We start from the raw sequence: 142,327 nt of genomic DNA, 5'->3' as shown, positions 1-142,327 counted from the left end.
AGGATTATTTTCCTCACTTGCACTTTCCAATTGATTTCCCATCTGATTTGCTCTTTAAATAATATACTAAGAATCCTCTGGGTACAGTGCCACTGTGAGATATTTGTTTCACTCACTGGTAACTTAATGCATTAATGTTAAACATTGCTGTTTCATGAAAACAAACATGCACGATAGAGAATGTGGTAATAAGTGAAAACAACCCTAATGAGAACAAATGGGATATTTATTCAGAGTTCGCTATGGATACTCCCTTGATGTGGGCAAGGGAGTCCACCCACACCATTTCAGTTTGGCAGAGATTGAAAGGCAGACAGTGGAGTGGGAAAATTGTGTAATGGAAAAAGAGAAGGCGTCAGGTACACTGTGATTAAAGGAGGTCTTTGCCATGGAGAAATTGGAGGCAGGCTAACTAGGAACAGAGCCTCTTAGGTGAGTGATCTAAAGAGCATATTTGTCTTTCTCTGGTTGGTCCTTGTGGCGGATTGGTCAGAGTGGTGGGAAAAACTATAGGGAAAGGACGTAAACCTTCTGAAAGGTCGGAAGGTTCTGCAGAGCCCCAGGGGAGAATAGCTGAAGGCAGCTGTACTATAACCCTGAGGCAGAGGGCAAGGAGTAGGTACAAGGGAGTGTGGGGGAATTTATCTTTTTTTTTTTTTTTTTTTTTTTGAGACGGAGTCTCGCTGTCGCCCAGGCTGGAGTGCAGTGGCGCAATCCCGGCTCACTGCAGGCTCCGCCCCCTGGGGTTCACGCCATTCTCCTGCCTCAGCCTCCCGAGTAGCTGGGACTACAGGCGCCCGCCACCTCGCCCGGCTAATTTTTTGTATTTTTAGTAGAGACGGGGTTTCACCGTGTTAGCCAGGATGGTCTCGATCTCCTGACCTCGTGATCCGCCCGCCTCGGCCTCCCAAGGAATTTATCTTAAACAAGCTTGTTTACTTATGTTGACCAACAACTGACCTTTGATCTTCCGGCGCCATGATGTCCGCTGAAAGGGGAACAATAAATGTTAATTACGTACAGGTTGTGATGGCTCCAGGTTTTCCATATTGTGCCTGCACTAAATAAAAGCTAGCAGCTCCAGCTTCTTGGGGCTCCTCTCTGGCCACTAGAGGCAGGCAGTCACATAGCTGCTCTTACACTGCATTCCTGTGTCTGAGTACTTATTTCATCCGTCGGTCAGGGTCTGCGGGACAGACCTGGCAGGTCCTAAGTTGGAAGTTGGAGCAAAAAGAGAGAAGTTAGCAGTCGCTGACCAAGTCCTCACACTGCTGGGCCATTTATTGCCACAGTTGTGGTTTGGGTCCCTAGACTTGTTGCTGAAAAGGTTGTGGTTTGGCTTATTGGACTGGTTGCTAAAGTAGTTGGGGTTTAGTTTCTGAGCTTCTTATGTATCTCAGAATTCTATTGTCATATATGCTCTGGCCATTGTCTGTTTCCATATTCAGTCTCTCGAAAGTAAAATGCAAACCCTGACAAGCAAAAAACAAACAAGCATTGCTAGTAAGTCAGATGAGCCATACTTGGATCATTCTTTCCTCCTTCTCTCCCAGAAGTCCCTCACACCCATGCAAATAGACCTCTCAACAGTTAGCTACATTAGTTTTCCAGATAATCGAAATTGTCTTAAACTCAAGCTGACATTTTTATTTCTCCAAAATTTGACTAATGAGAGTTTGATAAGAGAGACAATGGGTTATCCTTAGAGAAAGCCCTCCTTGGGCCCCTGATCTCTCACGTTTCCTCCTTCTGCCCAAGTCACTGAAAATAATGATGGGAATCACATTTGTATTTTGTGACTGCTCACATTTCAGGAACTTTAAATGATCCAGATATCATATTGCATATTACTCATAATAATGAAAATAAGAAGAGTGACCAGCAACTTTGCAAGCTTTCAATTATTTAACCCTCACCTTGAGAAAATTATCATTATTATGCCATTTTAGAAATAAGGAAAGTGAGATTTACCAAGGTTAAATTCTTTATCCAAGGTCACAAACTGTAGGACCAATTAAGAATTCAACCCCAGATGTGTCTGACTACAGAGCCAGTTCTTTAACCATAATATTGCTTTCCTACAGGAGAAACCAATGATTTAACTGATTGGAGATAATTCTTCTTGATTCAAATATAGCAAAAAGCCTCTCGCCTCACCCTTTTGGCATGGTCCATGAATGCTCTCAAGTTCAGTATTTGGCATTTTCTTCTCTTTGAGGCACACCCTACACTTGGTAAAACATGTCTTAGGCAATTTTCCTCAGACTTCAAAGGAAAATTTCTGCTGAGGTCTTGGAACCCCTGTTAGTAGTATCAGTGGCTTGCAGTTTCTCAACCCTTATATATTCCTTTAAAAAAAGTTTTGATTTCTAAAGATACAGATAGAATATTACCATGTCTAATTTTATTGGATTGATTATTTGGATTTCTGCATGTGCCATTGAAAGTAACAACCCAGGAAGTTTTCAGAAATTCTGGTTGTGAAGACAGGAGGTCTAGAAGCATTTTCCCTCTTGAACATTTTCATCTCTAAATTGTTTACTTTTGTGGAAGTTCCACTTCCACTCACCACTGCCAAGCTCATTCACACCAACCCCCTATTAAAATAAAGGAAAGTGGGTCAGATTATTAAGGGGCTTCCTCTCCTGTCATTGTCCCATATACTATACTCCCAGACCTAGCCCACACTCAATGTTGGCACAGCTTGCTGGTACATCTAGCCTGTGACTGTTTTAGTTTAAGTACATCACTCATGAATCCATGAGTTATTCCTGAAGAGAACATGCACAGCCTTGGCCTACTAAGTTCTAGCAACATTACAGGTTTGTTATCCTCCTAATTATATTGCCATCATAAATCTCACTTTTCTACTGATTTCCCAGAAAACTCTACTTTTAGGATTACGGTACTTCCAACAAGCCATTTAGTTTCACTTCAATTAATTTATTCATCAGGCCCCACCTTTTTCACTGGCCAGACTCTTGTTTCTCCAAGCTATGCCTCCTCCCTTTCACTCCAGCAGATAAATGCCAGCTCCTTTGCAGGCACCATTCACAGTGAGCTAAAGGATTGGATTATGACACCAATCCTGTGAGACAGAATTACCAGTCATCCTCCAAAGATGTTTCTTTTTTGCTATGCAAACTTTCTTTGGTTGAGATAAAAATAAACATAGAATAAGAACTGTTTCACCTCAAAACTCTAAGGTGTTCTCAAAAGAATGTATCCTATGCAATTAGGAATTTTATATTCGAAAGTCAACGCAATGATTTCCTGATCTCAGCTCCTTAGCTTGGAAAATCTTCAACCAGTGTGATGTCATTAGTAATGAGGAGTGGTGAAATAATTTTTATAGTAATAATTAGAATGTCAATCATCCAAATGATTTGCTTTCTTTTATAAATTAGAATAGATTCAAGGTTATCCTTTGAATAGTACCTCTCTCTCATTCACTTGCTTTCCTATCTGCTTTCTAAAATTGGAAGAAATAGTTGAAGTTGCAGGTAGAAGAATTAGACATAACCTATAATTTATTTTTCCTCTGCTACAACCCTTAGTAAGCTATCATTAATGACATGTCATTAAAACTATAGCAATTATGAATTATTGTAGTACATTTGGTGCTAATTTTGTAGTTGTTTCTATTTTCATTTTAGTTTTACCCATGGATGAATTTTAATAAGAAAGAGGAAATAGATATTTTAAAAAGCATAAGAAATGCATCTTTAACATAGTTTTCAAATACCTTCTTTGTAAAGGAAAACTTTTCAGAAAAGGAAGATTTTTGTAGAACTCTAATATATAAAGCAGGTAAGTATGGAACTGCTCTAATTCAATCCTGGGCAGGAGACCAAGGCCTACCTGGCCTCTTACTGCTCCCTTCTGGTGACGTCTGAGCCACAACCACATAAACCCACTGACCATTGTTTGAAAGCCAGTGATCTCCATTGACCTGATATATGAGCAACTTGATGCCACTGACATTGATTGACAGTCTAGATGATATTAGCCATGATGCTCATTATGTGACAAGTTAAAAATTTACATATTCTTGATTAACAAAAATATTTATTTTATTTAAAAATAATACCTAATTGCTCATCTTAATATTACCTACTGATGGATAATCAGGAATAAAATATCACCACTTTTTAAAACTATAATTTGACGTTTTAAAATGTTAGTTACCATGTTTCTTTATTCTTATGAAAAATAATTGAATAAATATTTAAATTACTGTTTTTATCATTCACCACTAAAAAGCCTTTATACGTGCACACACATTTACATACACATATAAAATGTCTATAGCACTTGTTGCTTTATTTCTCCATAACTTTTTCAGAAGATCAAAATCTGGATATGCGTATTTGAATGTGTTGTAACAGAAATACGACATTCGAAATAAATAATTTCCATTATTTGAGGTACTTTTTCTTAATCCACCCTGTCTTTCTTATCCTTTTCTTGAAGGCCTAGATTCAATTGTTACCAAATGGCTTCAATAAGTTACCAAAATAGATGTTACATTTTAAGTAATTTATAAAGTTAACCACACACCAAATGTATCAGGGAAGAAAACTTGTTATGGAAAGATGTATTCTAAAATAGAATCTTTTGCATTAAGAAGTTAGCAGATTAGAAAAACAGTATTGAGTGCAGTATTCTCTATTATTTTTCTAAGATCTTTTTTTTTTTTTTTTGCCAAACTATACAGCCAAAAGCATGGAAACAATATTGACATGCTTCTCAGTATGCTTTTTTCCTTCTGTGGCACATCTTTCCCATAACCTACTTCATACCACTCTCTGGGATGCATAAGCCACCCCCATAGAAAATAAAGATCCAGCCCTACTTTGTACTTCTCAATTTCATAATACAACTGTTTCAATACACATAAGAGACAAGAGGAAGACAAATATTTCATTCTTAGTTTTACCTTGCTTGGAAAGTGGGCAGGAGTAGCAATCATAAATTAAATAAAATTTTAAATGCAGAAGTTAATTCTGCAAAGGTATATCCAAATATTCTTAAAAGTTCTCTTTCTGAAACTAGCAGCTTGCTATCATTCTTTTCCCATATTCAGTTTTCAAATGGCCAAAGCCAGAACTATTTATAGCATGAAGAAAAGACTTGGAGAAGTGCTTTACAGTTTAATTTCCAAGTAATCTTTGTTGGAGTTTATCTTCCTGACCCCAAAGGAAAGTTTCACTTCAGGGGAAATAAACTATGGTTAGACAATAAACACATAAAAAGTAGATTCTGAATTTCCCTAGCAAAGTGATAATTAAATAGTAAGTGCTTAATATATGTATTTGTTTAATTAAATACTTTTAAGGATTTCACTCTTTCATTGGCTTCATGAAAACACATTGGATGGGAAAGTGGACACAAAACACTCAAGCCTCAGCTTTTTTCCTCTTTCTTCTGAAACATAAAGAAGCTTTTTTCCTCTTCCTTTTCCAAAAGGTAAAACTTATCCTTCATCCTTAGCATTACTGGAAAGATTCCTTTTTCTACTTTATTCATTTCTGACTCTCTTTTTGCATTCTTGCAGGTCCATGTACATACACATCACTACACTCCCCACATGTACAGAGAGAAATTTTCGATTAAGATGTAGACTTTTCTCTTGCTCTAATATTGGACTGTTAGTATTTTCAATATTGTTCTTAAAATTATGTGTTTAATTATATCCCAACTTATCCAAGAGGGGTTTGACATTTCTTACCCTTCTGAGTCCTTTGAGTGCCTGATTTAATTAGTCATATCCAATACTTATCCATGTGCTTTGGGGTTTAAAAACATAAAGAACACAGTGTCCCTGCCCTCCAAGAACTAATAATCCAAGGGAATAAAGTCACATGAATATAAAACACTCTGAACACACAGACTCTGATAACTGATATAGAGCTACAGATAAAACATTCACTATGAGGTTACTAGGAAGAAAATAATCATTCCACCATTTAGTCAGCTAAAACACATGATCATTCTACTTCTATAACCCTAAAAGCATTTGCCAATACTGATTCATCTCAACGTTCCACATCTACAGCAGAATATAAATGTTTATATTTATAAGGTTGTTTTGGAATTATCAAGATGTTAAATTATTTAATTTTATTCCTTAAAGTTAGAAAATTTATAATATGGTTTTCAGGATTTTCATATAATTAGGTTGAGATCACATTGTATTTTAGCTCAATATTTTACCTTTCAGTTGTCCAAAAATGTCATTTAACCAGAATGTCTAATTCTTTTTAGGACTTAGGATAAGCTGAGTGTGACTATGAATTCTCATTCTTTAACTTTATGCTGTAATTATTTTCAACATCTTACCTTTAAATAAGAATTCTCAATGGAATTATATACATTGCTTAATACAATTCTGGTATATGTTAAGCACTCAATTTTCCTATGTTTTATGTAATTGTAAGTATCACAGTAAGTATTCATTGTTTGGGCAAAGTTCAGTGCAATTTAGACAATATTTGAAGGACATTCAAGACATCTCACTCCTAAAGTAAAAAAAAAGAAACAACCTAAATACCCATCAATAGGAGAATAATTGAATACTTATACCACATACACAAAATATAGTGCTTCCTTTAAAAAAAACAGACAAAATATATGAAACAATTATTTTCAAGACATTAGATATCAGGTAATGAAAGACAGTGATCCTGAGGGACGAGTAAGAAATGAGGTGAGCTCTATGACCTTACTACCTAAAGAGCATTTCCAGGTCATGGTTTAGAATTCAGGGACCCAGATGGGGCTCATTATTGCCCCTGATTTAAGACAGAGTTGGGGGCATGGGAGGCTAACACAGCTAGTACAGTACCATAAAGGGGAGAGAGGAATAGAAAGAGAGCTCTGAAGATCTAAGATAATACATCTCACTCAAGTCTTCAGCTGAGTACTCACCGGTACTGACATAATTATCTACATAGAAAATCCAATGGACTCTTTTAGAAGTTACTAGAACTGATAGATTAGCACCTTTACAGGATCAATACACAAGATCAGCAGACAAGAATCAAATGTATTTCTATATACTAGCAACAAACAATTAGAATGAAATTTATAATAGAAAAAAATACCATCATACACCATGATCAAGTCAAATTTATTCCAAGCATGCAAGGCTGGTTCAACATTCAAAAATCAATTAACATAACCTATCTGGTCAGTCTCAGTGGCTCACGCCTATAATCCCAGCACTTTGGGAGGCCAAGGCCAGAGAATCTCTTGAGCCCAGGAGTTTAAGACCAGCCTGAGCAACATAGTGAGAGCTTGTCTCCAAGAAAAAAAAAAATTATCTGGGCATGGTGGCATAGGCCTGTGGTCCCAGCTACTCAGGAGGCTAAGGTAGGAGGATCACTTGACCCCAGGAGGTCAACATTGCAGGGAGCCATGATCATGACACTCGACTCAAGGCTGGATGACAGAGAAAGACCCTATCTCAGATAATAATAATAAATCTATCACATCAGCAGGCTGAAAGAGAAAAATCAATGATCATATCAATAAATGCAGAAAAAGCATTTGACAAAGTCCAACACCCATTTATGATTAAAAACTCTGCAAACTTAGAAGAGAAGAAACTTTCTCAACTTAATAAAAAGAAATCTGGAAAAAATCTACAGCTAACATCACACTTAATGGTGAGAATTAGAAGCTTTCCCACTAAGATCGGAAAAAAGCAAGGATGTCCCCTGTCACTACTCCTTTTTGACATTGTACTGGAAGACTTGGCTAATACAAGCCAGCTGCAGAAATCTGCATAAGCAATGAAAAGCCAGTGGGGAAAATGTCTCCAGGGCATGTCAGAGATCTTCACAGCAGCCTCTCCCATCACAGGCCCTGAGGCCTAGGAGCGAAAAATGGTTTCATGGGCTGGGCCTAGCGCCCCCGCTGCTATTCTGTGCAGCCTCAGAACTTGTTGCCCTGTATCCCAGCAGCTCCAGCCCAGCGGTGGCTAAAAGGGGCCAAGGTTGGGCTGTTGCTTCAGAGGGTGTGTGGAAGTGTGGCACTCCCCCTCCATTCTCTCTCTTGCTCCATGATTGTGAAGATGTGCATGCTTCCCCCTCACCTTCTGTCATGATTGTAAGTTTCCTGAGGCCTCCTAGTCATGCTTCCTGGTAAGCCTGCAGAACTGTGAGTTAATTAAACCTCTTTTCTTTATAAATAACTCAGTCTCAGGTAGTTCTTTATAGCAGAGTGAGAACGGACTAATATAATAGCCAAAACAACTTAAGCAAAATGAACAAAGATGGCAGCATTGCACTCCCTGACTTCAAAACATATTATGAAATGATTGTAACCAAAGAAGCATGGTGCTGGCACAAAAACAGACACACAGACCAATGGAACAGGATAGAAAACCCAAAAATAAACCCAGCTAATCAGCTGCCAGTACAACTAGAGAAAAGCAGGCAGAAGAAGCTGGAAAGAGCAGACTTGCTGAGTCTTCTGGCCTTCATCTTTCTCCCACGCTGCATTTATGGTCAATTGATTTTTTTACAAAGATGCCAAGAACACGCAATTGAGAAAGAACAGTCTCTTCGATAAATAGTGTTGGGAAAACTGAATGTCCACATGCAGAAAAATGAAATTAGACTCTTACCTTACACAGTATACAAAATTCAAGTCAAAGTGGATTAAATACTTAAGTATAAGATCTGAAGCTGTAAAAGTCTTAGAAGAAAACACAGGGGGAAAGGTCCACTGTACTGATCCGGGTAATGATTTTTTGGATATGATCCCAAAAGCACAGTCAATAAAAGCAAAAACAGACAAATCAGATGGAATCAAACTAAAAGGATTATGCAGAGCAATCAAAACAATTAGCAAAGTGAAAAGACAACCCATAGAATGAAAGAAAATATTTGCAAACCATACACCTGATAAGGGGTTACTATCCAAAATATATAAGGAACGCCAACAATTCAATAGCAAGAAAACAAATAACACAATTTAAAAATGAGCAATAGACCTGAAAAGACATTTCTTAAAAAAAGAATGGCCAATAGGTATATGAAAAAATGCTCAGAATAACTAATCATTATGAAAATGCAAATTAAAACTACAAGGAGATATTACCTCATACCTGTTAGAATGATTAACAGAGACTGTTTAATAGAGAATTGATTAACAGAGACTAACAGAGAATTGTTAATACAGACTGCAGCATGGGGAAGGAGGGAATGGGGAGTAGTTAGTCAAATGATATAAAAAGAAAGAAAGTCAGGAGAAATAGCTTCAGAAAGACAAGAGGAATAGCTTTTGAGATCTATTGCACAGCAGGGTGACCATAGTCAATAATAATATATTATATATTTCAAAATAAGAGTAAATTTCAAATGTCTCACCAAAAAATAACAGGTATTCAAGGTGATGGATATGTTAATTAGCTTAATTTAATCATGACACATTGTATACATATAAACAAATGTGTATGCGTATATATATGCATATGTGTGTGTGTATATATGTGTGTGTATGTATATATATATATATACTTTTTTTTTTGAGACAGAATCTCACTCTGTTGCCCAGGCTGGAGTGCAGTGGCATGATCTTGGCTAACTGCAACCTCTGCCTCCCAATTTTAAGTAATTTTCCTGCCTCAGCCTCCTGAGTAGCTGGGACTACAGGAGTGCACCACGACGCCCGGCTAATTTTTGTATTTTTAGTAGAGACGGCGTTTTACTTTGTTGGCCAGGCTGGTCTCAAACTCCTGGGCTCAAGCAATCTGCCTTCCTTGGCCTCCCAAAGTGCTGGGATTACAGGCCTGAACCACGGCACCTGGTCTCTAATATATATTTTAAAGGCCTGAAATCAATGAAGGACCAAATAAATGGAGTAATATTCTATCTTCATGGATAGGAAGACTCAATATTGTCAAGCTGTCAATTCTTCCCAACTTTATAGATTCAATGAAATCCCAATAAAAATCCCAACCAGTTAATTCTGTGGATATCAACAAACTGATTCAAAAGTTTCTGTGGAAAGACAAAAGACCCCAGAGTAGATAATTCTGTGGATATCAACAAACTGATTCTAAAGTTTCTATGGAAAGACAAAAGACCCCAGAGTAGCTAACAAGATATCGAAGGAAAAGAATAGTCAGAGGACTAGCACTACCTTACTTTAAGACATACTATAATGCTGCAATAATCAAGACAGTATGATATTGGTGAAAGAATATATATATAAAAATCAATCAATGGAACATAATAGAGAGTCCAGCAATAGACCCACATAAATAGAATTAACTGCTCTTTGACAGAAGAACAAAGGCAATACAATAAGCAAAGATAATCTTTTCAACAAATGGTTTTGGAACAACTGAATAGACATATCTCCAAAATGAATTTGGACACAGACCTTACGCCCTTTGCAAAAATTAAGATGAATTATAGGTGCAGTGGCTCACACCTGTAATCTCAGCACTTTGGAAGGCCAAAGCCAGAGGATGGCTTGAGGCCAGAAGTTGGATAACCAGTCTGCACAACATAGTGGGACCCAATCTCTACAAAAGAAAGGAAAAAGAATGTACCTAGGTTACTGGTACCAAAACAGAGATATAGATCAATGGAACAGAACAGAGCCCTCAGAAATAACGCCACATATCTACAACTGTCTGATCTTTGACAAACCTGAGAAAAACAAGCAATGGGGAAAGGATTCCCTATTTAATAAATGGTGCTGGGAAAACTCGCTAGCCATATGTAGAAAGCTGAAACTGGATCCCTTCCTTACACCTTATACAAAAATCAATTCAAGATGGATTAAAGACTTAAACGTTAGACCTAAAACCATAAAAACCCTAGAAGAAAACCTAGGCATTACCATTCAGGACATAGGCATGGGCAAGGACTTCATGTCTAAAACACCAAAAGCAATGGCAACAAAAGCCAAAATTGACAAATTGGATCTAGTTAAACTAAAGAGCTTCTGCACAGCAAAAGAAACCACCATCAGAGTGAACAGGCAACCTACAAAATGGGAGAAAATTTTCACAACCTACTCATCTGACAAAGGGGTAATATCCAGAATCTACAATGAACTCAAACAAATTTACAAGAAAAAAACAAACAACCCCATCAAAAAGTGGGCGAAGGACATGAACAGATACTTCTCAAAAGAAGACATTTATGCAGCCAAAAAACATGAAAAAATGCTCACCATCACTGGCCATCAGAGAAATGCAAATCAAAACCACAATGAGATATCATCTCACACCAGTTAGAATGGCAATCATTAAAAAGTCAGGAAACAACAGGTGCTGGAGAGGATGTGGAGAAATAGGAACACTTTTACACTGTTGGTGGGACTGTAAACTAGTTCAACCATTGTGGAAGTCAGTGTGGCGATTCCTCAGGGATCTAGAATTAGAAATACCATTCGACCCAGCCATCCCATTACTGGGTATACACCCAAAGGACTATAAATCATGCTGCTATAAAGACACATGCACACGTATGTTTATTGCAGCACTATTCACAATAGCAAAGACTTGGAACCAACCCAAATGTCCAACAATGATAGACTGGATTAAGAAAATGTCACACATATACACCATGGAATACTATGCAGCCATAAAAAATGATGAGTTCATGTCCTTTGTAGGGACGTGGATGAAACTGGAAATCATCATTCTCAGTAAACTATCGCAAGAAAAAAAACCAAACACTGCATCTTCTCACTCATAGGTGGGAATTGAACAATGAGAACACATGGACACAGGAAGGGGAACATCACACTCTGGGGACTGTTGTGGGGTGGGGGTAGGGCAGAGGGATAGCACTGGGAGATATACCTAATGCTAGATGACGAGTTAGTGGGTGCAGCACACCAGCATGTCACATGTATACATATGTAACTAACCTGCACATTGTGCACATGTACCCTAAAACTTAAAGTATAATAAAAAAAAAAAAAGGATGTACCTAGGTGTGGTTGTGCGTGCTGTAGTCCTAGCTACTTGAGAGGCTGAGGCAGCAGGATTGCTTGAGCCCAGGAGGTCAAGACTGCCATGAGCTATGATCACACTGCTGCACTCCAACCTCAGCAACAGAGCAAGACCCTGTCCCTTAAAAAAAAAAAAAAAAAAAAAAAAACTAGCTGGGCATGGTGGCTCACACCTGTAATCCCTGCACTTTGAGAGACTGAGGCAGGCAGATCACTTGAGGTCAGGAGTTTGAGACCAGCCTGGGCAACATGGTGAAACCCCGTCTCTACTAAAAATACAAAAATTAGCCAAGTGTGGTGGTGCATGCCTGTAATCCCAGCTACTCAGGAGGTTGAGGCAGGAAATCACTTGAACCTGAGAGGCAGAGGCTGCAGCGAGCCAAGATCATGTCACAGCACTCCAGCCTGGGTGACAGAGAGAGACCCTGTCTCAAAAAAAAAAAAAAAAAAATTCTAGAAGATAACATAAAGGGTAATCTAGATGACCCTGGATTTGGCAATGACTTTTCTAGTTATAAAACCAAAGTCATGATTGATGAAAGAAAGAATTAGTAAATTCAACTCTATTAATATTTAAAATGTATGCTATCTGAAAGTCACCTGTCAGGAGAATGAGAAGACAAATTACAAACTGGGAGAATATATTCGCGAAGCACATATCTGATAAAGGACTGTTATCCAAAATATGCAAAGAACCCTTAAAAACAACATTATGAAAGGAAACAACCCAATTAAAAACAGGCAAAAGGTCTGATCAGACATCTCACCAAAAAAGATATACACGTGACAAACAAGCAAATGATTACATACTCAACATCATAAGTTGTGATGGTTAATATTGAGTGTCAACTTGATTGGATCGAAAGATGCAAAGTATTGTTCCTGGATGTGTCTGTGAGAATGTTGGTATAGGATATTAACATTTGAGTCAGTGGACTGGGAAAGGCAGACCCACCCTCAATCTGGGTGAGCACCATCTAATCAGCTGCCAGCATAGCTAAAAGAAAAGCAGGCAGAAGAAGCTGGAAAGAGCAGACTTGCTGAGTCTGCTGGCCTTCATCTTTCTCCCATGCTGGATGATTTCTGCCCTCAAACATCAGACACCAAGTTCTTCAGTTTTTGGACTCTTGGACTTACACCAGTGGTTTGCCAAGGGCCCTCAGGTCTTCAACCACAGACCGAAGGCTGCACTATCTTTTGAGGTTTTTGGGACTTGGACTGAGCCCTCCTTTTGAAGTTTTGGGACTCATACTGGCTTCCTTGCTCCTCAGCTTGCAGACGGCCTTTTGTGGGGCCTCATCTTGTGATCGTGAGAGTCAATACTCCTTAATAAAATCCACTTCATATATACATCTACCCTATTAGTCCTGTCCCCTGAGAGGACCCTGACTAATACAGATTTTGGTACCAGGAGTGATTCTACAGGAACAGAATTTTAAGGATGAATTTCTTTAGTTGGTTTTGGGGTTTCTGGAGTTGGCCACTTAATCTGATTAGACCCCAAAATGCTAAGGACTCTACTTCTAATGGTATGGAGAACACAGATAGTCTTTGACCATGAACTGTTTAGAGAGTTATGTGAAATAAATGCATTAAATACTCCAGACTCACTGCTTATGAGACGTAAAGGGTTTAGTGAGTTTATACATAATACCTTTGACCATATGTGGAGAGCCAAGGAATATAATGAAGTTGGTTGGTTGCTCCTAAGTTCACTGGACAAAGTGATGAAAAAAACAGTGAACTCAGGAATTCTAACTCCTGGCACCAGAAGCACATACTGAGCCTCAAATTTTCTAAGATTGCCCTGAGTGAGAGTCTTATCTCCTGTAGAGAAAGAGCTGAAATTGTGGAAAATCAGACACAAGCTCTTATCATGCGAGTGGCTGACCTGCAATGAAAGATGCATGCACAACCTCACCAGGTGTCTACTGTTAAAACGAATGCATTGTTTGGAAAAGAATGGGACCCTACAACTTGAAATGGGGATGTGTGGAAGGACCCGATAAGGCTGAGGTCACTGGGCTCCTAAATTCTAATGAGACTTTTTTTGCCAGAGGAAACAGCCTCCAAACCCTCAGTGGTGGTAACATGGAGATAAACCATGCACCACCTGAGGCAACAGTGATGGCCTCCCTTGAGGTAGTTGCCAGGCAAAACAAGGTTGATTCTCCTCAGGACCCACCCCCAACACCCCTTATTGCTTCTAGACCTGTAACTAGACTCAAATCCCTGCAGGCCCCTAGAGGTGAGGTTCAGAGTGTGATCCATGAGGAGGTGCACTATACTCCAAAAAAGCTGCTTGAGTTTTCTAATTTATATAAGCAGAAATTTGGAGAACAGGCATGGGAATGGATATTAAGGGTGTGGGATAATGGTGGATCCATAAATTGGATCAGGCTGAATTTATTGATATGGGCCCACTGAGCAGGGATTATGTATTTAATGTTGCAGTTTGGGAAGTTTAAAAAATATGCTAATAGTTTACTTGTTTGGTTAGATGAAACATGGATCAAAAGAGAGCCCACTGTGAGTGAGCTAAAAATGCCTGATCTCCCTTGGTTTAATGTAGAGGAAGAAATCCAAAGGCTTAAGGAGATTGAGGTGATAGAGTGGATTAGTCACTTTAGACCTACTCATCCCTGCTGGGAGGGTCCAGAAGACATACCCTTCGCCAATATTTTGTGAAATTGATTGAGAGGGGAGTAACTGCATCCTTGAAGAGCTCTGTGATTGCTCTTCTCTGTATGCCACATCTTATAGTGGGAACCGCAGTCACTCAGCTATAAAATTTTAATGCAATGGAAATAATTGAATCCCAAGGTGGCAAAGGCCAAGCGGCGGCACTCAACCATCAAAAGCAAGGTGGGTGTAGTTACTGTAATGAACAGCAGAGGCAGAGCAGCAATCAGAATAGTCTGACTAGTATAGAGGTCTAGCATTGGCTAAGTAATCACGGTGTTCCTAAAAGTGAAATTGATAGGAAGCCTACTGCTTGCTTGCTTTCTTTTTTTCTTTCTTTCTTTCTTTCTTTCTTTCTTTCTTTCTTTCTTTCTTTCTTTCTGTCTGTCTGTCTCTTTCTTTCTTTCCTTTCTTTCTTTCTTTCTTTTCTTTCTTTCTCTTTCTTCTTTCTTTCTTTCTTTCTTTTGAGACGGAGTCTCACTCTGTCACCTTGGCTGGAGTGCAGTGGCGCAATCTGGGCTCACTGCAAGCTCTGCCTCCCCCACACCATTCTCCTGCCTCAGCCTCCCGAGTAGCTGGGACTACAGGCTCCCGCTACCACACCCAGCTAATTTTTTTGTATTTTTAGTAGATACAGGGTTTCACAGTGTTAGCCAGGATGGTGTCAATCTCCTGACCTCGTGATCCACCTGTCTTGGCCTCCCAAAGTGCTGGGTACTGCATTCTTACTTAATTTGTATAAGCAGAAAACTTCCAGATGTAGTGGACAAAAGGTTAATTTGAATTATAAAAATAGATAATCACAGCCTCTCAATCAATTTTCAGACTTGAACCAGTTTACAGACCCAGAACCCCTTGAATGAAGGGGGTTCAGGTCCCCTTGTGGAAGGTGGAAGGACCCTACTATGCTACTGACAATTTATGCTGTTAATATTTCTCCCATCCTTCCCCAGGAAGACCTCTGGCCTTTTACCAGGGTAACTTTGCATTGGGGAAAGAGGAATGATCAGACCTTTTGGGGACTACTTGACACTGGCTCTAAGCTGACATTGATTCCAGGGGACCCAAAACGTCACTGTGGTCCTCCAGTTAAAGTAGGGATTTAAGGAGGCTTACAGTGGCTCCAGTGCATCCCCAGACTCATCCTGTGGTCATTTCCCCAGTTCCAGAATGTATAACTGGAATAGACATACTTAGCAGCTGGCAGAACCCCCACATTGGCTCCCTGACTTGTAGGGTGAATGCTATTATGGTGGGAAAGGCCAAATGGAAGCCATTAGAGATACCTCTACCTAGCAAAATAGTAAACCAAAAACAATATCACATCCCTGAAGGGATTGCAGAGATTAGTGCCACCATCAAGGACTTGAAAGATGCAGAGGTGGTGATTTCCACCACATCCTCATTCAACTCTCCTTTTTAACCTATGCAGAAGACAAGTGGATCTTGGAGAATGACGCTGGATTATCGTAAGTTTAACCAAGTGGTGACTCCAATTGCAACTGCTGTGCCAGATGTGGTTTCATTGCTTGAGCAAATTAACACATCTCCTGGTACCTGGTATACAGCCATTGATTTGGCAGATGGCTTTTTCTGCATTCCTGTCCATAAGGCCCACCAGAAGCAATTTGCCTTCAGCTGACAAGGCCAGCAATATACCTTCACTGTCCTCTCCAGTTGTGTGTCATAATCTTGTTCAGAGGGATCTTGATCACTTTTCCCTTCCACAAGGTACCACACTGGTCCATTACATTAATGACATTATGCTGATTGGACCTAGTGAGCAAGAAGCAACAAACACACTGTACTTATTGGTGAGACATTTGTGTGCCAGGGGATAGGAAATAAATCCAACTAAAATTCAGGGGCCTTATACCTCAGTGAAATTTCTAGGGAGTCCAGTGATGTGGGGCCTGTCGAAGTATTTCTCCTAAAGTGAAGGATAAGTTTTTGCATTTGGCCCTTCCTACAACCAAGAAAGAGGCAGGTGCCTAGTGGGCCTATTGATTCTGGAGGCAACATATTCCTCAACTGGGTGTGTTACTCCAACCCATTTATCAAGTGACCCAAAAGGCTACCAGTTTTGAGTGGGGTCCACAACAGGACAAGGCTCTGCAGCAGGTCCAGGGTGCTGTGCAAGCTGCTCTGCCACTTGGGCCATAAGACCCAGCAGATCCAATCACGCTTGAGGTGTCAGTGGCAGACAGAGATGTTGTTTGGAGCCTTTGGCAGGCCCCCACAGGTGAACCACAGTGGAGGCCTCTAGGATTTTGGAGCAAGGCCCTGCCATCTTCTGTAGATAACTACTCTTCTCTTGAGAGACAGCTCTTAGCCTGTTACTGAACTTTGGTAGTAACTGAACGTTTGACTAAGGGTCATCAAGTCACCATGTGACCTGAACTGCCTATCATGAATTGGGTGCTTTCTGACCCATCTAGCCATAAAGTTGGGCATGCACAGCAGCATTCCATCATCAAATGGAAGTGTTATATATGTAACTGGGCTTGAGCAGGTCCTGAAGGCACAAGTAAGTTGCATGAGGAAGAGGCTCAAATGTCCACGGTCTCTACTCTGCCACTCTGCCTTCTCTCCCCCAGCCTGCACTGATGGCCTCATGAGGATTTCCCTATGATCGTTGACAGGGGAAGAGGAGACTAGGCCTTTGTTCAGAGATGGTTCTGCACAATATGCAGACATCACCTGAAAGCAGACAACTGCAGCACTACAGCCTCTTTCTAGGACATTCCTGAAGGACAATGGTGAAGAGAAATCTTCCCAGTGGGCAGAACTTTGAGCAGTGTACCTGGTTGTACACTTTGCTTGGAAGGAGGAATGGCCAGATGTGCAAGTGGATACTAATTCATGGGCTATAACCAATGGTTTGGCTGGATGTCAGGGACTTAGGAGAAGGATGATTGGAAAATTGGTGACAAAAAAAAATTGGCGTATGAGTATGTTCTCACACTGCTATAAGGACAAACCTGAGACTAGGTAATTTATAAAGGAAAGAGGTTTTATTGACTCCACAGTTCAGCCTGGCTGGGGAGGCCTTGGGAAACGTACAATCATGGTGGAAGGGGGTGCAAACATGTCCTTCTTCACATGGTGGCAACAAGGAGAAGTGTAGAGTGATGTGGGAGAAAAAGCTCCTTACAAAACCATCAGATCTCAAGATAACTCATTCACTATCATGAGAATAGCATAAAGGTAACTGCCCCTATGATTCAATTACCTCCCACAACACATGGGAATTACGGGAACTAAAGTCTAAGATGAGATTTGGGTGGGAACGCAGCCAAACCATATCATTCTGCCCCTGGCCCCTCCCAAATCTCATGTCCTCACATTTCAAAACATAATCATGCCCTTCCAGCAGTCTGCCAAAATCTTAACTCATTCCAGCATTAACCCAAAAGTCCAAGTCCAAAGTCTCATCTGAAACAAGGCAAGTTCCTCTTGCCTATGAGAATATAAAATCAAAAGCAAGTTAGTTACTTCCTGGATACAATGGGGGTACAGGTATTGCATAAATACACCCATTCCAAATGGGGGAAATTGGCCAAAATCAAAGGGCTACAGGCCCAATGCAAGTCCAAAATCCAATAGGAGTCATTAAACCTTTAAGTTCCAAAATGATCTCTTTTGACTCCATGTCTCACATTCAGGTCATGCTGATGCAAGAAGTGGGCTGCCACAGCCTTGGGCAGCTTCACCTCTGTGGCTTTGCAGGGTACAGCCCCACCCCTGGATGCTTTCACTGGCTGGTGTTGGGTGTCTGTGGCTTTTCCAGATGCATGGTGCAAGTTGTTGTTGGATCTACTATTCTAAGGTCCAGAGGATGGTGGCCCTCTTCTCACAGATACATGAGGTAGTGCCCCAGTGGAGACTCTCTGTGGGGGCTCCCATTTCACATTTCCCTTCCACACTACCCTAGCAGAGGTTCTCCATGACAGCCCTGCTCCTGCAGCAAACTTCTGCCTGGGGATCCATATGTTTCCATACATCTTGTGAAATCTAGGCAGAAGTTCCCAAACCTCAATTCTTGACTTCTGTGTATCTGCAGGCTCAACACCACATGGAAGCTGCCAAGGCTTGGGGCTTGCACCCTCTGAGGCTACAACTTGAGCTGTACCATGGTCCGTTTTAGCCACAGCTGGAACAGCTGGGATGCAGGGCACCAAGTCCCTAGGCTGCACTCAGCAGTGGGACCCTGGACTTGGCCCGTGAAACCATTTTTCCCTCCTAGGCTTCCCAGCCTGTGATGGGAGGGGCTTCCATGAAGGTCCCTGATGTGCTCTGGAGACATTTTCCCCATTATCTTAGTGACTAGCAATTGGTTCTTCATTACTTATGCAAATTTCTGCAGCTGGCTTGAATTTCTTCCCAGAAAAGGGTTTTTCTTTTCTATTGCGTCATCAGGCTGCAAATTTTCTAAACTTTTATTCTCTGCTTCCCTTGAACACTTTGCCACTTAGAAATTTCCTCTGCCAGATATCCTAAATCATCTCTTTCAAGTTCAAAGTGCCACAGATCTCTAGTGCCATGGCAAAATGCCACCAGTCTCTTTGCATAGCTAGAGTGACCTTTCCTCCATTTCCCAAAGTGGCTTCCATATTTTTTGCTTATGTTTATAGCAGCACCCCTTTCTATGGTACTAATTTACTGTATTAGTCCATTCTCATGATGCTATAATGACATACCTGAGACTGGTTAATTTATAAAGGAAAGAGGTTTAATTGATTCATAGTTTAGCATGGCTGGGGAGGCCTCAGGAAACTTACAGTAATGGCCACTCTCTGAGTGGCCAAAAACTGTGAAGTTATTTGTATCCCATGTGAGTGCTCACCAACAGGTAACCTCAGCAGAAGAGGATTTTAATAGTCAAGTGGATAGGATAACTCATTCTGGGGACACTACTCAGCCTCTTTTGCCAGCCACCCTTGTCATCGCCCAGTGGGCCCATGAACAAAGTGGGAAGGAGGTTATGCATGGGCTGAGCAACATGGACTTCCACTAAACAAGGCTCACCTGGCTACAGCCAACACTGAGTGCCCAATTTGCCAGCAGCAGTTACCAACACTGAGCCCTCGATATAGCACCATACCTCGGGGTGGTCAGCCAGCTACTTGGTGGCAGGTTGATTATACTGGACCTTTTCCATCATGGAAAGGGCAACGGTTTGTCCTCACTGGAATACGCACTTACTCCAGCTATGGGTTTGCCAAGACTACCATCCATGGATTCATGGAATGACTTATCCACCATCATGGTATTCCACACAGCCTTGCCTCTGACCAAGGCACTCGCTTTACAGCTAAAGAAGTGTGGCAGTGAGGTTATGGTCATGGAATTCACTGGTCTTACCATGTTCCCCATTATCCTGAAGCAGCTGGATTGAGAGAATGCTGGAATGGCTTTTTGAAGTCACAATTACAACACAAACTAGGTGACAATACTTTTCAGGGCTGGGACAAAGTTCTCCAGAAAGCTTTGTATGCCCTGAATCAGCATCCAATATATGGTACTGTTTCTCCCATAGCCAGAATTCATGGGTTGAAAAATCAAGGCTGGAAGTGGAAGTGGCACCATTCACCATCACCCCTAGTGACCCACTAGCAAAACTTTTGCTTCCTGTTCCTGCGACATTACGTTCTACTGGCCTAGAGGTCTTAGTTTCAGAAGGAGGAATGCTGCCACCAGGAGACACAACAATGATTCCTTTAAACTGGAAGTTAAGATTGCCACCTGGCCACTTTTGTCTCCTCCCACCACAAGTCAACAGGCTAAGAAAGGAGTTACAATGTTGGCTGGGGTGATTGACCAAGACTATCAAGATGAAATCAGTCTACTACTCCACAATGGAGTGAAGGAAGAGTATGCGTGGAATACAAGAGATCCCTTAGGGCATCTGTTAGTATTATCATGCCTTGTGATTAAGGTCAATGAGAAACTACAACAACCCAATCCAGGCATAACTACAAATGGTCCAGGCCCTTCAGGAATGAACATTTGGGTCACTCCACCAGGTAAAAAACCACAACCTGCTGAGGTGTTTGCTGGAGGCAAGGGGAATACAGAATGGGTAGTCAAAAAAGGTAGTCATCTGTACCAGCTACCACAATGTGACAAGTTGCAGAAATGAGGACTGTAATTGTCATGAGTTTTCCTCCTTATTTTGTTAAAAACATGTTTGTGCATGTATACACTTGTATTAAGAAAATGTCTTCATTGTATTTCTTTTTCCTTTATCGTGTGACATAAGATTTATTGACTTCATTTCAGCATTTAAGTGTTGTTACCTTTATGTAAGAGCATTTAGGTTTATTGCATTTCTGGTTGTACAAAAGATCGTAGTATTATGTTCGGCATAATTATGACCTTATTGTCTTTATTTGAAGATTATGTATGATTTTATGGGATGTCTATGGGTTCAAGTTCACAAGGGGTGGGCTTGTGATGGTTAATATTGAGTGTCAACTTCATTAGAATGAAGGATGCAAAGTATTGTTCTTGGGTGTGTCAGTGAGGGTGTTGACAAAGGAGATTAATATTTGAGTCAGTGGACTGGGAGAGGCAGACCAAACCTTAATCTGGGTGGGCACCATCTAATCACCTGTCAGCATAGCTAACAAAAAGCAAGCAGAAGAAGCTGGAAAGAGCGGACTTGCTGAGTCTTCTGGCCTTCATCTTTCTCCTGTGCTGGATGCTTCCTGCCCTCAAACATCAGACTCCAAGTTCTTCAGCTCTTGGACTCTTGGACTTACACCAGTTGTTTTCCAGCGGCTCTTGGGCCTTTGGCCACAGACTGAAGTCTGTTCTGTCAGCCTCCCTACTTTTGAGGTTTTGGAACTGGGGCTGGCTTCCTTGCTCCTCAGCTTGCAGAGAGCCTATTGTGGGACTTCACCTTGTGATCATGTGAATCAACACTCCCTAATAAACTCCCTTTCATATATACCTCTATCCTATTAGTTCTGTCCCTCTAGAGAACCATGACTAATACATAAGTGATCAGGGAATTGTAAATTAAAACAACAATGAGATACCACTACCCACCTATCATAATGGTGAAAATCCAAAACACTGACAACAGCAAATGCTGGCACAATGTGGAGCAATAGGAACTCTTATTTATTTCTTGTGGGAATGCAAAATCTTATAGCCACTTTGGAAGACAGTTTAGATGTTTCTTACAAAACTAAACATACCCATACATCAAATTCAGCAACTGCACTCCTTGCTATTTACCCGAATGAGGAGGGAGAGAGAGAAGGAGGGAGGGAGGAAAGGAGGGAGGGAGGGAGGGACAGAGGGAAGGGAGGGAAGGAAGGATAAAGAAAGAAAAGGAAAAGAGAAAAGGGAAAGGGTACACAAGAAAATGTTTAGGGTGGTAGATATGTTCAATATCTTGATTGTAGTGATGATTTCATAGGTGCATACATGTGTCAAATGTACCTAGGTATGTGTAATTTGTTGTAGGTCAATTTTATCCCAGGCAAGCTGTAAAAAAAAATAATAAATACTAAAGCCTAACAAGAAAACAAAATATCCTATCATACTGACCCTCTGAGCCCTGCACTTTATATTGGTAGCAGTTTCTATCAACTTGTTAAAGCCTCCAATCTGGAAAGCAGTATGTGAGGTGCTGCCATTTAATCCTCTCAACTGACCACTGGCTGCCTCTCCCCCTTACAAGATTCCCCTGACACTCCCTTATGCCACCACTAGATTTTATTTTGATTTTATTTTTAATTTTTGTGAGCACATAGGAGGTGTATATATTCATAGGGTACATGAGATGTTAAAGAATTTATATAGATGAAAATTTGTTCATAAAAAGATGCTGAATATCATTAGTTATTACGGAAATGCAAAATGGAACCACAGTAATATACCACTACACATCAATTAGAATGGCTAAAATTTGAAAAGACTAAGCATAAAAATTGTTGGCAATAACATGAAGGAACTAAACTCTCATATACTGCTACGGGAATGTAAAATGGTACAACCACTTTGAAAAACAATATGGCAGTTTCTTAAAATATTAAGCCTACACATACCATATAATGATACTCTGAATATGGAATCAAATTTATCAGTTTGTTCTTTTAGGGACTGTGCCTTTTATGTATGTAAGAAAGCTTTGCCTAAGCCAAAATCGCAGAGGCTTTCTCTTTATATCTTCTATAAATTTTATAGGCTTAGGTTTTATGTTTAGGTTTGTGATGCATTTGAGTTAATATTTTTAATATGGCATAAGATAGGGATCTGAGTTTTAAAAAAAATATTCATTTTTCCAAATAGATATTCAATTGTTCCAGCACCATTTATTGAAAAAGACTATCTTTACTGAATTGCCTTTGCACCTTTGTCAAAAACCAGTTTTTCATATATGTTCGGATCTATTTCTGCATCCATCATCTTGAATTGCAATTACATTCTTATATGTCAAAATTTGTTGGGAATAACATACGTGCTGCCTTGTTCATGTTTATCTTCTCAGGTCTAGCATTATGCTTGTTTGAGGAATGAATCTCTAAATCAGGGAACAAACTATTATAATCTGTATGGAATTTTTCCTTCTAAGGTGCTTACAATTCTTGCTCAGTGTTTACAGTTCTTGAAAAATGTCTTTTGTTTTTCCCCTTTGGCCCTGTGTAATACAAACTGTGCCAAAAATAAATTCAAAAGCTAAAAAATAAACTAAATCAGAATTTAAGGAGTTATAGTTACAACTCAGACTCCAGGCTGGGCATGGTGGCTCACACCTGTAATCCCAGCACTTTATGAGGCCAAGACAGGCGGATCACTTGAGGTTAGGAATTCCAGACCAGCCTGGCCAACATGGTGAATCCCCGTCTCTACTAAAAATACAAAAATTAGCCAGGCGTGGTGGCACACGCCTATAGTCCCAGCTATTCAGGAGGCTGAGGTGGAAGAATCACCAAACCCAGGAGGCGGATGTTGCAGTGGGCTGAGATTGCACCGCTGCACTCCTGCCTGGATAACAGAGCAAGACTTCATGACATTAATTAATTAATTAAGTAAGTAAAATAAAACTCAGACTCTAGAAATTTTTTTTTAGTCCCTCAGGTTAAAATTTTTTAAAAAATATTTAACTTTTGACTGTTGATACCATAGTGTTCAAAACATAACATGCATTGAAAAAGCCATGTTTGACATTGGGTTTCCAGGCGTTTTTCCTCCCTGTGTAAATGGCCTTATGTGGGTACCGTTTTACCTTGATGAAAACAAAGAGCAGGCAATTTTTCAGTCAGAAAACTGCTGAGAGATATTATTAAACTGTGTGAGATGAAGAACACAGAACTGACAGACTGCACAGCAGTTGGCAAGTTTGAAAAAAAAAAAAAAAGATGTGAGGTAGAATATCCAGAGACCTGGGGAAGAGCTCTTAGCTTATAAATGGGGAGGAGTGATTTGCCTTGCAATCTCCAAGTGCATTTGCCATGTTAGTGCTGTCACTCTTCAATTCAGTCCAATAAACACTTCTCCAAGAGCCAGACCTATACTTCATAAATAGACAAAATTTCCATAGCAGCAGCCATAAAGGTAATAAGCATCTTGAACAAGGAGAGACCATCTTCTGAAAGGATTGTTTTATATTTATTTAGTACGATAACATCCTCTGTAATTTTTAAAATGTTTTTACAGGCTTAATTTCAAATAATCTTCAACCTAAAGTCACAAGGAGGATGGGGGAGGTATAAGTTCCACAGGGACTTGAAGAAGTTAAGGATCATGCCCACGATCACACTGTAATTTGGGGACTGAACTGGAACTGGAAACAGATCTGATTAAACCTGTAGCCTTTCCACTGTCTTCCTCTTAATTCTTGCTGACCTTCAAGAAACTTAAGGATGTCATCTTCTGGGGGGGGCGAAATAATTCCCTTTTCTAAGTCTTCAGCCTTCTGCCATAGCTCCATTTTCTCTCCTTTTCCACCCAGCATCTTAAAGGAATTCCTTGTGATACAAGCATTCCTGCCTTCAGACCTCCACCCTCACCACTCTAAAAAATTGCTCTCTTGAAAGCCATCGGTAATTGCAAAATTCAGTTACCTTTCTCACACCTCATCATCCTACCATCCTTCAGTGTTTGGCCCAGTGAACTGTAAGCTCACTAAAAAAAAAAAAAAAAAACTCCAAACGTGCTAGATCATCAGCAGATAAAGTCTTAGGAAAATTGAATTATTCAGGGCTTTCTAGACTGAATAACAACAGTAAATTATTTTTAAAGAAGCTTTATAATAGTCTTGTCTTCTAGGCAAGTGCTAGATGAGTTCATGTATTTGGTCTCATTTTACTTTCACAATAATCCTGTGAAGCAGACATTGCCATCTCTAGTTTACATCTGAGAAATGCTAGGTTCAGAGAAATTGAAAAACTTGATCCACAAAGTTGCTAAGTGGTCCTGATCATAGACCTCCTTCTTCCAAAGCACAGCCCCCTCTTCCATCCATTAACCCATTAGGGAACAAGATGCTTTGTATAAATTAATTTTGCAGATAAATTTTCGAGCAAAACAAAAATTTTAAACCAAGGGGTTTTAAAATTATTTTTTACAGGTATCATTTCAAAAATTTATTCTTAAAGAATAGAAACATAATTTAACATCTTCTTAATGGCATAGTCATATTATGAACATCTATTTGCACAGTCCATGCAACATTCTTGTGTTCTTGCTTCCTCATTCAGCATTAGATTCTTGTTAAGCGCTGCTAACATTTTTGCTTTTTACAATTGTGTCATACTATTTCTATTCTACAAGAGTATTTCAAAAACAATTAACTAGAACATGAAATAGCCAAAGTATTAACAGCTACTTGAAAAACAGGCCAAACCATTTTTGCATTAGAACATCAAGAATACTGTGTTTGCCTTTGGTTAGGGACTGCTTTGAGACATAATTTTTATTGGGAAGGGGTTTTTGGGGGTTTTTGTTAGGTGGGGGATGGCAGTTGCCCTGTTTGGTGTTCTTTCAGGCATTAATGGGAATTCTAATAAAAAAGGACTCTACAGGCAAATACATTTGGAAAGTGCTGCATGCCATTTCTTAGCCTTGGATATTCACAAGATATTTTGGCATGTGTTTTTAATGCCCCAGTATTTTATACTTATTCTATAGCTAAGTAGATGATAGATGCAGGAGTAGATGTAGATTTAGGTACTAGGGTTTCTGTCTTAGTCTTTTTGGGAATAGAAGCCAGCATGTATCTTACAGGCAATAAATGCTAGCTATTAATTTATATTAAATCATCATTGAATAAAAAATATTATACAACCCATTTAAAAAAAAAAACAATGAAAACAAGATAAAAATATTACTAGCCATCAAATTTTACCAGCTCACAGCATTTTCACCATCTCTTTCAATACTCACCATTATTATAATGATGCCATGATTACTATTACTACAGGCATTAGTGACCTGAATAACTATAATAATATTAGTATGTGTAGTAACAGCAAATGAATTTGAATATTAATTTTCTCATAGGAAAATTATAAAAATCTGGTCTGCGTGAAGTTCATGTTTTTTTTTGTTTGTTTTGTTTTGTTTTTTTCTTTTGAGATGGAGTCTCACTCTGTCGCCCAGGCTGGAGTGCAGTGGCGCAATCTTGGCTCACTGCAAGCTCTGCCTCCCGGGTTCGCGCCATTCTCCTGCCTCAGCCTCCCGAGTAGCTGGGACCACAGTGCCTGCCACCATGCCCGGCTAATTTTTTGTATTTTCAGTAGAGATGGGGTTTCACCGTGTTAGCCAGGATGGTCTCTATCTCCTGACCTCATGATCCGCCCGCCTTGGCCTCCCAAAGTGCTGGGATTACAGGTGTGAGCCACCGCACCCACCCCGAAGTTCATGATTTTTTAAAGAATAAAAATTTGGGGCCAGGCACGGTGGCTCATGCCTGAAATCCCAACACTGTGGGAGGCTGAGGTGGGTGAATCACCTGAGGTCAGGAGTTCGAGACCAGCCTGGCCAACATGGTGAAACCCTGTCTCTACTAAAAATACAAAAATTAGATGGGGGTGGTGGTGAGCACCTGTAGTCCCAGCTACTTGGGAGGCTGAGGCAGGAGAATCACTTGAACCCAGGAGGTAGAGGTTGCAGTGAGCCAGGATAGCACTACTGCACTCCAGCCTGGGTGACAGAGCAAAACTCTATCTAAAAAAAAATTAAAAAAAAAAAAAGAATAAAAGTTTTGGTTAGGCGCAGCAGCTCATGTCTGTAATCCCAACACTTTGGGAGGCCAAGGAGGGAGGGTCACTAGAGCCCAGGAGTTTGAGACCAGCCTGCACAATATAGGGAGATCTGTCTCTAGGAAAAAAAAAAAAAAGATTGGCCAGGCTTGGTGGCACATGCCTGTAGTCCCAGCTACTCAGGAGGCTGTACCTCAGTAGGAGAATTGCTTGAGCACGGGAGGTAAAGGGTGTAGTGAGCTGTGATTGTGCCAGCCACTGCACTCCAGCCTGGGTGACAATGCAAGATCCTGTCTCAAAAAAAAAAAAAAAAAGAATAAAAATTTTAAAATCACGATAGAAAGATGGCAAGATGGGAACAGGGAGATAAGATAGGAAAGAAATGTATTTATCCAAGGAAGATTTTGGTGCATGTCACAAAGACAAACTATATGTGGTTAGAGAGCTGGGGCTTTGAGCCATCTGATATCAGACAGGGGAAGGAGGCTGGAGCCAATGATCCAATCAATCATCCCTATGTAATGAAAGCCCAATTAAAACTCTGACAACAAAGCAGCTTCAGTGAGCTTCCCTGGTTGGTGATACTTTTGAATTTGTCACACATTGATGTACTGGACAGAAGTAGTGATGTCCAGGTCTCCACTGAGAGAGGATGACTAGGAGACTTACACTTCAGCTCCTCCCAGACCTCATCCTATGCATCTCTCCTTTTGGTTGGTTCTGATTTGTATCCTTTTGCTATAATAAAATTGTAGCTATAAGTACAGGCATACACTGTTTTATTGTGAGTTGCTTTATTTTGCTACACAGATATTCTGTTTTTAAAAATTGGAGGTTTGTGGCAACCCTGCACTAAATAAATCCATAGGTGTCATTTTTCCAACAGCATGTACTCACATCATTTTTCTGTGTCACATTTTGGTAGTTTTTGCAATATTTCAAACTTTTTCATCATTATTATATCAGTTATGGTGGTGTGTGCTCAGTAACCTTTGATATTATTGTAATTGTTTGGGGGCACCACAAACCATGCCAGTATAAGAAAGCAAACTTAACTGATAAATGTTGTGTGTGTTCTGACTGCTCCAACCACCAGCCATTTCCTCATCTCTCTTCCATTTTTTGGGCCTCACTATTCCCTGAGACATGACAATACTAAAATTAGGCCAATTAATAATCCATTGCACAATGTTCTATAAGTGTTCAAATGAAAGAAAAATCGTCTGTCTCTCACTTTAAATCAAAAGCTAGAAATGATTAAGCTTAGCGAGCAGGCAAGTTGAAAGCCAAAACAGGCTGAAAGCAAGGCCTCTTTCACTAAATAGCCAAGTTGTGAATGCAAAGGAGAAGTTCTTGAAAGAAAATGAAAGTGCTACTCCAGTGAACTTACGAATGATAAGAAAGCAAAACAGCCTTATTGCGGATAGGGAGAAAGTTTGAGTGATCTGAATAGAAGATCAAACCAGCCACAACATTCCCATAAGCCAAATCCCGATCCACAATAAGGCCCTAACTTTCCTCAATTCTGTGAAGGCTTCCTCTGTGAGGAAGCTGCAAAAGAAAAGCTGGAAGCTAGCAGAGGTTGGTTCATGCTATTTAAGGAAAGAAGTCATCTCCTTAACATAAACGTGAAAGGTGAAGCTGCAAGTGCTGATGTAGAAATGCAGTAAATTATCCAGAAGATCTAGTTAAGATCACTGATAAAGGTGGCTACACTAAACAATAGATTTTTACATAGACAAAAAAGCCTTCTATTGGAAGAAGATGCCATCTAGCACTTTCATAGCTAGAGAGGGGAAGTCAATACCCATCTACAAAGCTTCAAAGGACAAGCTGACTCTCTTATTAAGGGCTAAGGAAGCTACTGACTTTACATTGAAGCCAATGTTCATTTATCATTCTGGGACTTTTAAGAATTATGCTAAATCCACTCTACTTTGGGACAACAAAGCCTGGATGACTGCAGATGTGGTAGAAATAGCAAGAGAACCAGAATTAGAAGGGGAGCCTAAAGATGTGACTGAATTGCTACAGTCTCGTGATAAAACATGGATGGGTGAGGAGTTGCTTTTTATGGATGAGCAGAGAAAGTAGTTTCTTGAGAATCGACTCCTGGCAAAAATACTATAAACATTGTTGAAATGACAACAAATGATTTAGAATATACAGTTCTGAAAGAATTTCTGCTCTAGGTGAAATGCTATCAAATAGCATCACGTGCTACAGAAAAATCTTTTGTGAGAGGAAGAGTCCATTGATGCAATAAACTTCATTGTTGTCTTATTTTAAGAAATTGCCACAGTCACTTCAACCTTCAGCAACCACCACCCTGATCAGTCAGCAGCCATCAACATCAAGGCAAAACCCACCACCAGGAAAAAGATTATAACTCACTAAAGGCTCAGATGATTTTTAGCATGTTTTAATAATAAAATATTTTTTAAATTAAGGTATGTACATGTTTAAACATAATGCTATTATATACTTAATAGACTATGATATAGTGTAAACATAATTTTTATATGCAATGGGAAACCAAAAAGTGTGTGTGACTCACTTTATTGCAGTGGGCTAGAACTAAACCTGAAATATCTCCAAGTTATGTTGGCACAGCACCTTCCTAAGTTCTGTGAATTATTCTAGCAAATAGTTGAGGCTGATTGGATAGTAGAAACCCCCAATTTCTAGGCAGCTCATCAGAAGCCAAGGGGCCCTGAGGACACCAAGCCTGTGGCTGGTGTTTAAAGTGAGAGGACTTTTATAGAGCACCATGCCCTTAACCTGTGAAGTTTCCCTAACCCTGGATAGTTTGTGAGGGAAGTCATTGCAGCCACATAATGACCTAATGAGATTGGGATTGTTTATTATCCCTAGTTTACAGATAAGGAACTGAGGCACTGAGGGTCACTCAGCTGCCAACTGGGTAAAGCCAGATTCCAATCCTGGCAGGTCTGGCTCCAGAGTCCACAGTTTTATCCTCTCTATGATGCTCTACCATGCAGGGGGCTGGGGAGAAAGCAAGTGTAGAATGCTTCAACATTAGTTTTCTTTTTTTTTTTTTTTTTTTTTTTTTTTAGATGGAGTCTTGCTCTGTCGCCAGGCTGGAGTGCAGTGGCGCAATCTTGGCTCACTGCAACCTCCGCCTCCCGGGTTCAAGCGATTCTTCTGCCTCAGCCTCCCGAGTAGCTGGGACTACAGGCATGCGCCACAATGCCCAGCTAATTTTTCTATTTTTAGTAGAGACGGGGTTTCACCATGTTGACCAGGATGGTCTCGATCTCTTCACTTCCTGATCTGTCCGCCTCGGCCTCCCAAAGTGCTGGGATTACAGGTGTGAGCCATCGTGCCCAGCCAACATTATTTTTCAATCCTCAATGTTTCTCGCCTATGTCTACTTGGAGAGCAATATTTTTAGCAATTAAATTTCATTGCATCTCTACACATCATTCAACTCAAATTTTCATGGCAACAATGTTCTCTTCTTTTTGCATTTATATGTTATCTGTTTATGTATTATTTAAATTACATCATTTCAGGTGCAACTGGTGTAAAAAGATTTGGGGGGAAATGCCATGCTTTCTGTAAGCAGACAAATTTAAAAGAGGAAAGCAAATGTGTCACAGCTTGCTAGAGACTAGTCTCCTAATCATGAGTGTGCAGTATACGCACACGTTGGATTTATATGCAGTAAGATTTATGGAGGAAATAAAAAGCATCAGTGAAACAGGAGGAGCTAGGTTAAGAGAGGTCCTAATATGTAAGAGAAAAAGTCTGCAATGACCATGACCTTCTATTGATCCCTTCCACTAGCTCAATTCTATGACCCTGGTCTCATTTACAATGGTATTTTTTCCTTTGGTCCTTCTTGATTATTCCACTCAATAAAGCCCCTTTTCAGATTCACATTCATCCAACATTGATTGAGAGCCCGTGTTTATTTATTTATGCACCATTCCATCATCAAGCACCACAATCTGACCAATATTATGCCAGGTGCTTTCATATATATCACTTTCATCAGACCCATTTGATAAATGAGGCAGGAGGTTAAGGAGCTTACTGAATTCATGTCCTCTCATTTCCCATCTACTGTACCTCTCTAGAAACACCTCCTGACACACTGTGGATCTCAGCCACTTCAGTGAAGTTGTTACTAGCTCTCTGGAATCTTCAGGCCTCTACTCTTTCACCTTACTGGCCTCGTCCAATCCTGGGAAATGTCCTAGGTTCAAAAGTGCAGAAATACATGAAATCATTAGTCACTTGGACAAGCCTACAGTTGGTTTTTAGCCATTGAGCATTGCTGGGGAAATGTTCAATGTACCCAACTAACCTGAACGATTCCAAAATTCTCCAATTAAAAGAAATTATTTCTTCTGTGGAATTATCATAAAGTTTTATAATTGTATTTAACACTTTTTTGTATTTTTGCATATATATTATCTCCCCTTCTAGACGACAGTCTCTTTAAAGCTACTGTCTTATGCATTCTCATTCAACAAATATTTAACTCATATGGTTCCTTATATATTACTATCAGTCTATTACTACTAATAACAATAATGACATAAATACACGGCTCTACAATTTTTTCTCACCAATTTACAAGCACTATCACATTTACATCTTACGCTAGTCTCATTACAAATAACTCCTTGAGTGAGTCTGGTGGATTGTATTAGTGTTTAATGTATTTGCCGCCTTCCCTAGAGAATTATCTTTCCCCACCCTAGTGATAGTGGGCTTGCCTGGGTGCTTTGCAGGGCCCCTCTATAAGTGAGAATTGTACATCCCTGCATTTTGAAACCAGGATTGGCCAAGTGACCTGCTTTGGCCAATGAAATATGGGCTCAAGTAACACACTTCCAAGCAAAATCTTTAAAAGCAAGCTCATGGATTCCCACAGCTTTCCTTTCCTTCTGTCCTAAGACAGGCAATATCTTAAACAGAGTTTGTTCCATCAGCCTGTATCATGGAGTAAAGTGACATTGATCTGAACCCATGCAGACCTGTGAATGACATGTGGCTAAGCAAAAGGCAAACCTAGGTCTTTTTAAACCAATAAGATTTGAGAATTGCTTGTTACTGCAGCATTACTTAGTTTACTCAAATAGACATCAGGGATATTAATATTTTGCCTATCTTAAAAATGAATAAATGAATGGCCAGTCTAATGGTATGGAGAAAACTGGGCATCAAGGCTATTTACTAATTGTACTTCCAGATTTAGTCATCACATAACATGTGACCTTGATTAAATGGCCCACAGGTCCAGATGGGACCACTCATGGTTCCCACTTTTCTACTTTATCCATATGCTCTAATAATTACTAAGGCAATGTATTCTGTGAATTGCACACAAACTTTACCCACAAAATAAGCAGTAATTTCCTTGAAAAAGGAGTCAGGTCCCCATTAGAATTTAAGTGGCACATTTGCATTATTTTGTCAATGAAGATATAAAAACAGGTATAAATTTCTGGGTAATAATTTGAAGTTAACGTGAATTTAGTTGCATCTTTACTTTCCAGAATCAATACAAGCAGTCACTAGAGTGCTAATGATTTAGTTAAGCCTGCTATCCCCCTACATAGCCCATTTAAAATTTTCCCTTTTTCTTGATTTATTCCTCAGGTGGTAAAATCAAACTGCTCTAAAATAAAACTATCACTTAAATTATTTGACAGAACCGAAAGTTAAAATAAGATCATAGCCACTATTCCTGTCTAAATTTCAAAAGCGTATTCCTTAATACCCAGTATCATAAAAGCTAGCAGTGATCCCCAGAAAACAACTTCTCTCCCCACACATTCAGGCCAGCTTCTTCCTCTGAATCCAGAAAGATGAAATTAACTCAGTTTGAAAGATCTCCATACCTGTCCCTGGTTCCTGGCAGTGATTCTCATGTACACAACATGGAGTAACTCCCTTCAGGCAGCCAAACAGAGGTGCAGGAGACAGATTATGGACCAAGGTCTAACCTGACCTATATCGCATCCTATTTTGACTTTCCCTTAGGTGCTTCACATCCTTATTAATCTCCAATGGGACATGTAAAAGGCATCTTATGAAGTTCCCAACCTATATTAATTCCAAGTTTACAATTTGGCACAAGTTATCCTAGAATTTAATCACATTTAAATAAGGAATGGCATTTGGCGATGCCCAAAAGGAAAAGAAGGGAAACAGGGAAGACATTTTAAGGGATCACGAAACTCTTTGTACATGAATGCTTTTCATAGAGTAGCCTTTTATAGGTTGTATGGAATAGGAGGAGATGGAGCAATTGTTTTCCATGAAACAAGGGCACAATCCTCCCGGGGAGAAATTCTTGACTAAAAGCAACTGGTACCTATCCAAGTTCAATCTACTGAAAACATATTTATTAACTATTTTGCTGAACCCAACTTTACCTGGCACTACTATCCATTAAAGCTGATTCACAACGAGACCTAAAGCCCTCAACTTAGAGGCCACTGGATGTGTTTAAAACAGAAGTAACAATTCATAGGCACTGTGTTCTTCATAACTGAAGTGATGTTATTGACAGTATCTTTATTTCTAGACCTACCTGTGTCTCCGGAGTGATTTCGCAGCTCTTTGGAATACCCCTAAAGCAGCATACTTGGTGATGTTGGTGATAAGATAGCTGTAACGGAATTCATGATCTCAGTTGTCCAGGAGAATACTTATTTGGGAAAATAGTTTTCATTACAATGGCAGCCAGCCTCCACAATGGTCCCCAACAATCTCTGCCTCCTGGTATGCCTCTTTTGTCTCCTATTCATGCCCTGTGTACTCTCCCACATTGCATAGAACAGACTTGTATAACCAATGGGATGTTGCAGAAATGATAGTGTTTGACCTCCAAGGTAGGTCATAAAAGACATCAAGGCTTCCATCTCATTTTCTTAAATCACTCGATCTGGAGGAAGCTAGCCACCATGTCATGAGGACACTCAAACAACCTTATAACGAAGTTTACATCATGAGGAACTAAGCCCTCCTACAGGAGATAACTGCTTATTTTTAAATCTAGGCTTGTGGGTAATTTGTTATGCAGAAATAGAAAACTAATGCAATTAACAATATAAAGATGACTTGCCAGGGTTGAAACACAATATTTGGCCACCAAGTAAACATTCCAGACACAAATCTATTAGTAACAGAGAGCTCTATGTCTGCCCTACGTCTTCCCTGTCCTGATTACAGTATCATCTATTTTTTAGCACTATAACAACAAAGTTCCTAAGTTTCTGCTCTAAACCTATAAAAATAAACAGAAAATTGAGTTGTGAGGACAAAGGTGTTGATAGTGTTAAGTGCTAAAAATAAAAAAATAAAAAAACAGACACAGGATCAAGCTTGAGTTGTTCTTAGTCCAGTTGGTGTGTGAAAGGCTTCCAAAACATAATGTATTTGCAAGGAACATGATTCAGAAATTTGTACTTCAATGGACATTTGATGCTTTATCTTAATTTTACCAGATAAAGCCAGTGCTGGACTCTCCTTTCATCTTATTCCATATAGCCAATTGAATAAAAAGCCAGGTATGTGTTCCGTGAACAAGAATTCTTTATACTGAAGGAAGCATGTTTATTTTCCTTACCAAAGATGAAACTAGAAATTTTTAGGCTTAAGAAAATTCTAAGAAGAACCTCCAAAAATCCCTAGGTCTGAAGTTCAACTAAACACTTACTATTCATCTTCATTAGTCCCACCTTGTCACTCCTAATGTGTTATTTCCTCTCCCAAACCCCATCAGTGTTTGTGGCTCAAATCTTCCAGACCCTAGGCCTTTCTTTCCCCAGAATCTATGCCAGGAAGAATGTGGGAAAATATAAGAGGCATTGAAGTTGCAGAGCCTGGAGAAACCTATTAAAGTTTCCCTGGCATTGACATTTCCCCAAGATTCTATTCTGAGACTTTGATTCTTCTTTTTTTTTTTACTTTTATTTTTTATTTCTTTTTTAATTTTTATTTCCATGGGTTTTTGAGGAACAGGTGGTATTCATTTACATGACTAAGTTCTTTAGTGGTGATTTGTGAGATTTTGGTGCACCCATCACCCGAGCAGTATACATTGAACCTGATTTGTAGTCTTTTATCCCTCACCCCACTCCCACCTTTTCCCCCGAGTCCCCAAAGTCTATTGTATCATTCTTATGCCTTTGCATCCTCATAGCTTAGCTCCCATGTATTAGTGAGAACATACAATGTATGGTTTTCCATTCCTGAGTTACTTCACTTAGAATAATGGTCTCCAATCCCATCCAGTTTGTTGAGAATGTCATTAATTCATTCCTATTTATAACTGAGTAGTATTCCATTGTGTGTGTGTGAGTGTGTGTGGCACACACAACACAGTTTATCCACTCATTAATTGATGAACACCTGGGCTGGTTCCACATTTTTGGATTTTGTGAACTGTACTGCTATAAACAGGCATGTGCAAGTATCTTTTTCATATAATGACTTCTTTTCCTCTGGGTAGATACCCAGTAGTGTGATTATTGGATCAAACGGTAGTTCTCTTTTTAGTGATTCTTCTTTTTTAAGACACCTTCCTATTGGTGTCTCAGGTCCAGTACTCATCTCTTTTCGCATTCTATTCTAGTGGCTCTTAAACTTCTCAGGGCAAAAGACCCCTTTGAGAGTCATGAAACCTTTGAACCATTATTTCCAGAAAAAAAAATGAATATGAAACTTAAAATTTTCATACAAGCTGTAAATGTTATGTTAAAATTTTCATACAAACTGTAAAGGTGCAGTACTCACTGAAACCCATATGTGTACTCTCCGGGAATCTAGCTTAAAAGCCTCAACAATAGATGTTTTCCCTGGATGATCTTAACTAGTGTCAGAGCTTCAGTCATCATCCAAGTCTATTATTTCCAGCCCAGGCACCTGTCCTAAATCCTACAACTCTATCCCCAATAATCCAATGGACATTTTAACTTCGAAGGGCCATTCCCACTTCACTCTACAAAGTCTCCTCCTTTTATGCTCTCTGTTCAATAAATGGGATCAACATCCATTCAACTGCCCAAACCAAAAAACTGGGAGTCATCTGGACGTGTCTCTTTTCTTCATTCCCTATATAGAAACTACTACTAGCAAATTCTGTCTTCTCAAATCTACCCTCTTTTTTCAGTCTCTACTTCCCACATTTATAGTAATAAACTGTTCTTCCTGCCTCCAGGAAGGAAGATCACCTTCCTTCACCTGATTTGAAGACCTTGCATATCAATCTGAAACCTAAATTATCATTTTATTTTTATTTATTTTTAATTGACCAAAAACTGTGCATATTTATCATGTAAAACACGGTGTTTTTGAAATATGCATACATTATGGAATGGCTAGATGGAGCTAATTAACGTATGCATTGCCTCACATACTTATTTTTTGTGCTGAAAACACTTAAAATCTAAACTATTATTTAGATTGTAATCATGTCCCCCATTAACTCCAAAAATAACTTTGACTGGATCCTCATTTGTTTTAGAATAAAATTAAAAGTCCTGGAGTGAGATTTCCCCACCCTGCTCTCAAAGTAACACTTAATATTGCCTTAACATGTTGCATGTTGTTTCTCTTCCCTACTACAATGTAAGATACTCTTAAAAGTCACTTTTTAAAATCTTAAGTTACAAACAAAGGTACTCATTATAACTTGTGACACAATGCAAACAAAAATAATAATTTTCCCCTCCCTACCCCACCCCACATTTCAGGGCTGCGCATCAAGAATCCAAGTGTCTAAAAGGCAGAGATTGTACTTTTTCATAAACATATCTTGTGTTTTGCACAGTACATGCACAATGCAGGCACCCAGTGATTATTTTCTAATAAATTGTTTACATCTTATGGCACTGTGGAATCAAGGCAGACCGCCTTCATTTATTCTAAACCCTTGCTATTCAAAATGCGGTCAGTGGGTCAGCAGCGCCAGCACCACATGGGAGCTTCCATATTGAGAAAAGCAGAATGTCAGCCCCCACCTCAGACCCACAGATTCAGAAGGCCCCCAGGGGACCAAAAAGCACATTAAAGTTTAAGGAGCACTCCACTAAAGCACATTTTAGAGCAGCTGCCCCGACTGACGCATGGTCATTCTCTGTAAAAGACACCCATAGAAGCCATCTCCTAAAGACATAAGGCAGATGTTGTAAAAGGACACCTAAATACCAAATCAGTTTACACCAGTGGGTTCTAAACATAATGTTGTTGGTTTGCATGCTAAGTCGAAGCACTGCATTCTCTGATAACTGTATTTCAATTAAGAGATTTTCAGTGAAAGCTGGCCTTGAATGTTACACAGAGTATGTGGCTCTGGTGTAGAGCACAGCCACTAAAAGCAGAGACTATCAACTTTTGCTTTTATCAGGAAATATGTTTCTCTCCATTGAAACAACTGAAATTTAACTATCAAATCCTCAATACTTTAAGTAGGACACACTTCAGAACAATTATTAATATATGTACTTTCTAATACTCAGACAGCAAGGCAAAATGGAAAACATGGCACTCAAGAGTTTGTTTTTGAGCTCGGTCTCTGTGTTAACCTATATAATTCTTCATACCCATTACCATAAGTATCCACATCTGTAAAACATGGATAAGACTCCCTTACTCATAAGGTTATTGTGAAGACTTAATGTAATGTATACACAATTCGTGGCATGTAGAAGGCACTTGATAAAGGGTGGCTATTCATAAATATGATTATTTTATTGAATAATTTCAGAATCTTCACTAGCTCCTTTAAAACCCGTGCCTAACCTCAGAGAACAGCTTTCCCTAATCTAATAAATCATCAAAGTTTAACCTAGGCACCAACTCTGTAAAGATTTTGATACCCACTTCCACTTCACTCCCTCCCTCCCTTCTGTATGTTTCCTATACACTATATACATTTCTGTCGTCATAGCACTTAGTCTTTATTGTACTTCCTTTTTAACATCTTTCTCTTCTCTATATACTGCACTCTCTCAAATAAGGACAAACTGTTTCTTTGGAGAAACCCTGGCATCTAGCGCAATTAATGACACATACTAAGTAGTTAATTCATAATTGAGGAATAAGTTAATGAATAAATATCAGATCCTCCAGAAACTTCCTTACGGACTGATCAACAACTTCTATTGCTCTGTCGTTGGTGGGAAGTCATTTTCAAATTCTCTGTTTTTCTCCTGTGACAGCCTCTTTAAAAAGTCTCTGCCCTCTTCACTGCCCCCAGCTGCCCATGCACCTCACATGCATTCCACCTCCAAATCACACTCAGAGCTCCCTCTTTATTTCTCTTGTCTCTATTGCTCTTTCCTTCCTACAGAATCTAAATTCTTCAATTGCAAGGGAGGAAGGGAGGTTGTTTTTGCCTCAGGTGTAACATTCCGTACACCCAAGTCAGAAATAAAGCCAAGAGAGGAAACTCTCTGCAGAAGGTTCTTTTTACCTGGTTTTCCCACCACGGACACCTGATTCTTATTTGTAAGAAACATGAAATCTACCCAATTTACTTAGGCTTTCATTAAGAAAACATACAGATTTTGGGGGCGAGTTGTTGCTCTGTTTCTCTCTCTCTGTCTCTCTTTTCTCTCTCTCTCTCTCTCTCTCTCTGTCTCTCTCTCTCCTCTCTCCCCCTCTCTGTCTCCCCTCCTTCCTTTCCGCACCCTATTTGCTTGTTCAACTCATCCTAAAATGGATTTAATTACTTATTTAATAGCCTGCATGATATTTCCTCACAAGGGGAAAAAAGATAGTGATTATAAACATTAAGAATGCAAAATTTAAACGGGAAAACAGAATCTTGCCTCATGGGTGGTCTTAGTTGCTCCTGAGGCATATGAAGGAAAAATGGGTTTCTAGAGTTTCCTTGCTCATTTCTAGAAACACCTGCAGGCTCTTGGGGAAGATCGTCTTTTAAAGTGCCTCATCAAAAGCTGTTTACAGTCTAATTTTTTTTTAACTCCCGTGTTTTAATTTACCTCTTTTCAAGCTGAATCTAATAAACTGCTGGTAATAGAAATATGATGCAGTCCCAAATTTGATCTTAATTCTCTAGAGATTTCTAAAAATTAAGTCAAGATCAGATGGACTTTAGTTCTTGTGTTTTACAGTCACATGAAACAAATTTTCTAAGATTTACATCAGATTTAAAATGTTAAAATCCATTATAATTCTAGGCATTTTGTTTAGTTACTTCTCTGGGCAAAATTTTAGAACTTTATAGCATATTTATAATTTCTGTGATACCAATTTCACTTACTTCAACTTATATTGTTTTTTTTATTTGATGCCAGTTCTTACTTGGCAGAATCGCTACATCATTCCCAGTCAATTCTTCATTTTCATATACTCCTAGGATTATAGTAAGATTGTCAGATTTACTAAGTAAGAATGCAGAATGTCCAGTTAAATTAGAATCTCAGGTAAACGACAAATTATTTGTTAGTATTAGTATAGTCCCTGTAATATTTGGGACTTATTTATATTAAAGATGATTCAGGTGCTTGAAACAATAGAAATTTATTCTCTCAAAGTTTAGGAAGCCGGAAGTCTGAAATGAAGCCATCAGCAGGGCTATGCTCACTCCGAAGGCGCTAAGGGAGAATCCTTTCTTGCTTCTTCCAGCTTCTGGTGGTTCAGGCATTCCTGGGATGTGACTATAAAACCCTGATCTCTGCCTCTGTCCTCACATGACATTCTCCTCTAAGGCTCAAATCTCCCTCTGCCTTTACAGGGACATTTGTCATTGGATTAGGACCCATGCAGTTAATCAGGATGATCTCAAGATTCTTAATTACATCTGCAAAGACTTTTTCCTTCCAAATAAAGTAACATTCACAAGGTCTGGGTATTAGGACATGAACACAACTTTTAGGGACCACCATTCAACCTACTGCAGAGAATGACTAAAACTTCAAACACCATCCGAGGTTGATAAATTCATGGCTTAGGTGTAACATGCAGTACACCCAAGCCAGAAGTAAAGCTAGTGGAGGCAAATCTGTGTAAGGTTCCTTTTACCTGGTTTTCCCACAGTGGGCACCAGATTCTTATTGTAAGAAATATATAAAGTGTACCTAACTCATTTAATCACTCATTCAATAGCAATCTGTTGAGTTCCTTTTATGTGCCAGAGTCTGAGAATCAGGATAAGCCAAAGAAACTGCCCTCCTAAGGATTATTTTCTAATGAAAGGAGAAAATTAAATAATCAAATAAACAGGATTATTATATAATTTAATAAATGCTATGAAGAAAATAAATAAAGTAATGCAATAAAGAGTCACTGGGAACAAGACATGCTGCTTTACAAAGGGCAGTCAGGAAAGATTCTCAAAATAGATGACATTTGTGCTGAGTGCCAAGAGATGAGGGCGAGCCAGCCACGCGGAGATCCCAGCAAAAGTTTTACAGGATGAAGAATAGCAGGGATAAGGGCCTGAGGTGGGGAAAGGATCAATGTGTTCTAGAAAAAGGTGGAGGCCAGAGAAGCCAGAACATAGTGACTGGTGGAAAGCATGGTGCAAGGATAGCACTGGGTACACTAGAGCCAGGTCATTGCCAGGTCTTACGGCTCATGGTGCAGGGTATGGATTTTATTCTATGGAAATAGACACTAAAGGCCTTAAAGAAGAGTGATGATTTGGTTTCTATTCTTAAGAATTAGCGGCCACGGTGTCAGAAATGACTTGGTGGGGCAAGAATGGAAGCACGCTGACCAATTAGGTTATTGTAGTAAACTAGGCAAGGATGAGGACGCTTTAGACTAAAGTGTTGTTAGGAATATGGAGAAAAATGGAAATCATTTGGAAGTTGGATTGTTCAAATTCAGTTACAGATTACATGCTAATGGTGAGAGAGGGAAGATGAAAAGATGACACCATCAATTTCAGGGCATAAATCCTCCCCGCTATAAACTATGTTGCCCAATCTTTCTTGAAGTTAAGTATGATTGTGTAAGTTCTACACAAGCAAATGTGAATAGAAGTGACACGAACAACCTCTGGGTCACACCCACAGGAAGAAGCTTGTTCTTCATTCCCTCTTTCCTCCTCCTGATGGCTGGGAAATGAGACATCTAATGGAGCTGCTTGACATCTAGAGAAAGAAGTCACATGTTAATGATGGCAAAGCTGTCCCAGTATCCAGGATCCTTAGATGGTCTCACTGAGCAGGACATGCCACCTGCCCTGAACTGCTCACCTACCTTGCTCTCTATTATGTGAGAAATAAAATTCTATCTCATTTAAACCCCCCTCTTTTGGGACAGGGGTTTGTTGCAGCAGCCCAGTTTATATCCTAACTAATACTCTCAGAAATGACTTCAAGCTTCCCAAATTCTCTTTTTCTCTCTAACGTGAATGTTCTGTTCTTACATTCTCATTCTCTTTCCTGTTTCCTGCCAAGATATGAGTTCTGCTTTCTGTGATAATGAGGCCAGAGCATCAGGGTCATTTAAAGCCATGTTGATGGAAAGAGTTTCTTCCTCTATAAGAGTCCAAAGTCCAAAGGATTCTTGTTGCACAATATCATGACTCATACTGTACAATCCATTAAATATCACCTTAGGTACAGGAAATGATGAGTATTAACTGTTCAAATATTTTCATACCAAATATTGTATTGATTACACAGGGACTCAACACTCAAGTTAAGACGTGTAAATTCTGGGTAGAATTTTAACACCAGTCTAGGAATTCAGTAAAGAGCTTGGATCTCAGGACTTAAAGCATTAATTGTAGAAAAATAAATTAACATTTAGTGAGAAAATAATTACATAGATTGTGTAATTGCATAGTATTTTTTCTTTATTTTTAGCATAAACTCTAATATGAAATGAATCCTTTCGGTTAACTTTAGTTGTATTCAGAGTATATACAATTTATAATTACTTTTCTACATCTAGGAATTTATTGTATTGAAAGTAAGTTCACACACACAAAAATCTGCTGTTGCTCTCCTTGGGGATTGGTAACAACACAAATGATAAGAATTATCCCCTCGTAAACAAGGAAAGTCACAACATTTAAGGTGCACTACCGTGCATTTAAGTCTGTATTTTGGATTAAATAGATAATGTTCTATCAAATATTATCAATTATTAAATATGTTAAACTAATAAACTGAAAGACATTTTAATTATGCCATTTTATAACTAAAATTGAACCCTTAAATATCTTGTTCAAGTGGAATGTCTCTCAAAGAACAGTAACATATCTAATCAATATTTATAAAATACTACTTAGCATTTAAACTTTAAAGTTGAAAAGAACTTTTGTACATTTCACTTAATCTTTACAATAATAGTAAAAGGTATTACCATCAAACTTTCGTAAGTTAACACCTTTATGAGATTATGTAAATTGCCCAAGTTCATTCATCTAGCAGATGACTGGGCTTATACCAAGGTTTTTGTTTTTGTTTTTGTTTTTGTTTTTTGAGACAGAGTCTCGCCCAGGCTGGAGTGCAGTGGTACAATTCAGCTCACTGCAACCTCGGCCTCCCAGGTTAAAGCAATTCTCCTGCCTCAGCCTCCCAAGTAGCTGGGATTACAGGTGCCCATCACCATGCCTGGCTAATTTTTTTTTTTTTGTCGGGGGTAGAGATGGGGTTTCACCATGTTGGCCAGGCTGGTCTCAAACTCCTGACTTCAAGTGATCTACCTGCCTCAGCCTCCCAAAGTGCTAGGATTACAGGCAAGAGGCACTGTATTCAGCCCAAGATCTTCTATTTCTACCTTCAGTGCTCTTTACACTCAATAGCTGCTTAGAGTATATAAAGACCTAAAACCTAACAAACTAGCTTGCCAGTGCTAGATGTGCCGCTCTCCATAATTTTTCATAATTAAAGTAGGAAATGCTATGCAGGAACTGACTGTATTTTTTTTCTTTGTTACAACCTTCTTAAATTATATATTATATATTTTAAGGGATTATATATTAAGGAATTAAGATATGTATAAATAGAAAAATAATATATTCTGAAAATAATCACAATATTTCTCCCCCCCACCCGCCACTTTTCCCACTCAGAACTATTCTGCCACCAAAATCCTGAGGGTTATGAAATCAATGGACATGTCCTTTCTTCCCATTTCTCTACCCCACGTCTCCCATTAAACAGTCTCCCTGTCTTCATTAAGTCATTTTGTCCCTTGGCTCCTTCCTGTTCTCCCAGACCAATAATCCCAGTGCGGCTCCTTTTTCTTTTCAACTCAGCCTGGGCATCACAGTTACTTTCTTAGTTCGTAGTTCATTGGTTGTCACACTGGTTGTTCTCAACCTCCTGACCCTCAATAGTTCTCACCGTGCTGATTCCCATGGTCTATTCTTTCTGTCCCTACTTCCACAGAACTTGTATTCTCACAAATGTTACAGAGCCATGGTAATTTGTTCACCATAATAAATTCATAGAATCTAGTCTTAACTGGACCCTTCACAGGCCTCTCATTCAGCTTATTTGATAAACACCAAGTATTTGTTGAGCACTTTCAAAATGCCAACTATTGCACTATGATTTTAGGATATAAAATGAATAAGACAGACTCCCTTTTCTGAAGAAGTCACAGTCTCAGGTACCCACTTAAATGTTCTTTGGAAACCTCTACTTTTAAGCCCACTCCTCATTTTCATCACATATGTTAGTCTCTCATTTAACCAAAAGGTTGATATGGCTAACCTGAGCATCTTCAAAATCCTTCCACTTCATCCTGAACCTCTGCATTAGTCAGGATTCCCCACAGAAACAGAAGCAATAGGACACGTATATATGGGTCGACTCAGGGTCTACTACTTTGAATGTTGATTCATCTTTAAAAGTACCTTCACAGCAAAATCCAGACTGGTGTTTCACCAAACAACTGAACACCATAGCCATCAAAATCTCTATCTTCATACTTCTTTCTTAATTGTAGTCTCTCAAAAGATGTTCTGCTTTTTTGCTAATGTGAGCTCTTGATCTCCCCTCTTGTATGTGTGCGTGTGTGTGTGTATATACATATATATATGTATATATAAAGTATGTATGTGTATATATATGTATATATAAAGTATGTATGTATGTGTATGTGCATGTGTGTGTGTGTGTGTGTGTGTGTGTGTGTGTGTGTATATATGTAGAGAGAGAGAGAGAGAGATTTATTTTAAGGAATTGCCTAAAGCAATTGTGGGGCTAGCAAGTTCAAAATTTGCAGGGCAGGCCAGAGACTCAGGGAAGAGCTGATGTTGCAGCCTGAAACCCAAAGGCAGTCTAGAAATAGAATTCCTTCTATTCCTTCTTTCTCCGGGGACCTCGGTCTACGCTCTTAAAGCCATCAACTGATTGGATGAGGCCCACTCACCTTAAGTCATCTGCTTTACTCAGGGTCTACTACTTTGAATGTTGATTCATCTTTAAAAGTACCTTCACAGCAAAATCTAGACCGATGTTTCACCAAACAACTGAACACCATTGCCACCAAAATCTCTATCTTCATACTTCTTTCTTCATTGTAGTCTCTCAAAAGATGTTCTGCTTCCTTGCTAATGTGAGCTCTTGATCTCCCCTCTTGTATCTCTTCCAAGAGTTTTTTCACAATGATGCTTTCTCTTTTGTATCATCAAACTCTCTATTTTCACTCACTTCTCCTTCTAGGTAAACATGTTCAAGTCCTAGCTTCAAACAGTCTTTCCTCTTTCTAATATACTCCGTAGCTACTACCCTTTGGTCTCTTTAACTTCATTACCATATTTCTTGCAAGATTAGTTTTCTGCATTTGTTGCTTCCATTTATCACCCATTTACTCTTCCTTACTTTGCTCTCTGGCTTTGTTTGCCATTGCTTTAGGAACCTACTACTTTTTCCAGTTTGGCTCTCCTCAACCCATTCTTATAGAAATGTCCCACAGTCTGATTCTTCACCTCCACCTCTCTCTAATTCTTATTTACCGCAAGGTCAATCAAGGGCAGAAGCTGCAATTAGGGGACTTGAAGCACGGAAAGGGGAAGCAAAGGAAAAGGGTAAATGACTCACAATTTGAAACCCAACAAGGCTTGAAAATATTGCAATAAATAATATCATTTGTATGGTTAAATCAAAGGAAAATCTGGTGTGAGAAAGCCCTGTACTAGCATACTTGAGTTCTTATGTAGGAACTGCAACTTAAGTTAGTAGGTAAGCAAACTGAAAACCTAACTTAGGAGTATACCTCTGTAACAATAGCTGAGTCTCAGCCAATCATAGCAGCTGAGCTTCAACCGCTCATAGGCTGCTAACTGTCCAAACCATGTTCAAACAAGGCAAACACTGAGCTGTAAGCAACCCAGTTGTTTCTGTACTTCACCTTCCTTTCCTGTATGCCACTTTCCTTTCCTGTATGCCACTCTCCTTCTTCTGTCCATAAATCCTCTCCAGTCATGTGGCAGTCCGAGTCTTTGAATCTGTTCTGATTCTGAGGGCTGCCCAATTGGTAAATTGGTTCTTTTTTCTTTCTCTCAATTAAACTCTGTTAAATTTAATTTGTCTGAAGTTTTTCTTTTAATAATACCAAATAATACTTGTCTCAGGAAGGGAAGCAATCTTTCAATCACAGAGTTAATCTTTCAAAGAGATTGCAGAATATAAATTTTGCATAATTACTTACAAATTGTAGCTTTGACTACAAGTCGAGGGTCTTTGCTCATGAGGTTTTTCCAAAGCATAATTATAGATGATTGATTACTAGCTGACCATCTGTGTCCAATAATGGGAAGGTTTGGTCCAGACTAAGGAAAATCTCCCTAGAAATACAAAGTTTAGAAATTGTTGTAATTGATTTCTAGTCATCCTAACAGTAACAAAAATACATGAACAAGAATATCTCAGAGGATAGTCATATTGCTATAGATACCTATAGAGGCAGACATAAAAAGAAAACAGCTATTGCTTCTCCTGAAACACATGACATGGCAAATGTTAAGGAAAAGACTAGCTTGCATAGAAAGATTCCAGAGTTGCTGAAATCCCCAGATATATATTATTAATTCTTCTCTCAGTTCTGAATTTGTGTGATAATCAGAATGAGAAAAAGCTCATTCCCAAATTGTTTTAGAAAGGGGAACTATTAAATGAGAAAACCTGATAGTGGGAAATACGTGTCCCTTAAACTAACATACACCCAAATTAGTTGCGGAAGTAAGGCAAAGGGATATTTATGAATGCTTTGGCAAAAAGAAACCATTTTGCTCAACCCCTTCTGTTTCGGGGGAAGTGGCTTGAAATAGCTAAATCTTTGCAAATGAATAATTTATGAAAGCTCCAGTACCCTTTGAATAACATAATTTAAACTGAAGACATTACAGCATAAAAGGAAAAAGAAGAACTCGCTTCAAATTCTTCTAATTTCAACATGAATTAACACATAGTTTTGATTTAAGATAATCTAATAATCATTTTTGTTTCATTATACCACTCTCAGATAACTCCCTGCTTATGTAGTCAAAGTACTACATAAAAATTAGAGTTCGAAGTCGCTTAGACGAACAAATTCATCTCACTGAAGACCTGGTTTAAGTCCATTTTAAAAATAAATTGTATCATAGATTGGTACATTTTAAAAACACATTCTGATTATAGATCAAAAGAGAAGACTTATGTACAAACAAGAATGGAAGCTGACCAACCATGTAAAAAACCAAGTCGATTATCATTTTTACTTATTGTGTCAAAAAAGGACTTATTTTATATCCCCGGCATTCTTTTTTAAAAGCTTATCTTCTAGTTAACATTTTGAAGTTACATAAATACAACATTATCATTAATTCCATATTTTCCTTAACAAGGCTATGTCTAAGAAATGAATAGAACAAATCTAGACTAAAGTAGCCTTTCCATCCTCTAATAAATAAAGAAAATCATGCCAAATATAATACAGCAATCAGTCAGCTGGTTAGTGCTTCGACAGTTCTCTTCCTAAATGCATTTAAAGATCTCATTCTTAACACCTCACCCACTTCACATGAGTTTAAGCAGTTTTCTTAATCAATGCTGTCTCTATCCCTTGAGCATACTTATATTACTATACTTAAAATGCTGTATAAAATTCAATTTGTTTACATGTATTTTTACCTGCCTAGATTAAATTCCTTAAGGTGCAGATTGGTGTATTCATCTTTTTATCCCCAGTACCTTGAAAATGGAACACTTTAAATCATTTGCAAATTGAAGGGCTAGTCCTATATTGTTAGGAAAATAGAGAAGGTGGTAAAAGAAATGAACACTGGAATAAAGTTCCTAAAGGGGGTAGAGGAAGCCGGCATATATGTGAATAATAAAACCATTTCTAGACCATTTTCTAATTGCTGATTGGTGGGATGTTGGGTCTTTTGTTGCGTGCTGCTTTTTTTTTTTATATGTTCCTCTCACAAGGTTTTGAGTGCTGGGTTTCCTAAGACTAAAAATATTTTCATCCTCAAAACTTCTAAACTCAGTTCCTAAACTCTTCATTCTCTCCATCATACTGGGAATGCAGCCAGGCTCTGCCCTAGCTCCATTCCACTTAATTGGGCCACATTCCATGCACACAGTTACATGTCAATGTTAATTAGCAATAAGCAATCCATAACTTACAATCAAGTTATTTTAGCAGGGGTTTCCTCAAAGATCCCAAATAACTACAAACAGTGGCTCCTTTGACCCTCCACAAGACTGTCTTCTCTTCTGTATTCTGATTTTTAAGCAGCAAGCCAACCAGACAGAATAGGAAATACATGCTGGAAAGGAAGAAGAAAACTATTTTAAAGCGAAGCTTCTAGTCCAGGCCTTTACTACAAAATTCTATTTAGACCTCACACCAACCTGGCACTATCCCTTTTTGGATTTGTAGGTAAAAATGACAAAGGTGAGGCCCTTACAATGGAGGAGAAAAAAAGCTTGAGACAGGCCTCCATTCCACTAGAATTCAGACATAGAAGCTCTTAAGTGAAAGAATCTGGAAATAAAAACCTTGGCCTATTATACACCCTAAGAATGTAATCTCACCAGCCCACACTGCCTCTCTAAAAGCTTGATTTAGTCTGCTTTCTACTTCCACACCTTCTAATTGTGGAATTTCCTTTCATTTTAATTCTCCTCCGGGCCAAACTCTGATTAAACTGACACATATGGTTTCTAGGATTTTGAAACTGAGCTCCCCCAGCAAGAATCTACTTACAGAGTAAACCAGTCAGCCCTCTTCCGTTTTCCCTGCTTGAAATACATAGGGCAGTGCTCTGGTAGGCAATTAATTGACCCAGACTCCCTTGCATTTTCTCTTCTTGTCTTCTTTGTGAAGACAAGACAAAAATTCTCCTCTGGCAACTGCAGGCTGGATATCAATTTACCACTAGCTCAGCACATTCCAAGTTAATGTACTTAGCTTTTTAGGATCCAGCACAATGTTAACATATTATTTACAACTCAAAGATAACCTTACTTTCTAAAACTTAATTGAAACTCTCACTTTTTAAAAGAAAAAGCATTGATGGCTCCTTAAGTAAGACTTATGGAACATAGCCTTTTCAAGTTGACACTCTAATGTCTCAGAGAAATGGCAGCTGGCAGGAAGACGCAGTAATAGAGAGACTGGCACGTCCATCCTAATAACAAAACCACTTACACGCGCTGGATTGCTTCTCTAGTCACATGAACATACAGGCTTTTCCCCACCTCTGCCTCTGCTCCATAAGCTTAGAGCTCAAAAAACTATGTGTCTTTTGCTTCCTTCGTTATCTCTATGTCAACTGATAGTTTTAGCAAGTCTAAAACATTTTCATATTCAACAAAAACAGCAAGGATATTTTAGCTATCTTTTGAACTTTTGTGAATACATATCTCTACATATTCATTGATATGTCTATACTTATGATATTTTATTGAGCACCTACTAGTATATGCCAGGCACTGTTCTAGGCCCTAGGAATAGGACAGGGAATAAGAAAGACAAAGTCCTTGCTTTCAGCTCTCATGGAGCTTCTGTTCTAGAAAAGAAGTTTATGTGGTTATTTTATATAGTTTAAGTTCTACAAAGAAAATAAATTAGAGAATGTAATGAAGCACGACTGAGGACCCCTTTGGAGACTGGAGCTGATTTCTGAATGACAAGATGACCTGGCAATGACAAGATAGGGAGCAGAGCATTCTAAACAAAGGATATAGCAAGTTCCACAGGCCCTAGATTTAGATGTGACTTTGGCCTGGTTGATGAATGGGAAGAAGGTCATTGTGCCTGGAGTTTAGTAAGAAAGGTAGAATGAGATGAAGTAGAAGAGAAGGCAGAAACCGGAATATGGAAATCTTTAAGGCGATAATAAAGAGTTTGTATTTTATTCTAATGGTAGAGGGAAGGCACTCGACAGTGGTTTATAATTTTTAAGTAACGCTTTAACTGCTACGTGGAGAATAGATGGTAGAATGGCAAGACTAGAAACAGAGAGACCACTTAGAGGTCATTGCAGAGGTCCACATGAGAGACAGTAGTAGCTTGTCCAAGTGGAAAATGAAAAGATGAAAAAAAAGTAGATAGGTTAAACAACTTTTTTGGAGGTAGAGCTGTCTAAACTTGTAGGATTATACACAGGGAGAGTAACCCTTTACTTGCATCTTTACTTGAGATGTCTATGACATATATCTGACTAAGAATGGACTTGGTTTGAAAAATAAGGAGGAATATTGTGGACATGTGAGATTCCTGCTAGACATTCAAGTGGAAAAGTCAAGCAGGCAGTTGGACATACAGGTGTATATCTCCAAACAGTGGTGAGAAATTTCTGCAAAGTCAAGACAGGGCACAATTTCACTGCAGAAAAATATCTGCCTAAGATGACTCATTTATCCATTTGTTTAGCCAACATCTAACAGCCACTGTGTACCTGACACTGCTCTAACTGATGGAATATAGATTCATAAGATGCATATTTTTCCTTATAAAAGTTACCATCCAAAGGGAGGACACAAATAACAAGCAAACAAATAAACACATATATGCCAGATAGTTATGAACATCATGATAAAAACAAATCGTGGTGGTAACACATATGCACTTGATAATGACTTATAAGCAAGTTCCTTTCATGTGAATATACCTTAATTTTGGCAGACATAGTTACACGGGTGGAAAAAGGACAATGTTTTGGTGACAAAAGAACTGGCAATCTGTCAGCTCTATCTGATGCAGGCTTTCAGGTGAAACACAGATACTCAAAATTCAGAAAGAACTCATAAATGCATTTACAAGTAGAAGAGGTAAAAAAGAAAAAAAGACATTCTGTAACAGTCTAAATTCAGCCTAACAAGATTATCAGAGCTCTTTTTCAAGTAAGACTTTATGGCCCATCCTCCCTCCCCATATCTGCTGCTCTTTTTATGTCTTCAGACAAAGAAACTAAAACAATAAAACATTTTTATCTGCTTTTATAACCTGATTCTGTGTGAAAATACCCACAGGGAATTTCCATTCTTTTTTGCCTTAAAATTCACTGGTATTGCTTCTCTCTAGTTTACTTGTCTCTCCCCTTGATGTTCAATTTCATTCTCTGTGACTAGTAGTATCAAGTTATCTCTATCCCTGAGAGAGAGACAAAGGTCAGTGCTAAAATAGTTGAGTCTGTGAGTGAGAGAAGTCATAAAAGGTCTCAAATCAACCTTGCCAGCTGTTTTTCCAAAGTCAAAGAAGAAAGTGAGAGGAAAACCAATAATCTGGAAGTTGATACAAATCTGATCCTAACATTTCATCTACCTCAGGAAGAACTACATAGTTGAGTACTGCAACACTGGGACTCTGAAATCACATTTTTACTGTAAGCTTAAAATAGAAGAGTAATATTCTGAAAGATATAACAAAAAAGCTGTGAGATTCCTATTTGATTTATATGATAATGCTTTTATAAAAAATAGAAAATTTCAATACCAAAAAGGACTAATAAATGATGATCCCCTTCCAAAGTTAAGTTGCAAACAACCATTATCTTAATGCCATACACTTGATACAATTAATTCAAAAATTAAACTTCTCTGACCTTACTAATCTTCTACAAATCTCCCCCTTGATAAAATACTGGCAAAAAAAAAAATTACTGGTGTACCTATAGTACCAATTACAGCTTAACTCTCAAACCAAAGTCATTGAAATTTACCTTCCTGGTCAAAAATTAAATTAGAATGTATTGAAACAGCTCCTATTCCAATTCCCAGTACTAAAGCTGCTCCTATAAAACTGTAATGTGACACATCTTTTTAGCACAGGATTTTTTTTTTTTTTTCGAGACGGAGTCTCGCTCTGTCGCCCAGGCTGGAGTGCAGTGGCGCCATCTCGGCTCACTGCAAGCTCCGCCTCCCAGGTTCACGCCATTCTCCTGCCTCAGCCTCCCTAGTAGCTGGAACTACAGGTGCCCGCCACCACACCTGGCTAATTTTTTTTTTTTTTTTTTTTGTATTTTTACTAGAGATGGGGTTTCACTGTGTTAGCCAGGATGGTCTCGATCTCCTGACCCCGTGATCTGCCCGCCTTGGCCTCCCAAAGTGCTGGAATTACAGACATGAGCACTGTGCCCGGCCGGCACAGGTTTTCCATAGCTTAATCCACATTAGTGACATGGATTTTAAAAACTGGAATCAGATTTCAATCATTGTAATAGAAACTTGTAACTTGATTGGAAATGGAGTGATAATGAAGGAGTGTATAAAGGAATTAAATAAAACTCAAATGTCCCACTTAAATAAAATCATATATCTTTGTGAAGTAAAATCTGCACTTAAGGGTATATATTGGTATTTTCATTTTAAAGTTCATATTTACTTAAAAAATCAAAAAGATATATTTTCCACAAGATCTTTTGCAAACTTCCTCCATTTTCCTACTATCCCCAGACACAACCAGAAATAAGAAATTTCTGTTGACTAAATATTTGTCCTGTGGCAAACCTCTCTGCATTCACCATTTTTCAGCTGCAACTACTGAGATAATTTTTTTAATTTACTTCTGGCTCAGTATACCAGTCTTAAAATAACACTGAAGCATTGCTCTTAGAAGACGTGTATTAATCAAATGTTGCTGTAGGAATATGGAATTGAATGCATGCTTAATTGATAACAAAGTAAAGAGAAGTTGACAGTAGTTTTGAAGGGCTATTAATCTGTCCCTTTCTAATATTAATGTACTTAAAAACCGAAACCAAAATGTTCAATAATCAACCAACACTAATAAGTGAGATTAGAAAATCATCATGTTTCTGCATTTACTTTCCTTTCATTGGAAAGGCATGAAATTCTGTAAAGTGAAGATGAGCTTTTAAATCTACCTGTGGTGACTTCAACAGAATTATCTGTCTATTAATATCATTTCTGGATTTTTTACCGTAGTTAATTCTATATCAAATTATGTTACTTCAAAATGAAACTTCGTTTCTCCTGAAAAAAAAAAAAAAAAACTCATAAAACCAATGACAATTAGAAAAAAAATCTTGTAAAATCCTATCATTTGTAGCAAGAGCTACAAACAATAAACAATATAGCTGGGCAGGTATCTAAGGGAAGAGGATTCCAGGCAACAGGACGAGCCAGCCCAAAGCCCCTTGGAGTGAACCTACCTTAGTACAGGTGAAGCCAGTAGAGACTTTGGAGTAAAGATTGGAGAGTTCGGACCAACTTTTAGATCATTCTGCCTGCTCAGTAGAGGAGCAAAATTACTCTTGGAAATCATCATAATTTATATGAATATTTGCTCTATATTTTCTACTGAGGCCATACCAAAATCTAAATAATCTTAGATAATCATTATTAAATAATTCTCATTATCTTCTTCAATATATTACGTTGGTGCAAAAGTAATTGTGGTTTTGCCATTACTTTTGCACCAACCTAATAGTAATATAAGCAGAAATAATCTGTATTTAATAGTGTAATCTTACTTACATGTCATTTGCAATTCATAATTGTCTAAAAGTTATCTTGCTATCACTGCTTTCACCAACGGTAGGGTCAATGTTGATTGAAGAGGAAAGTTGGTGTGTTTACGTTTTATTAACACAACAAATATGTATTGAATATGCCACTATGTGTCATGCAGCATGGGAGGCATGAGAGATATATAAGTGACAAAAAAGATATTGTCCCTTCTTTCACAAAACATATAATCTCATGGTAGGAGTTACAGTAAAGCACCTTGTAGAAAAAAGAGGTTTTGCTCACTTTTTTATAAAAAAGTTTAATGTTTGAATCTTCTGGTTAAGAAACAAATTGTCAGAGGCTTTTCAGACACTTAGCAATATCATGCCAATATTCACACAATCATTTCTTCTTCAGTTATATAGATAAGAAGAGAAAGATCTCAGGTAGCCAGCTTGAGTTACATAAGAAAATCTCATTATTTTTCATGACACCCAATTTTATTCTCTTCTCCAAAATTATAAGACCTAGCATGATCAGCCACTTTATTTACCAGAGTTCACACCAAATAATTTTTGACTGGGTGCAAAATCAAACCCAATCATAAATAATGAAAAATTACCATTATCGACAATATGCAGAAAACTTTGCTTAAAGCTCTGAAGGTAATTTCTACAAAGAAGTCTCTAAAACATTTTAAGTAAAGGCAGAAACACTAGAGTGCTTTTTTTACAGTGAATATAATACTTTTAATACAAAATCCATGTTTACAAAAAAAAAAAAAACTACCTCTCATCAGAAGCACCTTCTATGTACTTTTATGTAGCTTATTGACAGTTTATAAAGGGACACCTGCCAGGCAAGGACTTAAACACTAATAGATACTGTTCATCGATTTTCAGTGTAATGATTTATTTAGCTATTCTTCCCTGAATTCAAACAAGGGTGTGCATGGGCGGGCGCCCGGGTGTGCATGGTTGCGCGCTCGGGTGCGCACGTGCGCACACGCACGCACACACTCACACACACACAAATGGGAGTCACCAGCAGCTTCTGCAGAAACAGGAGAGTCCAGCAAGTGCCAACAGTTTCAGTAGCAGTTTAGGAGGAACACCTCACTTCAACTGCTTTGACGGATATTTTGTACAATCTGTCTAGAGCTTTGTGCCAGCAGAGGAGCACAATCACATTCACTTACCAAGTACTGTCAACTGGGCCACAGTAGTGGCAGCAGAAACAGGAAATTGTGCTGATGGGATATATTTCTTGATGAAAATGGCCAAAAGTAGAACCTTCTATTATTTCATGAATGCTTGCTCTACTGTATGATTAGGAACTACAGTAATCCCAAAATGAATAAAGTCCTACCCCTATGGGAGAAGAAGAAACAGTCTCTTTTGAATGAATGAATTTTAGAGATCTTCAAAAATCGGTGTGGCTAGTCATCTATAAACCAAAAAGTCTCCATCATTATGTGCCGGAGATATTAATATCAGGATGCCAATCTACTGAAAAAGAAGACTCTCCTCCTACTTTGAGACGGAGAGAATGGTCCCAAGATTGAAAGGAAATAGACTTACTGATTTAAAAGGAAAGTGTTTTACAAGAGTCAAGATCCCTACCAGATGGGATATTAGAGAACTTCTTGGAAGTCAGCAGCAAAGTGATTGGTCCTCAGAGAGGACCCTACAAGGGCAGAGACTGAGGTGTCTGGTAATTCTGGTAAGGATACAGGTAAAAAGGAGCTCAGCAGGAGCCAGGTGGATTGTGTCAGAGCTTGGAGGCAACAGTGGGTTATTTGAGGATCAAAGTTTATTCAGAGTGTAGATCTCATGTTAAGTCTTCTTACCACAATAAAATAAAATAAAATTGTGCTGAAAAAAATGTTAAAGACTGTGCTGTTTAAGTTTTATATAAACTTAAAGAGAGACAGAGAGAGCAAGAAAGTGCCCTTAATATGTAATCAAATTACTTGTAAATATTTCTCTGTCTCAGGTATGCTTAACGAGAAACCACAAAGGAACTCCATCCAAATAGAGGCTAGAGTTTCCTAAGGAGAAAGAAACATCCCTGGGGACTGAGCTAGTTCATCAGTACAGAGACAAAATTACAGAAATTGAGGGGAAAAGTACAATTCTGGGAGAAAGCAATGGAGACTACTGAATTCACACTCACTGCCCCTCTGGAAACTGTGTTCCAAGATCTCCCTCACTCAAAAATTGGATGGCTTTTTATTTTGTTTTTACCAAGTAAAATGGTTCCCTTGCAATAACTCTGTTTTATAATTGTTTTATCATCACTGTTTTCTTTTCTACAAGCATGATACTGTGCAACACAACAATTTCTTTGCCAACTTCAGTAACTCTGCATTCCTAAGGTCGCCACTGAGGCATATGCTCAAGCTAATTTCTAGGCCTTTGTAATTTAAACTCTTCTAGCTGGATAATTTGGACTAATGCCCAATAATCCACCCATTAAAACCAACACTGTTTATTATGCTGTTCAAAGTAACAAAATGTTCCCAGATTCAATCATAACACAAAACAGTACAATTTCTGAAATCAACTTTAATCCAATTATTTATTCATACTGAGTTTTATGTTGGAAAGTTTTGCAAATGATTATAAAACCAGCGTCTAGATTAAGGATTGCTCACTAAAATGCCAGCAAGAAAACCTAAGTCTGTGATATAACACATGAAGGCCAATAAAGAGGTGAGAATATTGTTACAAACTGGGTAAGTACATTCAAACTCAAATTTTAATTGATTGTGCTGGACAAATAAAACATGTCTACAAGCTAAAGCCTCCAAATTAGCAGTTGTACCCTCAAGCTTAGCTGCATAACATAGGTTGCTTTATACTACTCTTTAAATCATTGGTAATAAGAAAGAACAAAATGGCTGGGCGCGGTGGTTCACACCTGTGATCCCAGCACTTTGAGGGTGGAGGCAGTTGGATCATGAGGTCAGGAGTTCGAGACCAGCCTGGCCAAATTGGTGAAACACCGTCTCTACTAAAAAAATACAAAAACTAGCCAGGCGCGGTGGCAGGCATCTGTAATCCCAGCTACTCGGGAAGCTGAAGCAGGAGAATCACTTGAACCCAGGAGGTGGAATTTGCAGTGAGCCGAGATCGCACCACTGCACTCTAGCCTGGGCGACAGAGCAAGACTCCATCAAAAAAAAAACAAAACTACCCTACCCTACCATAAAGTTATACGCAATCATCCAAAGCCACATACTGCACTGAAGCACTAGCAAAATATTAATTACCAAAGGACTTTAGTGCATATGTTAGAAGACTGATTTACTTTACATTAGCTTTATCACCATTTTATCTTCTAAGACCTTAGTTCCATGATTTTCTTTCTGCTGTTCCTATGAGTGAAAGGCCTTTCTCCCCTCTTCATTACAGTACTTCTTTATATCAACTCTACTACCTTATTTCTGTAAAAATCTTTGACCTTGTTTTTTAAGTCCCAATTAATAAGGCACCTCCCCCAGGTACATTTCCAAGGAAACTAAACATTCCTTCTTTGGGTTTTTATTGCACTTTGCTATATCTAAGTACTTACACATTTCAAGGTATATTACAGCTTTTTGTGAGGCCTTTGTGGGGAAAGAATATGTCTTATTCATCTGTATGTATTCAAGACCTTGTACCATACTTGGCATGTAGTATTTACATAAAAAATGAATGTGCATGAAGCAATAAATAAATGAGGGAATAAGTGGGTTTATTAGATAGTTTAATATTGAGGAATGCAAAATAATTACATTAAATCCCTTTCTGCTTATGGATGATTAGATAGGTCCAGAATTCCTTTAACTTTTCTTTTCAGGCCAGACGCGGTGGCTCACACCTATAATCCCAGCACTTTGGGAGGATGAGGTGGGTGGATCACCTGATGTCAGGGGTTCAAGACCAACATGGTGAAACCCTGTCTCTATAAAAATCCAAAAATTAGCCGGGCGTGGTGGTGCATGCCTGTAACCCCAGTTACTCAGGAAGCTGAGGCAAAAGAGTTGCTTGAACCCAGAAGGCAGAGGTTGCAGTGAGTCGAGATAGCACCACTGCACTCCAGCCTGGGCAACAGAGCAGCTCTGTCTCAAAAAACACTTTTCTTTTCAATATGTTTACCACATTTATTTCAAAAAGAAAAGCAGACTACTTATAATGTTAGCTTTGTACGTCATCTTACCACAATTCTCTTTATAAGCTGGTTCAAATCATCTTACTTGGCAAAATAGAGCTTACCTGATCATAGATTAAAATGTAAACTGTGTGACATAAAGTGGCATACAGCCACTGTCACCACTCTTCTGGAATGCATTAGTGCATTAATATCTTTCCAGAGTCCTGTCCTGAGTAATGGTTTAACAGAATTTAGAGCAGATAAGCTCCAGATTTCATCTCCCCCCTGCCCTATTGACCTGCTTCTGAAATTCCAACTGCCTGACGCAGTCAGCTAGGGCTTTCCTCTGCCTTTCCAATGAAAATTATATATTTTCCAATGTAAACATTTAATTAATGTTGAATTAACCGAACCCAAAATATCGATGATTTATGACAAAATTTAGTAAAGGAAAATAACCATTTAAAGGCCTCCCCAGGAGGGATGGAAGGGTGGCAAGGGTTGAAAACCTACCTGTTGGGCACTGTGTTCACTATTTGGGTGATGGGTTCACTAGAATCCCAAATCTTAGTATTATGCAATATACCCATGTCACAAACCAGCACATGTACCCCTTGAATGTATACTAAAATAAAAATAAAAATTTTAAACTAAACACCTTATATTTTCACCAAAAATTAAAAATTAAAACCTCCCCAAAAATGGAGCTTTCGCAAAATCTGAGTTTCTAATTTCCATTCCAATATGTTCCTTTTCTTTAATTATTTCATTTATGTATTCATTTCTCAAGATATTTATGTGTAAAGTGCATAGAGCTAGATATAAGACAGGGAAATGCCTTCATGCCCCCATGCAGTCAAAAGGGATTTAGAAACAACTAACTGATTATTACGATTTACTGTGAAGAATACTATAATCAGGAAAAGTGCTGAGCAAATGTTGGAAATGACAGAAGAAAATACTTCAGACTTAAAAAGCTGAGATATGCAGGAAAACAAATGTAGTTGTCCCTCGGTATCCATGGGGGATTGGTTCTAGGACCCCCAAGGATACCAAAATCCAGGGATACCCAAGTCCTTTATATAAAATGGTGTAGTACTTGCATATAACCTACGCACATCATCCTGTGTACTTTCAATCATCTCTAGATTACTTACAATACCTAATACAATGTAAGTGCTGTGTAAATAGTTTTGTTATATTATATTATTCTTATCTGTTTTATTTGGTGTTGTATTGTTATTTTCTTTTCTCAAATATTTTCGAACCTCAGTTGGTTGCATCTGGATATGGATACAAAGGGCCGACTGTAGTAAAAATAAATCTCCTGGGAAAGGGGAAATAAGACAACCACAGAGAGGAAGAAAAAGTATTTCTAAGCACATATTTGATCATTTCCCAAATTTCATACTTCATCATGTGTACAATACAAAGTATTCATTCTGAAACTCATAGTCAAGTTTTAGTAATGATGAAGTCATTTATATTTGACCAAGCCTCAGAAAGCTAACAATTATACCTCTCAACAAAGTTTTAAAAAACAAAACCATTTGAAGGCACCAGAGGGCAACCATAAGCAGGTAAAAACTATAGAAGATTAGGCTTCTGAAAGTATCAGGTTGTTGCAAAAGTATAATGGTGAAAACTACAATCGCAAAAGTAATTACTTATAATGGTGAAAACTGCAATTACTTTTGCAGAAACCTAAACCAAATTATGTTCACTGGGTGAGGTCCACGTTTCTATGGTTTTTCCTCAGGGGTAATTCCCAGTCCACATTTAATGCAGGATAGACAGAACTCATGCAGAAAGGCAAAACATCATCGAATTGAGAAGTCAGTGTGTAGTGGCTCCCAGAATGGCAAGAATTTGAGGAGGAAACCCCCTCAAAAAGAAGGGGAAAGCCCCAAATCTATATATAAATTATCTTAAAATTCTTGGCTAACCACTGAACTGTGTATAATCAAGAACAACTCCAAGGAGCTCAGGAAAAAGAAACAGCTAGAAGTTTGAAAAAATTGAGCAAATAAGTTATCTATTGTACACCACGGAGAGACAAAGTTTGGAGCTTGAATCCTACCAAATTAGAGGGGCTCAAGAAACATAACGGCCTTTCCCAAGGTGTATTATAACAAAGCATAAGACCAAGCATTCCTAAGATAAAGGTGACAATCCAGTAACTGAATTGCTACTAGACCAAACAATCAACACATCAAAGGTAACAGAGTCTAGTCTCCCTAATGCGTCATACACAATGTTGTGTATGTAATTTTTTTGTTTGTTTTTTGAGACAGAGTCTCGCTCTGTCGCCCAGGCTGGAGTGCAGTGGTGCAATCTCGGCTCACTGCAAGCTCCGCCTCCCTGGCTCACGCCATTCTCCTGCCTCAGCCTCCCGAGTAGCTGGGACTACAGGCGCCCGCCACCTCTCCCGGCTAATTTTTTGTATATTTAGTAGAGAAGGGGTTTCATCGTCTTAGACAGGATGGTCTCTATCTCCTGACCTCGTGATCCGCCCGCCTCGGCCTCCCAAAGTGCTGGGATTACAGGCTAAGCCACCGCGCCCAGCCATGTGTATATAATTTTTTGAATTACTTCACATTTTAAATACTAAGTAAAGGTGACCCATAACCAAGAAAAAATAAAGCAGTCAGTAGAAACAGTTCCTGAAATGACCTATATGTTGGAATTGACAAACTAAGACTTTAAAGAAGCTATAACAAATATGTTTAAGAACTTAAAAATAAGTCATAATAATTTCAACACAGAAATGGAAACTATAAAAAATAACTAAATGAAAATTTTAGAACAGAAAATTATAATACCTGGAGTAAAAATTTCACTAGATGAATGCAAGAGCAAATTGGAGAATAAAAAGTTAGTGAACTTGAAGTTGTATCAATAGAAATTCATTCGAAGGAAAAGAGAAAATAATTAAGGAAAAAAAAAGCAGAGCTTCAGTGACAATATCAAATAGTCTGACCATATGCAATTGGAGTTTCAAAAAATATAGGAAGGAGAAATGGATAACAAAAAAATACTTGAAATAATGGTTAAAAATTTTCCACATTTGGTGAAAAAAAATTAACTTACAGATCCCACAAACTCATAAAACTACTGATATATCCAAAAATATGAATGAACCTGGAAAGCATAATGTTGGGCAAAAGAAGTTAGACATAAAACACTGCATACGTTTGTATTTATAGGAAGCCCTAGAACAGACAACACTAATTTATGCTGAGAAAAAGCGAAAAAATGTTTGCCTATAGCGGATGGGGAGGATAGAAGTAGGAATGAGAAAATGTTCTTTATCTTGACTGTAATGATACTTACACAGGAATATATATTTATCAAACTTATTAAATTGTACATACACTTAAGATCTGTGCACTTCACTGTATGAAAATTCTAACTCAATAAAAATAGAATATAAAAAAGAAGTTTGTTTTTATCAAATTCTGTTCTGTGCTAAAAATGTAAATATAGACCATCCTGAATGTTGAAACCAGCATCTGAGATAACAGGGAGAAAATGTTGTTTTTGCTATAAGTTACCCTATAAGGAAATGTTTATCCACTTTGGACCTAGTGTCATTCAGTAGCATACACAACAGTTTCTACTAAGCAAGTTTCTCAAATAAAAAAAAAGAGTATCATTCCAAACATCTCTGAAATAACTCACAGTACTTTTTGAATTCCTTACATTGTTTTTTAGTAATATATTTAAAAATCTGATCCGTGGGATGACAGCTGCTGTCTAACAGAACATGGTGGCATCTGGAGTTAAAACAAAGCTGCTTCCCTTTGAAAGGACTGCATTCATGATGCTTTAGAATCAGTGCATATCCTCTCCCAACTGGGCTTGCCCTGGAAGTAACCTCTGATGAATTGAGTGTCTCTCAGGAATGCTGACCAACTGGGGAATGAATAAAATGTCTTCTCAAAATAGAGAATTAAAGCCATATTCTAAAAATTACATACAGCTGGCATAGCACATGCAGTACTCTTAATAACTGCTTTCTCCAAATGGTCAAACACACACCATTCATACTGGAGTTGCAGCAGAATGAAGCACAGTCAAGCTTAAACTTAAGAAGTTCATGGTACTTTTAAGCAGTGGCTACACTTACAGCTTCTTATCACGGTCAATGGAACTCTTGATGTCGATTGTCTCTTCATTTACCACAATCAAGAACAGCCCTAATTAGAGGTTATGGAAGTGGGTTTCTATGCATTACTAGGACCTACTAAAGTCCAGATGGGACCCTGGACATTTCACAGAATTGATAGATAAGACTAAGAGTCAGTTGTACACCTATGAATACCCAAGTTAGGTATCCTAGGACTTCGCCTGCTCCATCTAGTCATTATTGAATTACCTTGATTTTAATCTAAGTGGTCTACCTTGGAACTCTCTACCTGCAAGAGCAAGGGGGCTAAGCATAATGAAAGAGGAGACACATCCACGTACACTGACCTGTTAGTATCCCTGCCCCCTCTCAACATCTGAAGCTGAACTGAACCTACTGTATTTGGAGCCCTATTCTGCCTCTAAATGTTAGCCTTGAATCTTAGGCCAATTGCAGATTAAATGCAGACGAGTGCGGAGGGGATACAAACATATAATCAAAACCATAAGCATGCATTTTCCTGGGTATCTTTCCTGTTCTTCTCATTTCTAAATGAAGACCTAAAATGTTCATCTAAAAGGGCAAGATGATATGAGAAATCCTAAAATTTCTATGTCTCTGTATTTTCTTATACATCTATTACAGTATTTCCCATATTATACTTTAATATATCAGCACATACTTATGTAACAGAATGTCAAGTGAGATTATCTTATCCTGGAATTGAGGCTAATGCCCAAAGCAGAGAACAAAAAATACTAAGTATCTCACATTCTAAATAGAGCCCATTGCCAGTAGACTCACTTCCCCACAGAGATTATAGAGCAGCATCAGATCAGAACAGCCCCAGTAAAGAAACAAACACTCTCACTTCAAATAATGTAAAAGGAAGCTGGGGAGAAACAAGTCATCAGCCTTGTGGGGAATTCAGTGCCTGTCATGAAGGGCTACTATTACCTCCTTTCTTTACTGGAGACAGAAGGGAGATATATTCTTCCACTCCAAGTTAAGAGGGAGGATAACAAATAGAAAAAAGTAAGGAAGAAACTTGAGGTTATGGGATCAAGAATGTAAATAATGGAGTTAGTCTTTAATTAGAGGAAGTGACAATGAATACCAGAGAAAGCCACCCTCCTGATGGGAATGGCAGTATCTATATTTCAATGGATTTAAGAGTAATCAAGGTCTAATTTTTGATGCCTAGTTCACCACTGCAATTGAAAAAAAATTGAGTTTTGGTTGAGGGAAAAGCAAGAGGTGGAATAGAACTCTCCAGCAATCATCTCCTTACAGATACATCAATTAGAACAACTATCCATGGACAAAAATACCTTCACAAGAGTTAAGAAAGCCAGGTAAGAGATCACATTAACTGGTTATATCATAATAATAAGAAAAGACACAAATGAAGAGGGTAGAAAGGACACTTTTCCATTACCCATGTTACCCCTCCCTCAATCCCAGGCAGCATATCGTGGAGACAGATACCACCTGCTTAGGGGAAAGTAGGGAATTAAGCATAGAATTTTGTATTGGATCCCCAACACTGAGCCTACCACACTAAAAGCCAACAGTGGGCAGAGTCCCACAGCCCCTGACTTCAGGCCAGTACCCATGGACTGAACCACCAGACTTGTCCCAACACCAGGTGGGAACCCATAGCCCATGCCAAGCAGACTCAATCTACAGTTAGCATCACCACTGGACAACTACAGCAGCCTTGGACTCAGGACAAGCCCTAACAGAAGGCAGCCCTCAGAAGTCTGCTATAAGATTCACATGTACTCCAATGCTATGTTAGCCTTGGAGGACGCAGAATTCCAGACAGGTACTGCACTCATGGTGATATTGGGCTTAGGAAGCTTTCTAGTGCTGCAATGGCTGCAGTGCAGGCTTACAGGCCAGGCTTTGGGAACAGTACAGAGGATCTGCCTAGAAACTCTGAAAAGGCTTACTACTGAAGGGCATTCCCAGACAAAAATAGACTGCAAAGACGAAAATAAGCATTTACTTCTTCAATGTGCAGACAACAACATGAACACAAAGATCAAGAACAATCAGAGAAACACGACATTTTTTGTCCAAATTGACAGAAAAGAAGGTGCTAGTGACTGACCCTAAAGAGACGGAGTATATAAACTACCTGATGAAAAGTCAAAATGAATGTTTTAAATAAGCTCAGTAAATTTCAACAAATACAGAGAAACAATTCAACAAAATGAGTAAAATAATAAGTGACAAGAACACAAAATTTAACAGAGAGATTGAAATAATTTTAAAAATCCAACAGAAATCCTGGTGCTGAAAAATACTATGAACGAAATGAAAAATGCAATAGAGCACATCAACAGCAGAAATGACCAGAAGAAAGAGTCTGCAAACTCAAAGACAGGTTGTTTGAAAATATACAGGCAGAGGAGAAAAAAGAACAAAAGAATAACAAAGAATTAAAAAAGCATATGGGATTTACGGGGCAACATTAAAAGAGCAAATATCCGAGTCATTTGTTTTCAAGAGTGAGTTGAGAAAGATAATTGGTAGAAAGTGTACTCAAAGAAATAATAGCAGAAAACTTTCCAAACCTGGGTAAAGATATCAATATTCATGTATAGGAAAGTCAAAATCCTCCAATAATATTCCATCTAAATAAGACTACTCCTTAGACATATTATATTCATATTGTCAAGAGGATCCCAAAAACAGCAAGATAAAAGAATAAAATAACATATAGGGAAGTTTCAATAGGCCTAGCAGCAGACTTCTCAAAAGAGATCTTACAGGCCAGGAGAGAGTGGGATGATGTATTCAAAGTGATGAAGAAAAAAAAACCCCGCCAATCAAGAATTCTATGCCCAGAAAAGCTGTCCTTCAGGAATGAAGGAGAGATAAAGACTTTCCCAGAGAAACTAAAGCTGAGGAAGTTCAGTACCACCAGACTTGCCTTTTAAGAAATGCTAAAAAAGTTATTTACCTGAAAGAAAAGATGATGCTAATGAGTAACACAAAAATATTGAAAATATAAAACTCGCTAAAAAAAGTAAGCCAAATTCAGAATACTATAATACTATAATGGCACTGTGTACATTATTTATATTATTAGTATAGAGGTTAAAATACAAACTATTAAAAATAATAACTACAATAATTTGTTAAGGAATATGCAATAAAAAGATATAAATTTTCCTATCAAAAATTCAAAAGGGAGAGGGTGGACTAAAAGTATAGAGGGTATTTTTGCAATCAAATTAAGCTGTCATTAGCTTAAATGAACCAGTTATAATTATGTTTTTTGTAAGCCTTATGCTAACCGTAAAGAACCTATAATAGATACGCAAAAAATGAAAAGCAAGGGATCAAAACAATAACTAAAGAAAGTCACTTAACCACAAAGAAAGAGAAGAAGAAAAGAAGAAAGGATCTACCAAAAAAACTAGAAAAAAAATAATGGCGCTAGTAAGTGCTTACCTATCAATAATTATCTTGAATGTAAATGAATTAAATTATTCAATAAAAAAATAGAAGGGATGAATAAAAAAAAACAAGACACAACTATATGCGACCTACAAGTGACTTACTTCACTTATAAGGACACACATAGATTGAAAGTGAAGAAATGGAAAAAGATATTTCATTCAAATGAAAACCAAAAGTGAGCAGGAATAGCTATACTTAATCAGATAAGATATCACATTGAAAACAGAAAAAAGAGACAAAGAAGGTAATTTTATAATAATAAGGGTCAGTTCAGCAAGCAAACATAACAATTGTAAATATACATGCACCAAACATCAGAGTACCTAAATATAAAAGCAAATATTAAAATATGAAAGGATAGACAATAACACAGTAATAGCAGGATACTTTAACACCCCACTTTCAGAAATTAACAGATCATACAGACAGAAAATCAGTAAAGAAACATAGGATTTTAACTCCAGTTTATACCAAATAAACCTAACAGATATATAACAGAACATTTTTATCCAACAACTGTAGAATACACATTCTCTCAACTGCATATGGAGCATTCTCCAGTATATACCATGTTAGACCACAAAACAAGTCGTTAAAAATGTAAGAAGATTGGAATCATATCAATTGTCTTTTCTGACCACAATGGTATAAAACTTGAAATCAATACCAAAAGGAATTTCAGAAAAATTACTAATACGTGGAAATTTAAAACTATGCTACCGAGCCGGGTGCGGTGGCTCATGTCTATAATCCCAGCACTTTGGGAGGAGGAGGTGGGCAGATCGCCTGAGTTCGAAACCACCCAGGGCAACATGGTAAAACCTCATCTCTACTAAAGTACAAAAAATTAGCCGGGCATGGTGGCACACACCTGTAGTCCCAGCTACTCGGGAGGCTAAGGCAGGAGAATCACTTAAGCCCTGGAGGCAGAAGTTGCAGTGAGCCAAGATCGTGTCACTGCACTTCAGCTTCAGCTACAGAGTGAGACTCCACCTCAAAAAACAAAAACAAAAAATAAATAAATAAAAATAAAAATATGCTACTGATCAACTAATGGGTCAATGAAGAGATAATTAAAAGGGAAATTTTAAAATTTCTTGAGACAAATGAAAATAGAAACACAACATACCAAAACGTATGGAGTACAGTACATCAAAAAAGATATCAACCAACCTAACATTGAATCTTAAGGAACTAGAAAAATCAGAATAAATTAAACCAAAATTAGTAGAAGACAGGAAATAATGAACAGTAGAGCAGAAATAAATAACACAGAGACTAGAAGAGCAATAGAAAAGATCAACAAAATGAAGTACTGGTTTTTGAAAAGATAAGCAAAATCAACAAACCTTTAGTTAAGCTAAGAAAAGGAGAGAAGCATATAAATAAAATCAGATTGATATAGGAGACATTATAACTGATACCACAGAAATACAAAGAACTATGAGACGATTATGAACAATTATACACCAACAAATGGAATAACCTGAAATAAATAGATACATTCCTGTACACATACAACCTACCAAGATTGAATTATGAAGACACAGAAAATCTCAACAAACAAATAACCTGTAAGATTGAATCAGTAATAAAAATCTTTCTTTTTCTTTTTTTTTTTTTTCTTTTTGAGAAAGAGTTTACTCTTGTCACCCAGGCTGGAGTGCGATCTTGGCTCACAGCAACCTCTGCTTCCAGGGTTCAAGTGATTCTCCCAAGTAGCTGAGATTATGGGCACCTGCCACCACACCCAGCTAATTTTTGTATTTTTAGTAGAGCCATGTTGGCCAGGCTGGTCTCAAACTCCTGACCTCAGGTGATGTGCCTGCCATGGCCTCCCAAAGTGCTGGGATTACAGGTATGAGCCACCATGTCTGGCCTAAAAATCTTTCATCAAAGGAAAGCCCAGGACCTGATGGCTTCACTGCTGAATTCTACCAACATTCAAAGAATGAATACCAATTGTTTTCAAATTCTTCCAAGGAATTAAAGAGAAGGAAATACTTCCAATCTCATTTTACAAGGTGAACATTACCCTGATACTCAAACCATCAAGGCCACAAACACACACACACACACACACACACACACACTCTCTCTCTCTCTCAAAGAAAACTAAGGCCAATATCCCTGATGAACATTGAAACAAGAATCCTCAACAAAATACTAGCAAACCAAATTCAACAGCACATTAAAAAGATCATTCATTATGGTCAAGTGAGATTTATCTCAGGGATGCAAGGACGGTTTAACATATGTAATTCAAAAAGGTGATACATTGCATTAACAGAATTGAGGAATGAAAATCATATGATTATTTCAACAGAAGCAGAAAAGGAATTACACAAAATTCAACATCCCTTCATGATTAAAAAAAAAACCTCTCAACTCTTTAGGTGTAGAAGAAATGTACTTGAACATAATACAGGCCATATGCCACAAACCCATATATGAGGAAAGTTGAAAGCATTTTCTCTAGTATTTGGAACAAGAAAAAGATGTCCACTCTTGCCACTTCTATTCAACATTGTACTGGAAGTTCCAGTTAAAGTAATTAGACAAGAGAAAGAAATAATGGGCATCCAAATTGGAAGGGAAGAAGCTAAATTATCTTGTTTGCAGACAACATAATCTTATATAGAGAAAACCCTAAAGCCTCCACCAAAAAACTATTAGAACTAATAAACAAAATCAGTAAAGTGGCAGGATACAAAATCAACATGAAAATCAGCAGTGTTTCTATACATTAACAGTGAACTATCTAAAACTTTTTAAAATCCTATTTAAAACAGCAAAAAAAAAATTACTTAGAAATGAATTTCATCATGGAGGTAAGAGATTACACTTAAAACTATAAAATATTAATGAAACAAATTGAAGAAAACACAGATAAATGGAAAAATATATCATCTTCATGGATTTGAAGAATTAATATTATTAAAATGTGCATACTACCCAAAGCAATCTAGAGATTCTATGCAGTCCCTAACAAAATATCATAACTTTCTTTACAGAAATAGGAAAAAAAACTAAAATCTGTATAAAACCACAAATGACCCCAAATAGCCAAAACAATCTTGAGCTAAAAGAACACAGAGTCATCACACCACCTGACTTCAAACATATTATAAAGCTATAGTAACCAAACAGCATGGTACTGGCATAAAAAGAGACACACAGACCAACAGTACAGAATACAGCGCCTAGAAATAAGTCCACAATCTTATAGCCAACTGATTTTTGACAAAAGTGCCAAGAAAACAGAATGGGGAAGGGATTGGTTTTTAAATAAGTGGTCCTGGTAAAATTGAATATTCACATGCAAGAGAATGAAATTACATCCCTCTGTCTCACCATATACAAAAATCAACTTAAAATGGATTTAAGACTTAAGTGTAAGACCTGAAGCTATTACTAGAAGAAAACATGGGGGAAAAGTTTCATGAAATTTGCCTTGGCAATGATTTTTTTATATATGATCTCAAAAGCACAGTAAACAAAAGCAAAAATAGACAAATAAGATCAAACTGGCTTGGTGCCAGGGCTCACACCTGTAATCATAGCACATTGGGAGGCTGAGGCAGGAGGAATGCTTGAGCTCAGGAGTTCAAGCCCAGCCTGGGCAACATAGTGAGATCTCATTGCTACAAAAAATAAACAAAATTAGCTCCACGTAGTGGCATGCATCTGTGGACCCAGTTACTCCAGTGGCTGAGGCAAGAAGATTGCCTAAACCCAGCAGGTCTAGGCTGCGGTGAGCCATGGATCATGCCACTGCACTCCAGCTTGGACAAGAGAGTGAGACCCTGTCTCAAAACAAACAAAGAAGATCAAACTAAAAAAGCTTCTGCGCAGCAAAGGACTCAATTAACTGAATGAAGAGACAACATACAGAATGGAAGAAAATATTGGCAAACTATCCATCTAATAAGGGGATAATATTCAAAATAAATAAGGAACTCAAACAATTCAATAGCAAGAAAACAAATAGCTGAATTTGAAAATGGGAAAAAGACCTGAAGAAACATTTCTCAAAAGAAGACACACAAACACTTAACAGGTATATGAGAAAATGCTCAACATTATTAATCATCATGTAAATGCAAATTAAAACCACAATGAGATAGCACCACATTTCTGTTAGAATGTCTATTATCAAAAAGAAAAAAGATTTTTAAAAGTATTGGTGAGGTCATGGAGAAAAAAGGAATTCTCGCAAACTAGTGGTGGAAATGTAAATTAGTACAACCATTATGGAAAACAGTTTGGAGGGTTCTCAAAAAACTAAAAATAAACTAGCATATGATCCAGCAATCCCACTACTGGGTATATATCCAAAGAAATGAAATTACTATGTCAAAGACATATCTGCACTCCCACGTTTATTGCAGCACTATTCACAGTAGCCAAAATATGAAATCAACCTAAATGTCCATCAGTGGATGAATGAATAAAGAAAATGTGCTATATATGCCCACTGGAATACTATTCAGTCAATAAAAAGGAAGGAAATCCTGTCATTTACAACAACATGGATGAAACTATGGGACATTATGTTAAATGAAATAAGCTACACAGAAATAAGCTACAGAAAGACATATATCACATTATCATACTCATGCGTGGAATTTGAAAAGCCAATTTCATGGAAGTAGTGATTAGAATGGTTGTTAACAGAAGCTGGGGTTCTTGGGGAGTGGGGTAGGGAAATATTGGCCAAAGGATACATAATTACAGTTAGATCGTTAGATCAAAGAAATACATTCAAACAATCTATTAGACAGCATGGTAACTAGTTAATGATGATATATGGTATTCTTTAAAAATTCTGAGTGGATATTAAGTGTTCTCACCACAAAAATGATAACAATATGAGGCAATGCACTTGTCAATTAGCTAGATTTAACCATAACACAATGTATTTAATTAGCCCTGCATTGCTTAATGACAGGGATACATTCTGAGTGATACATCATTAGGTGATTTTGTCATTGTATGGACATCAGAGAGTGTACTTCCACAAACCTATGTGGTATATACTACTACATACCTAGACTATATGTATAACCTATTATTCCTAGGCTACAAAGCTGTATAGCATATTACTATACTGAGTACTCTAGGCAATTTTAACACATGGTAAATATTTGTGTATCCAAACATATCTAAACATAGAAAAGGTAATGCACTGTGCTACATTATGACAGCTATGACATCACTAGGTGATATAAATTTTTAGCTCCATTATAATCTTATGGGAACACCATCATATAAGCAGTCCATTGTTCACCAAAACATCAGTATGTGCCACATGACTGTACTTTAAAACATGTTGTACAGAATACATGCATATAACTTTATATACAAATTTTTCAAAAATAGTCAATTTGATAAATAAATAAATAAACCTGATGCTTTGAAAAGTCTGCCTCACAGCTACAGGAGATAATAGTCTCCTTTATTCCTGTTGCAAAGGCTCACTGGCATTCCTAACACTCCAAAACTGGGTAACTAAGTGTCTTGAGCCTGCTTTTTAAATTTTTATGAAGTTTTAATGCAGTCATAAGATGCAATCCCAGAAAAGGAGGGTTAAGTAGGAAGGGAATGAGAGTCAGAGAAAGAGATTAAAAACAAAAAGGTACTACATTGAACTATACACAGCTTCTTAACAAGTGCCACTGATTGCTCTACTTCAAGCGGCTTCTTTGGATAAGAACAATAGCTGTCTTTGTCTTAGGACAGACCCATAGGGAAAGGGAAAAAATTATCTGATGGTTCCCTCCCATCTACTGTCTTCTTGGGGAATAAACCTTCAAGTGGTCCCAGTGAGTCACTTCTTTGTGTCAATCTCCTCCTGGAATGCAGATGGAACCTGTAACTTGCTTCTAACTAAAGAAAAGGATGTCACTTACTTGGTTAGGTTACATTATATGGCAAAGGTGATGAGATGTCACTCCCATCATAAAGTAGAATTATAAATGTAATCATAAAGGTGATTATGTTTTGCCGTGGACCCTATCCCTGTTGGACTGAACAAAGGATGACCAACACGGGAATAAAGACAAAGACACAAGATTATATCTGGGAGAAGGGGTCAGGGCGCTCCTTGCTTCTAGTGAACAAGGGCCCTGAGCTTTTTCAGCTCTCCATGTTTATTAGGTAAAAGAGATAGCAAGAAGCGGGGGGGTAATTGTCAGGTGATTGTTGATCGGCAGTTTAATTTACAGCAGGCTTGCCAGACTGCATTCTTCGAACAATAGGCTCTAGGTGTCTCAGTAGATAACCTCAAGGAGCACAGTGCCAGGAAGTGATTGCCTTCAGCAAACCTTCTGGCAGCTGGAGCAGAAGTAAGTTTGCCCACATCCTGCATTCAGGATAAACAGTTTGCTATTTGATCATATGGCCTCCAGTGGAATGTTGACTTGGTCACTATCCCTTTGCATCTCTCTACAATGTTTCACTATACATGACTTTTCCTAGTAGACTATAGAAATATATTTTTGTGATGGCCTTAAAGAAGCAAATAGCCATATTATAAACTATTTATGGAAAGAGCCATGTGGCAAGGAAATGAAGACAATCTCAAAAACAGGAACAAATTATGAATAAAAAATGAACTTGGAAGGAGATTCTTCCCTAGCCAAGCTTCCAAATGGAAATGAAGTCCAGATGACACCTCAATTGTAATCTTGTAAACTTGTGAGAACCTGATCTGAGGACCTAGCTAAACTGTGCTCAGACTCCTACCCATCATAACTGTGAATAAATAAATCAATAAATAAATGTGTCTTGCTTTAAGCTACCACATTTGTGGAAATTTTTTACTCAGCAACAAAAGAACTAATACAACATTAAAATAATACAACATTAAAAATACAACATTAAAAAAAAGAGAAAAATTGAGTCTTGGGTGAGCAGTAAAGTGGTGAACTGTAAAACTTCCATACTGACCAAGAGACCATGAAATAGTTCCAGGTCAGTGGCATCCTCTGGCTTACAGCATGAGTAATGAGTAATTTCTCTCTGAAGGATAACATCTACAATTCCCATCTTAAACCCACAGGACTCCCATATGTTTAGATCAAAATAGATACCAAAATTTTAAATAAAATTTAGCAAACCGAATTCATCAGTCTTTACAAAAGATTATACACAACTAGGCAGAAGATCACAAAGAAATAGAAGACTTGAACAACACTGTAAAGCCAACAGACATTCATAGAATATTCCATCCAAAACAGCATAATACATATTCTTCTCAAGTGCACATGGAACATTCTCTAAGATAGACCATATATTAGGCAATAAAACAAGTCTCAATAAGTATACAGGAATTAAAATCACACAAAGTATGTACTATGACCACAATGAAGGAAATTAGAAATCTGTAAGAGAGGGACATTTGGAAAATTTCCAATTAGGCAGAAGTTAAACAATATACTTCTTTTAAAAAAAAAAAAAAAAAAAACGAAAACAGCAATGGGCCAAAGAAGAAATGACAAGGGAAACTAGAAAATACTCTGAGATGAATAAAAATAAAAACACAACATACCAAAATGTACGAGATGCAAGTAAAGCAGTGTTTGGAGGAAATTTATAGCTGTAAATGCTGATATCAAAAAAATAAGAAAGATCTCAAATCAATAACCCTAAACTTCCACCCCAAGGAACTGGAAAAATAAGAACTAAACCCAAAGCAAGTAAAATGAAGAAAACAACAATTATAGAAGAAATAAATAAAATATAGAATAAGAAAGCAGTTTTCAAAAATACAATGGGCCGAGCGCGGTGGCTCACGCCTGTAATCCCAGCACTTTGGGAGGCGGAGGCAGGTGGATCATGAGGTCAGGAGATCGAGACCATCCTGGCTAACACGGTGAAACCCCGTCTTTACTAAAAAAATAAAAAAAAAAAAATAGCCAGGCGTGGTGGCAGGCGCCTGTAGTCCCAGCTACTCAGGAGGCTGAGGCAGGAGAATGGCGTGAACCCAGGAGGCGGAGCTTGCAGCGAATCGAGATCGCGCCACTGCCCTCCAGCCTGGGCGACAGAGCAAAACTCCATCTCAAAACAAACAAGCAAAACAAAACAAAACAAAACAACAACAAAAAAAACACACATACACACACAATTAAACCACAAGTTGGTTGTTTGAAAAGATGTATAAAGTAGCTAGACCAACCAAGGAAAAATGGCGGGGGGGAATTCAAATTACTAAAATCAAGAATGAAATAGACATTACTACTGATCTTACAAAAATAAAAGAATTATATGAAAATACTATGAACAATTGTACACCAACAAATTAGATGGCCTAGATAAAATAGACAAATTCCTAGAAATAGACAAATCACCAAAAATGACTGGAGAACGAAAATAAAAATCTGAATAGACCTAATACAAGTAAAATAATTTAGTTAGTGTTAAAACCTTCCCACAAAGAAAAATGCAGAATGAGACGCTTTCATTGGTGAATTCCACAAAATATTTAAGAAGAATTAACATCAATCCTTCACAAACTCTTCCCCAAAAATCAGATGATGAAAAAACAATTCCCAATTCATTCTATGAGGCCAGTATTCCTGATACCAAAACCAGGCAAAAATATCAAAAGAAAAGATAACCACAGACTAATGTCCCTTATGAATATAGAGGCAAAACTTCTCAACAAAAAACTAAGCAACAAAAAGAATCAGCAGCAACATAGAATAGGTTTATATACCATGTCCAAATGGGATTTATCCTAGGAAAATCAATTATGTAATACACCATATTCATATAATGAAGGACAAAAACCACATGACCAATTCAATAGGCTCAGAAGAAGGAGCGACAAAATCCAATACCCTACATGATAAAAAAAAAAATACTAAAAAACTAGGAATAGAAGGAAACTAGCTCAACCTGAAATAAATCATCTATAAAAACTCACAGCCAACGTTATACTTACTGGTCAAAGACTAAAATTTTCCTTCTAAGATCAGGAACAAGACAAAGATGTCACATGTGTCTTGTAATATTGAACTGGGTGTTCTGGTCAGGGCAATTAGGCAAGAAAATAAAACAAAATGCATTAAGATTGGAAGGAAAAAGTAAAATTATCTTTATTTGCTGATCATATGATCTTATATGCAGAAAGTCCTAAGGAGCTCATACAACAATCAAATTGAAGGATATTTTTTCCAAAATTCTCAACATTATTAGCCATCAGAGAAATGTAAACCAAAACCACAAGATGATTCCACTTCACACCCAATCAGATAACTGTAATTAAAAAAAAAAAACAGACAATAACAAGTGTTGGTAATGATAAGGAGAAACAAGCCTCATACATTGCTTGTAGGAATGGAAAATGGTACAACTGCTTTGGAAAACAGTTTGACAATTCCTCAAATGATTAAACATAGAGTAGCCATATGACCCAGCAATTTTATGCCTAGGTGTACCCAAGAGAATTGAAAACCTAGGTCCACACAGAAGCTTGTACAGAATGTTTATAACTGCTTTATTCATATAGCAAAAAGTGAAAACACCCCAAATGTACATCAACTGATGAATGAATAAATAAAATATAGTATATTTATACAATATAATATTACTCACTTATAAAAAGGAAAGAAGTATTGATTCATGCTACAATATAAATGAACCTTGAAAATATTATGCTAAGTAAAATAAGGTGAACACAAAAAGCCACATATTATATGATTCCATTCATATAATATGTCCAGAACACACGAATCCATAGAGGCAGAAAGTATCAGCGGCTGACTAGGGCTGGGGAGGGGAGAGAGAATGGAATGTGACTGCTAATGGCTATGGAATTTCCTTTTGGGTGATGAAAATATTCTGTAATTAGATAGTGGTGATGTTACACAACTTTGTGAATATACTAAAAACTACTGCATTGCACCCTTTAAAGTGTGCATTTTATGGTATAAATGGTATCTCAATTTTAAAAAAATTTATAGTATGCCCATAAAACATAAAACCTAACCTTTGTCAATGCCCTTCAGCTAAAAGATAGGAGGACCACACCTGTAGTTGGAAAAGTTGAGCTTATTTCTCATTGCAGCAAGGGAAAAAAGACCCCATTGGGAACCGTGGGACATGTCAGTAAGACAATATTAGAAGAAGTTATCAGTTTCAGGTCTATGGTAGGTAACTTTGGGAGAGTTTAAGGATGCCAGGCTTTCTTCTGGATTGAATGCTGCCAGTAAGCAGGGGTAATTCTATGACTGGATGACTGGGTATCTTTTTCTTTTTTTTCTTTTTTGAGACAGAATCTCACTCCATTGCCCAGGCTGATGCACAGTGGCATGATGTTGGCTCACTGCAGCCTCCACCTCCCATGTTCAAGCAATTCTCCTGCCTCAGCCTCTCAAGTAGCTGGAACTACAGGCACACACCACCATGCTGGGCTAATTTTTGTATTTTTAGTAGAAGCAAAGTTTCACTATGTTGGCCAGGCTGGTGTCCAACTCCTGACCTCAAGTGATTTACCCACCTCGGCCTCCCACAGTGCTGGAATTACAGGCATCAGCCACCGTGCCCAGCCATGACTGGTTATCTTAATAAATTTTATCTAGTAGGAGGAAAGGCTATACTGAGGCTAAAGATGTAATTGGCATGAAGAAAAATAGAGAAGGAGAAAGCTACAGGCACTCATTCATTTTAGCCAGGATAGAGGGCTGTCTGGTCACTTTTGTGGTTTGCATGATATCCAGGCTTCCTTTGTGTTCAGACATAATTACAGAGTGGTTTTTTCTAGCCTTCATCAATCATGGACCCTATAAAAATTTGATGTTCTGTGACCAGAATACAAAAGAATACCAGGAGAGCACCACAGTCCAGCTATGAATGCCTGACCAGCTTAGAGTTAACACCTAGGCCCAGCTGTGATATAGTGCAATATATCACTATGTACAAAATGATAGCACAAGGACATGTCATGTACATTTAAAGACTGGAGTCACTATCAATCAACTTTTCAAATTAACAAACTAAGACTAGAAAGTGACTCCCTTATTCTGTACAAGATACCTGTATCAATTTCCTTTGCTGTTGTAGCAAATTACACAAACCTCCTGGAATAAATACCACAAAATTATTTTCTTACTGTTAGAACTCTGATACGGGTCTTACTGGGCTAGAATCAGGAGGTCAACAGGACTGTGTTCCATCTGGATGCTCTGCAGAAGAATCTATTTCCTTGTCTTTGTCTTTTCCAGCTTCTAGAGGTCACCCACATTCTTTGCTCAAAGTCCATTCTTCCATCTTCAAAGCCAGCAATAAAGGTTGAGTCTTTCCCATGCTGCCATCTCTCCTGTTTTCTCTCTTCTGCCATCCTCCTCCATTTATAAGAACCCTTGTGATTATATAAAGCCTATGCAAATAATCCTGGATAATCTCCTCATCTCAAGGTCATCTGATTAGCAACTTTAATTCCCCTTTACGATGTAACATATCATATGCACAGGTTAGGGATTATTAAATAGAATATGGACATCTTGGTGGGGTTGGGCATTATTCTGCCTACCACAGTATCTAAAAAAAGCCTATAGCATATATCAGAAGCTTCTGTTTTGAAACCAGGACTAATGAGAATGCCCACTGTCACTGCTTCAGTTCAAGACTAGGATAAAAGTTTTCTAGTTGTCAATACAGTGTTCCTTGGACTATACCACACTGTCATTACTAGTTTCTAAAATGCAAGCACGGTCCTAATAAAGACAATCTGCTCAGAGGTTACACATAAACATGCAAATACATGTCTTGAGTAAAAGCTAAATCAGAGCTAGCAAATGCATGGCACTGTGCCTCCTGCCCAACTCTTGGGCCCCTGGTGAATGTTGTTCATACAGCACTGTGCTTTCTCCCACAGATCAGGAGTAAAAATGCAGAATCCTTCCCAATATATTATTTGCAGCAACCACAACTGGTGGATAAGTGTTGGCACGTGAAACAAAATCTATTTTCCAATCTTGATCTAGATAATTAAAACCTGATATATAAAGAAATGAGAACAGTCAGCTCCTTTTGTTCTAAACCACACACAACAAAGTGGAAGTGGGAAGTTTTACAACCAGAAGATTTAATTTCCTAAAGATGCCACAGACCTTTAAATTAGTATTTAATAAACCTCTAAGGGCAGTGGAATAATTTTCCCTTGACTCGCTTTATTCTTGATACAAAAAGAGCAACCTATAATTAGCAGCACGATCTGCTTAAACTAGCATCTTTTTCTTAGTGCCTAAGGATTAGACACTAAGGTAAAGGTACTGAAGCACTAGTTTATTAAAGTAGTCAGTTAATAGAAGATGCTAACAGCTCAAATACTTTTTTATTCATAAAGAAAGCAAATTGAAAAATTCAGGCAAATATAAACTATTTTATTTCTCAAATTAATTGTTAAATGAGATTAGAAAACTAAACCTTTCTAAACCATCTGCAAGTTCCCAAAGAAAAATAATATCACTGATGATATGATTCCATACTTAGAAAACCCTAAGAACTCCACAAAAAGGCTATTAGAAATGAAAAATAAATGATTGTAACAAGGTTTCAGGATACAAAAATCAATATACCAAAATCTGTGGCATTTCTACACATCAATAACGTCCAGGCTGAGACTCAAATCAAGAACACAGTCCCATTTACAATAGCCACAAAGGAAATGAAATATCTAGGAATACAGCTAACCAAGAAGGTGAACAATCTCTACAAGGAGAACAAAACACTGCTGAAAGAAATCAGAGACAACACAAACAAATAGAAAAACATTCTATGCTTATGGATTGGAAGAACCAATATCATTAAGATGTCCATACTGCCCTAAGCAATCTACAGATTCAATGCTATTCCTAGCAAACTACCAACATCATTCTTCACAGAATTAGGGAAAAAACTATTCTAAAATTCATATGGAACCAAAAAAAGAGGTCAAATATCCAAAGCGATCTTAAGCAAAAAGAACAAAGCCAGAAACATCACACTACCTAACTTCAAACTATACTATAAGGCTACAGTAACCAAAACAGCAAGGTACTATACAAAAATAGGCACATACACAATGGAACAGAATAGAAAATTCAGAAATAAAGCTGCACACCTACAACCATCTCATCTTTGACCAGGCCAACAAAAACAAGCAATAGGAAAAAGACTCCCTATTCAATGAATGATGATGGGATAGCTGGCTAGCCATATGCAGAAAATGAAACTAGTCCCTCCTTACCTTTCACCATATACAAAAATTAACTCAAGATGGATTAAAGATTTAAATATAAGAACTCAAAATATAAAAATCCTAGAGAAAACCTAGGAAATACCCTTCTCAATATTAGCCTTGGCAAAGAATTTTTGGCTAAGTCTCCAAAAGCAATTGTAACAAAAACAAAAATTAACAAGTGGGACTTAATTAAACTAAAGAGCTAGTGTAGCAAAAGGCACTGTCAGCAGAGTAAACAGATAGCCTACAGAATGGGAAAAAATGTTTGCAAACAATGCATCCAACAAAGGTTTAGTATCCAGAATCTACAAGGAACTTAAATCAATCAGCAAGCAAAAAATAACCCTATTACAAAATGGGCAAAGGACATGAACAGACACTTCTCAAAAGAAGGCATACAAGTGGCCAAGAAACATGAAAAAAATGCTCATCATCACTAGTCATCAGAGAAATGCAAATCAAAACCACAATGAGCTACTACCTCACATCAGTCCAAATGGTTATTACTAAAAAGTCAAAAAACAACAGATGATGCTGAGGCTGTGGAGAAAAGGGAACACTTGTACACTGTTGGCAGAAATGAAAATGATTTCAGCCACTGTGGAATGCAGTTTAGAGATTTCCCAAAGAATTTAAAACAGAGTTACCACCCAGCAATCCCATTATTGGGTATATACTCAAAGGAAAATAGATCATTCTACCAAAAAGACATGTATGTTCATTGCTATGCTATTTATAATAGCAAAGACATGGTATCAACCTAGGTGCTCATCAATGGTAGACTGAATAAATAAAATGTGGTACATATACACAATGGAATACTATGCAGCCATAAAAGGAATAAAATCATTAACTTTGCAGCAACGTGGATGGAGGTGGAGGCCACAGTCTTAAGTGAATTAATGCAGGAACTGAAATCCAAATACTGCATATTCTCATTCATAAGTGGGAGCTAAGCATTGAGCACACCTAGACATAAACATGGGAACAATAGACACTGCAAGCTGTTAAGGATGGGGACATAGGTTGAAAAATTACCTATTGGATACTATGCTCGCTACCTGGGTGCAATATACCCCTGTAACAAACCTGCACATGTACCTCCTGTATCTAAAATAAAAGTTGAAATTTTAAATAATAATAACAGTATAGCTCCTAGAATCCAGCTTCCCTTAAATCTATGTACTGCCTTTCTCAGAACCCGGAACCTACCACATGAATTTATGAAAATAGAGACTACTTTCTTATCCAAATTTGTAGTACAGTTTTTAAATACTAATTGCCCTCAAACTGATCTGCTTTTCCACTTTAGGATGATACTGAATCTTAACTTTCTTCTCTTCGGTGGGGAAAAATCCCATAGAGTATCCTCTAAGACACTTTTACATACAATGAACATCACATACCACTCAGGGAAAAAAATGTATTCTATTTCTGAAATTACTCAGACAGAGCCTAGATTTCATCACAAACTAGCTTTCCTCGGTATAAGAAATTCCCTAAATAAGGTTGACAAAATTTAAATTTTCCTGTAGCTGAGTTTAATAGATAGAATCTTCAAAGAATGGCAGGATTTCTTTGGCTGATTCCTACCCTATTATGAATCTGGGAACTTTTGAAAGTTAGGAGGAAGGTAAGAGGTGAGATAGTCAGGCTAATCTATTTTTTCTTTTTAAGGTGTAAGTCTATTTGTCACTGCTTTGTGTAAAGCCATTCTGTTGCTACCCACCACATTTAGGAACAAAACTGAACTCCTTAGCATGACCTATCAGGTGCTGCATCAGCTAGCTCTATCCTGCTTCCCTCTCTAGCCTTCTATCATTCCACCACTGTTCACTGGTCTTTCTCACACCAGCCTTTCTGCTGTTCTTAGGTAGGCCGAGCTCATTCGTGACTCAGGACCTTTGCACTAGCAATATCCCTCTTTCTGAAATAGTCCTCCCTGACATCCTCAAGTGATGTGTTCTTTCATTCCATTTGGGTCACCAGTGAAACATCACCCACTGACTGAGGTTCTTCCTGATGACCCCACTAAGAGATCCCTCTCCCTTTATTTTCTTCATAACACTTATTACCATGTACTTGTTTATTCTGTCTGCTCTGCTGAAATATAAGTTTCAGGAGGGCAAGGAGGAACCAGACATCAGAAGAGTTCCTGGTACTCAGTGAAAGCTCAATAAATGTGTAAGTGCTTTAAACGAATATCATTTCAATAGGGGGAAAAAGGTCCATGGTTTTTACAAAGGCATACACTTTGTAGGTCAGTTCCCTAATCCCTAGATGAGTTTCTAACCCTCTAAAATCACATTAATCCCTCTATTTTATTCCCCTCCCCCATTGGAATAGGTGACCCAAAAAGTCTTTTGGGAAATGGTAAATGCCCTTTTACTGTGATATATTTGAATTGTGACATTATAAGAACACCCTTCTCTAAAAAGTAGTTGTGAATTAAACAGGGGAAGATGAAGAAAGATGAGATAAAATATAAATGTGGGGGTTTAGGCATGTTTGAATGTCACAGCTTGTATAAAATCTTTTCTTCCTTTTACCAAAGTAATACATCCATATGGAAGATCTAGACAATATAATAGCCGTGAAGAAAATAAAAGTTGATCATAATTCCCTCAATCAGATAGTCACTGTTAAAATTTTTGTCTTATATATTTACAGTTTTGTTTTCCATTTGTGCATGTAGAAACTTTTAAAAAATAGGTCTTGCTATGCATCTATGTTTGTAAACTGCTGTTTAAAAAATCTAATTATATTTTTATGCCACTAACTATCCATCCTTAGCTTGATTTTAATTAATTTATTCAACAAATATCTATTGGGCTTTACTGAATTCTTGTTCTTGAGGAAAGCAGATGAGGTTCCCTGGAGTCAAACACTTTCACTGCAGCCAATCATGGAGAAACAGAAACTTCAGGTCAGTTGTTTTAGAATGCAAAAGGACAAGAAGATCAAAATTTTGGATAACTCAAAATTATTTTTAGTTAAATTAAGAGTTTTAAGATGACGCTTGACAGAACACAGGATGAGTCAGTCCAGAATAGTTGTCCAGGACTCAAAATGCTTATTGATTAAAATAGAATACATCCTACTAGAATCATTTTAAGATTGAGAGCAAGATGAAAAGGACGTTAAAGGGAGAGGGAAGGAGGAAGAGTGGAGAGAGTAGTAGACACACAAGAACTGTTCTCCACTTGGGAAAATAAGCCACTTGTCCACAGCCTCAAAACCAAAAGAAAGGCTAATCAGAGATAACAGGGGAATAGAACCCAGAGGGCCAACTGACACCAAGAAAATAGCTTTAACTTACATCAAAGAGGGCTTTAAAATGGAGAAGCAATCCTTCTCCTTCCAGGACCAACAAGAGCTGAAAGAGAGGTTTCAGCCTCTAAGATGTGGGTGGAACAGGAAAATAATGATGTCTGGGGCTTGGAGAAGGGAGGGTCCTGCAGATGGCAAGAGGTGGAGTGTAGCAAATGCTTCAAAGAAAGCACTGAATTATTTAGCCATGTGCCACATTCCTGCAGTAAGACTACCAAGAAAATAGGTAAGAAGAGGGAAAATGTTATTGGTTACTTTAAGCAAGGAGGATCAGCTGAAAGGGAGACTGCCTTACCTTCTGGCATTTAACAGAGCTTTATATAAGCTGTAGGCTACCTCTTATAGGTGCTCCAGTTGGTCAGGGAAGAGAAGGAAGAAGGACACACAAATGTGTTCAGAAAGCAAATGCTCCGTTTCTATTCTCAGAAGATGGCCTAAGGATAAGATGGACAAGAAGAGTACATTCTGTGGGTATGAATCTTGCATCAAGGGGAAAAAGACAGTTTAAGCAAACCTGGGAGATGTTTACCCAGAGTAATGGGTGCTTTGGGCTTCGACCTTGCAACTCATGGTCACATAGGTGTTGGAAAAGAATGTGTTTATGAGTTACGTAGGGGTTGCAGAAAAAAATCACACATGTCCCAAGTGAATAGCATGAGACTATTCTTTTGATCCCCAGGTGAAACACCCTTTCTCTTTTTTTTTTCTTTCTTTTTTTTTAATAAGGTTCTCATGGTGAAGAAACACCCTTTCTAATTCCTTCTTTACCCATCCCCTACCTGCCACCCAACCAATCCCTGGCAAATGCAGTCTCTCTCAATCTGGATTGACCACAGCTTTTATGTGAAACTTACAAGAGTCCAATATCTGGGTATATAATCATCTATGCAAATGTCATATCTCTTTGTCTTTACCCCGAAGTTCCTAAGGGTAGAGTCCTTGCATGATTTATTTTATTTTATTTTATTTCATTTTACTTTATTTTTTGAGGTGGAGTCTCACTCTTGTTGCCCAGGCTGCAGTGCAATGGCGCGATCTCGGCTCACCAGAACCTCCACCTTCCGGGTTCAAGGGATACTCCTGCCTCAGCTCCCTGAGTATCTGGGATTGCAGGCATGCGCCACCATACCCGGCTAATTTTTTGAATTTTTAGTAGAGATGGGGTTTCTCCATTTTGGTCAGGCTGGTCTCGAACTCCTGACCTCAGGTGATCCGCCAGCCTTGGCCTCCCAAAGTACTGGGATTACAGGCATGAGCCACCGCACCTGGCCCCTTGCATGATTTATAACTGAAGCTCCGCAAGACTAAGACAAATGCTGTGCACTCAATCAGTGTTTGTTAAATGACTATCTATGTAACCTCTGTCTCCTGTACGACAAAGCACAGATCCTACACAGCCCCTCTGTAGAAGTCCAAGCAATGTCATATGTGTGCTCACAGAGAATGAATAAATGAATCCTGGTTTTCTAGGCTTCCCTTCCTGCCCTGACCCTTCACCACAAAACCTTGTTTGGTGCTGATCACACTGTCATTCCCACCAAGTGTGATGCCAAGAAGGGAGAATAGCACAGGGTCTAAGACCTCGGGCTCTGTCCTAGACTGGCAGGGTTGGAAATGCTGTGTGCCTTTCTAGCTGTGTGGTTGCTTTTTTCATTGTGAAATGGGGATTACAATAATATTTACCACCTGGGATTGCTTCCTGTCGATTACATGAGTTATATGGAAAGTTCTTGGGGCCTGGCGCTAGATCGGCTCTGTCAGTGTTACTATGATGACTGTTTCCTCTTTCAGTCAGTGCCTTGGTCCTGACGTCCTGGAGCCCTCACAGAGTTCTCAGTTGAAGGCAATAAGACTATCTTTCTCTAACTTTAAATGCTACATTCTTTTTTGAGTTACCCAAGCAGTGGGTATCATTGTTCCCTAATACCCATTGGAATTTATAATGTGTTTATTCACAGATCCCTCTCTCTTCCTGGAGTCCCGGATTGACGTTCATGCGTGGCTAGGGTGAGGACAATGTATGATTGCATTCCGAAGTGCCCCTCTGCCCTCACCTCTGAGGATCTGTTCCTGAGTTAGCTTCGCTCAGTTCTCTTCTGTGAGGAGGACGTCTCACTCGTGAGGGCTTCTCAGTTGTTTATATAAATAGACTTTGCCCACCCCAGATTACGAGGCACACCTGCACTTGTTCAAATCTGACGCCACTGAGCCCTCCCTTCTGAACTCTGACCGAGTGCTCATGTATATTGTATCCCTGCATGCCTTTGAACTATAATAATAATTAAATAGCACTTGGACTATCACATGAGGTAAATGACAACAGACAGAATGAGGCAAGGAGGGGAACTGAAAGGTGAGATGTTTTCTGAGGTCAACTTGCCTTTCGAGTTCAAATGAATAAACCAGAATGCCCATTTCTCTTGCTGTAGGAAAGCTAGCGGCCCTGCAGTCTCCCCAGGGAAACACATACTTTTCTCCTCGGGATATCTGGCTCCAAATTTCTGCACTCCCTCAGTTCATTCCAGTTTTGGAACATCTTGCCATGCAGCCCATGGCACCCCTTCAGCATACTACTTCACCCATGCTGGACACCACCCCAATCCCTTCATTCCCCAAAATGTCACCAACACGAAGGTACAAACAGAGCAGGTTTGGACTAAAAATTTCAAGAAATGGAAAGACTTTACATTACATCACAGCCAATAATTTAAAATCAAGTATTAGCTCCTATTCCATTTTTGGTTTGGTTTGGTTTTTTTAATAGAGACAGAATCTTGCTATGTTAGCCAGCCTGGACTTGAACTTCTGGGCTCAAGGGATTCTCTTGTCTCAGTCTCCTGAGTAGCTGGGACTACAGGTGCATGCCACCATGCCTGGCATCAACTATTGTTCAAGTATTTTGACTACCTTTCCACGTAGTTTTCCTTCAGGTCTCTTTTCTCCTGTGCAGTCCATCATGTTGGGACCTCCTTCCTGCTCTCCTCTGACCTCCTCCTCTCCCAGCAGGCGGTTTAGCACCCGCCTCCCCACCCACAAAGCCCTCGTAACTCTTTCAGCAGAGCAGTTTGCCATCTCATTGTTAAACATTTTCCTGATCATAACCCTGAGACTGTACCTCCCACCCCCACAGCATAACAGGTCTCATTAAAGCTGGTTATTCAAATAACATTTTTTTGACCTGCTATAGCTGGAAAAGAAAAAATATTGGGACCAGGCACTGTGTCTCATGCCTTTAATGCCAGCACTTTGGGAGGCCAAAGAGGGTGGATCACTTGAGCCCAGACATTCAAGATCAGCCTGGGCAACATGGCAAAACCACCAAATCGCTACAAAAATTAGCTGGGTATGGTGGTGTGTGCCTGTAATTCCAGCTACTTGGGAGGCTGAGGTAGGAGGATTGCTTGGCCCCAGGAGGTCGAGGCTGCAGGGAGCCACGATGATGCTGCGGCACTTCAACCCAGTTGACAGAGTGAGACCCTATCTAAAAAAAAAAAGAAAGAAAAAAAGAGAGAGAGCGAGAACATTGGGAGAGTCTATAGACTGAAGTTGCAGTCTTTGGAGAAAAAAAAATCTCTTTAGTACCCCTGAGGATGGTCCTTCATCCATGACTTCTGGCAGTGGAGAATCCAGATCCACAGTTGGAGAGCAAGTGAAGGCACACTTCTGTGAACGATGAAATGTGTAAGAAAATGTGTTACAACAAGAAGGAAAGCACACCTGGACATGACAAACATATGAATCCTAAGCTACACAAAACAGCATGAAACCCATTCTTGCTGAAATAAAACCCCATCTGTCCCACACAATCATTTCTCCCTTATTAAATAAGATGCCAAGTTGCTTTCATCAGATTGGCATTTGGCCGATTCAAGAACAAGCATCAGAATCTCCCTAAGTTTGTTCCTGGATATGAACAATGGTGATTACTGCTGTTGTTTGTGGAACTTCCCTGTCAAAGCAGCTGAGTGATTGGCAATAGGCAGGCAAGAGAAAGGCAGAGCAAAGGATGCCAGTATCTATTGCAGTCATTTGCCAGTATAACGTAGGCTTGTCAATTATCTTGTCATGCAGCAACTTATGTTGAGTTTAAAAACAGTAAATGTCATACAAAAGTATAAGTGATTTATATATGAGACTACAGGAACACTTAAAATCTGCAATGCAATAAAATGAGATACACCAACAGATTGCATGTTTTGTGGTTATTACCACAGAGAAAAAAAAAAAGAAAAAACAAAAAAGCCTTGAGAAAATAACTATCTGAGAGCAATCAGCTCTAAAGCACGAACCAGAACCACTTCCCACTTCACCCCCTTCCCCAACTCTAAGACCATTTGATCGATCAATCTGACTATCTAATAATGCTTTAGTACTTTAAGTAACAAAAGCTATAGCACTCAAATCAAAAGCCAGGCTGTTGTCTACTGCACTTTGCAGCCTCACAATACACCATCTGACAAAATGCAAAAGGCCTTGCTAAAGGCAGAGGGAACATAACAACAACAACAACAACAACAACAAAAACACAGAAAATTCAAGATGGGTTATAAGCTATTGCTAAAGTGACCATACATAGGGTGACCTATTTTGAAACAGACAATCTTCCATTTGTTTTTAGAAGCTTGTTCTTTGGAATCACATTTTTAAATGAAGCATTGAAATGTTTGGCTTTATTGTTAGATCTGTTACCAAGAACAAAACAAGTTGAGAGACAAGAAATCAGAAATTGGTCACACACCTAAGCTTCTCTTATTTTTCATTCCCTGCTCTGCTATTCCATCATGGAGGCTGCTTTGATCTAGTGCTTCTATTACTTCCTATCTGTTGACATGACTTTAATCTATCTCTCCACTTCCCTCTCGACTACTCTCAGCTTTGTTCTCAGTCTTCCTGTGTAAATTCTAACCTGTTTGCCTAGCTATTTTGCCCTCCAGATTGGCTTCTTGCACCTGGCTTACACATTTTATTCTTTCTGTCCTGTTTACATATCCACGCTGCCTGGGCAGTTTCCTATTTTGCCATTTCGCCTCATAGTCCTTGGATTGTCTTTACTACTTTTTTTTTTATCCTGCTATTTTTTCTACAGTACTTTTACTGTGGTTGCTTTCATTGTATGTTCCTATAATACAGTCCACAAGCTAGTCACCAAATGTTCAATTCAACGGTTTGGTTTCATTGCTGCACAGCTAATTTTCCCAGCCAAAATTTCTGCCTTCCCTTTCCACCTTGATACTTCTGCACAAAGCCAGGGCACCTCAGCTCAGGCAGCAAGTGACTATACATAATTAAACATAATACAAAACAACCCTACATGATTACGGCCTGTCATGAAGAAACACTGCATTCTTTATTTGACAAAAGAGAAACATGAGAGGTTTTTTCAAGACCAAAGTGCATGGTCCAGGCACTATATCTAAACTATTCTATTAATTATTGTTATTTTTATGAACTTCATTGAACATTAACAAATTCAAATGCAAGAAATGAGGGTTATCTTTAGGAAGGGAAATATGGAAGACTCCAACCTGAAGGTTCACCTTTGTTTTTTAATCATTTCCTGGCAACCTCAGCAGTTTATGAGGCAGGGCAGTCTTCATGGCACTCTTTGTGTGTGTGTGCTTTTATATTGTGATAATTTGACAGACCACCATATCTGTATATCTTACAGTTAAACCACCATACCTCAGTATATCTTATGCCTTATTGTTTTATTTTAAAAAGTTTAAAGGGGTTATTTTACCTAAAGAACATAGACATCTCTTTAAAATGTACGACTCTCTGTTTGACATATACTGCTACACTCTTTGACATCATCAAGGAAAACTAGAATATAAACTAAGATTACATATAGTAAGCCATTATCTCACAAGCCCTAAAAGTCTCCCTTATCACAAGAGAGGTAGGTTCTGCTGAGAGGCACATTGATTCCTTTATTTATCACTCACTGGCACTCCTGATGGGTTGGGTACAAGTGGCAGGGTTCATGACTCCTGGTAGTTTACTTTCTAAAATGGAAGGATATCACAAATATAAAAAGAAATAACTGCTATGCAAATAAACATGAATAAAAGATACCCAAGGAAAGCTCTTCAGCAGAGATAAACATTAATACTTTTACCAAGGAAATTACATAAAGGTGGGGGTATGTCTGAAATCAGACATAATTGAGTTCAGATCCCACATCTACTGCTACTAATTGTGAGAACCATGGCAAGTTATTTAATTTATATGATCTTCTTTTCTTTTGTTTTCATCTGGTAGAAAGGGATAATTTCAAATACAGTCATCCCTCAGTACCCATGGTGAGATTGGTTCCAGGATCCCAACAGACACCAAAATCTGCAGATGCTCAAGTCTCTGTTATAAAATGGCATAGTATTTGCATATAACCTACACACCTCCTCTCATACATTTTAAATCATCGCTAAATTACCTATCATGTCTGACACAATGTAAATGCTATGTAAATAGTTATTTGTACTCTATTATTTAGGGGAATCGTGACAAGAAAAAAAGTCTGTACATGTTCAAATACAACCATCCCTTTTTTCTTTTTCAAATATTTTTAAATCTACAGTTGGTTGAAACTACAGATGCAGAACCCATGGATACATAGGGCCAAATGGATCTTCAAAATTAAAAGCAGTAACATAAATTAAAAGGTTTAATAAATGCTATCTCTCTTTTTCTCTTCCATTGATGCTATTCAAAATGTTGGTTATACCATAGCCCCTACTGATCACTCTCCAGAATACTGGCCTCCTTCTGTTCCCTAAACCTAACCAAAGTGTCTCCCCAGGGCCTTTGCGCTTGTTCTTTCCTGTGCCTGGAGGACTCATCACCAAGAGCTTCTCATGGCTAACTGCTGGCAATTCACCTCTCAGCCCAAATCTTCCACCTTTGGAAGAAAAGCTGCCCGTGCTCCAATTGCTCCCTATCCTATTACACTTTCATCATCTGTGTAGTACTTACTGCCACATGAGCTCATCTTATTATTTGTTAGTGTCATTGTTTATTGACTGGTCCTCCTCCTACACACACACACACACACACAGAGAGAGAGAGAGATAAGATTAGTCTCCATGAAAAAAGAGAACTTGAATGCCTCATTCACTGCCAGACCAGCACAGGGTTTAGACATGACTCTGAGCAATGGAGAGTTAAGGGAGTGAATGAGAAGGTTATCATCTTAAAAAGATTACTCTGGCCACAGTGTGAGCAATGAATTGATTGTGGAAGAGGCAAAACCATAAAAACAGTCAAAAGATCAGTGACTAACAGGGATTAGTGAGAAGGAGAAATCAATAGGCAGAGCACAGAGGGTTTTTAGGGCAGCAAAAATACCTTATATGAAAGTATAATGGTAGATACACGTCACTACGTATTTCTCAAAACCCATACAATGTACAACACTAAGAGTGAGCTTTAATGTAAACCGTGGACTTTGGGTGATAATAGTGTGTCCATACAAGTTCGCCAGTTATAACAAATGTACCACTGTGGAGGGAGATGCTGGTAGTCGGGGAGGTTGTACATGTGTGGGCACAGAGGGTATATGGAAACTCTGTATACTTTCTGCCAGATATGCTGTGAATGTAAAACTGCTATAAAAGGTAAAAAGTATATTGTTAAAAAAGGAAAAAATAAGTTGGAGAAGCCAAAACTCTAGACAGGGAGAGTCGAACAGAATAGTGCCCTAATCAGGTAAGATTCACGTTACAGGTAGGTTTATATCCTCATTTTGCATAAATGCCCCTCTTGATGCAGAACTCCTTGGCAGGGACACACCACCATGGCTAGCATCTTCCTGGAGTTAGTATAGTGGGTCTTTTACCTACATTGATCTATCTCTTTTGCTTTTTATTAATTAAAAACATTTTATTAATTTGAACAGTCAGTTCGTATAATAGGCTTTTAATGAGTTACAGTCACTAGTTCCCAAAAATATTTCACATAAAATACTGTCAAAACACATTTTTCTCCATCTTATATTTTTACAAATCTTCAGTGATTTCAGACCAACCTGCTAGGCTATTGTGACATTTTTGATTCCTCATTCATCCAATACAATAATTGGCTGGTCCATCCTTCCAAGATGTGTGTTGCCCACATATTTTACATGCATTCCTTCTATATTTTAATCCCATTGCAGTAAATGATTATAAGCAACTAGAGATTGTAGAGACTTTTAGAACCTACAAATACTCTTCACCTGTCATTTCAAGCTGTGTTCTATACACTAAATTATACTACAAGGAAGAGACTGTCTAGGAATTTTGTGAAAAAATTGATCAGTATAGTGCCAAGAGGTTTCTGTGGGACAAACCTAGAGAATCCATTCATTTTTATATCAATGCATTAATCAAATCTCTTTGATTTTAGTGGTTTTAGTTGATGAATCACATTTCTCCATCTTGTCTGTAAGGTTATCAAGAGACAACTCATTGAAATTGGTGATTGTGTTGAGACTAAGGTTGTAGTGACAACTGTCTAAATGCCAGACACCATTCTAGGTGAATACAGCACTAATCAAAAGTGTCACAAATCCCTGCCTTCATGGAGTTTACATTCTACAGGAATGACATTCTAGTGGTACCTGAATTCTGGCCTTTTCTTTTCTTTTTTTTTTTTTTTTTGAGATGGAGTCTTGCTTTGTTGCCCAGGCTGGAGTGTAGTGGTGTGATCTCAGCTCATTCCAACCTCCGCCTCCCAGGTTCAAGCGATTCTCCTGCCTCAGCCTCCCGAGTAGCTGGGACTACAGTCACGCGCCACCATGCCCGGCTAATTTTTGTATTTTTAGTAGAGACGGGGATTCAGCACGTAAGCCGGATGGTCTCGATCTCTTGACCTCGTGATCTGCCTGCTTTGGCCTCCCAAAGTGCTGAGATTACAGGCGTGAGCCACTGCACCTGGCCAATTCTGGCCTTTTCTATAAACCAGTTTATTCTGTTGAGTTAGCCTTTCTTTTGGGATTTCCAGGTCAGGATACACTTAAAAGTGTATGCTGTTTCTTTGTATTTGTGCTTGATACCTTGCCTAGTTTCATTTTATACATGCCCTTTTAAAATTCTGAACTCAACAGACTGGTTCTGAGACGGAGGCATTTATTTCTTTGGATGCCTCCCCTGACTTCATGCTGCTCATGACCACAGCTGGGGACAGAGAGATTTGCCTCCAGTCCTGGCTTTCCCACTTATTGGCTGTTACTAGAGCAAATTACTCTACCTCTCACAGCCTGTTTTCTCATCTATAAAATATGAAGAATCAGACAAACTGCAGAGCATTGTTGTGAAGAGTAAATGAGCTAACTGATATGGTACATCTAGCAAGGTGCCCAGCCATAAAGGAAACCCTCAGCATTTCTTTGTAGCAGGTCTAACCCTCTTGATTTATGCTTTCATTGTGAGTTTCTGACAATGTCATCAGATTTTTTCTTTATGAAGTTGTAAATCTATGTTCCAGTTTAAAATGTCACTTTCTCCTAGATACCATCTTTATTCCTCTATGTCTGTATGAGGCCAGTAACCCAGGCATCCACTGTCTCACCTATAAGATGGTGGGCTCCAAGAGGGCCAGGAGCTTGGTTTTATGTCTTTCTTCCAGTTGAATTTCCAGCAATTAATGCAATGCCGAGCACATAAAGGGCATGCAAATACTTGCTGAAGGAACTGTCTCAGTTTAGGAGATACATGTACCTATGCCTGCTCTTCCTTACTCCATTAATACTAACTCAAGGATGAAAAGGCACTCTCTCAGCTACCGTCACTTATAAAACACTAACCACATCTTCTTGTACATCAGAATTAAGTAAAAAAAAATCTCCTAATTGATGCTGTGCAATTTGAGTGATGATATTTCCATCTTACTAAACATAGGAATAAACTACATTTGTCTTGAAAGCTTAATGTGCACTAAAACTATTCTTGTGACTAATACATTAATGTTTGTGGAGATTCTTATGGTTGTTTTCACAGGTGTGCTTGAGCACAAAAATATGGAAGCACTTTATATGCAATAGTTGATTTCTGCCTGTTATGTGTTAAAGTCTAAAAATGACAGTCTACCAAGTAAGCATGTTAGCACTAGGTCTTATATAAATTAGTAGCCTAGCCCTATAGATTATAAGGGTAATCTATAAGCATTTATTGAGTTATAAGTATTTATTAGAATACTGTTATGTGCATAGCACTGTAGTAATTACTATGATAATACAAAAAAAACTATCCAAAGAGCATATTTATATTAAAGGATACAAATGACACTTCAGCTAAATAAACCTGAGAGATCAGTGGCGTATTATATTGTTAAAGTCCAGTTTGATACCACAGTCTTGGGCAATCTATACAAAGGAAACAAGAGTAACAAATACTAGGTTTTGTAGCTACGAATGTAAAAAATGTCAATGACAATCTACCAAACCCAGTCCTGAGAGGTGACAGCGTGCTGGCAGTCCTCAGAGCCCTCGCTTTCTCTCGGCACCTCTTGTGCCTGGTCTCCCACTTTGGCGGCATTGGAGGAGCCCTTCAGCCCACCACTGCACTGTGGGAGCCCCTTTCTGGGCTGGCCAAGGCTGGAGCCTGCTCCCTCAGCTTGTAGGGAGGTGTGGAGGGAGAGGCGAGAGCGGGAACCGGGGCTGCGTGTGAGCCAGCGAGACCACGAACCCACCAGAAGGAAGAAACTCCGAACACATCTGAACATCAGAAGGGACAGACTCCAGACGCGCCACCTTAAGAGCTGTAACACTCACCGCGAGGGTCCGCGGCTTCATTCTTGAAGTCAGTGAGACCAAGAACCCACCAATTCCGGACACAATCCCACACGTATACCTCCTTGGTTTACTTCCATTATCCTGTGATGAAAGGAAAACAGACAAGGACATGTCTTTATAAACAATATTATAGGCATCACTATCTGAGAGATTATCTGATAATGGAATCATTGTTAGGAAAGACATAGGAATGGTCTAAGAGAGACATTTATGTATGTCTGTGTTATTTTCCCCCCATCACTGAAATGTATCTCTTAGTGATTGCTTATCTTACAACACAGCATGCTGAGTATGTATTCTCTATTAAATATCTGCTAGAATTTCTCAAGTTCAATAAGTTAGAGATGGCAGACAGGACTGAAGAGGGGCCTGTGTACATGGATTCTCCTTACCTAGTCTGGCACAATCTTTTATTTTCAGGATTCAGATTAATCCAAATACAATTAGAAATCCAACATCCACTAAAAAGCAACCTCCCTTAAAATAGCCCTCTAAGAGAAAAATCCTTAGGACCTATATACATGAAAATTTATACAACATTTTACACAGATATACAACTTTTACTAAGTAGTGATTCACAAGTTATTATTGTTTTAGCTTGGGATAGAAAGAGCTGATCTCTATTATGTCATGAATGCATTTTTTCTGTTTATCATTTCTTTGAGGTATTTAGGTAAATGATCTGTAAGGGACATTTTGATAAACACTTTTAAGGCTATAAAAATTCTTTCAAATACTAGCCAAAAATGTAAGCAACTTCATATATAACATGAAATCATTAGAGATAATCATGAGGTAAGTAAATGACAAATAGGTAACAAGTGTCATGTAATATTGAAACTGCCATTTTCTGAAACACGGAGTCAGCAAAATATAACCCACTGGCCAAATATGGGCTGTTACTTGTTTTTGTAAATGATGTTTTACTGGAACATGGCCATGTCCTCTGCTTTTCTACTACAATGACTTTGTTGAGTAGATGTCACAGAGACTGAATAGCCTTCAAAGCCTTAACATATGTATTATCTGGCCCTCTACATAAAAAGTTTGCTGACCTTTGCTCTGGAATATATAACTAATGTTCTAGCCAAAAAAAAGGATAATCTCTTTAGTAGATAAAATATATTTTAGTAATCACCAAAGCCAAATCAAATTGAAAGACTATAGAGTGTAGGTATAATATTCAAGCTTTATTGTTATAAAAAGACTTCAATAAACTCACCAATTAGTAGTTATAGTTGATACTTGTTCATAGCCACGTTACATATATCATTTCTAGTTTTCAAAACAACCCTCCAGGTGACAATTGGACATGTTCATTTTACAGCTGAGAAAGTCGAAACCAAGAAAACGTACTGAAGACTACTGTTATGGACTAGATGTTTGCCTCCCCCTAAAATTCACATGTTGAAGCCCTAATCTCTAATGTGATGATATTTGGAGATGGTGGCTTTCGGAGGTAATTTGGTTTCAATGAGGTCATGAGGGTGGACTTCTCATGATGGGATTAGTGCCCTTACAGGAAGAGACCAGAGAGTTTGTCCTCTCTCTGTGTCTTTCTCTCTCTCTTCACTATGCAGGATACAGAAAAATAAATAAATAAAAATTTAAAGAAGACCCTCTGTAAGTCAAAGAGAACCTAAACAACCAGGCTGGCACCCCGAGCTCAGTCTTCCAGTCTTGAGAACTGTGAGAAATAAATGTTTGCTGGTTAAGCCACCCAGTCTATGGTGTTTTGTTATGGGCAGTCTCAGAAGACTGATACAGACACACAGATCTATTCAGCTCCAAATTTGGCATTTCAGGTGTCTCCTTAGCTCCAAATTTGGCATTTCAGGTGTCTCCTTAGCTCCAAATTTGGCATTTCAGGTGTCTCCTTAACATTTTAAAGAAGGCACATCAGGAACATTCGCCATAAGCAGTACTAGCATGAATTGATATCATAAGTAGCTCCAACATGCTTCTGCACCCTGCACTGAGAAAATGCTAATATAAAAATTACTTCTGGAGACTTCTCATTAAAAATGAAGGAGTAAACGCATTTATTTCTGCTCCACTTTCTTCTCTGAAACCAGTTGAAAAATGAGAAAATAAAACACAGTAAGTAGAAATAAGACCAACTCCACACTATAATCAATGAAGAAAAGTCACCAAGTGCAATGAAATTTGATTTATATCTAGGAAGAACATTAAGCAACAACACAAGGAGCTCTTGTCAAATGGTCCATGATTTATTTATCTGCTAGTTTGTTTTTCTTCAAGTCAAGTCTTTGCATCAATGGGACTCATTTCTCCCCATGATCTAGTCAACTGAGCACATCAGTCTACATGCCTTGTTTAAACTAACATGAATCCCATTGAAACACCATAGAAAATGAAATAAAGAGTTGATTTTACCAGCTTGTCATAATCCCCTTCCATAGTCAGCTCTTCCTAACTTTTCTCTCTGCTTAACTTTTCAACTTCTGCTCCTTTCAGCAGTTTATATTGCCTCTTACTTTATTTCATATAAAACAGGAACAAGTAAAAATAATTGCTTTCATGTTCCTTATTACAGTTTCTATTCTTATATTAAAATCTCTATGTTGTTATAGGTCCAAAACTCCAACCAAATGGACCACTTGCTGTTCTTTTTTATACTAGGAGAATCTTACTGAAGCGCAACTTACGTGTAGTAAAATGCATAAATGCTCTATGAATTTTGGCAAACATGTACACCTATTCACATCTATATAATTATCATCCAGATAAAGATATAGAACATTTTCATCACTCTAGAAACTTCTCTCATGCCCCCTTTCCAGATAATTTACCACTATACATTGAGGTAAAAAATATTCTGATTTCTATCACTGTAGATCAGCTTTGTCTGTTCTAGAATTTCATACAAATGAAATCATTCGGTGTGCACTCTTTTGTGTCTGACTTGTTTAACACGTTTATGAGATTCATCCATAAACATTCCACATGTTTATAGTGCATGTACCAGTAGCTCATTTACTTTTATTGTGTAGACATAACACAAATTACTTACCTATTCCCTTCTTCATTAATCTTAGGATTGTGCCCAGATTTGAGCTACTATGGATAAAGCAAATATGAATATTCTTGTGAGTCTTTTTGTGAATATATGCTTTCTTTTCTTAGAGTATATACCTAGAGGTGAAATTTTTCAGTCATCAGGAAGGCATTTGTTTATGTGTTAAGTTCCACCATCCTTTGGGGTCCATTTCATTGGCCTCATCTTCCATGAAGTATTTCTAGCCCCGACTCCTGCGCTATCAGCCACAATTTATTTTTTTCTACTTTAATTTTTCTTAGCATATTTGTTTCTTCTCCTACAACTTTTTTTATTCAGGTTTTTGTATATTACATACCACGAAGGCAGGATTACGTTGTGTACTGTTGCCTTCCTCAGGCCTCAGTCACAGACAGTGCCAAGTATATAGCAAGTAACAGACTAAATATTTGTTGAATGAGGGAATGATTATTTTTATATATACTTTATCTTTTTCCAAAGATTATAAGCTCCTTGATGGCAGAAAATATGTCTCATTAACTTATATAATACCCAGAATTATCTGCACTAAAATAGTTGAATATCTGATGTGTACATATAAAAATAATTTTATATATAATATATGTACACATATATAATTATACGTGTACATATATAAAATGATTTTAAATCACTTCCAAAATACATGAATATTATAATTAAATCAAATTCAATTTGGAGGCCATGCAAATAATCAGTGGGTTTAAATTTTATCACATGGTTCTAATGGTCTACATTTTCCACCAAAAAGCTACCTTTTTGTTATACTATAATATAAGGTGAAAGTGGAGGCATAAGTGCCCTTCCCCAAATCTTTATTTCAAATCAGAGCTGATTTCATATAATGTTTTCATAATACACATATATTTAAATGTAGTCACAGAGATTCTTAAACATTAATCAAGAGCACTTAAGCATTTAGTTGTTCCAACTGATTCTCATTTGATAGAAAATTTTTGAAGAGGCTGATGTATTACAACTCAATTATTTCTTAGGATATAATTGTATTAACATTCTTAATTTTAAATTTCCAGGCATATTAAATGGCAACAATAAAATTAATGTGTAAGTGGAGGAAAGTTTCTAGCCTTTAAAATAAAATATTTTGTTCAAGATAATTGTATAGGATCATTTAAACTCATAAAGTGGGTACTTATTTTAGAAGAAAGACAAAAAAAAAACACCTTTCTGAAATGTTGCTTCATTATCTAGAATATCCATTCACCTCCTGAACTTAAAGGAATACTTCGGGATTTTTCTACATAAAGCTGTTTATTTGATGTCTTCTGATATTTTATCTGCTGTTCTAACACTTGGCTATTATGAGGAATGTCATAACACAAATGCAATTTATTGTCAGTAGAAATTTAAGAGGAGCTATGGGCTTGACATCGAATTCTAGTATTTTATTTAACTAGTTTAGTAGATGAGTTTTCAAGTAGAAAGGATTGAAAGAGGGAAAAAAATGAAATTTAAAAAGCACAACATAACAACTTTGCTTGGTAAGAGAAAAGTGTAAAACATAGGTAACTATGCCTTTGGTAATTGTTATAACAAAAATAATGTCATAAAAATTTGAAAAGAACTGCTTAGGGAAGATTGCTTAGGTGGGTTGTGTGCTTAGTCTGATACTTTAAAAAGCATGGTTTTATCATTTAAACTAGGGGTCTGAACTTTTTCTGTAAAGGGTAAGATAGTAAATTGTTTTTTGCTTTGCAGCCCATATGATCTCTGCTGCAACTACTGAACTCTGCTTTCAAAACTCCAAGCAGTCATACAAAATATGCAAACAAATGGGCATGACTGTCTCAGTTTTATTTCTACTTTAAGTAGACTCTTTTTTTTTTTTTTTTTTGAGACAGAATCTCACTCTATCGCCCAGGCTGGAGTGCAGTAGTGCAATCTCGGCTCACTGCAACCTCCACCTCCCAGGTTCAAGCGATTCTCCTGCCTCAGTCTCCCGAGTTGATGGGACTATAGGCACATGCCATCATGCCCAGCTAATTTTTGTATTTTTAGTAGAGATAGGGTTTCACCATGTTGGCCAGGATGGTCTCAATCTCTTGATCTTGTGATCCACCCACCTCGGCCTCCCAAAGTGTTGGAATTACAGGCGTGAGCCACCATTCCTGATCGTTAAGTAGACTCTTTAATGCAACGAAAGAGTAACATCTTCTCAGCATCACTTTACCCCAATCAGCCTTTTTAAAATTCTCATACTCTGCTATTTAACTGAAATGGCTCCACCAGGAAATAACTATTTGCATGTTATGTTTTTAAAAATGTAACAGAGGACTTCCAAATTCACCTCCAACATGAAAAGAGCTTAGAAATCATCACTTCTGTCTTTACAAGAAAAAAAAAAAAAAAAGCTGAACAAACTGAGAATCAGTGACTTTTCTTAAATCAATTAAAGAAATAAGTTTATAGGGAAACACCACCCAGAAATCTGGAGAGACAATCAAACACAAAGAATAACAGACATCAGCTTACCTGTAGTAGAAGCCCCTGGAGCCATAAACTAGTAGTAACAGCTGATTGGTAATTTTAACAAATTGCTGAAATTTTGTTTTAAGAGTGAGAAACACCTGAGTGGCCAGTGTTTCGTGGGTTTTACTTCCTCAAACTTCAACAGGTTCTAACAGTGAAGCTCTGAGGGAAAACAAAAACAAAAACAAAACCCTCTTGTTTCAAGCAAGGCAAGGGAGAAAGTCACCATTTTTAATAAATTCAGAGCATTCTCCACAATAAAATCTTGCTGTCCAAAAGAAATTACTTCATCAGAGCCTTATGTGAGGGCCTTATTTTCCTGTTTCACCAAAGGGTAGAAATAAAAATGATGGCTGGGCGTGGTGGCTCACGCCTGTAATTCCAGCACTTTGGGAGGCTGAGGCAGGCGGATCACCTGAGGTCGGGAGTTCGAGACCAGCCTGACCAACATGGAGAAACCCCGTCTCTACTAAAAATGCAAAATTAGCTGGGCATGGTGGTGCACACCTGTAATCCCAGCTTGGGAGGCTGAGGCAGGAGAATTGTTTGAACCTAGGAGGCAGAGGTAGCAGTGAGCCGAGTTGCACCATTGCACTCCAGCCTGGGCAACAAAAGCAAAACACCACCTCAAAAAAAAAGAAAGAAAGAGAGAGAGGAGAGAGGGAGAGAGAGAGAGAGAGAGAGAGAGAGAGAGAGGGAGGGAGGGAGAGAGAGAGAGAGAGAGAGAGAGAGAGAGAGAAAGAAAAGAAAGAAAGAAAGAGAGAAAGAAAGAGAGAAAGAAAGAAAGAAAAACGCTGAGAAACATTTCTGAAGGTCACAGGCCAGGGACTAGGGCCACTAAAAAACTGAGGTTTTTTTTTTTTTTTTGAGACAGGGTCTTGCTCTGTAGCCCAGGCTGGAGTGCAGTGGCACTATCAAGACTCAGTGAAGCTTTGAACTCCCCAGCTCAATCGGTCCTCCCACCTCAGCCTCCCAAGTAGCTGGGACTACAGGCACATGCCATGATGCCGGGCAATTTTTTGTATTTTTTGTAGAGATGGGTTTCTCCATGTTGCCCAGCTGGTCTTGAGCTCCTGGACTCAAGCTACCTGCCGACCTTGGCCTCCCAAAGTGCTGGGATTACAGGTGTGAGCCTTTAATATCTAGTTAAGACCTAGAAATAACTTCATACTGGATCATATGGTAAGAGTGTATTTCATTTTTTTTTTAAACTGCCAAACTGTCTTCCAAACTGGCTGTAGCACTTTGCATTCCCATCAGTAATAAATGAGAGTTCCTGTTGCTCTATATCCTCACCAGCACTGGGCACTGTCAGTGTTCTCGATTTTAGCTATTCTGGTACGTATGTAGTGATACCACTTTGTTGTTTTAATTTGCATTTCCCTGATGATATATTATGTGGAGTATCTTTTCATATGCTTATTTGCCATCTGCATATCTTCATTGATGAGGTATCTGTTAAGGTCTTTGACTTATTTAAATTCAGTTATTTATTATCCAATTTAGTTCACTGAATACTTTGTATTTTGAAAATACTTTCTCTCAGTCTGCAGCTTATCTTCTTGTTCTTTTGACAGTGCTTTTCATAGAACAAAAGTTTTTAATTTCAATAAAGTCCAACTAATTAATTCTTTATTTCATGGATTATGTCTTTGGTATTGTATCTAAAAAGTCACTGCCAAACCCAAGGTTATCTAGATATTATGTTATCTTCCAGAAGTTTTATAGTTTTGTGTTTTACATTTAGGTCTATGATATATTTTGAGTTAATTTTTACAAAGGGTGTAATGTCTATAATCAGATTCGTTTTTGCATGTGGATATCCAGTTGTTCCAGCACCATTTATTGAAAAGACTTTATCTTTTCCCCATTGAATTACCTTGCCCCTTTGTCGAAGATCATTTTGCTGCTAAACCCATCAAATATATTCCTTATTTCTAATACAGTGTTTTTATTTCTAGCATTTCTTTTTGATTCTTAGAATTTCCATCTCATTGTTTGTATTACCCATCTGTTCTTGCATGTTTTCTACTTTTTCCATGAAAGTATTTAAAGTACATGAAGCATATTAATAATATAATTGTTTTAACTTTGCAATCTGATAATTCCCATATCCCTGTCATATCTGAGTCTGGCTCTGATCCTTGCTCAGTCTCTTTAAACTGTGGGAGGTTTGTCCTTCAATATGCATTGTAATTACTTTTTATAAGCTAGACATGATGCACTGGAGAAAAAGGTACTATGGTAAATAGGCCGTTAATGATGTGGTGGTAAAGTGTGGAGAAAGGGGTAGCATTCCATAGTCTATGAGTAGGTCTCAGTCTTAGTGAGCTTGTACCTGTAAACTGTAAACTTCACAAGTGCTTCTCAGTTTCCCAACCCCCCCTTAGGTAAGACAAGAAAGCTGAAGGGGACTGGAGTTGGCTATTTTCTTTCCCTACATGGAAGGCTAGAGCAGAGTGGAGTTGGGTATTTCCTTTCCCCTGGGTTGGTTAGGCTCTAATAAAACCCCAAGAGGTTAGGCTTTGCAGGGGTAAAATATTGTCTCTTGAAAGCAGGCCTTGTTAAGAAGAACAGAATGCTCTGGGCATATTTCAAAATGACTACCTTTCTTTTCTTCTTGAAACACAAGGGGATTTTTCTTCAATCCTTACCTAGCAGAGCTCCTAGAGGTAAAACTCACAAGTCTGGGGCCTCCCTATGACTAGGTCGCCATGGTGTTTTTAACTCTTAGACTTGTCCACACTGAGCCTCTAGCAATTTATCAATCACAGTTCAGGTTTTCCGACTCTGGCAATGGTTCATACAAAGGTTTCTGCTTCAATTAAGTTGTGATTCTCAGTATCCACCTATCTGTCTCTCCAGTGTTTGAGTCAACAGTTTGCATTATGACCTTGATTCTTGAACAGATCTAAGAAGTTATTGATTTTCCATTTGTTTGACCTTTTACTTGTTAGGACAGAGTGATGACTTCCAAGCTCCTTACATGCTGAACCAGAAACCAGTGTCAAAGAAAAACATTGCCAGACACTTGTTAAAGGTAGCAAGACAGATTTTATGAAGACTACTGCAAAAGAGGAGAGAAACTCCAATATAAACTGAGCTCAGCTCCAACTAAGACAAAGGTGACCAAGGTTATTAAAGAGAGAACAAAAAGAGAACAAAAAGGGGTTATGAGGAAGTGAAAAGCGGGGAACAAGAAAAGGGACTGGGGAACTAGGGAGAAATGAAAATTACAGAAGGAAGGTAAGTGGAGAATTACTGAAAATGGTTTGTCAAGGTGTGTTGGAACAATGTATACTTTGCAGTTTGGCAATAGTGTGTTTTCTTGAGTAGAAACTAGGCATGGGAGTTAGAATCACCCTTATGAATGTGGCCTAGTGCAAGTGGAAGCCACACTAAAGTTTGGTCAGATCTTTTAGCACAGTGTTGGGACAAGTCTTTTGTACCATATGAGAGTTCATAGTTCACAATTATATTCCTTTTCTTGATATATTTGACCTACAATCTAAAATGGGTAAAGTATACAATGGTATTACAGCCCTCAAGGTTAATGGCTGCTTAACTTATACAAACATTTAATATAATTTTATAGTCCTAAAGAAACTTAATATTTAAGGTATCATAGCTTATTAGATCTGTTAGAAGCAATCATCTTGTGTGCAATTTAACAATTAGGCTATTTTTTTCCCAGATAACTCTGTATACACCTATTGCTGAAACACCTTTTGAAATAGTTTTTCTCTTTTTTCTGTATTTCTAGTGGTTTCCTTTTTTTTTTTTTTTTTTTTTTTTTTTGTTCTTGTTGCCCAGGCTGGAGTGTAGTGGCACAATCTCAGCTCACTGCAACCTCCACCTCCTGGGTTCAGGCAATTCTCCTGCATCAGCCTCCCAAGTAGCTGGGATTACAGGTGACCACCACCATGCCTGACTAAATTTTTGTATTTTTAGTAGAGACAGGATTTCATCATGTTTGCCAAGGTCTGAACTCCTGACCTCATGTGATCCACCTTCCTCGGCCTCCCAAAGTGCTGGGATTACAGGTGTGAGCCACCACACCCAGCCTAGTGGTTTCCTTTTTGAGGGTTAAACTTTGCCCTCAAATCTGTGTTTGAGAAATTTGTTTTAACAGGTATCTAATCATTTGTTACCTATTCCACTGAACATTTGAAGACCATCTTAGCTTCGACTCAACTTCCTTCTGCAGAAGAGCTTCACATGCTCAAAAAAAAAGCCAAATTTTCTTTGAAATAATATTTCAAAAATGTTCAGCACTTTATCTCATCACTATTAATATGAATGATCCATAAATATTGCATATTGGCTGCCCCATAAAGTCTTAACTTTTTTTTTTTTTTTTTTTTTTTTGAGAGGGAGACTCGCTCTGTCACCAGCCTGGAGTGCAGTGGCACGATCTTGGCTCACTGCAACCTCCGCCTCCTGGGTTCAAGCTCCTGCCTCAGCCTCCCAAGTAGCTAGGACTACAGGTGCCCACCACCACACCTGGCTAATTTTTGTATTTTTAGTAGAGACAAAGTTTCACCAAGTTGACCAGGATGGTCATACTCTCTTGACCTCATGATCTGCCCACCTCAGCCTCCCAAAGTGCTGGGATTACAGGCATGAACCACCGCGCCCGGCCTTAACTCTTGAAAAATAATGTTTCTTCCCAAAGCAACTAAGGGTATATAACATGAAAATAATCTAAATTAGAAATTGGAAGTTTGGAAGTCTATTGTTCATTCACTTTGCCAATATAGGTTCACAATCCTTCACTGGAAAGCCTTGGGACCAGATGCATTTGGGAATTCAGATTTTTTTTTAAGTTTAGAAAAGTGATACGGTACATATACATATACTCTTTAGTATATAATGCCCACATTGGAGTCTAGAATGAAACATATTAAGATTTTTGCAGCAAAACATATGAATATTCACACTAAGTGATATATATATTTATATATCACCTCGTTTCAGTTCAGGTCAGATTTCATACCCAAGGGCACTTTGGTGCCAAACTTATGAAAAACGTTCAGTTCACCGAGGATTTTACATTTCAGAATTGCAGATGAGGGACTGTAAACCTTTATAGCCATGCACTTTTTTCTTAACTAAACTGAAGTCTTTTGAAGCGAATTAAAACCCATGTCAAACTGATGCAGCAAAATAGGATTTAGGCTAAATGTTATTTCTAATAATTTGTAACATGACTTAGAACTTCTCCTGAATTCAGTTTGATTGGTGTCTAATATTTGATAGCATTATTTCCTTTGGGGATCTGTACTGTGAAGACACATGCTGGTTGGTTGGTTGGTTTTTCACATGGGCTTTTTTCAAGTGAAACACTTTGTTTTAGCCTCTGTTGTAATTGTCTGCATGCTCGTGCATGACAATATCTAGTTCACATGCTCCTTACAGCTTACAGTCTGTCAAGTTCCTTCTTGGCAACCTCCCTCTTGGGCTGATATTTTGACAAGCATCTGATATGCTGTAGCTCTCAAAATCCATTTCTTATCTTGTAAAAGTTAGAGTGACCATGGATTTTACGCTGTCTCCTCTGCCCACCCCCACACAGCCCTTTTAGAAGTTTTTGACAGGCAGTTTGAGGAGCATTGTGCTAAGAGATGGCTCCCCTCTCAGCTTCTCTCAAATGCTACTTCAAAATTAATTTGAAAGTACTTTTTCTTCAATTTTTTTCCACCGGAAGACTTCCTTCCCAATCAAGCTTTATCCATGTATTTATCATTGTCAGAAAAGATGAATGGCAAAAGTATCACACAGAGGAAGATTAAAACTCAATGTTTTAATACTTTTAGAATCATGTTCTATTATTCTTCATGGGAACTTTAATAAAGACAGTCAATGACAGCCAGCAGTAAAATTCCCTGATGGTTCTAATTCTAGATTTTCTACTTAATAGATGACCTTGAACAAACTATATGGCTGGACTGTGTCTCACGTATCTCATCATGGGGATTAAATTACTTAATACTTTTACTCAGAACAGAGCCTGCATGTAGTAAGCACTCAATAAATATTTATTATTATTAAACTATATCTGAAATGGTCTAGAAAGCTCTATTCTGTACATAAAGCAAAAGGAAGAAAAATATATAAAATATATTAATAAAAAGCACATCTCAAAACCTATAACTTTTGAACAGTAACTTTCTGCCTCCATTTTTGTCTATAGTACTATAAATTCATGTGATTTCAATACTGAGGGAAGTCATAAATTACTTCTCTGTGCAAATACCCAACTGCTTAGCAATTTCTTTTTTCCTAAATCTAAAGTAGTTCAAAAGGTAATTCTCTCTCTTCTTTGCCTGAAATGACCTTCTCTCTTGTAGTTTCAAGAGTAATTTCGAGTTACCCTTTGAGACTAAAGCTGATATTTCCTCCAAGAAGCCTTTACAGATTTTCCTGTCCCACCTTAAATACTCTGTGTATATCTCTCTCACTGTTGTTGTATATTGTTTAATAATTCTCTACCAGCTTCTTTAGGGCAAGGAAAATCTTGTTCATCTTTGTTTTTCTAGGGATTATTAGAGTGATTGGCACAGGTGAGGGGCTGAGGATACAAGGAAAAGTAAGTCAAGGGCTGATGGACTGAATGATTCAATGAATGAAGTAGACCAAAGTTATGCCAAAGCAAAATATCAACAATTTCTTATCATATTGGTTTCATTTTATGTGCATTGCATATTTCACTTGTAAAATATATTGCATGCAAAAATCTTGGAATAAACAGTATTTAGAACTCATGTCATTGTGTCTGATAATCTATGAATTAATCCCAAACGTTTTACTTGGCCCATCTTTATCTTCCCTTGGAATCTTCCTTTTCACAAGTAAGAACATGTCATAAAATGAAACAAATTAGAAAATAATTTTCCTTGATGCTTCCATAGGTAAAGTGGTCTTATTGGGAAACATCGTGGCAAATAAAAATTTTAGGCAAGACTTTGAAAACTTCATTAAGAGATTCCAAGAAGCTAGAATCACAGATGCAGGACATCCCCCTATTTGACTCACTAATGATGTAATAGTCCCTTACCTTATTCTGAACTATACTTTATTTCCTCTTTCACAGAATTAATATTTTTTCAAGATTTTTTCTCTGACTACAAATGTTGTATGTGTTCACACAGAAATGCTGAAAATGTAAATAAGCTCAATGAAGAAAATTAAAATTCAGAATTCTGCAATCCAAATATAATCACTTAAAAATTATATTGTCCAATACAGTAGCCACTATTTATCTTTCCAATTTTTAAATAAATTTCTAACAAGTACTGTTTCATAATTTGCCTTTCATTCACCATAACATATAAAATTTCTATGCCATTAAATATTTTCTTTAGCATCATCTTTTTTCCCCAGCTTTATTGAGGTATAATATTAGCCAAAGGGTACAAAATTTCAGATACAAAATGAATAAGTTCTAGGGATCTAATGTATAGCATGCTGACTATAGTTAATAATACTGTAATTACTTGAAATTTGAATACTTGTAATTACTTGAAATTTGCTAAGAATAGAGGTTAGGTATGCTCACCACGCAAACACACACACATGTACACACACAATATGCATGGTGATGGATGTGTTAATTAACTTGATTGTTATAATCATTTCATAACATGTTTGAGTATCACATCATTACATTGCACACTTTGAATATACGGAATATTTATTTGTCTACATAATCTGAATAACCACATACTACTCCAAAGAATGAATATATCATATTTACTCTTTCTGCTGTTTCTAATTTTCTATTATAAACAGGAAAGAGTACATACTAACTTTTTAATATGGCTTACCTTGGGGCAGGGAGCAACAGATATTTGTGGAAGGAGAGGGCAGGAAACAAGGTAGTCAAAAAAGGGGGAAAAACTATATATATATACCCTTACCTATGATATGATGACCTATGACGTGATCTTTCTAAAATGTTTCTCAGTGACAACATGTACATATATCCTTTCATCCAGTGATTCAACTTATTAGTGGGTCCTAAGGAAACTCAATGGTTGACCAAATACATATCAGGACACTCATTGCAGTTTGAACTGTTTGAAACAGCATTCTTGAACCAGCCAATATCCAATAACTCAACAACTTTTGTCAAGGCCATAAATAATTTCCATGTTACAAAATTCAATACTGATCTTTCACCCTCTTCGTACACACTATCAAAGTCGATCACATCACTTTTTGAAACTCTCTTTGCTGGCTTCTGGTACTCAATGCTCTCTTAGTTCTTTTCTTACCCCACTTGCTTCTCTGCCCTTTTACTGATTCCGTTTCAACAGCACAACCTAGAAACATTAGAGTGCCTCAGGGTACAGTCCTTGCACCTCTTCCCTTATATTATCTCCTAATGATCTCATCTATCATCTTCCAGTTTGATAGCTTTAAACACATACAGTGATGCCTCCAGCCCTGATCCCTCTAGGGCTGGAGATCAGCCTCTCTCTTGAGCTCTAGCCTCAGATAACCAACTGTCTGCTTGCCATCTCCACTTGGGTGTCTAATAGACAGTGCAAATCTAGCAAATCTAAAACTGAACTCTTCCTGCCTCTGCTGGCCCTGCCCACACAAACCAGCCATAAACTTGCTCATCCACAGTCATTATCATTTCAATAAAAGGTAACTATATATTCTAAGTTCTCTAACCAAAAACCTGTAGGTATTCTTGACTTCCCTTTTTCTTTCACAAACCATTAACAAATTCTACTTTAACTTCAAAACACATCCAGAATCCTACCATTTTCTTATCACTTCCGCAACAGGATTACTTGACAAAATTGCTTCAAGAGCCTCCTTTCTGATCTCCCTTCTATCTGTGTACTCTCAACAGAGCAGCTAGTCATCCTTTTAAAACATATTTCCCTACTCCCTCTCTGATTTCATCTCCTGTACTCTCCCTCTCTCTGGTTCTGCCCTATCCACATTAGCCTTCTTACATATTTCCAAGCACTCTTTGCCTCAGAGCCTTTGCCCTTGCTGTTCTTCCTGCTTGGAACAATTTTCTTCCAGATGTCTATGGACCTTCCTTCACTTAATTTATTACGCTGCTTTGTCCTTCTCCATATTATTCTTCACTTATTATCATCTGAAACGCTAAATATTTACTTATTTGTTTATTGCCTGACTCTCCCCTACTAGGATATATGCTCCATTAGCACAGAAACTTTGTTTGTTTTGTTCACTGCTACATTCCCAGTGCCTAGTATGGTGGGGAATATAGTAGATACATAAGAAATATTTGTTGAGTGAATAAACAAACAGAAAATTTCATGAAATGTAAAAACAGCATGAAATATTGCAGGTTTCTTCTCTTCCATTGCTGTCATCTAGTATTTGTCAATGCTTTTTTCTGGAGCTGTATTGTCCAATACAGTAGCCACTAGACACATGTGGCTATGGAACATTTAAAGTGTTTCATCTAAATTAAGACATGATGTAGCTGAATATTGCATATTTGGAATCAAAGACTTAGTACCCCCCAAAAGAATGTAAAATATTATATTAATAATTTCTATGTGGATCACATGTTGAAATAATATTTTTGGATAGATTGAGTTAAATAAAATACATTATTAACATTAACTTTTCCTTTCTTTACTATTTTAATGTGGCTACAGATAAATTAGAAATTATATATGTGATCATGCTATCCTAAAATACACCTTTTCAAGTTTAGTCCTATTTTTACTCTTCTCAATTTATGTAGCAGAGATTTAGAGATCTACCCAAATATCTGTTTTCCCCTTTTCCTTTGGTAATAATGTCTACATGAGAAGAAGCGATGTATGCCTGTGAAAGAGAAAGGATGTCCGCTTCTATTTCTCTTGCCACTACTGGCTAAAATTTGGACAGAGTGATGTACCACCTTAGACCTCAAAAATCAGAACAAAACCATACAGATGGAAGAGCAAGATAAGGTCAAGACTGACTCCTCTATGACTGTGAAGATCATACATTTTGATGAGAGAGACATAAAATTCAATATTTTTCAAGCCATTGTTAATTTGCATCTCTGTTATAAGCAGTGAAAACAATAAATTTCCTAATCCAACTAACTAATATAACAAATCAATTTCATGGTACATTCATATAGCTTATTTCAGTTTTTCAAACACTTCTCAGTATCTTATTTGATGTTCACAACTCCATCAAGTCAGTAGGATAGATATTACTATCCTGATTTTATAGATGGGAAAACCAAGGCTTAAAGAGACTTTAAGAACTGTCAAAAGATTACACAGTTAGGAAGTCGGACACACTTGGAATTAATACTTAGGTTTTCTGCATTTTACTCTGATGCTCTTTCCTCTTTGCAACCCTGGAGTAGAGCGTGAACTTGTATCACACCTACAACAATAGCAAATTGGACATTTTGTCAGGCCAAATGAATACAACATAAATCATTTCAAAAAACTATTTTTATTTTCCACATGAAGTATATTTAAAACTGGAGAACATGAGGACACAGATCATATTTTCCATAAGTCATGTCTTTCTTTGCTCCCAGCACTCTGTCCAGTGGGTCACGTTAGTGGCAAAAAAACATAGAGAATGGTGCAGAGAGTTCTCTGGGACAAAGTAAGGGCCAGAAGTGATGTGTCATAGATGAAAAAGCAGATTACTAATGAAATTGAAGAAAAACAACATATGGCATGGAATTAATTAACCCACAACTAGCAGTAGGACTTAAAGATGAGAAATATTAGAATTTTTTCAATGACAATATTATAATAAAGGAATAAAAGCATTGCTATCTAAGACACTGCTTACATCTGGATTTAAATTTAGCTATTTTCTTTTTCTAGACTATTATTATTTAAAAAGAGAAATGAAAATAAGAAATTTGATCACAATTAAATGGGATTCAAGGAATCTTTTGCAACACATCATTTCTTATTAACCTGAGTTTTAGTGAAGGACCAAATGTAGTTTGGTGCTGTAAAAACAAAATCCTTTTTTTTTTTTTGAGACAAAGTCTCGCTCTGTCGCCCAGGCTGGAGTGCAGTGGTGCGATCTCGGCTCACTGCAAGCTCCACTTTCCGGGTTCACGCCATTCTCCTGCCTCAGCCTCCCGAGTAGCTGGGATTACAGGCGCCCGCCACAGCACCCAGCTAATTTTTTGTATTTTTATTAGAGACGGGGTTTCACCGTGGTCTCAATCTCCTGACCTCGTGATCCGCCCACCTCGGCCTCCCAAAGTGCTGGGATTACAGGCATGAGCCACAGCGCCCGGCCCCAAAATCCTTTTTTTTAACAACTGAGGTAGTAGAAGTTCCCACATTGCTTTCTACTTAAGCATCTCAACCTGTATCCATGAATCCACACCCAGGGACAAATCACTGGGTTGAGTTTCTGCCCATTCAGCTTCAGCCCCTGCTTGCTAAAACTGCCAGTAAGGTAGCTATTGCAATGGCAATTTGGGGGATGAAGGCATTGGTCTATAAGAAATTGAATTGAAAACAATTCATTTTATATAATATCCAGCCATCAAGTGGTATAATTCAATCTCTATGAAGCCATGACAAAAATGAAAATGCTTGAATTATCTTAGGAATAGAAATCTAGTTCCTATCTCCTTACATGTTTTTATTTGAATACTGTTTTAATTGGAATATCACTAAAGAATACATTTAAAATAATATGATTCTTTAAGCTTAAGATTACAGTAATCATGTTTTTGTAAAAATTGTATCCAAATAATTAGACTTTGTTTTAGTTGACTTTCTAAAATCATTGCTTTTTTAAATTAAAAGTTCTGAACTGAATCAGTGATAACTCATACACTTCCACAAATGGGTTCCAAGTCAGTAAAACCAGAACATCCTAGTAATGACTAAATTATCAATTTCTACAATGAACAAGTCAGAAATCTTTGAGGTTTTATTCACATTTGCCTGTCTTTCATCCCCTAGATTCCAATCAGTACCTAAGACCTGACAATGCTCCTAAATAGCTCCACGATCCATCACGTTGTCATCTTCACTGCTAAAACCTTAGACAGTTCAGGTCACTGTCACCTCAGTACCTAGAGTATTCCAATAGATTCACCATGCCTCTCACATCTACTCTTGCCTTCCTTCCCTCCATTTCATTCTTTCACAGAAGCTGCAATGACCTTTTTACATTAACTGTACTCAACAGAAACCCATATATATATATTTCACCAGAAAGGCAAAAAAGCATATTTATCCTGCAGAATATCCTGCAGCCTTTTTTTTTTTTTTTTTTTTAGACAGGGTCTCACTCTGTTGCCTATGCTGGGGTGCAGTGGCACCATCTCAGCTCACTGCAACCTTCACCTCCTGGGTTCAAGCGATTCTCCTGCCTCAGCCTCATGAGTAGCTAGGACTACCACCACACACCATCACACCCAGCTAAATTTTTTTCTATTTTTAGTAGAGACAGGGTTTCACTGTGTTTGTTGTTCAGGCTGTCCTCAAACTCCTGACCTTAAGTGATCCACCTGCCTTGGCCTCCCAAAGTGCTGGGATTACAGGCGTGAGCCACCAAGCCCAGCCATGAGCCACCACTCCTGGCCCTTACTTTAATAGCATTAAATGGTACACTCAAGTGCCCATAACAATAGAGGGGGTGCACTAGAATTCTATGTGGTAGAAAGTAGAAGGAGGTACAACCATGTGCAGCAACATGGCTGAATCAAATCTCACAAACATATTGAGTGAAGTAAATCAAACACAAAGAAATACACTTTAATAATTTCATATGTATAAAGTTCAAAATTAGGCAAAATCAATTTGTGATGTTGGAAGTCAAGATACTGATCATCCTGAGGAGAGATAATGACTAGAAGAGGGCATTCTGGGGCTCTGGGGCTTCCGCCCTTGATCCGGGTACTGGTTACATGGGATGTTCACTTGGTGAAAATCAAGCTGCACATTTGATGTATGCTCTTTTCTCTACATGTATTATACATCAACAAAAAGTCTACTTAACAAATTAGTTTGATCATGCCACGCTTCTATTTAACATTATTAATCCTGAGATTAAAGTTCAACACCATCAACATAGCCTTGATAGTCCTTTACAACATGGCTCCAGCTTCATGAGAATCACCCTGCCTTTCTGCAAATTGTCGCTTTCCTCAAATGCTCAATGATTCTTCCCACTTCACGGCCAGCTCATGTGCCACTCTCTACCTGGAGGTCTCTTTTCCTGCCCTTTACCTAGTTAACTACTACTTATCTTTCAGATCTCGGCTTAAATCTACTTTTCATGGGGAGGCTTCCTGACCCTAGACTGGGTCAAGTCCTCCTGTTGTGCCTTCTCTCTTCACATCACTTGTAATCTTTATGACCTCTTCAACAGTCTCATTCAGAAACATAGTTTCCTCTCTTTCCAATTACCCAAAAGCCCACAAGTAGCATTAAGAAGGAAGTCCACTATCTCCCTCTTGAGGTCTCCCCCTCAATGATGCAGGTATGCTGGAGTTCAATCAGTCCAAAATGCATGTGCTTCCAAATCAAGAGCAGCTGGAGTCTGTATAGCCCACCACTGCTTCACTTCTCACATGAGTCACCACACAGAACTAGTTCCAAACAGCTTGATTGGCAAAATTGGTGAACAGCAGCTGCCTCATTCTTATTAATCCAGATAAAGAGATTTTTATCTGGGCAGACTTTGGTGGTATCCCAAACTTGTTTCACCTTCACTTACACAGCCATATTTCCCAAACCACCACATCATGTTGGAACCTCAGGTACGTGTTTTTGTCTTCCTCATATACAATTATAATTTGGGGCAGCCTACACATCAAATTCAGCTTGCAGATATTTTCTTTGTTCCAAACAGTGTTTTTTGTTTGTTTAAGATTGACCTTTAACTGTCAGAAGACATCACATGAAAATCCGGAGTTGTTGCTTCTCTTGAAAATCTGGAAGATCCTCTACCGCTGGGCCTACATTCCAAAATGGCAACAATGGGCTGAAATCAATCAGCACTTGTTCTCTTAAACAAGGCATGCACCCTCCAGTTTGCCACAGTCCCTACTATCCCGTTGCCTCCATAACTCCAAGCCAAATGTCAGTTGCCATTATCACTGAAGATTCACTGTTAATTTTCCTTTCAAGAGAAAAGTGAACTACTTCTTTATATATATTTCTCTCAGACATGAGGAAATGATAGACTAAGTATCTTGTGTTTCAAGAAAAATGGGAAAAGCATGTTCATTTGAGGATGTAGAAACATTCCTATGTACTTACAAGAAAAGGGTGTTGCTATCAAAAGAAGGCAAGACACCATAAAGACACAATCATAGAAGCCAGGCAAGAACTGTGCCCAATAAACCTAAAAGCGATGTGAACTAAATGCCCTAAAAAAAACTAAAACTTCAACTGTTTTTAATATTAATAAACTAGAGGATATGAAGCAAATCAAATATTAAATATACTAATTGGGCCAGGCATGGTGGCTCACGCCTATAATCCCAGCACTTTGGAAGGCCGAGGCAGGCAGGTTGCTTGAGCTCAGGAGTTCAAGACCAGTCTAGGCAACAGGGCAAAACTCATCTCAAAAAAATTAGCCAGGTATGGTGGTAAGCACCTGTGGTTCTAGCTACTCGAGAGGCTGAGGTGGGAGGATTGCTTGAGTTCAGGAGGTCAAGGCTGTGGTAAGCTGAGATCACACTACTGCACTCCACCCTGGGCAACAGAGCAAGACCCTGTCTCAGAAGCAAAACAAAACAAATATACTAATTGCCCAAGCATCATTATCTTTTGTAGATTAATCTATTTTAATGTGCCTACTGACTGCAGCAGAAATTATGTGTCCTGAACAGAAACAAATTTCTATAGTTTTATATCTTCCCAGAAATACTATTGTTCAACATGCTGAAAGATATAGCTGAGAACCTAAAGATCTAGTAATATGAAATGATGTTTGGCTTCTCTGAACTTACCACATCAAGAAGGCAGCAGTTTGCAAGCAATGCCCCTCCTCCACCAAAAAAGGCCTTATTATATTCTAAAACCAAGGAAACTGTTGTCCATTAATTTTGTAGTAGTTTAACTATAAGGCCTCTGAAGATCTGCTCCAAACCAACCTTTTGTCCCTGCCTGGAAGGAGAGGAGCTCACACTTTCCATGAACTTAAAACAAACAAAGAAAAACACAAACCTGTTATTATCACAACTGTAACTACATGAGTGTGAAATTAGTTCTTTAAGGTGTATCTCATCTACCACATTGAAAATTTTATAAAGGTCAAAATCGTTTGTTTGTTCACCACTAAGTAAACAAATCACCAGGGTTCAATAAATATGCTGAGATGAAATAGGTTTATTAAAGGCTATGTAGGCCGGCCAGGGTGGCTTGCGCCTGTAATCCCAGCACTTTAGGAGGCCGAGGTTGGCAGATCACTTTAGGCCAGGAGTTCGAGACCAGCCTGGCCAACATAGCAAAACCCATCTCTACTAAAAATACAAAAATTATCCGGGTATGGTAGGAAGCACCTGTAGTCCCAGCTACTCAGGAGGCTGAGGCAGGAGAATCGCTTGGACCCCGGAGGCAGAGGTTGCAGTGAGCCAAGATCACACCACTGCACTCCTGCTTGGGCAACAGAGTGAAACCCTGACTCAAAACAAACAAGGCTTTGTAGCTAGAGAGAAGCAAGATCAAAGAGATGGTTCAAATCTTATTGTTTCCAACTTCCTGCTAATGCAAGTGTTCCACACCTCCTCAAGATTCTCAAAATTTAGGCCATCTCACCCAGCCCTGCACCCAGGTCCCAGGCAGACCACTGTAAATGGCCCAGCTGCCCGCAGATAAGATAGTTAGGCTTTCAGCGGACACACAGGAACTGACTTCTCCAGCTGCCTTAGATGACCAGAAGTGCATCCTAGGTGAAGCTCACCTGCCTCTGTTTGACAACTAGCCTCTGAGATGGCTCCCAATAAATCCCACCTCCTGGGTTTCACATTTGTGTAGTCCCCTCCACATTTACCAGTATTGGTTTGTGTGACCAACAGAATATGTTACTTACAAGATTTGGTAATAAAAAAGGCTGGGACTCTCTCTTTCCCTTTTGGATCATGACTCGGGGGAAAGCAAGCTACCCTGCTGTGAGCAGCCCTACATGCAGATGAACTGAAGCTTCCAGCCAACAGGCATGAAATAACTGAGGCCTGCTCAGAATGACATGAGTGTGTTTGAAAGTGGATCTCTGGCCCCAGTTAAGCCATGAGATGACTGCAACCACAAGAGAGGCCCTGGGCCAGAACCACAGCTAAGTCACTCCTGGATTTCTGACCCTCATAAACTGTGAGACAATAATTGTTGTTTTAAGCAGCTAAGTTTCAGGATACTTTGTTATACAACAATAAATAAATAGTACTCTCTGAGAGTGATTTTAAGGCATGGCCCTATCAAAGGAGTAGCCTTACTTTAACACCTAATCCAGTGGATCTCAGAGGTATTAATATCTACCATTTGTGATTGTCTTATATTACCCAAAAGACTTAAGCTTTTAATGGGAAGGAAGATTATATGAACTTTTTTGATGTCCTAAAACAGCACAGTGCCAAGTGCATGTAAGTACTCTATAAATATTTCCTGAATTGATTTTTTAAACTACATTTTTTAAACTAGAATTCATGGGACTGAATCAAACTGCATTTTAACAGAGCATACTATTGCATGTTCGTTCATCTTGATGCAGTTAGAAATTATTCCAGGTACTGGCTGGGCGCAGTGGCTCACGCCTGTAATTCTACCACTTTGGGAGGCCGAGGCTGGTGATTGCCTGAGGTCAGGAGTTCAAGACCAGCCTGGCCAACAGGTGAAACCCAGTCTCTACTAAAGTACAAAAATTAGCCAGGCATGGTGGTGCATGCCTGTAATCCCAGCTACTCAGGAGGCTGAGGCAGGAGAATTGCTTGAGCCTGGGAGGCGGAGGTTGCAGTGAGCCGAGATTGTGCCACTGCACTCCAGCCTGAGTAACAGAGCTAGACTCTGTCTCCAAAAAAAAAAAAAAGGAAAAAGAAAATTATTCAAGGTACTATGACTAAGTTAAAAAGAGTAATACACACAGGGAAGATATATTTCACTGAAGAATTGACTCCAAATACCATTCAAATAATTTGGCACTAGAAATATGTCCATTAAAATAAGACCTCTGACAAGGGTCTCTGATCTCTATAACTTTGATTTCTCTTTCTTGTAGACAAAGTGGACAGGAAAACATGTTAGGATAAGAAAAGCATCAGCGTAAAATAAACAGACACAGATGGAAGAATCTGACAATTAACATGAAATATTGGTATGATGTTGAATTATAGAAATGCAAAAAGAAATATCTAGGGCAAAAGTTCTCAAGAAATCTCAAGTACATTGTTTAAAGTATCCTGATATGACAAAATAAAAAAAACAAAGTGAAAACTTTTCTATGTTGAGACCCACTAGTTAAGCATTCTTTCCCAGAGAGACTCTACTGTCAAAACTTTATTTAATGATATTTCTATGAAGATTTTTTAAAATGGGCAATATATCATTTAAACTTGGCCACCAAAAGAAAACTTGAAACATTTCCAAAATAAGGTTTTATTAAAATACTTTAAATTTTTCTATGATTTATAGCCAATTTTTCTGTCAACTGATATAAGCTTAAGGTATCAACAATAGATTTATCAGATGATAGTGTACCTTTCGGTGGTGACACGTAGGCAGCTCTGTAATAAATTTAGTGAGGACTAGATAATGACTCCTTATGTGAAAAAAATTATCAGATTTTATATTAGATTTTATGTTAGTCTTATGACATTGCATGATTCAGATTATCAAAGCTAAATCTTGTGAGACTTCTTATGGCAGAAGGTAAGAAAGTGCTCAAAAATATGTTGGGGGAATGTCCTGTAGATACAGGAGACAACTTGAAGGGAATGTCACAGGCCAAACATGGAACAGTAATGAATTATAAGTCATTGAAAAAATAGGAATCTGTGAGACCAAACTGATAATGAATAAATTAATATAGAAATAGATTAGGAAAGGCTCTTGTTTACAGTAGACTGCTGATTGCCAACTGTGGAGACAGTGTTGGAATTGGAAAACTATCATTTTGTAATCATCATGGGAAAGATTAGTTCAGGCAAGAAATGTCAGTGGATGCTAAATCTAGGAGGAAAATTTGGATGAGAAGCATGATATTTGCACAGTCATAAAAGTATCTCCCCACAAATTGCTTACTAAATATACAGGGAAAATATAGTAAATACATAGTGGAAAGATTGGACAACAGCTGAACCAAGTGATCAGAAGCATCATCACCAAAGAGGGGCAAATGGTTATTGTGTGCATCCAGATGTGGTACCTCAAGAAGGACTCAACGTCACTTACATCAGATTTCTATCAGGAACACTATCTGAGACTAGACATGAGAAAACATCTAACAAACCCAAAGGGAGGAACATTTCATTTAAAGGAAGATGACTATATTCTTTAAAAATGTTAGTGTCATAAGAGACTGAAAAACTATTTCAGATTAAAGGGTCGTGACAAATTAATGTACGATTCTAGACTGGATCTGTACTGGAGGGAAAAAAATCCTATAAAAAAGAATATTATTGGGTTAACAGATAAAATTGGAATATGGATTAAAGTATTGCAACAATATTAAATTTACTTACATTGATAACTTTACTGTGATTATATAAAAGAATATCCCTATTTTCAGCCAATACACACCGGAATACTAGGACAATGGTATATGCAACTTACTTTCAAATGACATGAAAATCTGTGTGTGTGTGTGTGTGTGTGTGTTTAGGGGGTTGTAGAAAGAAAAAAGAGAGAGAGAGGGAACATGAGTACAAATGTTAAAGCATTTAAATGGTAACAATGTTAGGCTGGGCGCGGTAACTCAGCCTGTAATTCCAGCACTTTGGGAGATCGAGGCGGGCGGATCACCTGAGGTCAGGAGTTTGAGACCAGCCTGGCCAACACGGTGAAACCCAGTCTCTACTAAAAATACAAAAATTAGCTGGGCTTGGTGGTGTGTGCCTATAATTCCAGCTACTCAGGAGGCTGATGCAGGAGAATGGCGTGAACCCGGGAGGCGGAGCTTGCAGTGAGCCCAGATGGCGCCACTGCACTCCATCCTGGGCATCAGAGCGAGACTCCATCTCAAAAAAAAAAAAAAAAAAAAAAAAATTAGCCGGGCATGGTACTGTGTGCTTGTAATCCCTGCTACTCAGGAGGCTGAGGCAAGAGAATTGCTTGAACCCGGGAGGCGAAGGTTGCAGTGAGCTGAAATCACGCCACTGCACTCCAGCCTGGGCAACTGAGTGGGACTCCATCTCTAAGTAAATAAATAAATTTTAACAATGTTATACCGTATTAACACTATGTAATCTGAGTAGAGGATAGTTTTTCTTAGCACTTTTCTTGCATCTTTTCCATAAATTATTTCCAGATAAAAGGTTTAAAAACTCTAAATCTTTACTTCAAATCCAAACACATAGAAAAAGATTTACAGTGCAAAATTTTAAACATTGAAAAAAACCCCACATTTTAAAGATGCTAGCTAATTCTCTAAGCACTATATATAAACTAAGGCTGGTTGCGGTGGCTCAGCCAGTGAACCCAGCACTTAGGGAGGCTGAGGTGGGATCCTTTGAGACCAGGAGTTCAAGGCTGCAGTGAGCCATGATCATACCACTGCACTTCAGCCTGGGTGACAGAGCAAGATCCCGTCACTAAATAAAAAGAAAATAAACTAAGTCCTGGATCACATCATTATTCATGTATAACTTTAGCAGAAATAATTTTGATTTGCACAGCCTCTTTATTTTATGGTCCCCAGGATTACTCCAATACTGTGCACACATGCATTTGAGGTTCACAGGCTTCAAAGCTCGGCATAAACTTGAGCATTTTGGCATTACATATAATCTTTGATCCTATAATAATGGTACTTAAACCCTAGCTATCTAAAAATTGCTTCATAAAGTAAGGAAGCCTCTTATGACATTTCTTCTGTTAGCGCTCTTTCATGCTGCAAGTTCACACACACACAACACACAACACACAAAATTGGTCACAAAGAAATCCCTCAGTTTCCATGACTGAATTTTTTCCCTGCATATAAATTAGGTCTGGATGTTGAAATATTTGTGCATCCCCTTGTTTCTTCCCAGTGTTTTCCTCTTCCTGTCCATTCAAGCACAGCGTCTCCTCACAAATCCTTCCCTAGGAAAACATAGTCTTCAATACAAATGTCTTTATTCATTCTCTACCTATAAACCAACTGTAACCCCTCCTTTTTCCTCATTTCCTCCTCCCTCACAACATACAATTGTGAATCTGGAATTATTTTCAACTCTATAAGCCTCTTTTTCAAATCTATCACAGCATGTCCATCCCCACAGCTACCACTGTTTGCATAAAAAACCTACATCATCTGATACATCAAAGAGATACAAACCCTTCATTCTATCCTCCAACTATATTGCTGCCAGAATGTTTTCTCAAAACGAGCATGCTATTTGCACACTCATGTTCATAGCAGCACTCTTCATAATAGCCAAGCGGTAGAATCAACCCAAATGTCCATTGAATGGACAAAATGTGGCATATACTTAGAATGACATACTATTCCATCCTACAGAGGAAAGAAATCCTGCCATATGCTACAACAGGGATGAACTTTGAGGACATTATTTTAAGTGAAATAAGCCAGTTACAAAAGACAGTATATGATTCCACTTACGCGAGGTATTTCAATAGTACAACTTAGAGAAATAGAAAATAGAATGGTTACCAGGGGCATGGGGAGGGGGGCAAAGAGAGTTGTTTAATGAATATAGAGTTTCAGAGTCACAAGATGAAAAGGTTCTGGAGAGCTTTCAAAATATGAATGTACTTCATATTATAGAACTGTACACTTAACAGTGGGTTAAAGTTGGTAAATTTTATGTTATGTGTTTTTTAGCATAATAAAAAAATGAGCATATAATTCTTTTATTTAAAATTCCTCACCAGCTTTCTAGTGCCTCCAAACAAAGCCTAAACCCCTAACATTTCAAGAAGAACCTTTTATGATCTGGTTATATTACATAAAATTAAATCCCTCCATTCATCATTTTCCCTCATTCCTTCCTGTCTTTGCACATAAAGTACCCTCTGCCTGGTACAATCTTTGTTCTCATCCACCTTCAAGATCAGTCCAAGCATCACCCTCTCTTTTATTCTTTAGAGCCCATGGTTGAGGTAGGAGCCACCCACCTCCTTCTCATCTCACCCCATATGTATTTCAACTTAGCACTCTCTTCTACAATATAATCATAGGATTCATTGCTAATCTCTCCAAATGATGATGATCTTGAGGATAGAAATAAAAAACATCACAGATTTGGTATTTCTGGATCTCTAGCCCTAGGACAGTGCCTCATACATGGTAGCAGATCAGTAAATCCTTATTGAATAAGTAAATGAATTCCTAATCAAGTTGACTCTTAAGAGAAATAAGAAATCATCTTTTTTTCTTTTTAAACATTCTAGCATTTAAATATTTGTCAATATCATAAAAATGCTTTTTAAACATATACTCAATGTTATTCAATAAGGGCCCTTGTAGTTATTTTTGGTAAACCAATATTCATTTTGCTTTCTTTTAAGGGAATTAGCACATCCTCCATCAAATAAAGTCTGGTAAGAATGACAATAAAAGTGATGTTGATACAGGAGCTAGAAAGAAATTATTTAGGCAGGTAGTGAGGGTAACAGAGTCCTTGATAAGGTTTCCCTTTTAACAAAAAGCATCCACAAAATCATTTCTTTTCTAACAAAGAGCAGCCTGTAAAATCAAGCTGCAAGCATAAATAAGCAAGTTGGAAGCTTGCATAGGTAAATGCTGGCAGCTGTGCCAATAAGAAAAGGCTATCTGAGGGCCAGGCATGTTCAACATGGCAGCTCCATCTTCCCTTCTCTTTGTCAACCCTATGTACAGTAAAGAACAGACAACATGGCGCTGGCCAGGCAGAAAACCCATGTGCATATATAAAAGATTAAGGTAGGGTGGCCAGCTTCTTCACGCACTAGGCAAATGTCACACCTGGTCTGACCAATCTCTCAGGCCCTATGTAAATCAGACCCTGCCTCCTCAAGATGCTCTATAAAACCCCATGCACTTCACCGAGAAACCAGAACACCAACTTGGGTGCCCCTCTCTCTGCAGGAAAGAGAACTATTCTCTTTTCTCTTTCTTTTGCCTATTAAACCTCCACTCTTAAACTCACTTCTTGTGTCCATATCCTCAATTTCCCTGATGTGAGATGACAAACCTTGGATATTTACCCTAGACAACAATACCGCTTCAGTGTGCTTTCTTCTAGCCAACATATGGGCACATGACCCAGTCTAGGTCAATTTACCTTTTTATTAATTTGAATCTTGAGCAGAAGACAAAAGATTGAAAATCCATGTTTCTAAAATAGGCATCCATTAGCCTTCTTCAATATCAATTATGTTTTTTGCCACAATAATATTATGTAACCAACTACTCAGTGACTTAAAAGAATCAGCATTTCTTTTGGCTCATAAATCTGCAGATCGGTTATTTAGGCTGGGCTTTGTTTAATGGTTCTTCTTTGGGCTGAGTTCACCCACGTTTGGCATGTGATGACAAAATAGTAACAGCAAACAAGCTCCTTATGTCATATCAACTAACATCCCATTGACTAAGACAAGTCTCATAACTGAGTTCAGAGTGAAGGAGTAGAACAGAAAGGCACATCTGGAGTGGTGGGAGAACACTGCAAAGTTACACGACCAAGGGTGTACACAGATATAGAGAGAGAAAGAATCCTAGCCATTAATGCATTCTATCTGCTACACACACCAACCCAAACCCATTCAAATTCCTCTGCTTCTCTTTTCTCATTCGAGTTCTTTACCCTTCCCTTCAATTCTGTGAGCTCTCCCATGGCCCTCAAAGGCTTTTCCCTTTATCTTTAAATCCAATTTAAAATGGATTTTGGATCATCAAGGTGAATGGGAGGCAGGACTAGATTGCAGCTCCAACTGGGACAGAGGAGCATTCGGAGGCTCGCATCATGAACTTTTGCAAGAACAAATCAGCAATCCCGAGAGGACCCACAGACTCTATGAAGGAAGCACACTGCTCCTGCAGGACACGGGAGACACCCTAGATACTCAGCTGCAGCAAGACCCACCCAAGGAAAGGAGACCCTGAGCTCTGACAGGCCTAGCCCTGCTCCCACCCAATGGTTCTTCCCTACCCACCCTGGTAGCAGAAGACAAAGGGCATACAATCTTGGGAGTTCTAGGGCCCTGCCCACCACTGGATCCTTTTCATACTACCACCGCTGATGCTCTCTGGAAGGCGCCACCTCCTGGCAAGAGACCAACCAGCACAAAAATTGAGCATTAAACCACCACAGCTAAGAATCCTCATACAGTCCATTGCACTTCCCCTCCCCCCACCACCTCCACCAGAACAGGCGCTGGTATCCACAGCTGAGGGACCCATAGACGGTTCACATCACAGGACTCTGTGCAGACAGTCCCCAGTACCAGCCCAGAACCGGGTATACTTGCTGGGTGGCTAGACCCAGAAGAGAGACAATAATCACTGCAGTTCGGCTCACGGGAAGCCACATCCATAGGAAAAGGGGAAGAGTACTACATCAAGGGAACACCCTGTGGGACAAAAGAATCTGAACAACAATCTTCAGCAGAAGACCTTCCTTCTGACAGAGCCCATCCAAATGACAAGGAACCAGAAAACCAACTCTGTAATATGACAAAGCAAGGCTCTTTAACACCCTCCAAAAAATTACACTAGTTCACCAACAATGGATCCAAACCAAGAAAAAATCCCTGATTTACCTGAAAAGGAATTCAGGAGGTTACTCATTAAGCTAATCAGGGAGGCACCAAGTGAAGCCCAATGCAAGGAAATCCAAAAAGCGATACAAGAAGTGAAGGGAGAAATATTCAAGGAAATAGATAGCTTAAAGAAAAAAACAATAAAAAAATTCAGGCAACATTGGACACACTTATAGAAATGCAAAATGCTCTGGAAAGTCTCAGCAATAGAACTGAACAAGCAGAAGAAGGAAATTCAGAGCTTAAAGACAAGGTCTTTGAATTAACCCAATCCAACAGAGACAAAGAAAAAAGAATAAAAAAAATGAACAAAGCCTCCAAGAAGTCTGGGATTATGTTAAACGATCAAACCTAAGAATAGTCAGTGTTCCTGAGGAAGAAGAGAATTCTAAAAGCTTGGAAAACATATTTGGGGGAATAATCAAGGAAAACTTCCCTGGCCTTGAGACCTAGACATGCAAATACAAGAAGCACAAAGAACATCTGGGAAATCCATCACAAAAAGATCATCACCTAGGCCCACTGTCATCAGATTATCCAAAGTTAAGACAAAGGAAAGAATCTTAAGAGCTGTGAGACACAAGCACCAGGTAACCTATAAAGGAAAACCTATCAGATTAACAGCAGATTTCTCAGCAGAAACCCTACAAGCTAGAAAGGATTGGGGCCCTATCTTCAGCCTCCTCAAACAAAACAATTATCAGCGAACAATTCTGTATCCAGCAAAACTAAGCAACATATATGAAGGAAAGGCATAGTCTTTTTCAAACAAACAAATGCTGAGGGAATTTGCCATTACCAAGCCACCACCACTACAAGAACTGCTAAAAGAGGCTCTAAATCTTTAAACAAATACTGGAAACACATCAAAACAGCACCTCTTTAAAGCATAAATCACACAGGACCTATAAAACAAAAATATAAGTTAAAGCAAAAACAAAAAACAAAGTACACAGGCAACAAATAGCACAATGAATGCAACAGTACTTCACATCTCAATACTACTCAAACATTGAATGTAAATGGCCTAAATCCTCCACTTAAAAGACACAGAACCACAGAATGGGTAAGAACTCAGCAACCAACTAACTGCTGCCTTCAGGAGACTCACCTAACACATAAGGACTCACATAAACTTAAAGTAAAGGGGTGGGAAAAGGCATTTCACGCAAATGGACAGCAAAAGCAAGCAGGGGTAGCTAGTCTTATATCAGACAAAACAACTTTAAAACAACAGCAGTTAAAAGAGAAAAAGGGACATTATATAATGGTAAAAAGCCTTGCCCAACAGGAAAATATCACAATCCTAAATCTATATGCACCTAACACTGGAGCTCCCAAATTTATAAAACGATTACTAATAGACCTAAGAAATGGGATAGACAGCAGCACAATAATAGTGGGGGACTTTAGTACTCCACTGACCAGCACTAGATAGGTAATCAAGACAGAACATCAACAAAGAAACAATGGATTTAAACTATACCTTGGAACAAATGGACTTAACATATATACAGAACATTTCATCCAACAACCACAGAATACACATTCTATTCAACAGCACATGGAACCTTCTCCAAGATAGACCATATGATAGGCTATAAAACGAGCCTCAATAAATTTGGGACAATTGAAATTATATCAAGCACTCTCTCAGATCACAGTAAAATAAAACTGGAAGTCAACTCCAAAAGGAACCTTCAAAACTATGCAAATACATGGAAATTAAACAACCTGTTCCCGAATGAGCATTAGGTCAAAAATGAAATCAAGATGGAAATTAAAAAATTATTCGAACTGAACAACAATAATGACACAACCTATAAAAACCTCTGGGATACAGCAAAAGCAGTGCTAAGAGGAAAGTTCATAGCCCTAAACGCCTGCATCAAAAAGACTGAAAGAGCACAAACTGACATTCTAAGGTCACACCTCAAGGAACTAGAGAAACAAGAAACAGAAGAAAGAAAATAACCAAGGTCAGAGCAGAACTAAATGAAATTGAAACACCACCACCAAAAAATACAAAAGATAAATGAAACAAAATGCTGATTCTTTGAAAAGATAAATAAAATTGATAGGCCACTAGCAAGATTAACCAAGAAAAGAAGAAGAGAAAATCCAAATAACCTCACTAAGCAACAAAAACAGGAGGTATTACAACTGACACCACTGAAATCAAGATCGTTTAAGGCTACTAAGAACACCTTTACATGCATAAACTAGAAAACCTAGAAGAGATAAATAAGTTCCTGGTAAAATACAACCCTCCTAGCTTAAATTGGGAAAAATTAGACACCCTAAATAGACCAATAACAAGCAGCAAGATTGAAATGGTAATTTAAAAATTACCAACAAAAAAAGTCCAGCACCAGAGGGATTCACAGGAGAATTCTACTAGATATTCAAAAAAGAATTGGTACCAATCCTTTTGACACTATCCCACAAGGTAGAGAATGATGGAACCCTCCCTAATTCATTCTATGAAGCCAGCATCACCCTAATACCAAAACCAGGAAAGGATATAACCAAAAAAGAAAACTACAGACAGATATCCTTGATGAACATAGATGCTAAAATCCTTAACAAAATACTAGCTAACCAAATCCAACAACATATCAAAAAGATAATCCACCATGATCAAGTGGGTTTCATACCAGGGATTCAGGGATGGTTTAATATACACAAGTCAATAAATGTGGTATACCACATAAACAGAATTAAAAACAAAAATCACATGATCATCTCAATAAATGCAGAAAAAGTATTTGACAAAATCCAGCATCCCTTTATGATTAAAAATCTCAGCAAAATCAGCATACAAGGGACATACCTCAATGTAGTAAAAGCCATCTATGACAAACCCACAGCCAACATAATACTAAATGGGGAAAAGTTGAAAGCATTCCCTCCGAGAACCGGAACAATACAAGGATGCCCACTCCCACCACTCCTCTTCAACACAGTACTGGAAGTTCTAGCCAGAGCAATCAGACAAGAGAAAGAAATAAAGGGTATCCAAATTGGTAAAGAGGAAGTCAAACTGTAACTGTTTGCTGATGCTATGATCATTTACCTTGAAAACCCTAAAGACTCCTCCGGAATGCTCCTAGAACTGATAAAAGAATTCAGCAAAGTTTTCGGATACAAGATTAATGTACACAAATCAGTAGCTCTTCTATATACCAACAGTGACCAAGCGGAGAATCAAGAACTCAACTCCTTTTACAATAGCTGCAAAACAAAACAAAACAAAAACTTAGGAATACACTTAACCAAGGAGTTGAAAGACCTCTACCAAGGAAAACTACAAAACACTGCTGAAAGAAATCATAGATGACACAAACAAATGGAAACAAATCCCATGCTCATGGATGGGAAGAATCAATATTGTGAAAATGACCATACTGCCAAAAGCAACCTATAAATTCGGCACAATCCCCATCAAAATACCACCATCATTCTTTACTGAATTGGGAAAAACAATTCTAAAATTCAAATAGAACCAAAAAACAGCCTGCATAGCCAAAGCAAAACTAAGCAAAAAGAACAAATCTGGAGGTATCACACTACCTGATTTCAAACTATACTATATGGCCACAGTCACCAAAACAGCATAGTGCTGGTATAAAATAGGCACATAGACCAATGGAACAGAATAAAGAATCCAGAAATAAACCCAAATACTTACAGCCAACTGATCTTTGAAAAAGCAAACAAAAACATAAAGTGGGGAAAGGACACCCTATTCAACAAATGGTGCTGGATAACTGGCAAGTCACATGTAGGAGAATGAAACTGGATCATCTCTCACCTTACACAAAAATCAACTCAAGATGGGTCAAGGACTTAAGTCCTGAAACACATCAAGGACTAAGACCTGAAACTAGAAAAATTCTAGAAGATAACACAGGAAAAACCCTTCTAGACAATGGCTTAGGCAAGGATTTCATGACCAAGAACCCAAAAGCAGATGCAATAAAAACAAAGATAAATGGCTGGGACTTAATTAAACTAAAGAGCTTTTGCAAGGCAAAAGGAACAGTCAGCAGAGTAAACAGTCAACCCACGGAGTGGGAGAAAAATCTTCAAATCTATACCTCTGACAAAAGACTAATATCCAGAATCTAAAACAAACTCAAATTAGCAAGAAAAAACAATCTTATGAAAAAGTGGGCTAAGGACATGAATAGACAATTCTCAACAGGAGATATACACATGACCAACAAGCATATGAAAAATGTTCAACATCACTGAATGACCACAGAAATGCAAATCAAAACCACAATGTGCTACCACCTTACTCATGCAAGAATGGCCATATTCGAAAAATTCAAAAAATCAAAGAAGAGCAGATGTTGGTGTGGATGTGGTGATCAGGGAATGCTTCTACACTGCTGGTGGGAATGTAAACTAGTACAGCCACTACGGAAAACACTATGGAGATTCCTTAAAGAACTAAAAGGAGAGCTACCATTTGATCCAGCAATCCCACTACTGGGTATCTACCTAGAGGAAAATAAGTCATTATATGAAAAAGATACCTGCACATGCATGTTTATAGCAGCACAATTCACAACTGCAAAATCATGGAACCAACCCAAATGCCCATGAATCAATGAGTGAATAAAGAAACTGAAGAAAAATAAAATTGAAGAAAAATAAAAGATTACACAAGAAAAATTGCAATTGGACCACATCACAAGCTAGGCTGGCTTAACATACTGATTACACTAATAATGTTCAGTTTATAGATTGCAATTATGTAAATACATCTTATAGAAATTTAAATTTGAAGAGGCTCTAACATTCTGTAGTATAGTGCCTTTTTCCTAATATTTATGGACTGACTAAAATCCGCATGTTGAAGTTCTTAACCCCAGTACCTCAGAGTGTAACTGTATTTGAAGACAGGGTTTTCAAGTGGTAATTAACTTAAAATGAGGTCATTAGGAGAGGAAAGACCATGTGAAGGAACAAGAAGAAGATGGTCATCCACAAGCCAAGTAGAGAGGGCACAAAAGCAGCCAACCCTGGTGACAACTTGCTCTCGGACTTCCAGCCTCCAGAACTATGAGAAAATAAGCTTCTGTTGTTTATGCCACCCAGTCTGTAGCACTTTTTAATGGCATCCCTAGCAAACCAATAACATTATACACAATTAGGAAGAGAAGAGGGATTTTGTAATTTGCAGGACATTTGTGTAAGGTTCAATTTAATTTTTGAAAATTTCCCTTGACCTATTATAAACTTCCTTTCCCTCTCAAGTATAAAATACAGGTTCAAGCACAATAATTCTAGTATTCATCACTACTGTAGCATGCTTTTCTCTGAGACAATACTTAAGGTTCTTTGGAGCATTCATAAACTTTTCATCACCCTTGATTCTATAGGCAGGAATCATCTATGATATTAATCAATCAGGTATGAGGCTTCAATACAATGTACAACCGCTTTTGAGTATATTATTAATATACCCCCACTGGAAATAGATTAGAAATTGTGTTCCCGTCTGTATCAGAGGAATTAGGTTTGATATCATACCGAATTAAGATGTAGGTTTGTATTTTAATTCAGTCTACTTTCTACTTGTTTGAAGTGTTTCAGCAAACAACTCAGAACAGTTAGTGAATTTGGAAGCAAGTTTAACTACTGCAGGAAACCTCATTTCTCTATACTATTGATATGATTTGTCTATGATGAGAAAAAGGTTTTAAAATGCAATTAGACTTGTTAAATAGCTACTGTTAGAAGGTATAACTGACCCAAACCAAAATCATTGTATTTTGTAGGCATTAGCTAACATTTAATGGACTGTCTTACATAAACTCATTCACCAAAGAAATTAACTCATTAACTTGGGAATACTGTTTTTAGTTTCAGGAAGTTCTACCAGAAGTTTTACTCATTTCGCAGTATACATATTGAAGTTACTGTATAGGTAACAAGGTCAGCTCTAAATATCTACATTAAAATAGTTTAAGCTAACTGTAATTCCACTTCCATGATGTGGTTTAACCAAGGACTTATATAAGTACTTAAGCAGATTCACAGCTACATCTTTTGAGGAAAACGTAGACTGTATTTGGTGGTATCACTGTTGATATTTCCATGCAAAAATGCAAAGCTATAGCTAGCAAATAGTCAAGTTAAATTCTTATATTTTCACAATAGACTGACAACTCTTCCAGTCAAAAGGCATCTATTTGGAAATGGAAAAAAACAGTTATTGTCAATAGTATTATAATACTCCTAGGTCTGACAATTATGGATAATACATGGAAAATGTAGTGATTCCTAGCTGTGTGACCACAAGCAAGTTTCTTCTCTGTGCCTTACTTATCTGCAACATGAGAGTAAGAGTACCAATCGGTGTTATAAGAATTAATAAGTAGATACATATAATTACACAAGTATATATTACTATGTGCAAGGCATTTTTCTGATAAAGAAATGAAAGGATGAACAATAATCTCAAACCTTAAGGAGAACCTACATGCTTGCAGTACACTGATGGCCCAAATTAATGACCTCCCTGTATCTACCCTCCTCATAATAATTTTGAAACTCCTCCAATCAAGAAGTAAAATTTATTTCTTCACCTTTTAAATCCAGGCTGGACTTGTCACTTGCTACAGCCAACAGAAAGTGGGAAAAACTAAAGTGTGGCAATTTTGAGCCCAGGCCTCTGCTCTCCCTTGGTTCCTCAGTCTTTGCCATGAGAACATGCCTGCATTCTTCAACTGGATAATAAGAGACATGTAGCCTAATTACCTGCTATTGCTCTAGTTATGAGCAAGCTAACTCCAGACATAAGAATTGAGTCCACTCTAGAGTAGCCAGACTGCAGAGAACCTACCAGCTTACTGCAGATGTATGCATAAACCAGCCATGACTAGCTAAACAGAGCCCAGATTAAGAGCAAACCCAGAAGAAATTTATTGCCCATAGACCAAAAAGCAATAATGGTTTGCGAATGGCATGTTATGCATGAATAGCTAAGCAATGTAACATTCATTGCCAACTTAGTCTTAACCCTTAAGAACATGATTCTGATAGTAATCCCCCCAAAACAGGCCCATACTTGGTATATGTAGAATCTAAATTATTCTTTCGGGGTTGTGAAGTTGGAACTGTGTTGTCTTTGAATGCAACTCTATACAGAAACTTAGAGACCACCAAAGCCAAATCTTGTTTTAAAATACATTTTGTTTGGCCAGTGAACAAACAGTACTTTTAAAAGCTTTGGATATGATTCCCTTTAGGAGGTATACATATTCTTCGGTATTCTGCATTCCTACCATTTCCTATTATTTTAATCAGCCCAATTTACACATATGTTACTTGTCTGACCGTATGGATATTTCAAGTTGCAATGCTTAGTGTAGATTTTGACTGTGGGTTTTTGTGATTTTTTTTAAGTAGTACATCTCTAATTCAACATAGTAATAGAATTTCTAACCAGCACAATAAGGCATGAAAAATAAATAAAATGCACACAGATTAAAAAGGAAAAAATATAACCGGATCTATTTGTAGATGACATAATGATCTGTACAGAAAATAGTAAGAAATCAATGAAAATAACTTCTAGAACTATTAAATGAGTTTAGCAAGTTTAGCAAGGGTACAAAATCAACATTAAAAATCAATTAGATTTCTATATACTAGCAATAAACATATGGAAACTGAAATTTAAAGAACAGTGTCATTTACAAGTGCTCAAAAAATAAATATTTAGGTATAAATATAACAGAACTTGAAAAGAATCATCGGCTGAAAACTATAAAATGCTGATGAAAGAAACTAAAGAAAACCTAAATAAGTGGAGATGATGTACTAATTATATTCATGGATTAGAAGACTCAACATAGTAAAGATGGTAGTTTTTCCCAAACTGATCTATAAGTTTAACATAATTTCTATCCAAATCTTGGCAAGGTATTTTGGAAAATATAAAGAAGTTTATTTTAAAGTTTACATGGAAAGGCAAAGGAATTAGACTAGCTAATAGAATTTTTAAAAAGAATGAAATGGGAGAAAACATTCTACCCAATATTATATTTTACTACATAGCTACAGTAATCAAGACAGCATAGTATTGAAAGGATAAATACATAAATCAATGGAACAGAATAGAGAACCCAGAAACAGACCAACACATAGATGGATAGCTGATTTCTGACAAAGGTGCAAAGGAAGGATTGTGAGTAGAGGGAGGATTGTCTTTTCAACAAATGGTGCTAAAGCAACTGGACACCTACAGGCAAAAGCAAACAAACAAAAAACCCCAAAAAACAATATAAGCCTCATATCTTATATAAAAATCAATTCATAATGGAACATAGGTTTGAGTAAGTAAACCTAGACCATAAACCTATAAAACTTTTTAAATAAAACATAGAAGAAAATCTTTGGGACCTATAACTAGGTAAAGAGTTCTGGCCGGGCGCAGTGGCTCATGCCTATAATCCCAGCACTTGGGGGGCCAAGGCGGGTGGATCACCTGAGGTCAGGAGTTCGAGACCAGCCTGACCAACATGGTGAAACCCCATCTCTACTAAAAAAAAATACAAAAATTAGCTGGGCGTGGTGGCGGGCACCTGTAATCCCAGCTACTCAGGAAGCTGAGGCAGGAGAATCGCTTGAACCTGGGAGCTGGAGGTTGCAGTGAGCCAAGATCACGCCATCGCACTCCAGCCTGAGCGACAGAGTGAGACCTTGTCTCAAAAAAAAAAAAAAAACAAAAAAAGTTCTTAGATGTGACACAAAAGGCACTATCTATAAAATTTTAAAAACAGATAAATTAGACTCCATCTCAACTAAAGCCTTTACTCTATGAAAGACCCTGTTAAGAGGATGAAAAGACAAGCTACAGGCCAAGAGAAAATATTTGCAAAACACAAGTGCGACAAAGGACTTGTATCTTGAAGACACAAGCACTCACTCCTTGCTTTGCATAGCAGGACCATAAAAATGGCCATGCAAGCTGAAACCCCAAAACGCAATCTTAAATCTTAATCAGTGGGAAAAGTTATGATTGTTCTATGACCTTTAAAAATTTGTTAAAACTTTCTTATTATTGGCAACAAATGTACAGGTAAATTTTAAAAGTAGTAAAACTAATATTTATTTAATACATTGTAATTTAAAGCATTAGAAACTTTTAGAATTAAAGTGCTTTATATCTTTGTAAAAAAAACATCAGTAATAGTTTAAGCAGTGCCTTCTCATGATGTAACACAATAGAGCAAGCACCCTTTCTTTGCTTGGCGAATTGTCATATTCCTAAGTTTGGATCAGCTTTTGACGTTTTACCTTTTGCATTTTCAATGTCATGAGATATCTTTAAGAATTCCTTAAATGTGAAGATATATTTCACTTCCTCTGGGACATCTTCCTTATTTCCTTATTTATGCCAACAGTTTTGCTGTCACTAAATTTCTCTGGCTGGATGCATATGTAGAGTCTCGTTTGAATGGCAGCAGGATCAACATTCTCAGTCAACCATTTCATCTAAAACCCCACAAATGGTTAATTCAAATTTCACTTCCAGTGTTGTAACTTTTTGTTTCTGTGCTGTACTTTCATGTCTGTGGCCAAGTCTCTCTTTCACTTATCCATTTTTGTAAAATGTCAAGTGGTTTTATTACTGGGAGACAAGGAGGCAACAAAACCAAACATTTACTGTCTGTCTTAATAAGAGATGTGCAATGGTCAGTCATGAACAAATTTTCAAAAAAGTAATTGGTCAATGACCATATACACATTTGTTATATTGTGATTTGTAGACTGTAAGAGGGAGTACTTCATGCAATCACAGTTAATATGTCATAACTTCAATTTGAACCATTTAAGCCATGGCAAGTGGAAGTCATACATACTGAAATTGTGCAAAAGTGAGGGCTGCCTATATAAATAACTCTCAAAAGTCAATAGTAAAAAAAAAAAAAAAATCAGGCTGGGCATGGTGGCTCACACCTGTAATCCCAGCACTTTGGGAGGCCGAGGCGGGCAGATCACGAGGTCAAGATATTGAAACCATCTTGGCCAACATGGTAAAACCCTGTCTCTACTAAAAATACAAAAATTAGTTGGCTGTGGTGGCACGTGCCTGTAGTCTCAGCTACTCAGGAGGCTGAGGCAGGAGAATCCCTTGAACCCAGGAGGCGGAGGTTGCAGTGAGCCGAGATCACATCACTGCACTTCAGCCTGGTGACACAGCAAGACTGCATCTCAAAAAAAAAAAAAAAAAAAAAAAAAAAAATCACATTACAGTGGGCAAAAAACATGAACAGACATTTCACCAAAGAGGATATATGTTATAGATAGCAAATTAATACCTGAATATATGCTCAACATCTTTAGCTGTTAGAGACGAATTAAGACCATGATGCTAAATCACTAAACACCCATTAGAACAAGTAAAAAACATTTTTTTAATCCTGACAATATTAAATGCTGGTGAGGATTTGGAGAAACTACATCTCTCATACATAGCTAATAAGAATGTACAGTGGTACAGTCATTCTGGAAAATAATTTGGCAGTTTCTTAAAAGAAAAACAATCATACAATACCATACAACCCAGCAACTGCATTCTTGGGCTTTTCTCCCAGCAAAATAAAAACATATGCCTACAAATTCATGTGTACATGAATGTTCATAGCATCTTTACTTGCCACAGTCAAAACTTAGAAACAATCCAAACGTCCTTCAGTGGGTGAATGGTTAAACAAACTGTGGTACATTCATATCATGGAACATTACTCAGAAATAAAAAGGAACAACCATTGACACATGCAACAACTTGGATGATCTTCAAGGGAATTACGGTGAGTGAAAAAACCCATCTCAATGGTTACATGCTATACGATTTCAATTATATTCTCAAAATAACAAAGTTACAGAGATGGAGAACAGATTAGCTGCTTGTCAACAGTTAGGAATGCCGTGATGACAAAAGGAGGAGAGGAGGTTTGGTGTGACTATGAGGTAGCACAAGGGATCTTTGTGCTGACAGAACAGTTCTGCATCTTGTTTGAGGTTATACAAATCTACTCCTGATAAAAGCACATAAAACCACAAAGACACAGACACACATGCACACAAGGGCATGTAAAACTGGTGAAATCTGAATAAGGTTTGTAGATTGTACCAATGTGCTGGTTTTGATATGATATACCATGCTGTATCATGTTATGTAAGATGCTATCATTGGGAGAAACTAGGTGAAGGGCAACTGGGGCCTCTCTGTCCTGTTTTTGCAACTTCTTATGAATCTATAATTATTTCAAAATAAAAAGTTTAAAAAAAAATGACCTCCAATCCAGTGGCGTCACTTTTAGGAATTTATCCAGGATACACTCATACATAGGTACAAAGAAGTATACACATGAATGTTCACTGCAACCCTGTTTATAATGGCAAAAAGACTATACTCAACCCAGACTCTCTCCAGTGTTGGCACAGCCATAGGTTGACAGGGTATGCAGCCAGTTAAAAGGAACAAGACATTTACTGTATAATGAATGCTTACCTCAATTAAAACATTTTTTTAAAGAAAACAATGATTTCCAAGATATACTATTAAGGGGATAAAGTAAGACACAGAGGAATACTAATATCTGTGTTAGAAAGAGAGGGAAAGAGAGAGAGGTATTTATACATCAGATACCTGGAAAGGTCCCAGGAATCTGAACATAGTAATTACCTCTAGAAAGAGAAACTGGGTGCCCTTTGAATTTTGTAGCTTATGAATAAATCAATATTCATTAATCTAAAGATTCCCACTACCACCACCACTGGTTTCGTACTCAGGTCAGTCACCAAGACTTTATCAAATCTCTCTCTCTCTGGTTTCCACAGGATTACTTTGCCACAATGGTGTTTTCCTCTTTATGCTCCTCCTAACACTGTATATATTAATGTAAACCACAGCTCTAACACGTGACCCTTCCTGATACAATATGCCTTCTAGGACATAGTTTATTCACCACTCTGAAAGAAATCTCTCATGAGCAGCATACCCCAACGTATCAGTCAGGATCCAATCAGGAGGGAGATAGAAACCACACAGGAGGGAGATAGAAACAAATCACTAGGCATTTGTTTGTTTTTTTCTATAAAATCTAGATTCTGCACAAACTAGTAATTTGAATAGAGAAAATTAAATATAGAAAATTGTTAATAAAAGATGGTTTACTAAAAGTTATAAAGAAGATTCTAACGGGTACGGAAATAACAAAGGGAGAAAGAATACTAAGAACTCATGAGTCACTCCCCAGCACTATTCCAGGGCTGAGACTCAGAACTCTTTGGAGAGGGCATAGTTGCCACAGGAACTTGGGCTGTAGATGGAAGAAATTTACCAAGGGGAAAGGCCAGAGCTGATCGAATCAGAGCACCTCACCCGGTAGAAGAATCACTGGAGGTTCTGGGTAGGCCAAAGGTGTTCTGTAGGGACATTTTACCAGGCAGCAGAGAAACTTGAAAGGAAGGTGTGGGCCACCCTTACGAAGGTTGTTGAGGTGAGACTGACCTTCTGCAGGCCAATCTGCTGGCAGCCAATCAAATAACAGCACACCAGAACCAGAAAGAGAAGCCTATTCCCCTTGCTATTGCCTTACTGTGTCCCTCCAATGAAAAAGCCTAACACTGAACCTGCTCACAAAGGAGAAACCTGTACAAGCATCGAGTTTCAACACTGCAAAGCAAGGTGTACCTTAGAGCTCACAGATAACAAATTGATAACTGGTACACCCCACTATTTTGAAGATGAATTACAGTGCGGTGATTACTATAATTTAATGGTGTGCTGATGTTATAAAAGTATGGAAGAGGGAAAAAGTGAATTTTTAATTACTCCTTACTAGATATTGCTATGACTACTTAGTCTTCCATATATATTTGTGTGTGTGTTCATTTCTTCAGATACAATCTGTGATCATCCCCATACAAGTAGATTTCAAGATTTTGTAGTATATGTGTGGAAAATAAATATCTGATTTTCATAAATCAATGAGAACATGGATAACATTGATGTAAACACATCTTTGCTCAATTAGCTTTAAGAGCATTAATTCTGGTCTATTTTTTTTTCTCATATGGGATAATACTAACAATGGCAAATACCTTATGCTGTTCATAATGTGAAGAATCACAAAAACACACATCTGTTATTTGATATGTACAAACTAAGGTAGATTTCACAGATGTGAATTTGAGCTGACTCTTGAAGGGTAAGAACACATTCCAGGCAGGGAAAGAAACATTTACAGAGGTATGGAGATGCGAAAAGGAATGGTGTGTTGAGAGGCTGCAAAAGAATGTATGTGGCGCTCACGTCTTTGGGAGGGAAGGATTAGATGAGGCTGAAAGATAATTAGGCCTTAGGTTTTCTCAATCTTGTTAAATTTGTAGATCCCAAGGCTATAACCCACAAAGGCCTATTTAGTAAATTTGGGACGGGGCCAAGGAATCTGCATTTTAATCACACACCTACCATTGGATGCTAATGCTCATGACCCACACAAGACAAATACTGTATAAAAAGATTTTTACTTAGTACTATAGGTCTCCAAAGTAAGGCACACACACCTCAGGGAACATGCAAGATAATTCAGTGGGATGCTAGAAGAAGATGTTAAAATACATATTTGTATTTAAATTCAACTTTATTAATAGTTAATATATGGGTACAGATGGCTTCATCTGATCTGTATATAAGGTGAGGGGAGAATAAGACCTGACAGTGAAGCCTTATCCCCTCGCATCCAGCATACCATGACAGATAACAGTTTACAGATGCCACACAAAATGGAAAGTGGCACAAAAAGATTTCTAGGAAAAAAAAAATCAATAGATTAAAAGATAACAGTAATAATGCAAGCATATGGGAACAAGGAAATGGCAGAGTTAACCCTTCCCCTAAACCTGTATTAGCTCTTTGCCAAATTACAAGGACAAAAATTATAAAATCAGATGACCAGAAGTCTGTGAATACTTTTAGAAAAAAGTTTGTGCCACGTAAAGAACATTTTGAAACATCTTGAATATTAAAAACATTGTATTTTGTGCTTTTGTGGCTGCAAACATATTACCTACCAAAACTTTTTTATCTTCACAATATAACAACTTAGAAATAATTTCCTGACCTATTTAAAAATCTCCATAACCTCAAAAGAAGTTGTTTTAAAAAATATTCCAAAGGGCTTTAGTGGCTTTTAGAAAGCTACTTGTTAAAAATATGTAAGTTCTGATTAGTTGCAAGAACAAATGTTGTTCTTCCATGAAGGCAAACATTTGTTGTCACTAGGGTTGTGAAATTTAGAATGCTTTCACTCACTCTACTCCTCTGGCTCAGCTGTCACTTCTAAGTTTTGCTAAGATAGCTTACTTTAGTACTGATAGTTACTAGTGTGAGATTTTTCCATGTATTATCTTTTCTGCTTGAAGATTACTTAACACTTATGTTATAAATACCCAGTCACTCTATCAGAGAATACAGGCCTTTGTTATAATTTGCTGTCTGTTTAAAGTTTTTAAGTTATTTTCCTTATGTGAAGTTATACACATACAGATATATCATTTGGATCATTACATATCCTCAAGATGAATGATCTTACCTGAAAAAGGGATTCTTGGTTGCATTCTAAAGTCTAGAGATGTCATTTTCTTTTTCCTTTGTAAATTCCTCTTTTTACCCTGAAATTCAAGAATTTGAATATCTCCTCCATGTTTAATAGCATCTCAAACTCAACATTCCGAAACTAAATTGATTCCTCCAGCTGCTACCACTGCAAAATCTGATCCTTACACAATCCTCCCCATCACAGTATAAACAGAAACTCCATCCTGTTACTGAGGGGAAAAAAAAAAAAAAGAAGTGTTTTTGATTTGTATCTCACACATTGTAATCCTATCCATCTACTTTCAAAATATTTACAGAATCTCACCATTTGTTTTACTCCACTGATACCACACGGGTCCAAGCCTGTGTCATTTCTTGTCTATATTGTTGCAATATCCAATGATCTGGTGTCCTAGCTTCTGCCTTTGCTACCAACAAGAAGGTTGAGTCAATTACTCTTAAATCACGTATCACTCCTCTGCTTACAGCTCCTCAAATGGCTTCCCATATGTATCAGCAAATTAAAGCCAAAAAGGCTTCCATTCATCTACAAAGCTCCGTAATCTTGTTCACTACTGCCTCTGCCCTCATTGCTCACTCTTCTTGCTCCCTCCACACTAGCCAAGTGGATTCCTTAATGGTCCTTTAAATGGCAGGTATGTTCCTGCCTGCCTTAAACCTCCTGTTCCCTATCTGGAATGCTGCTCCCCCTGCCCTTGCTCTCCCCCCACCACCACATATTTACCACACTAGATACCTCACTTCAAATTGCTGATCAAATATCTTATCTGAGATGTCTCTGACCATCCATATAAAATAGTAAATCCTGCCACTACCTTATCCCAACATAGCCTAGTCACTCTACTATGCTTTATTTTTTTTTTTGTATTACTTATTACCACCTGAGACATATTTATTCATTTACTTCCTTCCACCCAATAAAGGAACTAACATTGCTTTGTTCACCCTGTATTCCCAGCAACTAAAACAGTACTTGTCACTGCAGGAAGTAACAATAAATATTTGAATGAAATTTATCTGCCTAGGTGTGTCCCCACACTCCAACCCCACCCATGTTGCTTGGAACCTATTAGAGTGAGAGCCCTTTCGAACTAAAGTTTCCTATAGTATTTAGTAATTGTGCCCTCCTGTATCGTTTCCCTTTTTCTCCTTGTGGTTCTTCACTTACTCACATTAAATATCTTAGACTCGTCTTCTAGGTGTTTTGATTTTTGAAATCTCCGTGTCTTTGGATTTTTACTTTTCCAAAGATAACTACTTCTACATGATATCCAAGGCCACTATTTAGTCCCCAATAGTGGCCATGCCTCTCTTTTTCTACCACATTTTAATGTAGTTTAATTGCTAGAAAGTTTATTTTATACTGACTGAATTTTCTCAGGTGCTTTTTCAAAATTAAAGTTGTCATTCATCTCCACCAGCAATTCTTTTTCACCATCCATTTCTTCTGTGTTCCTGTTCTCTCTAGATGCTATTTTTCTTTAGGTTTCCTTAGATATTCTTCTTTGTCCACTCACTCCCCATTTAGCATAAATCAAATTGTGGGATACTCTTGAGCGGAAACAAACTTGTGAGCAATAGAAGGCAGCTCTCTTCTGTAGGCTGATTATCTACTAACCAGCAAGTTGCCACTCCTCATCACAGATGACAGGAGGAAAATCTCTTCCAATGTCTTTTTTGTTTTTTTGCTATTTACTTCCCCTCCCCCAGCCTCACAGGGAGATGTGGAATTGTGCCCACCATGCAGCAACCAAACAGGTACTCTGAAGCTAGTCTTCCTAGTACCATACATATGAACTGCACCGCTTTTCCTCTAAATCCATGTATCTTTGAAAGCAAGGTTCTTTCCGTTCAGACCTTTGCTGAAGGCTTCACAGCTGCCCGTCTCTAAACCTTCATCTGGATTACAGGAAGAAAATCAAAGCAAGCTCTCTTTCCCATCTTCTGGTAAAATCAAGGGACTGTATACACTCTTATTTGCCCAAAGGCTCCAGGCTCACAGCAGCTGCTCTATTCAAGACAGGGTAGTTGGCAGATGGAAACAGAGATTGAGGGGAGGGAATTTAAGATACATAATCAAACCATCTCCCTAGAACCTGTTTACCATGAAAGATGTAACTAAGTTTAAAAGTGGGTGGAAAATAAATAAATACAGGGTGACAAGATGAAAATACAAGAAAGAGATACAGTAATAGTGCAAAATGCATGACAGAGTAGGAAAGGTGTAGGAGAAATACATATGAAGGACAAGTCCCTGATGGGTGACAGGATGTTTAAAACACTGGAATACGAGGAAATAAAAGATTCTTACATGCATACAGGTTTGTGACATATAGCATTAAGAAGTCCATGGCTTCTGTTTCCTCTGTCATGAAAAGGTGAGGTCACTTCTGGGTGAAGAAAGTGTAAAGCTGGGTCATAGCTGGATCATAACATCTAAGGAACTGGCAAGGGAGTGAGTGAGAACGAAAAACTCAACATCAATCGCCAAAAAAGAAAAGGTAAACAACTTCATGCTTGCTAACATGGAAATGGATTTGGGTAAGATCTAGATAAAGTTCAGAATAGCATCTAACCATCTCACTGTAGGCAAAGAAAATTCACAACCTCCCAAGAATTCTCCCCTAAAACCCAGAACAAAGCAAACTGAGGAAATCAGCCAGCCCATAGAAAAGTCAAAGAAAAATCCTCAAGAATGAAAATGCTTTCCTACCACACTAAAATCTCCAGGGATTCCTTTTAGCCAGCCACCCACCATTGGGAACTGCTCAGGATATTCTCTCTTAGTAATGAATTGCACATACAACTGGGGGAAGTGACCCCCCAACTGGGGCAAGTGACCCCAGCACTTAATGAAACCTTAGAGGGCATAGCTCAGATTTTCCAACAAAGGTTTTAACCACTTTCAGTATCATTAAGCGACAAAAGTAGCAAAGAATACAAGAACTAGCCTCACATGAGAGCAAACTTAGAAAACAAGACTCAGAGGGTGGGAAGGCTGTCAATAGTGTCTTAGTAAAAGTCTTCATCATCTGGGCTAATGGGACAAGTATGTAATTCTTTAACAATTTGGATGTTGGAGAAAGGCACTGAAATGATCTATACCTTTAACATTTTATTAATTCATCTTTAAATATATTTTCATCTTTAAATATTCATCTTTAAATATCTAATCAAAGTTTTTAAAGCATGGATCCTGTAAAGCTAATGCCAACCAGTCACCGGTTACCTTCTCCTTGTTGCCATCTTTCTTCTCACTCCTATGCTTGTCATTCTCATTTCAACACTTACACGAGTAATTGCAGCCCCATAGATCCTTGACTCCTCATTTTAATGAATACCTCACCCTCTCTATCTCAGTTACTTCCAAGGTCTTGACTTTTTCTCATCAATATCAGATCACCTCTGAAGTCTTGACTTCACACATCCCATCCTCTGACCACCTCCCCCTATCTTTCAGGCTCACTTCATTGTTGTTATCAGTTCACAGGACAGCACCACTTTCTCACCATTCACCACCTTCCCTCTATCATGTATTCCTTGAACAGCTTAGATTCCATGTTTCAGTACTACAATTATTACCTTGAAAATATCTCCAACTCCCTGGCCTGCTTCTACTGCCATCAAAATAGCTTAAAAATCTAACTGCAATTCTCTATACCTGAAATCAAGCAACTAAATGTCACTGGAGAAAAATCACACTAGGTTTGCCTAGCTTTTCTTAAATTCATGACAACCCCAGAAGCATATAACGCTGTCCAAATTAGTATTTTCCCATTAAGCTGAAGTCGTCTTCTCCTCAAATTCCTACATCAAACTGCTTTAGCCTTAAACTACTTTAATGCATCTCAAATTTATTTCATCATCAGTGACCCTTACACTTCCTTTTTGTCCTCAGTAGTGCATTATGGAATAAAAATATATTATCTAAAAATATAAATATTTTAAAATTGTGATATAGTCAAGCCCTTTAAAAACATTAGTGATGCTTAATTGTGCTAAAACAACTGAATGAGCCACAAGGAAGTTCACTTGATCTCCCCCCATTTACACTGACTCGATAAACACTTTCAAACTATTCCATTTTAAAGAAAAATGTTTGTATTATTAAAAAGAGAGAAATAGATGGCCATTACACTTAGAGTATTAACATTGTGAACTCCATGAAGGCAGTTCTTCTGTGAGTATCCATTACTATATTTTATTAAAGTGAATATGTTGTATAACCCAATGTTTTGACTTGTACTTTGTTGGCAAAATAATCATAGTCCAATAAAATATCCAAATGTAATCAAAAGTATCTCCCAAATGTCTTCTGCTTCACTATGGTCTCAGCTCTATTTACATTACTTATGTAATAGAAATCATCATTCTCTAGATGAGGGTGAATTATAAACTATAAATAATTCTGTGTCAAAGGATCCACAAGTAATTATGAGACAGATTCAACAACAAAGCCTTCTTCAGAGCTACTTTACATTGTTTTCTAGGGTCATTTAAGAAAATAAAGAGGAAAAATTATTCCAACTCACCATAAATGCTGATAATTACATGAGTAAATATGAAAGTACTTCAGAAAATGAAAGAAAAAATGCTTATTTGGCAATGTGCTGTTATTTATATACTAGCACCTTTGAGCCTTAAAAAAATTCAACAGCATTTACAACACATGCTATATCTATTTTAGCTATGCAGATGCTCACTGAAAAGCAGATAATCAAAGGAACAGAACAGCAGAAATAAAATACATATTTAGTGGGCACTTATGAATTGAATAAAAATTAGGTTTGAATATAGCCCATTAAACTCATCATTAAAGAAATTTTGTTGCAGAAGATTCACAATTATTGGTACCACTGACATGATGCTGCTGTTAATGCTCTGATTATATGAGTACAGTTTGTTTTGAAACTACAAAATGTTAAAATCAGAATGCTCAAACTGTGAAGGTAATGTAATTTACCAGGACACACTCTTAATTCTACTATAATAATAACATAGAAAATTTGACCATAATCAAACAGTAAGTTCAGCAGAGCATGAACTTGCTACCATTACGAACTATGATTCTATACATTATTTAACTCGTTAACAGAAACTGTAAATGGTTTTAACTCATTAGTTTCCAAAGTGAAATTTATATTTCATTTATTCCTCAGAGAAATACTATGCCTGACAAATCCCAATAATCTTTTCATGTAAAGATAGCATTCCAGCCCACAATACAGCTTCTAACTTCTTCGTATGAATGTTTTTGGGGGATTGAGGACAAAGGGAGAATGGAAATGTCCCTAGTGCTCTTAAAACAAAATAGGGCAACATGTTTTATTTACAATTGAACCTAAAATTTAAGAGCCCACCAAACTGGAATCAGAATGAACAGAACAGGCCAGGCATGGTGGCTCACGCCTGTAATCCCAACATTTTGGGAAGCCGAGGCAGGTGGATCACCTGAGGTCAGGAGTTCAAGACCAGCCTGGCTAACATGGTGAAACTCTGTCTCCACTAAAAAATACAAATATAGCCAGGTGTGGTGGTGCACACCCATAATCCCAGCTACTCGGGAGGCTGAGGCAGGAGAACTGCATGAACCCAGGAGGTGGAGGCTGCAGTGAGCCAAGATCGCAGCACTGCACTCCAGCCTGGGTGACAGAGTGAGACTCCATCTCAAAAACAAACAAAGAAAAACAAACAGAATGAAAAATAAAACAAAGAAAACAAAACAAAGAAAAACAAAAAGAATGAGTAGAATATTTTATGAGTTCACATGGCACCCAAACTTAAACTCTAATTAAGAACCACTTTGAGAAACAGCACCAACTGGTGGTTAAAAAATCACTTACAGCACTTACTCTATGTACATGAACTGCATTACTTATGAAGCATTATAATCAAACTCAGGTTAAATAGCTTTTAGTAAATTTAAAGTGGACAGAAATGGAATTCAATGGCAAACAAAATCCTCAGACAGATCATTTGCTTAAATTCGACATAGCATGAACCCCACTTTTTGAATTTTGGCAATAAAACTAGTTTTATTTCATTAGCTTTACTCATATAAAAATGCTTCCCACTTTTCAGTAAATGGCACATATTTATAACTTCCAAGATGCCCTTATAAAGATTACCTAAAATAATACACAGAAACCCAAAACACATAAAAAACCTGCAAGTATTATCTATTATATACTAACTAAATATAAATCTTTATACATCTATTATACATTTTCAATTTTTCCTTAGTTATTATTCCAACAGATATAAACAATGCTGGGATCAACATACTTGCAAATGTGCCAACAAATATGCCAGAATATATAGGACATGGCATTTCAAAATTCCCACTCCAATTCTTAACTTAAGTCAACTTTAGTCATTTCTCCACTTTTTATTTCTAT

At 37.9% G+C, this 142,327-nt stretch overlaps 1 protein-coding gene and 1 long non-coding RNA gene across 2 annotated transcripts in view, besides 3 other annotated features; both read right to left on the bottom strand.

Annotated features, from left to right (window-relative positions):
* Nucleotides 1-30,798: 30,798 nt before the first annotated feature.
* Nucleotides 30,799-92,007, bottom strand: LINC01031 (long intergenic non-protein coding RNA 1031). Its single transcript, NR_125789.1, has 4 exons — nt 91,814-92,007; nt 47,477-47,619; nt 45,513-45,648; nt 30,799-31,104 (listed from the first exon to the last, which is right to left on the bottom strand). It is a non-coding gene; the product is annotated as a long intergenic non-protein coding RNA 1031 (long non-coding RNA).
* Nucleotides 40,282-41,481: an enhancer, noted in NCBI's record as "MED14-independent group 3 enhancer chr1:193324401-193325600 (GRCh37/hg19 assembly coordinates)". NCBI's record gives its function as "activates an origin of replication core promoter dependent on BRD2, BRD4, P300/CBP and CDK7 cofactors, and independent of MED14, by STARR-seq in HCT116 cells {active_cell/tissue: HCT116}" and the evidence as "EXISTENCE:reporter gene assay evidence [ECO:0000049][PMID:35650434]".
* Nucleotides 40,282-41,533: a biological region, named in NCBI's record as "MED14-independent group 3 enhancer GRCh37_chr1:193324401-193325600".
* Nucleotides 41,239-41,533: an enhancer, noted in NCBI's record as "tiled region #5855; HepG2 Activating DNase unmatched - State 8:EnhW". NCBI's record gives its function as "activates a minimal TATA promoter and a strong SV40 promoter by Sharpr-MPRA in HepG2 cells {active_cell/tissue: HepG2}" and the evidence as "EXISTENCE:reporter gene assay evidence [ECO:0000049][PMID:27701403]".
* Nucleotides 141,937-142,327, bottom strand: part of CDC73 (cell division cycle 73) — a 132,785-nt gene continuing 132,394 nt past the window's right edge. The window contains exon 17 of the mRNA NM_024529.5: nt 141,937-142,327. This exon is cut by the window's right edge and continues 3,749 nt beyond it. The gene's annotated coding sequence lies outside the window, so the exon portion shown is untranslated.

This window comes from Homo sapiens, chromosome 1 (assembly GCF_000001405.40).
Source record: "Homo sapiens chromosome 1, GRCh38.p14 Primary Assembly".
NCBI classification, from domain to species: Eukaryota; Metazoa; Chordata; class Mammalia; order Primates; family Hominidae; genus Homo; species Homo sapiens.
Note: the sequence above shows the minus strand (reverse complement) of the source record. Positions and strands in the feature narration are given on the sequence as shown.